Raw genomic sequence first — 144,179 nt, 5'->3', positions numbered from 1 at the left:
AGTGCAAAATGGCTAAGCAGGGATGGCTAGAGGATAAATGTAAGAATGTAGAGGCTTATCTCACTAGGGGTAAGATAGATACTGCATACAGAACAATTAAAGAGACCTTTGGAGAAAAGAGAACCACTAGTATGAATATCAAGAGCTCAGATGGAAACCCAGCTCTAAGCAAAGAAGGTAAAGCAGAAAGGTGGAAGGAGTATATAGAGGGTCTATACAAGGGCGATGTACTTGAGAATAATACTACGGAAATGGAAGAGGATGTAGATAAAGATGAAATGGGAGATACGGTACTGTGTGAAGAGTTTAACAGAGCACTGAAAGACCTGCGTCGAAACAAGGCCCCAGGAATAGACGACATTCCATTAGAACTACTGACGGGCTAGGAAGAGCCAGTCCTGACAAAAGTCTACCAACTGGTGAGCAAGATGTATGAGACAGGCGAAATGCCCTCAGACTTCAAGAAGAATATAATAATTCCAATTCCAAAGAAAGCAGGTGCTGACAGATGTGAAAATTACCGAACAATCAGTTTAACAAGTCACGGATGCAAAATACTATCGCGAATTCTTTACAGACGAATGGAGAAACTGGTAGAATCCGACCTCGAGGAAGATCAGTTTGGATTCCGTAGAAATATTGGAACACGTGAGGCAATACTGACCCTATGACTTATCTTAGAAAATAGATTAAGGAAAGGCAAACCCACGATTCTAGCTTTTGACAATGTTGATTGGAATACTCTCTTTCCAATTCTGAAGGTGGCAGGGGTAAAATACAGGGAGCAAAAAGCTATTTACAATTTGTACAGAAACCAGATGGCAGTTATAAGAGTCGTGGGGCATGAAAGGGAAGCAGTGGTTGGGAAGGGAGTGAGACAGGGTTGTAGCCTATCCCCAATGTTATTCAATTTGTATATTGAGCAAGCAGTAAAGGAAACAAAAGAAAAATTCGGAGTAGGTATTAAAATCCATGGAGAAGAAATAAGAACTTTTAGGTTCGCCGATGACATTGTAATTCTGTCAGAGACAGCAAAGGACTTGGAAGAGCAGTTGAACAGAATGAACTGTGTCTTGAAAGAAGGGTATAAGATGAACATCAACAAAAGCAAAACGAGGATAATGGCATGTAGTTGAATTAAGTCGGGTGATGCTGAGGGAATTAGATTAGGAAATGAGACACTTAAAGTAGTAAAGGAGTTTTGTTGTTTGGGGAGCAAACTTACTGATGATGGTCGAAGTAGAGAGGATATAAAATGTAAACTGGCAATGTCAAGGAAAGCGTTTCTGAAGAAGAAAAATTTGTTAACATCGAGTATAGATTTAAATGTCAGGAAGTCGTTTCTGAAAGTATTTGTATGGAGTGTAGCCATGTATGGAAGTGAAACGTGGACGATAATTAGTTTAGACAAGAAAAGAATAGAAGCTTACGAAATGTGGTGCTACAGAAGAACGCTGAGGATTAGATGGTTAGATCACATAACTAATGAGGAGATATTGAATAGAATTGGGGAGAAGAGGAGCTTGTGGCACAACTTGACTAGAAGAAGGGATCGATTGGTAGGACATGTTCTGAGACATCGAGGGATCACCAATTTAGTATTGGAGGGCAGCGTGGAGGGTAAAAATCGTAGAGGGAGACCAAGAGATGAATACACTAAGCAGATTCAGAAGGATGTCGGTTGCAGTAGGTACTGGGAGATGAAGAAGCTTGCACAGGATAGAGCAGCATGGATAGCTGCATCAAACCAGTCTCAGGACTGAAGACCACAACAACAACAACATCACTGTAGCTATGATGTATGCCGATGTCAGATCTAATTTTATTATGTGATGAATGAACTGGCGTATCTGAGGAGTATGCTACGGTCTAACGCAATTTATGTGAAGGAAACGGGGATAAAAGTTTGCTGCAGTCTGATACGATCTGGTAACATCGCCGTAAACTTCTAGTTGAATGGTAAGGGACAGATGATCACGCCGAAAATCAGGGATGTTGTTTGTCAAATTGGGCCGTAAGGCAATTACGTCATGCCAGTTGCGCATTGCAAAAGCTTCTTAACCCTCTACTGCCCACCGTGACTCTGAAGTCACGTCAAATTTTATCGTAATATTTCGCATTGGGATCGTTATTTCTTTCTTGACCAGTGTGACTTGAGTGTTACAATATGGCTGCTTTATATTTAGGTTGTTTGCACTGTCACCAGAATAATATTACCTTTGGTAGGTAGAACTGAATGTTGGACTGCAGTCATTTGTCGTCTTCCTGTGCTGGTGCAAGTTTAGCTATTATTTACAGTGATGCTATTGTCATTTTTCAAGAAACAAAAATACTTAGTTAGAAATGTAAGTATCATTCTTCATTATAAACACTGCATTTCATGTAACTATAAATATTGCATGTGCTATGAGCGAATTTGGGTCCGTTTCTCTGAAGTCACCTTGGGCAATAATGGAATCATAACCTCACTTTGTTACAGAGTCTTGGAGCCCAATAAGTTTTATGGAAAACGTAAGAAAGGTGAAGAATATGAAGTTAGAACTATTCCTGGGTATGAATCAGAAGATTCTGTCTTAGATTCAGATAGTGAGGATGATATTGAGATAGTAGAAAAGCGTCAAGGTGACATAATTATAGGCAAGAATGATAATGATAGTGCAGAGGACAGTGATAATGCTGTACTTGTGAATAATGAAAGTGATAACGAGAATGTTAGTGATGAATTTCAAGTCCATTATGATTGGAGACGTTCTAGCAATCGTATTATTCGTCCTGTTCAACCATGGAAGTGTTGTCTCCCTTGTGCACCGGAAGAATCTCACCTACCTATGACCTATTTTAGGCAGTTGTTAGATGATAAAATTGTGGAAAATGCTGTAGATCAAACCAACTTATATGCAATACCGAAAGACATTTCTAAACCAATAAACACTGATAAAAATGAGATTGAACAATTTTTCGTTGTTGTATGTACATGTCCATTTATGGACTTCCATCGTCTCGTATGTATTGGAAAACTACTATTCGGATTCCAGCTGTTGCTGATGTAATGAGCCTCAATAGGTGGGAGCAGCTAAAATTAGGACTCCATTTCAATGATAACGAAACTATAGATCAAGCTGACACATTGTACAAGATCAGACCCTTTCTGGAGCCATTGGTTGAAAATTTTCGAACAATTCCCATGAGTGAAAAATTGTCAGTGGATGAACAGATGATTCCTTTCAAGGGAAGACACACCTTGAAGAATTATGTCAAAAATAAACCTAAAAAGTGGAGTTACAAAGCATCTGTCTTGTGTGATTCACATGGAATTGCACATAATTTAGAGATATATTCAGGGAAAGTGAAACATGACCCATCCTTACCTGATGTAGGTGTGAGTGAAAATGTTGTTCTCAGATTGGCTTCTGTAATACCTAGACACATGTATTTTGATAATTGGTTCACAGGAGTTCGGTTAGAAGTTGAACTAGAAAAGATGGGTATTCAGTCTTTAGGAACTGTGAGACCTAATCGGCTCAAAGGCTGTATGTTCACTTCTGGCAAAGTCATGAAAAAGAAGGGTCGAGGGAGTTATGAGGAACACTTATCTAAAATTGATGGCATTACTTTGAGTGTAGTAAAATGGTATGATAACAAGCCTGTTTATTTGCTCAGTACTTTTGCTGGTGCTCATCCAACATCAACAGTGGAGAGATGGGACCATACAAAGAAAGAAAAATTAAATGTTGAATGCCCCAGTATTGTTCATTATTACAATCAACGCATGGGTGGTATTGATCTGTTGGACTCACTGATAGCATTGTATCACATCAAGATCCGGTCGAAGAAATGGTATTTGAAAATTGTATTTCACTTGCTTGATCTGACTGTTGTCAATGCTTGGCTACTATACAGAAGAGATTGTACAGAGTGTAACGTGAGGAAACTAGATCAGCTCAGCCTATTGGACTTCAAAGCTACTGTTGCTGCTTGTCTTTGCAAACAGAATAAGGATGGACAGAAAAAAAGGGGAGGACCTAGTAGTTCGTCAATGGAAACTGCAATTCAGTTGAAGAAGAAGACTGGGTCAGCAGCACCACTGCCTGAAAAAGAAGTGAGGAAGGGTGGAATTGGCCACTGGCCTCAATTTTCAGAAAAAAGAGGTCGTTGCAAAAAACCAGGATGTAATGGTGCACCAAAAGCGTTTTGCACAAAATGTAAAGTGCATCTTTGCTTCACACCAAATTCTAACTGTTTTTTTTTTTTATTTTCATACTCAGTAGTTCATCTCAGAAACTAAAAATAACCAGAAAATTGCTGACATTAAAATCAATTTTTAAGTTTGTATTTTTTTAATTATTGTATTGCATATGTTTTTATCTGTAATTAATTGTTATCTCATTATTCTTTACTTACTTCCAATTTTGCCGAAACATGCAGCTCCATTCTTGTCTCGAATTAGAAATACTAAATTATTTGTACAAGACTGAACAAAAAATTTAACTGCCCACTATGACCTCCAGTCGCAGAACTATTTTTAAAAAATAAATTATTTCAAAAACAAAAATTCACCTTATATGTGTTAAATACATTATTCTCTAACATTCTGTGCATATAAATATTTTTTTCTACAGGAAATAATAATTTGGGCAATAGAGGGTTAAACCGTGGAGAGCTAATCCTGATGCCGCGTTCCACGCTGTCTACTGGTGTAGGAATGTCGCATATTGAGGTAGATTTAGTGCCGTGTATTTCAGATTACTGCATCTACATCACGTGTAACAACATTCAAAGAAAAATAACCAATAAACCTGTAAGGTGCCAAAAATTAGGATATTCACGTGCTCTTGAGTTCTTACACAACGCCGGCCGGGTGGCCGAGCGGTTCTAGGCGCTACAGCCTGGAACCGCGCGACTGCTACGGTCTCAGGTTCGAATCCTGCCTCGGGCATAGATGTGTGTGATGTCCTTAGGTTGGTTAGGTTTAAGTAGTTCTAAGTTCTAGGGGACTGATGACCTCAGATGTTAAGTCCCATAGTGCTCAGAGCCAATTGAACCAATCTTACACAACAGCCGCTACTGCACGTAATTGTGTGTTACATTCTTACGAATTGCAGTCCCCTAAGAAAAGACAAACTGACAAACATGGTTTTCTGGCCATGATTATTTAATTTATGATTTGTTACTTTAACAAAGGTTGATTTTGAAATGACGTTTAGGAGATAACTAGATTGAAATTTAGTGTGTCGTATTAGCTGATGATGTAAGAAAGGCGCAAGGAGACAACGTGTAACAATTCCGCTGACATCAGCATCAGCATCCTTAGAACACATGATATCAGCATCATATTTTCCCGGAATCGCTGACGCCAGCATCCAGTCCTGCGGGCAATGACATTATTCCCGGAATTACCTTCTCTCACCCCCGTAACCCTCCCCCTGTATCCAATAGCTTTACACCGACAGGATACCAGCACCAATGCCGTGCATCACACTGCCCTTCAAGAAATTTTAATTTTTGTGGTTATACTGCACTAACACCGTTATTTTTTCGATGTCTGTACGTAAGTCCAGGTCTCATGTGTTCAATTAACGAGACGCCTGCATTGAGTAAAGAACACTGTAACAACGCTGTTTGTTGTAAACACATGCACTCTCCAGTCACGCCGACCACCTGGCAAAAGTCTGAATAATCACCTTTGGAACGTGGACTGCCGCAAGACGTGCAGGTAGAGAGCCAGTGAGTTTCTGGAAGATACCGACGGGGATGTGGAGCCGGGCCGAATCCAGTAACGTGCCCAGCTGCTCTAGGTTTCTCAGTAGAAAATCCCTAGCGTGAACTGTACAATTGAAGTGGTTCAACAGATTCTCGATTGGTGGCCAGGGGAGTACAATAAACTCATCCTACTGTTCTTTAAGCCATACACGTACAACCCAACGTACATGACGTGTTGCATTGTCTGTTAGTAGATGCCATCGTGCCGAGGAGAATCAAACTGTATGCAGGGATGGACACGGACCACAAGGACATATGCATTCGTATTTTGATTCATTGTGCTTCTCAGAATGAGAAGATCGGATATGCAATGGCAAGGAAACATTCATCAGGAAATCACACTCTTTACTTTCAGATGTTTCACGTTGTACACGTCAACGGCCATCTCTCTAATGCAGCATAAAATGTGAGTCAGGTGAAAAGGTCACCTGTGGCCAATCAGTGGACGCACAGCTGCGGTACTGGCGTGCTAATTTCGGCCTCCGTCGCTGATGAACAGTAACCAGCATGGATGCATGAACCAAGCGCCAGGTGTGGAGAGTCATACGCATCGTTCACTGAATGGTCGTTGAGGAGAACTGTTGGTAGCGCTTTTCTTCATCTGGGCGGTCAGGTGCTCAACAATTGCACATTTGTTCGCCCGGACACGCCTATTGCAGCCGTTATGAATGGCCTGTGGTGCACCAAAGTTGACTTGGCGTCGATTGTGGATAGCGCCATTTTGACATTCACAGTGAACTTTAACAACAGCAGTACGCGAACGGTTTACAAACTTAGCCATTTGGGAAATGCTTCGACCCCTGGCTCGAAAGCCTGTAATGTTGATACCCTTTTGGATGTCACATAAATAGCTCCATTTCCGCATTACGACTACGACCGTATCGTTTCGGCCGTCCCCCCTCCCTCCTCCATGCCATACTGGCACACTTTATATACTTGGATAACAAGTTCTCGGTTTACTTGCCACTCAAATTTGGATAAAATCCCGAGCTTTCGATGACTACCTCCGTCATGTTAATCAGTTTTACCCCTTTTATGCAAGAACTCCGTCGCGAAAGACTTGGTTGTTACTTTATATACTGTCCACAGCTAGTGCTGCATCTTGCCACCTTCCATCTGTGAGTGGTTATTGCATGCTGCATTCGAACACAGGTATGCTGCTGAATACTTAGGAAATCTCAGTACGAATATAATAAATTTTCTTGAGACCGAGAACCTTATTTCGACGAATTAGCACCGTTTCAGAATGCAACACTCATGCGAAACTCAGTTTGCACCTTTTTCACGTGATATTCTGCTTACTATGGGTGAAGGGCAACAGGCAGACTTCATACTTTTAGATTTCTCGAATACATTTGACACGTTGCCCACTGCAGACTGTCAACGAAGGGGCGAGCATGTGGAATAGGTCCCCAGATATATGAGTAGCTCGAAGACTTCTTACGTAATAGAACCCAGTACGTTGCCATCGACGACGAGTGTTCAGCTCATCAGAAACGAGAATCGTCAGGAGTGCCCCAGGGAAGCGTGATAGGACCGCAGTTGCTCGCTATGTACAGTCATGCTCAAAAGTATCAGAACGACATGAATTGCATTTCCCCTGATACGCATGCAACCCACATAACGCAGCTGTCTAGCAGGTCCTCTAATATACCGTACCTGTTATTTAACACAAATGACATTAAAAAGTTAAGTTATTCACGAGCAGCTAGTTGAGAATATGCATGAACTTCAAATGACACGACGAACCGCCTCGTTCTGCATATGGATTCAAACCCAGGTCATGTAGACTAGGATTTCGTGACTGACGAAAACTAACAGCCATTCCTGACTAGGCATACCGAGAGTGATATACCTCGATTTTAGACAATATCAGTTAGCAAATATCAACTTTAAATTACATAACGTAAACATTTTTAATGGACTTCAACACGGCACCTATCACTGATATATTCTAGAGAAAACGAACGTTACATATGGGTTTGTTACACCAGCAGCGACATGTGAGCATGTTTGAACTAGAAATAATATGATGAAGAGTTCAGTGCTGACTGGTAATCGAACCCCACACATATCGTTGTTGACTACACACAAACAGACGTCAGCTACCGAAGTTTTCTCCACCAGCATCTCGGAATAACATCCTTGAACTTACAGTATCTTGCAAATACACTCCTGGAAATTGAAATAAGAACACCGTGAATTCATTGTCCCAGGAAGGGGAAACTTTATTGACACATTCCTGGGGTCAGATACATCACATGATCACACTGACAGAACCACAGGCACATAGACACAGGCAACAGAGCATGCACAATGTCGGCACTAGTACAGTGTATATCCACCTTTCGCAGCAATGCAGGCTGCTATTCTCCCATGGAGACGATCGTAGAGGTGCTGGATGTAGTCCTGTGGAACGGCTTGCCATGCCATTTCCACCTGGCGCCTCAGTTGGACCAGCGTTCGTGCTGGACGTGCAGACCGCGTGAGACGACGCTTCATCCAGTCCCAAACATGCTCAATGGGGGACAGATCCGGAGATCTTGCTGCCCAGGGTAGTTGACTTACACCTTCTAGAGCACGTTGGGTGGCACGGGATACATGCGGACGTGCATTGTCCTCTTGGAACAGCAAGTTCCCTTGCCGGTCTAGGAATGGTAGAACGATGGGTTCGATGACGGTTTGCATGTACCGTACACTATTCAGTGTCCCCTCGACGATCACCAGTGGTGTACGGCCAGTGTAGGAGATCGCTCCCCACACCATGATGCCGGGTGTTGGCCCTGTGTGCCTCGGTCGTATGCAGTCCTGATTGTGGCACTCACCTGCACGGTGCCAAACACGCATACGACCATCATTGGCACCAAGGCAGAAGCGACTCTCATCGCTGAAGACGACTCGTCTCCATTCGTCCCTCCATTCACGCCTGTCGCGACACCACTGGAGGCGGGCTGCACGATGTTGGGGCGTGAGCGGAAGACGGCCTAACGGTGTGCGGGACCGTAGCCCAGCTTCATGGAGACGGTTGCGAATGGTCCTCGCCGATACCCCAGGAGCAACAGTGTCCCTAATTTGCTGGGAAGTGGCGGTGCGGTCCCCTACGGCACTGCGTAGGATCCTACGGTCTTGGTGTGCATCCGTGCGTCGCTGCGGTCCGGTCCCAGGTCGACGGGCACGTGCACCTTCCGCCGACCACAGGCGACAACATCGATGTACTGTGGAGACCTCACGCCCCACGTGTTGAGCAATTCGGCGGTACGTCCACCCGGCCTCCCGCATGCCCACTATACGCCCTCGCTCAAAGTCCGTCAACTGCACATACGGTTCACGTCCATGCTGTCGCGGCATGCTACCAGTGTTAAAGACTGCGATGGAGCTCCGTATGCCACGGCAAACTGGCTGACACTGACGGCGGCGGTGCACAAATGCTGCGCAGCTAGCGCCATTCGACGGCCAACACCACGGTTCCTGTTGTGTCCGCTGTGCCGTGCGTGTGATCATTGCTTGTACAGCCCTCTCGCAGTGTCCGGAGCAAGTATGGTGGGTCTGACACACCGGTGTCAATGTGTTCTTTTTTCCATTTCCAGGAGTGTAGTTATATGGCCCACAGGGAGTGAAAAACGTCAGATATAGTTAGTGTTGACAACGAATGGAAATGTATTAAAAATCAAAATTATTATACACCAGCAGATAGGTGTTCTCATGCTATAGGTTGATATTCACACAATGAAAACCTTAGTACCGGGCCAGGGTTCGAACCCATTCACGCGCAATATGTGGAGATGTTGAGGAATCTGCAGTTCTGAACAAACAACAAATTGTAGTCAAGCTGTATTGTCACGAAGGGAACAAATTCCGCGTTAAGGGCGGTCTGAGTTGCTTTCCCAGTTCAGAACCCATTTTATCGGCATACCGAAGCTCAAATAAAGGATGGAGTAAGTGTCCTGTGACACTACATAGCGTTTGTTTCATCACTAGAAATTAATAACTAGAATAAGAAAGGATACTGGTGATAGTGTTTCTACGTGTCGCCATTCCTCACTTTATTGTCGTTCAACCTAATGTCTACTTGGTAGAGAAGGAATATCATGTTTCACGTGAATTTCAGACCATAATACCATTACACCTTCTTCACTTGGCGTAGCCACAAGCGAATAGAATCTGTCTCTCCCTATCAAAAAGCACTGGCAGAAGTTGGAATCGAACCTAAACCGTCAGTATACGAACCTATCATCAATCCAACAGACCACCAAGCCCTCTTCTCTATAACTAATTTTTCTATCGTAACTCCGATGCGGCACACTCGATGAGAATTCTGACACACAGGCTCCCTGTAGTGGTTAGTAGCATGTTCAGTACATTCATTTACTTGGTTGACCGAATCGCCACGAACTAGCTGCCTCGGCTATCCAGTGCATACATTCGATACTATTATTAAACACCAAAATAAAATAACGTAACTGCCACCTACACAGAACTGCCAACAGTGTAGGATGCAGAAATTTAAATGGGAAGTATTCCATTCCATTTGAGCTACTCTGTTGCGCTACCTGTTTGTTGAAACCGTCGTGCAGTGCAAAAGAAAAGCTGTAATTGTCTGTCTCTCCGAAGTCTAGATCTGGCCATATGCATTATCTCACAGCACTGTGGAATGCGGAAGTTCAGGAGGAACTGTTGTTGAATTCTGGAGCTGCTGTAGCTACGTGGCGGGTAGTAGCATAACGGTAAGCGTTGCGCACTTTGGATAAGCCGACGTGAGTTCTATTACATTCGCTGTTACAGTTTTTAAAACGCAATTCTACTGTCTGCTGAAGTTATCAATTTAATGGAACTATGAACATAATTACCTTCACTTCTCAACCCAGAACAGTCGCATGTGGGAAAAGTGCTAACTTCTGCGGAATTTTTTTTTTCCTGGTTTAATAGACTGCCAGGCAGCAGATGCATCTCGAAGCTTTTGTATTTTTCTATGGGGAGAGCGCATCGTGCCAAAATAGTCAGAAAGGTATTTTCTTCATTAGCTATCGTCTGGTAGTGGCATTTTCTTCTTCTTCAAACCTTGTTTGACAGCTTTAACTCAGAACAAGTTTTCTACATGCATGTAATCAATAAACTGCATGTGCATTATCAGACCGTTATAGATGACACCAGAGAATTCGCATATGTCGTAGATGATTGATTTCTCTCTCATGTTTAGTATTGTTTTAACAACACTAAAAGAACCCTTACTTAAACTGTGCACTGTATTGTAAGAAATAATATAAAACTGCCCACTATAACCTTACGATGAAAGTCTGTTTTAATAAAACTGAGTATCTGTACACAAGCGTGCCTCTATTGGCACGAATTAGTAAAATAGTACTCACTTAACTTTCGATTGGTTCTGTGTTTAATTAGTATGCTGTGTCATACTCAACAGGTATGCAAATGTGGCATTTCATAAATAAAGTTATGTATTCCTAGAAACCCAAAATTTGCTTGTCAGCAGCGGAAAGTGGCGTTACCTGTCGTGCAACATTGTAAGTTTTTGACCATTGCACTATGAGCTGAAAGTATTTCTTGCAATTTGCTTATCGATGTTTGATCTGATTGCTTGTAGCTCTTTCACGGATGGGATAAAAAAGTCACACTCAGCGAGACTTGAACCGCGAATCATAACAGACGCTTTTCGACAGGTCGGCACATCACCACAGGGCCAGCGAAGAAGCATGTGCTCTGCCTTCCTCTTACAAGGCGAATAGTGACTAGAACTCGTAAACCGCTATTTAAAGGATGAGATTAGTTGCGACTTCCACGTGCAACGACTTTTCTGGGCTGAAAACCGTAAATTTACTATCTTCTGTTACACCTCAAGCGATAATAACTCAGATTATTCAATGGAACTTTGATGCTTAATTCCGTGCACACCAGGAAGAAACTCGTCTATCACAGTGTTGCCCAAACATACCTTGCCTTGTTGCCAAATCTCAGTTACAGTACCAGCAGAAAGAAGACAAACCGATGTGATCCTGCAGTGGGCTGGGAAGTGACCATAGCTGGTGTCTCAAAGACGCGGCTGGTACGACCTGGAATACGTAATGCGTCTGATTCGCATTTCTGTAACTAGGTTTAGGGACTGTAGCGTAGTTACTAATAATATTCAGAACTGACTGCTAACTAAGCATCATAAATCAGTAACTCTCAAGGATGTTTTCGTGCCTTGCTGATAGTCGAGCACGACAAACAAATAAAAAGAGAATGTGTGTGTGTGTGTGTGTGTGTGTGTATGTGTGTGTGTGTGTGTGTGTGTGTGTGTGTGTGAGAGAGAGAGAGAGAGAGAGAGAGAGAGAGAGAGAGAGAGAGATAAAAATAAAAATGAATGAGAGAGAGGGTAAAAAATTGTTGTAAAGAAATTTAATACTGGTATGTAAAGAAATCTTTCATTAAAATGACACGTTCCACATCATTATGAAATGCTGTACTCATGATCTATGGAACAAGTATGAACCTAATCTAATCATATTTCTGACTAGCCACGAAAAGTCATGAATTACCGAAATTTACGCCAATATCAGTAACCAAATCTAAACTTGAAAATAAAAGACGACAGTTTTTGTAATAACCCGGGACTCCTATCAAGACCCTTTCATCCCTGTTAACTAACCACGAAAGATGTCTGATATAACTCAGTTCAGAAGTGACAAAGTGTGTATGCATTTCAAGATGAAGCGCATGATGTGGAGTTCTGTGGCGGAGATACGAACCCAACACGTAATCGGATTGTTAACTAAGAAAAACCAAATGTTACGTATCGGGTTTTCTTAGCAGCTGCTTGGTGTTTGAATCTAAAATAAGGATACAAAATTTTGTGCCTGAGCGATAATCGAACTGCACTCCTATCGTTCTTCTTTATCGGCCACGAATATAGCTTAAGTATCAATTTGTTACTCACCAACAGTAAGATGTGCGCGTGTTTGACCAGAAATTGTTGGCAACACATGAACAGACATTAAAAATGCACGTTAATTTTCACTAGCAGGCCGGTGTGCACGTGATAGTGCTTGAAATGAAATTATGAATATTTTTGTACTGGATCAGGATTCGGATCCACATACTTACCTTTGGAGGAGAACTAGAGAAGATTGCAGTCTTGGGAAAAGGAACGAAATGATTGAACTATACTGTTCCGAGAGATTCAGATCCTCGAAAGAGGAGATACGAATTCGAATCACAGTCCAACACCAAATTTTTCAACGTCTCTAGGTCAATCAAGTGCAAGTAAAATAAGAGCCCTGTTCCTTTAAGTGGCTATCGGTTCATCAAATAAAATAAAATTTTCTAATGTAAGTAAGTTTACTGGAGACAGTATTTCTGTTTACCATGACCTCCACCTTTATCATTTCCCAACGTAAACCGGCTCTGCCCAGTTGGGAATGAAGGAACGTGTTGTTTAACGCGGATTCTGGGTTATAACATCTTTATCTTGAGGTTACCAGAGGTAAAGTAAATCTGTTTGTGCCTCTTAAAAGTAAATGCCTGAACCCACGCATTGCATCTGTGATAGTTCGTTCCACCAGACCATTGTGGCCACATTTCCCAGCCCCAGGAGTGTGCTGTAATGGATGATGTGCTTAGCTTACTAAACTAGTCACGGTGGGAAAAACGTGAGTTTATCTAATGGTTAAGTAGAAGCACGCTTCTGACGTAGAGATTATGCTGTTCTCATGTCAGTAGGATGTAAAGACTGTTCTATGCATCATAGCCTCGATGTGAAGCCATTTTGAAATTTTCACTAATTCAGAAAACTTCTTGGTTCGAGAAAATCCACTGTGAAGTGTGAAGTTACCGGATAATTCTATTATTACCGTTATTGTTACTATCATTTTTGTCATACCGCTGATGGAATGCATTTGCTTGATGATTTTTTAAGGCCTTTTGGTCATTATAGAAGTAGTTGCTCAAGAACAGGTTGTTTCCCTGGCTACGGAATCCTTTTCATGTTAATATCAAACATCAGCAATTACTCGTAGATCACATTAAAACTAAAGTAATTGATGAAGACGTTACTTGATAACAAAAACGCGCTGCCTTTCTTCATTTACTTGCGCCTAGAAACGGCTGTCGAATACTGCCAAACCAAAAGCCAAGGGATCTTACTGCCTTCCGATATACGTCGATGTCAGTTCTTCCACATGATTTGGTCGACGTGACCTGTTTCAAGTTGTGTATCACAGAGAAAGTTTTAGAAAATCAATTGCTTTCCTTTGCAATAAACAGAAAGATGTTCATTCTAAGCTATCCTAATCCAAACTTTTCGCAATATTAGTTCAAATTTAATATTCGCTTCTATAATGTAGGGAAGTATTTCACAGTTGCAAAACCCGCATCCGTCCCATTGTCCGTACACTTAGTCGCTGACCATAAATTCTAGCTCAGAGTGACACCAGTTTAAGTAACCTAATGTAGCGATGACTGTTTGCCAGTGTTCTTTCTCACTGGAAAATATGCAATTCACTCATTGGGCTCCATAAGTACACTGTAACAGTAATTACTGTGTGTATGCAATGCATACGGATTGTAGAATTTAGTGGTGCTCTCTCTTCCACTTCTGTGTACAATATGCCTGCCCTAAACGGGCGTCCGCAGATCGTGGTCGTGCGGTAGCGTTCTCGCTTCCCGCGCCCGGGTTCCCGGGTTCGATTCCCAGCGGGGTCAGGCATTTTCTCTGCCTCGTGATGACTGGGTGTTGTGTGATGTCCTTAGGTTAGTTAGGTTTAAGTACTTCTAAGTTCTAGGCAACTGATGACCATAGATGTTAAATCCCATAGTGCTCAGATCCATTTGAACCCTAAACGGGCCCCTTATCAATACAGGCCATGGGCGGTGCAACATCATATTGACAACAGTAATGTGCTTATACTGACAACCTCACTGTTCGTTTCACCTGATTTTGTAGTCATTTAAATAAAACAACATTCAGTGGGAGACATTTCGTCCCCCTTTTCCTTCTGTGAAATGTTTCAGCAAGTATTTTGCTTTCCAACCAGCGAAATGCGGCAGAGTACGGCCGTTAAACGATTCACAAACCACGATTTAGTGCCGTTAAGACCAAAACGGCCTTGCTGTGCTGGTACTGCGAAGGTTGAAAGCAAGGGGAAACTACAGGCGTAGTTTTTCCCCAGGGCATGCAGCTTTACTGTATGGTTAAATGATGATGGCGTCCTCTCGGGTAAAATATTCCGAAGGTAAAATAGTCCCCCATTCGGATCTCCGGGCGGGGACTACTGAAGAGGACGTTGTTATCAGGAGAAAGAAAACTGGCGTTCTACGGATCGGAGCGTGGAATGTCAGATCCCTTAATTGGCCAGGTAGGTTAGAAAAGTTAAAAAGGGAAATGGATAGGTTAAAGTTAGATATAGTCGGAATTAGTGAAGTCCGGTGACAGGAGGAACAAGACATTTGGTCAGGTGAATACAGGGTTATGAATACAAAATCAATTAGAGGTAATGCAGGAGTAGGTTGAATAATGAATAAAAAAATAGGCGTGCGGGTATGCTACTACAAACAGCATAGTGAACGCATTATTGTGGCCAAGATAGACACGAATCCCACGCCTACTACAGTAGTACAAGTTTATATGCCAACTAGCTCTGCAGATTATGAAGAAATTGATTAAATGTATGATGAGATAAAATAAATTATTCAGATAGTGAAGGGAGACGAAAATTTAATAGTCATGGGTGACTGGAATTCGAGTGTAGGAAAAGGGAGAGAAGTAAACATAGTAGGTGAATATGGATTGGGGCTAAGAAATGAAAGAGAAAGCAGTCTGGTAGAATTTTGCACAGAGCATAACTTAATCATAGCTAACACTTGGTCCAAGAATCATAAAAGAATGTTATATACATGAAAGAATCCCGGAGACACTAAAAGGTATCAGATACATTATATAATGGTAAGACAGAGATTTAGGTATCAGGTTTTAAATTGTAAGACATTTCCAGGGGCGGATGTGGACTCTGACCACAATCTATTGGTTTTGGACTGCAGATTAAATCTGAAGAAACTGCAAAAAGGTGGGAATTTAAGGAGATGGGACCTGGATAAACTGACTAAACCAGAGGTTGTACAGAGTTTCAGGGAGAGCATAAGGGAACAATTGACAGCAGTGGGGGAAAGAAGAACAGTAGAAGAAGAATGGGTAACTCTGAGGGATGAAGTAGTGAAGGAACAGAGGATCAAGTAGGTAAAAAGACAAGGGCCAGTAGAAATCCTTGGGTAACATAAGAAATATTGAATTTAATTGATGAAAGGAGAAAATATAAAGATGCAGTAAATGAAGCAGGCAAAAAGGAATACAAACGTCTCATAAATGAGATCCACAGGAAGTGCAAAAAGGCTAAGCAGGGATGGCTAGAGGACAAATGTAAGGATGTAGAGGCTTATCTCACTAGGGGTAAGATAGATACTGCCTACAGGAAAATTAAAGAGACCTTTGGAGAAAAGAGAGCCACTTGTATGAATATCAAGAGCTCAGATGGTAACCCAGTTCTAACCAAATAAGGGAAAACAGAAAGATGGAAGGAGTATATAGAGGGTCTATACAAGGGCGCTGTACTTGAGGACAATATTATAGAAATGGAAGAGAACGTAGAAGAAGATGAAATGGGAGATACGATACTGCGTGAAGAGTTTGACAGAGCACTGAAATACCTGAGCCGAAACAAGGCCCCGGGAGTAGACTACATTCCATTAGAACTACTGACGGCCTTGGGAGAGCCAGTCCTGACAAAACTCTACCATCTGGTGAGGAAGATGTATGAGACAGGCGAAGTTGTTGTTGGTTGTTTTTGGGGAAGGAGACCAGACAGCGTGGTCATCGGTCTCATCGGATTAGGGAAGGATGGGGAAGGAAGTCGGCTGTGCCCCTTCCAGAGGAACCATCCCGACATTTGCCTGGAGTGATTTAGGGAAATCACGGAAAACCTAAATCAGGATGGCCGGACGCGGGATTGAACCGTCTTCCTCCCGAATGCGAGTCCAGTGTCTAACCACTGCTCCACCTCGCTCGCTCAGGCGAAGTACCCTCAGGCTTCAAGAAGAATATAATAATTCCAATCCCAAAGAAAGCAGGTGTTGACAGATGTGAACATTACGAACTATCAGTTTAATAAGTTCAAAATGGTTCAAATGGCTCTGAGCACTATGCGACTTAACTTCTGAGGTCACCAGTCGCCTAGAACTTAGAACTAATTAAACCTAACTAACCTAAGGACATCACACACATCCATGCCCGAGGCAGGATTCGAACCTGCGACCGTAGCAGTCACGCGGTTCCAGACTGAAGCGCCTTTAACCGCACGGCCACACCGGCCGGCGGTTTAATAAGTCACAGCTGCAAAATACTAATACGAATTCTTTACAGACGAATGGAAAAACTGGTAGAAGCCGACATCGGGGAAGATCAGTTTGGATTCCGTAGAAATATTGGAACACGTGAGGCAATACTGACCTTACGACTTATCTTAGAAGAAAGATTAAGGAAAGGCAAACCTACATTTCTAGCATTTGTAGACTTAGAGAAAGCTTTTGACAATGTTGACTGGAATACTCTCTTCCAAATTCTAAAGGTGGCAGGGGAGCGCAGGGCTATTTACAATTTGTACAGAAAGCAGATGGCAGTCATAAGAGTCGAGGGACATGAAAGCGAAGAAGTGGTTGGGAAGGGAGTGAGACAAGGTTGTAGCCTCTCCCCAATGTTATTCAATCTGTATATTGAGCAAGCAGTAAAGGAAACAAAAGAAAAATTCGGAGTAGGTATTAAAATCCATGGAGAAGAAATAAAAACTTTGAGGTTCACCGATGACATTGTAATTCTGTCAGAGACAGCAAAGGACTTGGGAGAGCAGTTGAACGGAATGGACATTATCTTGAAAGGAGGATATAAGATGAACATCAACAAAAGCAAAACGAGGATAATGGAATGTAGTCAAATTAAGTCGGGTGATGCTGAGGGAATTAGATTAGGAAATGAGGCACTTAAAGTAGTAAAGCAGTTTTGCTATTTGGGGAGCAAAATAACTGATGATGGTCGAAGTAGAGAAGATATAAAATGTAGACTGGCAATGGAAAGGAAAGCGTTTCTGAAGAAGAGAAATTTGTTAACATCGAATATAGATTTAAGTGTCAGGAAGTCGTTTCTGAAAGTATTTGTATGGAGTGTAGCCATTTATGGAAGTGAAACGTGGACGATAATTAGTTTAGACCAGAAGAGAATAGAAGGTTTCGAAATGTGGTGCTGCAGAAGAATGCTGAGGATTAGATGGGTAGATCACATAACTAATGAGGTGGTGTTGAATAGAATTGGGGAAAAGAGGAGTTTGTGCCACAACTGGACGAGAAGAAAGGGACCGGTTGGTAGGACATGTTCTGAGGCATCAAGGGTTCACATATTTAGCATTGGAGGGCATCGTGGAGGGTAAAAGTCGTAGAGGGAGACCTAGAGATGAATACACTAAGCAGATTCAGAAGGATGTAGGTTGCAGTAGATACTGGGAGATGAAGAAACTTGCACAGGATAGGGTAGCATGGAGAGCTGCATCAAACCAGTCTCAGGACTGAAGACCACAACAACGACAACAAGGCGATTTCTTTAAACATTGGCGAAGCTAAAGGAATTTAGTTTCTTTTTAAATCGTCTTATGCAGCAACGTTCACAAATATCTCAAATAGGAAAAGCTCTTTATCCAGGTACGAAGGCTGTAAAACAAACTTCCAACAGTTTGTGTCAGGTTCATCATTTAGTCTGATAGCACTGCGTAAGTATGTTGTCTAAGAGGTATCACAAGTACTGCTCCCGTAGCTGTGGGAATCATTGGTTGAAACGAGTTTAACACCAATGGGTACAGTACTGTTAAACATTCAACATGATCATCAACCTAAGTCAGCGTTCATCCACAAACTGAGGCGTATTTGTAATATTGAAGCTAGACTGTGTATTCTTGTCTTCCTTGAGTGGGGAATGGAAGGCGTTTACACACACGTATACGAAGGTAATCCCAAAGGTAAGGTCTCCTAAGGGACACGCAAGTGCCAACGCAGGCACAAACGAGAGATCCTAATTTTAATGCCAAGCAGAAACCACAGTGTAGGCTGCATGGCGGCAAGGTAATAAAGAGCAGGACTTCGGATACGAAGGTCTCAGGTTCGATCCCTCGGCATTCCCACGATTTTTATGTGCTATTTTACACTTATTTCCCCTCGGGCAGTGTTGTGTTTGTTGATGTGAAAGCCTCCGAGCTGCACTGGGGTCCGAAAGCCACGTTAAACTGTAGGTTCCCCTATTAACTGGCTAGGTAAGTCAACTCAAATGTCGGAGGAATACAACGGCATACCACCTCCAACAAGACCGTGCCTATTAAAGCTCTGTGGTGTTCAAACCACTCTCCCGACTGATGACTGCTTTACTTTCTATGGGTTCCTAAATTAATGATCTTGGAGTTATTAACATTTTTGTGTTTTTATGCTGTAGCTTTGATACCAGTAAACGTAAGTAAACGGCCGAGCACTGTCACCGTTCGAGTTGTGAAGGTGGTAGACGACGATGCTGTCGACCCCAGTTACGATCTTGGTCATGGCTATGTTTCAGTCGAATACCTCTATGCTCCTTTCTGCGTATTTCGAGATATACTTTTATACACTTGGTACGCATCCGAATTGATATCTGATAGAGCTGTATTTAGCAACATGAATCAGATATGTTTTCCGTGCAATATATCGGACAACACGCCAGTGCAGCGAGATTTAGTTTGTATGTTGCGCATGGTACAAGAAATATTTGTGTTTTGCTTGCTTCTGTGATAGGTTTCACCCCACTAAATGCGAGCAAGCTCACGAATAGACTGTCAATAATTGGAATTACCCAATAATACACTTAGAAGTTGTATTTTTGCGTTATGTATCCCGATGAAAATAACTGTAATCAGGTTATATGCCTAATTGCTTATTATTATTTGCGCTTCTCGATGGTTTCCTCAAAAAATAAAAATAAAAATAAAAGGAGAGAGAGAGAGACAGAGAGAGAACACAGAAGTGTATTTCAAATATCAGCTCAGTGGTGCCATATTCGTCTCGTGATGTTGCAAGCATAGTTGATAGGTAATATCTCGTTGTACTAGCGATATGTATGGCTACAGTGTTCTTTCTTTTCTCTCTGCAAACAACCAGAACAGAATTCGATAAGAAAGCGGAAAGAACACCTACGTAGTGCGCAATTAAACATTCAGACTTTCTTGGTTATTTTGTTAATCGTCTGTAATGCAGTAAACGTTTTTGATTATTGATTTGTTATTACTATCATTGTTATTGTTATTCGTCACATCACAACATCTTTCCTATCACTCATTGCCGCCGATGCACGTAACGAATGAATCAGGATGAATAGGATGTTTCGTCACGGAGAATATACACATTTATTTAGGCGTCTTGTGTTCAGAGTAATATGAAAATCTGAATAAGAGAAAACGACAACGGGATGCCGGTGATGCAGGCAATAGCACCTTACTACTTCTGTCGACTTAACGCCATGACGACAGACAAACTGGCGTCTCACTATATTTTGATTATAATTCGTTAGCCTTCTTGCGACCTCGTTTTAATACCTCGTGGGAGCAGGCATTATATTTTGCTTCTTGAACACCGAACAATAACGCACAAAGATAGTAGATGGAAGGATACAAAGAAACGATCAGACTCATGGGTGTGGATGCAGTTCATCATTAGAAGACTAAACAATAGGGAAACATAACGAAAGCAATGAATACGCTGGTTAGTATACATTATTTGTATATATCTGAAAATGAAAAAGCGCAGATCTGCACAGTGCCCTCATCTGCGCCTTAGTTTCTGTCTTAATGGGCATAATTTTTAGTTTTTTCTCTACTGAATTTTCAAATGAATTGATTATTACGTGGTGCAGAATAATTAGTTAACTGTGTTTCTTACAGCTTCCATTCGCCCCAACATTTTTCTACATTCTCCCACAATTCATGAAATTCTACTTGCATGATCACAAGACTGCATATAGATGCAATCGATTTCGAGGTGCAAAGTGTTTGTGATCTTACTTTTCGTGACAGGTGTGCAAAGTTGATTTCCAAAGACTCTGTATTATACTGAAATAATATTTTGTCACAAAGTAACAAGGTAAGTGTTTTATTCGTATATATTTTGTGGGTAACTGTAATCGTGATGGAAGATTACAGACCTGAATGTTTGACACAACTGGTAGGAGAAAACGCTGCATATTAACCAAACCCCGCGCCTCTTCTCTGTATCCTCCCATTACACGAGCACGGGATTCTCCTCCTATAACGCTACAGAGCTGTTCGTAGCACAGCTGAGAATTGGCAACATCGTCACAAACATTTGGCAAAACTGTGACAGTGCAATCTCTTCCGCGTATGGTACTGAATTGACTCGCTAAATTCACTTGATATTCCCTTTCCATTTGAATGACTCGTGCTATATAATCCTCATGTAAACTAAGACACTCAGACAGAAAATTCAGTTTTTTGACTAAAGAAATGCTATTCTTCACATAAGTGACGACTTTTATTATCTTTCACGATGGGTTATGAGGCTGAGCGACCAATACCATGATGAGAGTAGGATGCCGGCAGCAGTGTGTCCGTAGTCCTGTGGTACTGACCGTGTCTCGTGTTGCAATGGTTCAAGGATTCGTTAGGTCTAACTGTGGTAGGGGAAAGCGTGTGCAAGCTTTTTTTTTTTTTTTTTTTACTTTATGGAGCTGCGAATTTCCAGAAAAAATTCTGTAACGAAGTCATAAGATAACCACACATCAAATCCTCTTGGCATCTCGACTCAGTAAGTTGTGTTAATGCTCATCGATCACGGATTTCTGACTGCCAAGCTGTTTCACAATACAAGCGTCTCTGAAGAAATTCGAATCGACTGTCAACGATGCGAAATTCAATATTGTTTTTCACTTAAGACTCACATGCCAGGGTGATAAGTGTGAAGGAAATGAACTGATACGCAAATCGCAAGAAAATACTTTCAGCTCATAGTGCAATTAGTCAAAAATTTACAATGCTGCACAACAGGTAACGCCACTTTCCACTGCTGACAAACAAATTTTGGGTTTCTAGGAATACATAACTTTATTTATGAAATGCCATATTTGCATACCTGTTGAGTATGACACAGCATACTAATTAAACACAGAACCAATCGAAATTTAAGTGAGTAGTATTTTACTAATTTGTGCCAATAGAGGCACGCTTGTGTACAGATACTCAGTTTTATTAAAACAGACTTTCATCGTAAGGTTATAGTGGGCAGTTTTATATCATTTCTAACAATACAGTGCACAGTTTACGTAAGGTTTCTTTTAGTGTTGTTAAAACAACACTAAACATGAGAGAGAAATTAATCATCAACGACATATGCGAATTCTCTGATGTTATCTATAACAGTCTGACAATGCACATGCAGTTTATTGATTACATGCATGTAGAAAACTTGTTCTGAGTTAAAGCTGTCAAACAAGGTTTTAAGAAGAAGAAGAAAATGCCACTACCATACGATAGCTAATGAAGAAAATACTTTTCTGACTATTTTAGCACGATGCGCTCTCCCCATAGAAAAATACAAAAGCTTCGAGATGCATCTGCTGCCAGGCAGTCTATTAAATCACGAAAAAAGAAATTTCGCAGAAGTTAGCACTTTTTCCACATGCGACTGTTCTGGGTTGAGAAGTGAAGGTAATTATGTTCATAGTTCCATTAAATTGATAACTTCAGCAGACAGCAGAATTGCGTTTTAAAAACTGTAACAGCGAATGTAATAGAACTCACGTCGGCTTATCCAAAGTGCGCAACGCTTACCGTTATGGTACTACCTGCCACGTAGCTAAAGCAGCTCCAGAATTCAACAACAGTTCCTCCTGTACTTCCGCATTCCACAGTGCTGTGAGATAATGCATATGGCCAGAGACACAGACAATTACAGCTTTTCTTTTGCATTGCACGACGGTTTCAACAAACAGGTAGCGCAACAGAGTAGCTCAAATGGAATGGAATACTTCCCATTTAAATTTCTGCATCCTACACTGTTGGCAGTTCTGTGTAGGTGGCAGTTACGTTATTTTATTTTGGTGTTTAATAGTAGTATCGAATGTATGCACTGGATATCCGAGGCAGCTAGTTCGTGGCGATTCGGTCAACCAAGTAAATGAATGTACTGAACATGCTACTAACCACTACAGGGAGCCTGTGTGTCAGAATTCTCATCGAGTGTGACGCATCGGAGTTACGATAGAAAAATTAGTTATAGAGAAGAGGGCTTGGTGGTCTGTTGGATTGATGATAGGTTCGTATACTGACGGTCTAGGTTCGATTCCAACTTCTGCCAGTGCTTTTTGATAGGGAGAGACAGATTCTATTCGCTTCTGGCTACTGCAAGTGAAGAAGGTGTAATGTCATTGTGGTCTGAAATTCACGTTAAACATGATATTCCTTCTCTACCAAGTAGACATTAGGTTGAACGACAATAAAGTGAGGAATGGCGACACGTAGAAACTCTATCACCAGTATCCTTTCTTATTCTAGTTATTAATTTCTAGAGAGGAAACAAACGCTATGTAGTGTCACAGGACACTTACTCCATCCTTTAATTGAGCTTCTGTATGCCGATAAAATGGGTTCTGAACTGGGAAAGCAACTCAGACCTCCCTTAACGCGGAATTTGATCCCTTCGTGACAATACAGCTTGGCTACAATTTGTCGTTTTTTCAGAACTGTAGATTCCTCAACATCTCCACATATTGCGCGTGAATGGGTTCGAATCCTGGCCCGATACTAAGGTTTTCATTGTGTGAATATCAACCTATAGCATGAGAACACCTATCTGCTGGTGTATAATAATTTTGATTTTTAATACATTTCCATTCGTTGTCAACACTAACTATATCTGACGTTTTTCACTCCCTGTGGGCCATATAACTATTTGCAAGATACTGTAAGTTCAAGGATGTTATTCCGAGCTGCTGGTGGAGAAAACTTCGGTAGCTGACGTCTTTTTGTGTGTAGTCAACAACGATATGTGTGGGGTTAGATTACCAGTCAGCACTGAACTCTTCGTCACATTATTTCTAGTTCAAACATGCTCACATGTCGCTGCTGGTGTAACAAACCCATATTTAACGTTCGTTTTCTCTAGAATATATCAGTGATAGGTGCCGTGTTGAACTCCATTAAAAATGTTTACGTTATGTAATTTAAAGTTGATATTTGCAAACTGATACTGTCTAAAATCGAGGTATATCACTCTCTGTATGCCTAGTCAGGAATGGCTTTTAGTTTCCGTCAGTCACGAAATCTTATTCTACATGACCTGGGTTTGAATCCATATGCAGAACGAGACGGTTCATCGTGTCATTTGAAGTTCATGCATATTCTCAACTAGCTACTCGTGAATAACTTAACTTTTTAATGTCATTTGTGTTAAATAACAGGTACGGTATATTACTTTGAAGAGGAAATCATGAATACGACGAACTTACTACGTGCATTACCTATCTGACGTAATAATGAGAGTGGAAACATTTCAGGTATGTCATTTACTGCAGTAAATGTGAGCTTACAAGCCGTCTTATCTGTTATAAGGTATTCCCCGATATTTCTAGTATCGTGGTATTACTTTACGTCTTGAGTTATTGCGATACAGAGCAGTGTTTTTCTAGTGGTGACTTGTTGGAACCATTTTCAATAGTCAAACGACTGTACCAAGGAGCGATTAGAGGACCTGCTAGACAGCTGCGTTATGTGGGTTGCATGCGAATCAGGCAAAATGTAATTCGTGTCGTTCGGATACTTTGCAGCACGACTGTACATAAATGATTTGGGAGACGGGGTGGGCAGAAATCTACTGTTATTTGCTGAAGATGCTATAGTGTACTGCAAGGTGTCGATGCTGAGTGACTGTAGGAGGATACAAGATGACAGACAAAATTTCTAATTGGTGTGATGAATGGCAATTAGTTCTAAATGTATAATAATGTAATTTAATGCAGATGAGAAGGAAAAACAAACCCATAATGTTCGGATATACCATTAGTTGTGACCGGTTCGACACAGTCATGTCGTTTAAATATCTGGACGTAACGTTGGAAAGCGATATGAAATGGAACGAGCATGTAAGGATTGTACTATGGAAGGCGAATGGTGGAAGTCGATTTATTGCGAGAATTATGGGAAGGTGTTGTTCACTGTAAGGGAGACCCGATGTAGGACACTAGAGCGACCTATTCTAGAGTACCATGTCGGAAGGGTTCAGAAAAAACAGAACATCTTGAACGAACAGAGATACGAGATTCATATTCACAGGACATACACATTAGCATGATCTGCAGGAATGGTTAGCAGCCGGCCAGTGTGGCAGAGCGGTTGTAGGCGCTTCAGTCTGGACCGCGCGACCGCTAGGTCGCAGGTTCGAATCCTGCCTCGGGCGTGCATGTGTGTGATGTCCTTAGGTTAGTTAGGTTTAAGTAGTTCTAAGTTCTAGGGGAATGATGACCACAGATGTTAAGTCCCATAGTGCCCAGAGCCATTTGAACCATTTGAATGATTAGTATTCTAACCATTTCGACTCTCGGGTTCGACGTCTACATCGACATCACGGCGCCACACCACCTACTGGTAAAATGTGCCTACGGCTCTCGTTGTCGCTATAAACCGAAGGTGATGGATCAGTGTGAATTTGGCAGATGTACAGGGTGCCTCGTAGACGTATGCTCGAACCATACCGTCAAATCAGTGATTCTGAAAGAGGGCATCCATCCGAGAAATTGCTGCTCGTGTGGGACAGGTATATGGAACGACGCCACTGGGGACAGGAATGGCATCAGTGTTTCGGCAGTGCAACGGGTGTGTGCAGAATGGTTCACGGAAGCCGTAGAACACGACAAGATGGGTCAGGTCGCACCGTCCAGACCACCCCCCAGAAGATCGACACCTCATCCGAATGGCATTGCAGGTCAGGTCCGCGTCCTCCTCGGCTTTGACGCAACAATGGAACGCATCGTACGCTGTCAGGGGTGATAGTCCGTCGCCGTTTATTAAGGAATGAGTTCTTACACGTTGTCCACTTCTCCGTCTACCTTTGAGGAACGTGCAGAAACCTTTTAGACGACGGTGGTATATGGAACGACGTCACTGTGGACAGGAATGGCATCTGATAGTGTTTTCGGCCGAATCTATGTTCTGTTTGTTTGAAAATGATGGCCGCAGTTTGGTTCACCACAGACGGAGAGAGAGGCACCTCAGTGATTCATTCGTACAAGACATACAGCGCCAAATCAAGGCCTTATGGTGGGCAGTGCTTTTGGGTACAACCAAAAATCACAGTTGGTGCCTGTGTAGGACATTGTGACGAGTGTGACTTACGTGAAATGACATTCTTTCTACACCATACACCAGACGCCATTTTTCAACAAGACAATGCACGACCAGACGTTGCTGCATGAACATGTGCCTTCTTGGTGTCACAGGGTGTCAGCATTTTCTTTGGCTTGCCAGATCACCAGACTTGTTGCCAATCGAAAATGTGTGAGATATAGTGAAACGGCGGGTGCAGCACTGCCAATCACCACAGATGAACTTTGGAACCAGGCGACTGCAGCATTGATGGACATCCCGCAGGATACCATTCGCGCCTTAGACGCGTCAATGCCATCACGTATGAAACAAGTTATCAAGGCCCATGACGGACCCTGTGTCTACAAGGCAAAAGGACACATGCTGAACCGAGATGACTTCAGTGCTAATCGTATCTGCAGAACATATTAATGTACCTCTCCTGAAAATATGAACGACCTGTCTCTAGTCGTTCAAGGTATTCTGTTTTCTCTGAACGTCAGTGTAGAAATAGATGTACAATACCTCAACGCTAGACTTCGTTATCGGCTCTTAACATATTATAACTCCATTCACTGACAATGGCATTTATTTCCTCAGACATCCAGCAACCGAAAGTAGGTCTTGTCCCAAACAACGACAAAAGATAAGTCTGAAGAAGTCATAGCCACCATAATCATCCGCAAACTAAATTCCATCGATCTTCCGTTTAGCAATCAAATGAACGGTTCTTAAAGCAGCTCTCCGGGTGTAATAATAATTGAAGGATTAACTGCCTTTCATTATACTTCCGACGGTTCCATCACTGACAGGAATTTTGCGTTACCATAGTAATTGAAAATCCAAAGACTTTGCCGCAGTGGTTAACACCGGTTCCCGTCTGATCACCGAAGTTAAGAACTTCAGGCTGAGCTATCACTTGGATGGGTGACCATACCGTCTGCCGAGCGCTGTTGGCAAGCGGGGTGCACTCAGCCCTTGTGTGGCCAACTGAGGAGCTATTTGATTAAGAAGTCACGGCCCCGGTCTCGTAAACTGACGTACGGGTGGGATAGCGATGTGCTGACCACAAGCCCCTCTATATCCGCATCCAGTGACGCCTTTGGCCTGAGAATGACACGGCGGCCGGTCGGTACCGTTGAGCCTTCCAAGGCGTGTTCGGACGGAGTTTAGTTTTATAGTAACTGAAAAAGAAGTTGGCACATATCTCGTTCAAAGATGTCTGTCATCTCTTTCACTTGACGCAATGCATCGATCACTCACAGAAGGAGCCCTTGATTATTCAGCTGATTAGTGCTGTGGTGGTCAACATATAGCTAAAATGAATTGACACTCTGGACTAGACTTGTGAGAACATTTTCGTATATCTGTATCGATTGCCGGCAGTCTGACGACACACTAAGCCGAATTCACCGGTTACATGCAGTTGTCAGTACCATTCGCAATTCATTGAGATGGTCCTCGGCAGATAGACAAGTTAACACTAGCGTGTCCGACTACGTTTATTGAAATGGGATATAAATTGACACAGTATACTAGTAATTACACCTCTATTATATCCACATGGTTGTCCTGATAAATTCATACTAACAACGACTTTTAAGCATTACTCAAGAAGTCGGAGGCATCTGTTGAATAACAATGTCAGTTTGTAGTACGTTTAAACCGGAAGAGAATAGTTGCGACCATTGCTACATAGGAAACGTACCTATACAACTCTCCTGCTGTTAATCTGTAGTGTGGGTTGCATAGTTGTCGAGATTGATATCCCTGCGAAAGCTTTAGGCTCTTAGCGCAGTTATTGAAATGAGAATAAAACATCCCAGTGGGTGATCATCCACTAATTAAATTTAGGGCTGTGCTTACTCTCCAGTACACGAGGCTCTCGCAGCCAGTCGATCAGTTTGGACGAGAGAAAATGGTTCAAATGGCTCTGAGCACTTGGGACTTAACTTCTGAGGTCATCAGTCCCCTAGAACTTAAGAACTACTTAAACCTAACTAACCTGAGGACATCACACACATCCATGCCCGAGGCAGGATTCGAACCTGTGACCGCAGCGGTCGCGCACCTGGACGAGAGATTTAGTGTAGAAGAGAAATGACAATATTACATGAAACGTCTGATAGATCTGTACTGTTGCACTTAGTTTCGGGTGTGTGTTGAACTACATGTATTCATTCAGCTTATACTTTGTTTTGATCTTGATTAAACAATGAACATGATTCTCATTTAAGTTCAGACTATGAGTAAGTAAAAGTCATTATTTGAGCTCGGTGCTTAAGCTACGACTGCTATGTTCTTTCACGTTCCGAGCAACCTACCTTACGCATCGTGGTAATAATTAGAGACACTCAATAGCAGCAAGTCGTTGACATGGCGGTAGGAACTCGCCTTTTGAGTCAGTGGTTTCATTCCTAACTGGTTCACATTTCACTCAGAAAACAGTGTGATTTGTCAGAGTTTTTTCCGTTTCGTTTATTCTGTCTGCTAAAAGCCGGAACGAATTTCAGTAACAAAATCTTAAGAGAAGCTTCGCATCATAAGCCATCTCAGAACCATGTAGGATTCCACAGGAATGGCTTTTAAACGACAAACAGAACATTAACAACAGTAATCTGCATTCTGTTGGTCGTTTAGGGGATCACCACTCCGGACAAAAGTTATGAAGCAATGAACACAATGAATAACGTTTTTCTATAACAAATCTGGAGATGAAAAACGTATGGAAGAGCAAAAATGCGTGATCGTTCATAGTTTTATTTGTGTGCCTTTTGTTGCAGGCACAGAAAAAAAATCGCAAAATAAAAAAATAATTAAATTAGAGTAATCAAATTTCGCGCATACATTTGTCTAGGTAACAAACAGCAGTTAAGTGATCGGCATTGCAAGATGACAGGCTCATGTAAGCGGGAGGCAAACCATTGCAAATGTGAAATGTTGGTTCGTTCGTAACCGGTGTAAGCTCGAGAATGTTGAATGCAAGCATGCAAACGTGCATGCGTTGTGTTTTACAGGAACCGGACGTCAATTTGTGGAATGGGGCTCCATGCCTGTTGTATGTGGTCGGTCAATATACAGGGACGGTCAATGCTGTTAGTAGATGACGCTGGAGTTGTCGTCCGATGTTATTCCGCATCTGCTTGTTTGAAGACAGGTCTGGTGATCGTGCAGGCCAAGGCTACATGTCGATATACTGCAGAGTTTGTTGGGTCACAACAGCGGTATGTCAGCGAGAGTTATCCATTTGGAAACACCCCCTGGAATGCTGTTCATGAATGGCAGCACAGCAGCTCGAATTACAAGACTGACGTACAAACTTGCAGTCAAGGTGTGTGGGATAACCACGACAGTGCTCCCGCTGTTATGCGAAATCGCAACCCAGAACGTAACTCCAGCTGTAGGTCTAGTGTGTCCAGCACGCAGACAGGTTGTTTGCAGGCCCTCATGTGGCTTCATCTTAACCAAGACACGGCCATCACTGGCACCGAGGCAGAACCAGCTTCCATCAGAAGACACAAAAGGCCCACCCTGCCCTCGAATGACTTCTCTCTTGACACCACTGTAGTCGCAAACGGCGGTATTTTGAAGTCAGTGGAATTCTAGCTTCAGGACGTCTGGGTCGGAGCTGTCCTTGAAGTAACCGATTTGTAACAGTTCTTTGTGTCACTTTGGTGCCATCTGCTACTCTAATTGCTACTGCAGATGCAGTACGGTGCACCAGAGACATGCGCCGAACACGATTGTATTCCCACTCGGTAGTGCCTCATGGCCGTCCGGAGCCTGGTTTTCTTGCGACAGAACATTCTCTTGACCACAGTTGCCACCAGTCGTGTAAGGTGGCTACATTCCTGCCAAGTTTTTCTGCAATATGGCAATAGGAACATCCAGCTTCTTGTAGCTCTATTGCACGACCTCGTTCAATCTCAGTGAAGTATTGATAATGGCGTCTTTGATGCCTTGAAGGCGTTCTTGGCTAACATCAATTCACCACGTACAATACCAAAGGTAACTAATGTTAACGATTGTTACAGCGTTTATTTAAACCCAACCTGATGCGCTGTACCTCATAGTGGCGCTTATCGCCACTGTTATGCGACCGGCGCGAAAGTTGAGTAGTCATCATCTTCCAGATGTAGAAACATGCCTATCAACTTTCTGTTACGTCGAACAACAGCTTCTTGGCGTTGCAGTTTTTTCCCTTAGTGTATTTTTAGTGCATACACATTTTGATAACTGTGTAATGTCGAATAATTTGTTTATCGAGTTTCCTGATGCCTCAACTTCCATAAACATGTTTTACACTATGGTGAAAGTCCCGAAATGATGTCTGTATATGAAACCTGACAGCACGTATCGGGGTTGCCACTGTGGCCGAGCGGTTCTAGGCGCTTCAGTCCGGAACCGCGCTGCTGCTACGGTCGCAGGTTCGAATCTTACCTCGGGCATGGATGTGTGTGACGTCCTTAGGTCAGTTAGGTTTAAGTACCAGTAGTTCTAAGTCTAGCGGACTGATAACCTCATATGTTAAGTCCCATAGTGCTTAGAGCCACTTGAGCATTTGCTCGTATCGGAGACGCGCAGTATACTATAGCTTCCTGACTGTAGGGTAAGTTTTTGCAGTCGTTTCTCTTTAGACGGAGGCTACAATGTAAGAGGTATCCATTGAATAATTTCACAATTGTGACTGAAACTGTTTTCCAGTTCTTTTTTTCATTACAACAAACCTTCCTCCTAAGGTAACGTTTGTGTATAACTCAGTTGAATTTTCTAGAACATTTCAATAGTGGTGCTAGTTTATACGCTTCGAAGGTCCTCACGCCGTATGCTGCGCGAGCTGTTGTCACATGAGTATACACCGAAAATTACAAGCAGTCGCTGCGAAATCCAGAGAACAGGGGCTGACTCTCGAGCATGACGGCTTTCGAATGTAGACATCCAGCCTAGAACTCTATGGTGAAAATATTTTTGCACTAAACTGCCATTAGTGTTGCGTCAGCATGTGAAACGAAGATTGAATTTAGACGTAATTATAGCATACAGACGAAATAAAGTACGAGGAGTCTTCAAAGCTCTTCTTAGCGAAGCTTCTCAGCGGCCCTCCTACTTGGCGGGAGACATTGTTGTTCTAGGCATCTTTACTCGCTACAGTGCGCTCACAACTGAAAAGAGCGTCTTGATGCGATTGACGGCCATTCTTGCGACACTGCCTAAAACGTCTGTGAAATGGCTCGTCGGATTTTCACTGTGGTTTCGATTTCGCGACCGATCGTTCCTCACTTTCCGAATAGCCCTCGTAGAAGGTGCGTTTGAGATGCAGGGGGACGCCGTGTGGTGCCAATCAAACAGTCAGAAAATGTAAATTTCTTTATTAAGGGTAAACGGCTGCCCCCCTGGCTCACCACAGGAAGTGGCAGCGTGACTGAGCCACCCAGCGGCCTCCTGTACGTTGCCGCTCCGCAATGCTGACAGACTGCAGCGTCAGCCGGACAGTGTCTTATGGCGCAACAGCCTCCGTCGGCAGCGACTCCAGGGCTCAGCGGCCTCGACTAGCTGAGAGGCCGCGTGTGCGTTGTGGCACATCTGACGCACCCTGCGCTGCTCAGTAGACGTTAGGCACGTGACATGACGGCAATGACCCACTGCCCCGTGTTGATGCCCAGCAAGCGGCTTCCCAGGGCTGGTGCTTGAGGAAAGTTTCAGGGTGGACTAAGTTGGTGCAGATTCAAATTGTGGTGCATGAACAGCATTCATGATGGCTCTCAAGCTTCACAGCCCTGTGGTGATAGAGATGTTATACTAATGGAAGTGACTTAAGATAACAATGGCTAGGTATTTACACGCTTCCATCTGCATTTGCTTGGGATTTACTGTACATTGCTCACGTATACCAAACATTCTGTTGGCCGCCAGTATGGAAAGGCTTCCGCCCTCTTCCGTTTCGGTACTGCTGTGTCAACTGCTTCCACATCTTGCCAGACCAGCTCGCCTTCCAATATTGCAACGGTTGTGTTATATTATGTTAAGCATAACTCCCATGCCTGCCTGCAGCTGGTGCTACTGCAAACAAATTCCTACCCTGCGCATTTCTGATGCAGTACAGTTGGTGTGCTACAGCAGTATACAATGTGCAGAATCTGGTACAAGCTTCTGGCACCAACGACAGCTGTAACCTTGTTGGTCAGTGGTGGCACACCAGTGTCTCATAAACCTGTGACCATATGTTTTTAGTGGTTGAGAGATGTGGAGAATATTCTATCCAGGGCAACTGTCGAAAATGCTCTTTGTGGAGGTAGGTCGGAAGAACACAAAAAACCATACAGTCTTACATTATTGTGCTGAAAGATAATGTCGAGTAGACCACGAACGTACGGCACAGCTACAGGACTTCACAGGTCATAAATGTATTGGCAGCTGTGTGGTAGAGTCTGGCCGTGGATGTTCCCATTAGACCCCTTACACACACTGCAATGCTGCACACAGAGCAGAGACACGTGTGAGGGGAGAACGTGATGCCAGACCAGTGCCCATTGTAAAAATAGTTCAAATGGCTCTGAGCACTATGGGACTTAACTTCTGAGGTCATCAATCCCCTAGAACTTAGAACTAATTAAACCTAACTAACCTAAGGACATCACACACATCCATGCCCGAGGCAGGATTCGAACCTGCGACCGTAGCAACAGCGCGGTTCTGGACTCAAGCCCTGCGGAAAATAATACACAGCATTACAACATACTATAACCGTTGAGTGAGGTCAGTAATCCACTTCAGATGTACTGGAGATGACTCTTTTTCAACCTGATGATACTGATGAGGCAACTAGAGTTCTGTTTGTAGCGGGCAGAATGTGATATGCGCCTTTTGTATTATTCGTATTTACTATAGCAATAAAAGAATGTGTTATGAAGTTTATTCATAATGTATCCAAAATACAACCATAGATCATACCAGACAATGGTGGGTGTTCTTGAATCAAATTTGTCTTGTCCATCCTTCACTGGTCACCAGCGAATACTGTTATAAAATGGTTTCTGCTCGTTTTCTTTACATCGTCTAGTTTCTTCTTTTTTATTGAAACAGGTCCACTACACGCTTGTTCATCTGAAAGATCTGCCAGGTCCAGTGTTCCGAGCGGCATGGAAAGAAAATTATCTAAGAGAAAAAACAATTTGTCCGCCGACAATTACAATCAGTCATAGAACATGACTGTTTGTACAACAATGCATCATGTATGAAACACCAGTTCATCAAGAAATGAAATAGTTCCTCACCATAAACTTAACATTTATTACATTATTTTACAATGAGGGGCACTATTCAGTGGGCTATTTCGTGAAGGGATACGGCGCTACTGTCTTTTTGTACGGCCGCACTTCGAAGTGTCTGCCGTCGGCACGGGTGTCGGCGTGGCCGCCGTGGCTCGCACGAAAGGCGACGCACCAGAGCCGCAGCGTCAGGAAGTACACCGCCTCTGCGACGCTCATGAAGCTGAAGCCCATGAACAGCCCCAGGAGGCCTCCCGTGTTCGCTGGAACACAGAGGCAGCTGTTGGTAGCAGTCGCCGTGGCATCAGTGATACTAAGCTGCCCCAGTCAGCAAAGTCTTTACAACCGAATACTACGTTGCCACATCCTGCACATAACGTCTTCTCAGAAGAAAAGCCAACATGCTACATCGTCAACGTTGGGGCTTGCTGGCTAGGCCCGCACACCCACCGTCGCCGCGACTGCACAGATATCGCTTTGCCGCCCCCCCTCCCCTCACCTTCCCCCCCCCCCCACCCCACCCCCTGCAGCGGAGCTGATCTCAAAAGATTGTGTATATATTGTCCCGGCTAGTTAAGAACCATTCACTGCCGTGTGGGTCGGGCATGAAACATCTCTGAATCACGTTGTGAATCTAGTCGTGTGAACTAGCAGTTGAAACTAGATCACGTTTTTCCAGAGATATTTCATACACTTTCAATCACGACAGATCCAAAGACAGTTTTTTTTAATACTCTGGGTAAGATATCAGCTGAGTTCCAGTCTATTTTTACTAATTTGTTTCCCTGAGTAATTTGATTTAATTACTTTAGCAGTCTGTATGCCTTTGTTGAATCCTATTAAATGTGTTTGTAAAAAGGATTATCATCTTCCTTCAATAACCCTTGAATGTTCACAGATATTACTGTCTATGTACTACCTGATTATGGAATTTAGTAAATACTGGGAATATCTCGTATATTTCTGTTTTATTGACACAATTAATTTCTTAAATTAATGAGAGATGGCACTGGGGGATCAATGAAAGGAGAGCTGATCCTAGTGTGTATTGTTTTGGTATGATAACAGTCAGTCATTACTACATTCCTTCGTCAAGACCACCTACAATACATCAGATCACAACATAGAAACCAAGATGGCGGCCGTCTTAGGCCAAGTATTTCAGCGCTACCCTAATACGAATAATTTACAAACTTCATAAATGGAAAATAGATTCTAAATTGCGTAAGAAATGTATTGTTATATATTTTTCTATCTTCAAACTTAAATAAAAAGTTGTCACTAAAGCCACAAATTACGTAATAAGAACTATGACGAAGTAAAATTATGAGATGCAACTCAAAATCAAATCCAAAAAACTACTACAAAACACATGTAAATGGCATATTTGGACACTAATAATAATTTGCACAATAGAAGCTACATGGCAATAGTAAATGAAGCGTGTAACTAAATCTCAAAATTGTATTCAACAATATGCAGTGAATTCTAGTCACTGTCATTATGTAATATGTTAGAAGAGTTTAATTTTGAGTACCTGTTGGATTTATTTGCTGCTCAGCTTCGCCACTTTGCGTTTTGTTATTTTTGCTGCAATGTCTTCATGAGTTCCTCTTTTTTGTTTGACTAGTGTTCGAGCAATTTCCTTTGAAACACACTTTTCATTCAACAGTTTTGTGTAATTATTAATAAAAATGTTTGAAAGCACTTTAATACTTTTCTTGATTATTGTCTTTAAAGGAATGCCACATTTGCACACATCACTGAGGTTACTAACGGCATTTTCACACAATTCAGTTCCTAAGGCATGAACTGCATCTCTGATTTTCAAGTTATAGGAATTCTGGTTCATATGTGCTGCTAATCAGATATATATTACAACACAAGGAAATCATTACAGAAGAAGGACACTTCAATCGCCCACGATTCAGTTGGTTGAAATAGGAAAGGAGTTTTTTGATTTCACATTGCAACAAAATTTCATCCTGTGTCTGCAACATATCTTCACAGCCTGAACATTTTCCAGCTTTTTGCAGCTTCTCAAGCACTGTTTTGCTGGTGTAGCTAGCAATACAAACCAAGACTTTTAACGCTTCATCCATCATGGGAATGTTTGCTAGTTCCTCTAGAGCAGGTTCTAATTTATCTAAATTTTCATACGTTTGGTGTTTTATGCTGTAATTTACTTTTGCTGCAAAATCATTTAATGTAAATTCAGCATGTTTAGTAGATCTGAGCTTTAGTAGACTTATTACTTTCAGTTTCCTCTCAGATTCCAAGATTTGCTCAACTGAAACATTATATGTGCAGCCACTTAGCCTTCTATAAGCTCCAATTCTTGCTTCTAAAGCATCAGTTTGTAATTTTGCTGTAAGAATATAGGACCAGTTGTAAGTGTTAAAAATGTATCTGCATAACTGAACTGTTGTTGCAAGTGTGTGAGAGAAAGCAGTATATGTTTCATTGGTTAATTTTCCATGAGTAGGCAATGCATGCCAGATATCAAGAAATGTTTTCAAATTTTCAAGAAACACAAGTTTGGAGTCAGTAGGTCCAGTGATTGGGCTAGAATTATCATCTGATGTGTATTTGCCTTTCATGCTGTACATTAGAAACTGTCCACCATTTAATGATTAATTTCAAAAACTGAATAGTGCCATCAGAAATCTCAATCCCCTGACTTTTCAAAATTTCTAGTGCTGCCATATTTTTAGAATCAAAAACACTGAGAGCAAGGGTAACATTCTGTCTCTCAATAGAAGTTGGATATACTGCCTTTCTCACTAGCTTTGGGGCAAGTTTCAACAGTTTATTTTTCTCAGATAGAAACAGGTTCCTCAAATCTGAAAACTTTGCTTCACTGACAGTATATTCACATGCAGCATTCCCTTCATCACTGTGTAGAAAGGTATTGATGGAAGCAAATGTATCTTCAATATTTGGCATTATGAAGGATTCATTTTTTCCATTCAACCAGTTATTTCTGAAACACTTAAGCAAGTGCACATTGTCAAACAGAAGAAAGAGAAATTTGGATGGAGCAATTGTATTTGTAATACACGGCTGTAAAGTGCCGCCACACATAAGCTGATACATTTTTCTATCAGTGCTGTGGTTATCTGTTACCAGGCATATAACATCATATTGAAGCTCATGCATTAACTTTAATACATCAATTGTCATTTTCAGTAGAGTATCAGAATTAACATTTTTTACAGGAAAGAAAACTATCACTTCTTTATAATCAGAATGTAAAGATGATGCCATGAAAACCTGCATTGTACCTGCTGTTGTAGTATCTGAAGTATTCTCAGCCACACTAAGTATCTTTCCTGCCTTATAAGAGAATTTTGAATTAACATAAACTTCATCTAGCATCACTGAAATTACCTTGTCACTTCCCTGAAGAAATTTATTTTTTTCCCTCAAAAAAGCTACCTGTGATGGACCAATACAAGGTTTATTTGGACCCATTTTGCATAGAAACTGCCTTAAATAGACAGGATGAGGTAATGTTAACACATTTGTTTTTCTCAAGTGGTGGTAGGCACCAGGAAATGAAAAGCAGATGGTTGCTGCCCATATAAAAAGCTCAGGAGAATATCTACTTTGCTTTGTTATTGCGAGTTGTAACTGCTCCAAAACAAATTCTATTTCAAGTGCTATTCCAGCGTCAAAATCACTACCAGTTTTTAGAGCTTGTTTGAGAACATTGACTAAAATTATAATCTTGTCAATGGTGCCAGTAGAGTTATCTGTGAAACCATTTAGGTGACTCACCAGATTATCAAATTTCGTCCACTTGTCACATTTCAAGTTCTCTTCCTCCCCAGTAGGGGACTGTAGTAGCCATTTCAAGGTTTCCGTAGGCAAACACACATTTTTGTGAAACACTTTTACTTCCAAGGAACTTGATATCTTGGAGCACACTGAAACTAATGGCACATCACTGACTGAATCATCCTTTAATTTAATGAAAGATACGTAGTCATCCTTCACTAAAATTGTAAATGGACAAACATTCCTTTTCTGCACTTCGGTTTTAAAATGCTGAAAGTCAGGTGTATTGTCATTTTCACACCACTTACTGAAACTACATTCATCACGTTCCAGTAGCTGTTGAACATGATCTTCAGGATTGTTCCTTTTCTTAGGAACTGGTACTGTGTGATAAGAAGGTTGATTAGGAAAGATGGTTGGAATTGCATCATTTATTAGTTTTGGTATTTTTCGTGGCACACGTATTGGTTCACTATTTTCCACAGGAAAAATATGGTCCCTAACCACAAACTTAGGTTCAAAATGCTTAATGCATACCACAGCTTTATCGTTCACTTCAAAATTATCCCTATGAATTAGTTTAATCCATTTGTTCCTCAATGCTGTTTCCTTGGGAAACTTAAATGTTGAGGTATCGTATGTTTTGCCGTAATTTGATTTACATCCTGGTACACAACAGCTGCGACCCATCGCAAGAACAGTTTACACTTTAAATTATGCCGACCTTACTACAGAATCTAGAAAATAAATACTAGCGCAGCACTTTTGACGACATTCACAGCATATAGCATAAATAACAGCTAGTAATAAATGCTTTCGCTTCTCTTGAACGTCACGTATACAATGTTACACACACGCGTTGTGGAAACACAAGCACGCTGGTTTGTTTCGCCCACTATTGCCGCCATATTGTCAACTATCGATATCTGCCTTAAGGTCTAATTTATTGTAGGTGGACTTGCCTCCGTGTACCTATCACCAAAGATATGCTTTCCCATGAAACTGTCCTTTTCCAGTAATGTCCGATAAACCATAAATATGTTTCTGGGTCTTACAATGTCTAAGCTTCTCACTTCTCACGACACGTTATTAATTATGAGTTCGAATCCTTTCAATGTCTGTTCAGTACAAGTTTAGTCTTTTAACGGGCACTATTTTCACTTCTCGTTTATTAGCGGAATCACCTTGACAACGAGCGCAAAGATACAAGTGTCATAAGGTCTAAACTATTTTCGGTCCCAATACTATTTAATAATTCACATACAGCGAATAAAGTCCTAATTCAACATAAAAGTTTCCGTCTTGTCAATAAATCTCTTCTCAATCGTAAGTATACGATCGCAGCGTTTCGTTTAACACGTACAATCACAATTCACTTGAATATCAATGTCCATACACCCAATCACCTCTAATTGACTTCGTCTCTGAATTTATCCCAAAATAATCTGCTCTCCACCACTCCAATGTCTAACCCAGTTCCAAGAATGCAATTTAATTAGGCTTCTAATCCCAAAATCCCGACTACCACGGAAGAACTGCGAACACAGTCGCCACCGCTGAAAACAAATCTGAAGAGACCTAACAATGCTGCGCATTGGTTTATATATTACATTCAAAACAAAACGCAGCTCAGTTATGTCTTCCTTGAATTCGCTTTGTACTACTTTGCTTTACTGTATTTCGAATATCTCTTTGTAAAATTTTAACTAACTATTACTTCGAAATACTACTGCCGTTTTTTGGCTCTTAGAACATTTCGTATTACAGAATTTAATCTAATCCTCGTTTCTGTATAAGCACTCTCTAAAGAGCGGTTACATGGCATACATAATATCAGGCATGTCATCGAAATATTGTGCTAAGTAGGCATTATCTTCCTGCAACATACTCAAAAACCCATCAGAAAATATGTGCCCCATGAAAACATTAGAAGATCAATCATGTACATTCTAGCTAAACACTTATCTTCTGAACATGGTATTCCATGCGATGGCATTATGGTTAAAGTAACTGGTTAGTAACCTTCCTCCGTAACCAAACACCGAGATTAACGGAGGTTAACTTTAAACAGACAGCATAACACCATGAACTGTAGAACAAATGAAATTATCAAAACAATTTTGCAAATTCCATCTGAGATAATAAGACCAGTGCATAGATTGCTGAATCCACTACCTTTATTTTGTAATTGGGATTAATACTTTTACTCTTTATGTTACATTTATTTTAAATGTACCTTATCATCTCGAAGCCGGATACAGGTAGTAAAAATAAAAATTTATTTCATTTATTTCTCTTATTTTCCTGAAAAAGGAACAAGAACCTCAGTCTCTATAGATGGCAAACCATTGGATTTAGACAGAATATCAGAATTCTTTGCACTTATCAAGTACCACACATTTAATTTTTAAATGGAAAAGGTATTTTACATTTTACGAATGAAGGAATATACAACCATCAAAAGAGGCTTTACAGAATTATTACTTTTCTTTTTCGGTTCCACGAAATGAAAATTTTTACTTGTCATTTAACTCAGAATTAAGACGAAATTTAATTTAAATACATAACAAAAGAGACGAAGTCACATCAAACTAGATAGTTGTGTTAGTAATTTTCTTCCATTTTCCAAAGTAGTTATTATGTTTTAACAAACAAGATTAAAGCGACGGAAGGCAGTCCTGAAGGCAATTAAATGTGAGCGAATTGGAGGGCTATAACGGAACGGGGAGGTGGGGGGGGGGGGGGGGGGGAGAAAAAAATGTAGCCGAGGTCGCTAATGCACACCTGTCCGAAGACTCGGATGTAACAGGTTCGAACCCTAGTGGTGGAACAGATTTTCACAGCCAGTATCTCGCCAGCAACAGGACGAGAGATGGTGGGATAACTTTCCTGATCACCAAATCGGATTAAATTCCAAACCTCTCCGCAATTTCTCAATCAATGAAGCCGTGACATATTGCTGGAAACCATCCGTCCATGCGGCTTTTCGCGGATGATGCTGTAGTACACAGAGAAGTTGCAGCATTAGCAAATTGTAGCGAAATGCAGGAAGATCTGCAGCGGATAGGCACTTGGTGCAGGGAGTGGCAACTGTCCCTTAACATGGACAAATGTAATGTATTGCGAATACATAGAAAGAAGGATCCTTTATTGTATGATTATATGATAGCGGAACAAACACTGGTAGCAGTTACTTCTGTAAAATATCTGGGAGTATGCGTGTGGAACGATTTGAAGTGGAATGATCATATAAAATTAATTGTTGGTAAGGCGGGTACCAGGTTGAAATTCATTGGGAGAGTGCTTAGAAAATGTAGTCCATCAATAAAGGAGGTGGCTTACAAAACACTCGTTCGACCTATACTTGAGTATTGCTCATCAGTTGGGATCCGTACCAGATCGGTTTGACGGAGGAGATAGAGAAGATCCAAAGAAGAGCGGCGCGTTTCGTCACAGGGTTATTTGGTAACCGTGATAGCGTTACGGAGATGTTTAATAAACTCAAGTGGCAGACTCTGCAAGAGAGGCGCTCTGCATCGCGGTGTAGATTGCTCGCCAGGTTTCGAGAGGGTGCGTTTCTGGATGAGGTATCGAATATATTGCTTCCCCCTACTTATACCTCCCGAGGAGATCACGAATGTAAAATTAGAGAGATTAGAGCGCGCACGGAGGCTTTCAGACAGTCGTTCTTCCCGCGAACCATACGCGACTGTAACAGGAAAGGGAGGTAATGACAGTGGCACGTAAAGTGCCCTCCGCCACACACCGTTGGGTGGCTTGCGGAGTATAAATGTAGATGTAGATATGCACTGCAATGCTATACTCACATCCGTTACAGTCATCTGCACACGAGGCAGTCACGTACGACACCACTCTCACACATCACTATAAAAGCGATCATTGTTCGCGAAAGAAAGAACTTTTTCCTGTTAAGCAGAACACCCTACTATTTGTAATCTCTCAGACAACAATGCTATACGACTCTTTTTTTTTTCTTTTACTGCTCATATGATTATTGACAACTCATAGTAACGTAAGTTTTACATATCTTTTGATAACCACTAAGTTTTATTGCCCTGAAGGATTAGTCACGTCAAACGCTTACTGAGAATCTGTGACCGTGGAAAAAAGTTATACTGAATGTTCAGTTAATATTACGAGGCGGCGTACAACCAGATCAATGCATAACTTCAGTTTGGGTGCCTTCGTTTTTAATCTATTGCTTTTCTCCCTATGTAAGTGGTTTCTTTATACAGGGTGTCCAAGTAGGAATGGTCAGCATTCAGGGATATGGCAGAAACGAGCATTCAAAGGAAAATACCTCGTAAACAAGTGGTTATGGGCTTTACAATGCATACCATAACAGATATGAGCGCTTGTGTAGTAGAAGAGACGTGTTTCATAGTAGCGGTGATGCACAAATGCTCATAGGTATGCAAAGATATGAACTTAGAGCCCACGTTAAGTGGACTTTTTTTTCCGTACTAACAGCTCTCAAAACATGGAAAGCAAAGAGCTTGCAGAGCTTGCTGTAGAAGAGATTTGTTTCACAATGAATCTAACTTAAACTAACTTACGGTAAGGACAACACACACATCCATGCCTGAGTGAGGACTCGAACCTACGATGGGGGCGGGGGGGGGGGGGGGGAGGGAGGGGGGGGAGGGCCGCGCAAACCGTGACAAGGAGCTATGGACCGCTCGGTTACCCCGCGCGGTCAACTTCGCGAGTGCACCTCAACCAGTAACGTAACGCAATTTTGTAAACGTCTCTATGGCAACACATCAGTGTTTTCACAGCTCTGTAGACGTCTACCGTTTCCGCCTGCAGCAGTTAGCGCGCCACATTTGAAAGCTGCTATAGCACTGCTGGGTGTCAGGGGTCTTCTCACGCCGTCTCAACTATACTACAGTTCTTAGCACAAGGGAAGGTGTTCCTGCAAAGAAGCAGAGCGATAGGGAAGCGTGAAGGGAGGTGGTTGGCGTAAGCATAACGGCAGAGAGCGGGCAATATCTGGATTGCCAGACCGTGTTGCTGCAGACAGTAGTCAGATTTATGTGCCCACGGTACATTATATTATACTGTCAAGTCTATGAGGAGAAAAATAAATTTGAAAAAGGATTTAGATCCATCATCTACACTAGAGACGTGCTGACGACGCTGCGTCCACTGCTCCATAGCTTCCGCATCAAGTCGGGTGAGAGTTCATTTTTCCTAAAAAGGTGCTTGTCTAACAACAAGATCACCGAAATTAACTACCACATTTGCCATTTTAGTACTCACTGGACTGTGTTATAACTAAATATGTAATACACAACAAAGTACCTTCAAACACAAACCGAATTCATTATATTTGCTTGACAACTGCTTGTACTCCATAGAGCTTTAAGAAAATGAATAATTTTATAATGCATGTGTGTGGGTGTGTTAACTGTAGTTACTAGTTAAGCGTAAATCACTGTGAGTAAGAAAGAATTAGAGGTAATAACTACAAAAAAAAAATGGCTCTGAGCACTATGGGACTTAACATCTGAGGTCATCAGTCCCCTAGAAATACTTACACCTAACTAACCTAAGGACATCACACACATCCATGCCCGAGGCAGGATTCGAACCTGCGACCGTAGCGGTCGCGCGGTTCCACACTGAAGCGCCTAGAACCGCTCGGCCACACCAGCCGGCTAGTAACTACAGAGACTGATGCAAAAGACTACTGTCTAAATGCTCAGTACATTGTCATACTTTTACTATCAACCAGAATTACAGTGTAAACTAGCTCGTTAGACATAACAGTGACAGATTGCATTTATAATCCATGGAACAGGGAAATAACCATCCATCTTATTCGAACAACTAGAGGGACTGCTGCCCGATAACGTCGGTAACGATCGACATCACGACAGGTTGTCATTTTAAGACGTTTTCCAATTTGTGCCTTGACAGGGGGTAACCTGTCGAACTATCTGAGTATTTCACGAATTTATCCGCCCGCTTAAGATTTAAATTTCACAATTACATAGCTAGCTAGCTTCTTCTCCTTGGGAAACACGTTAAAAATTATAATTAGTCACACATGAATGATCAATATCTGCATACCACTTTGGGTAAATTTCCAATCAATGAAAGCTAGGAAGTTCTCACACACTATTTATGCAACCTATATGTTGACATAAAAAACATTTTTTCAAACCGTGAGTCTTTAAAACGAAGAATTACTATTATCTTAATTTGCACCAAAGTCTGCATCATGCTACCATCCTCATTGCTGTCTACTCTGTGCCCAAATTACATGATTTCAAATTTACAATGATAGCTTCAAGGCTTGTATCCATCTTTACGTCACTACAAAGTCTTCATTCTGAAGCTTTTCAACGTGCTGCACACAGTCGGCCCACGCTGAAGGAAAGATTATGTCTTTTGCTTCGTGCTCAGGCGTCTGTTATCTTGAATTTTTGCTCTGTTCTACCATCTACCTTTAATCCGTGCCCAAATCAAATCGGTTGCTTTGTAATAACAGAGATGTGAAAATAAACTCAAAATACCTCGCCCGGCTGGCCGCGCGGTCTAACTCTCTGCTTCCCGAGCGGGAAGGCGTGCCGGGCCCCGGCACGAATCCGCCCGGCGGGTTAGTGTCGAGGTCCGTTGTGGCAGACCGCCTGTGGACGGTTTTTAAGGCGGTTTTCCATCTGCGTCGGCGAATGCGGGCTGGTTCCCCTTATACCACCTCAGTTACACTATATCGGAGATTGCTGCGCAAACACTGTCAACCACGTACGCGTACAACATAATTACTCTACCACGCAAACAGTTGGTGGTCTGGTATGTGACGTTCCGGAGGAGGTCCACTGGCGGCCGAACCGCACAATAACGTTGGGTTCGTTATTGGGAGGCGGTGGGGTGGGTGGACTGCTGTGGCCTGTTGTCGGGTTGTAAACCACTGAGGGCTAAGGGGGGACGAAGCCTCTCCGTCGTCTCTAGGTGCCCGGTTCAATACACAATACACAAAATCTCAAAATTGTGTGACCATATTCAGGTGCAACAAAGTTAAGTTTGTACATTTTGTCGCGTGACTTGTATAAATTAACGAGCTGCAGTAATTACGCGGGTGTCTGGTTTCTACTGTGTGGAATATTTTTTTTTTATTTTTAAGACATAGCGCAAAATCCACAGTAATTTTATTTCCAGAAGATCCGAAGATGACAGCTAGACTCTGTGGAAACCAGTCACTGGGGAAATAAAAATATTTCGACACGCAATCTTGACTGCAAAAATTCTTATTTATCACCAAATTTCATATCGCTTCCGGAAACATGCGTAACGCATATGTTCACTATTGGTTTAGAGTAAGACTCTTACAGCCAAAAGAGGTGCTATTGCCTATGGAACGACGAGGACTGAAATTCTGTGGAAATGTGTGAACAGCAGACGCCACAAACGAAACGGACTTTTGTGTGGGGATTCTTGCTGTGATTCAATTTTTGGACACTGCATGCGCGATAAAAGCGGAGGGTTTTCGCCGATAGAGGTAGTGCCTGCGAAAGTATCAGAAGCATTGTGAATTCTGGTGAAAAATACCAGGACGTGTGTTTAGAGTCGGCTACATTGCTTGTGAGCAAAAAGCTGACGATCTTCTTAAGTGTTACAAAGCGCAATCTGCGCGGCGTTGCTATATTGGATGTCAGTGTTGTATTTAATTTTATTATAAGCACTGGTACAAGAAGTTCTTTTTGCGCCCATTAGGGTTGCATCGTATTTCTAAAGTTAGATGTGATGCACTACGGTCCCTTAGAGGAGTATAGTTATTAGTTATCTTGCGCTACGTCATACCTATGGAAATCTAGGCCTGTTATGCTGGCCTGCTTTAGAATGAATCTATGTTAAGCTGCGCTAAGCTATTTAAATTCCGCTGCGCGAGAAATAACTTGCTTGGGCTGCTGATGCTTTGGCAAAATGTTCAAATGTGTGTGAATTCCTAAGGGACCAAACTGCTTAGGTCATCGTTCTCTAGACTTAGATACTACTTAAATTAACTTAAACTTATGCTAAGAACAACGCATACACCCATGCCCGAGGGAGGACTCGAATCTCCGGCGGGAGGGGCCCCGCAGTCCGTGACATGACGCCTCAAACAGCGCGGCCACTCCGCACGGTGATGCTATGACGTGAAGGACTACAGAGCGTCGCGAATAACGCCGACAGTTTGAATGGTGTGTTGGGTGCTGGAAGTTGTGTGTTACGTGCGTTGTATCCGGTGGTGATTGGTGACCAGGGTTATTAGTTGTTACATGTGGTATAATTTGTTATTGTGGAGTGAGTCTCGTTGACGAGAAAAAACTAAATAAATTATAAACTCACTACGTTTCTTATATATGAAGATGGTATCTGTTCTTTGGGACATGTCCGAAAGAACAGATACTATCTTCATATATATATATATATATATATATATATATATATATATATATATATATATACAGGGTGTTACAAAAAGGTACGGCCAAACTTTCAGGAAACATTCCTCACACACAAATAAAGAAAAGATGTTATGTGGACATGTGTCCGGAAACGCTTCATTTCCATGTTAGAGCTCATTTTAGTTTCGTCAGTATGTGATCAAATTGTAATTTTTCACAATCAACATGTGAGAGCTGACGAAAATCCGCACGCAATTATGGAATCACGTCATCACCACAGATTTTCTGTGAAAGTTTGGGCAGGCATTGTTGGTGATGTCTTGATTGGGCCCCATGTTCTTCCACCTACGCTCAATGGAGCACGTTATCATGATTTCATACGGGATACTCTACCTGTGCTGCTAGAACATGTGCCTTTACAAGTACGACACAACATGTGGTTCATGCACGATGGAGCTCCTGCACATTTCAGTCGAAGTGTTAGTACGCTTCTCAACAGCAGATTCGGTGACCGATGGATTGGCAGAGGCGGACCAATTCCATGGCCTCCACGCTCTGCTGACCTCAACTCTCCTGACTTTCATTCATGGGGGCATTTGAATGCTCTTGTCTACGCAACCCCGGTACCAAATGTAGAGCTCTTCGTGCTCGTATTGTGGACGGCTGTGATACAATACGCCATTCTCCAAGGCTGCATCAGCGCATCAGGGATTCCATGCGATGGAGGGTGGGTGCATGTATCCTCGCTAACGGAGGACATTTTGAACATTTCCTGTAACAAAGTGTTTGAAGTCACGCTGGTACGTTCTGTTGCTGTGTGTTTCCATTCCATGATTAATGTGATTTGAAGAGAAGTAATAATATGAGCTCTAAGATGGAAAGTAAGCGTTTCCGGACACATGTCCACATAACATATTTTCTTTATTTGTGTGTGAGGAATGTTACCTGAAAGTTTGGCCGTACCTTTTTGTAACACCCTGTATAGTTAAGGCTCACCGGCCATTTGACCATCTTCTTCTGTGCCGATGCACGATCAGTGCCCAAACTCTTACGGGAATCGGCAGTAAAGCCGCGAGTAATGAGTATAATGGGCATGAGCACTATGAATATAGTGCGGGACAATAAGTTGTGAATGTGGGTCTCATGGGAGGCGTGCCAGAGGTAAGTCCCTGCAGTCGCACTATCCTCTGAGTCGTCAGTGGCTCAATGGATGCCGGCACGGTTGCTCAGCGTGTTCGGTCAGAGGGCTGCGTGCCCTCTGTAATAAAAAAAAAACTGAGTCAAGGAACCAATGATCAACTTGAACGAATGTCTTGTGACGTCCGCCCAGACCAAACGCAGCTAACTACATCGAACAAATGGAAAATAAAAAACAAGATGGTTACAGCGTCTGCCATGTAAGCAGGGGATCCCGGGTTCGACTCCCGGTCGGGATACACATTTTCAACTGTCCCCGTTGACTTATATCAACGCTTGTAAGCAGCTAAGGGTATTCATTTCATTTTATGGCGGAGGCCTGTTAAAAGCGGAAGTTAAGCAGTTACATTAATTATCAAAATTTGAGTTTGTACTATCACATGATTAAATGTTTAAACTTTCGTGTATTGTAGCATTTGGAATAAGTTCTGCAATTTTTTTAAAGTGAGAAGCTGTAGATTTTAGCGGGTGTTCGTTTCTTTCCGGGGGTGGGGGAGGGGGGGGGGGGTGTTACACAGTTTTGTCAATATTGCGTTCATGAAATTTTAAACGTAAAATTCCTTCAGAATATTCTTTATATAAGGTTGTCTTATCATTCGATATTCATTTCAAATCTCACATATTGTGTTGCCTGTCATATTTAAGATACTGGCGAAGTTGTGATTGGACCGTAGTCCTTATCACGATCTCATTTACGTAGAGGTGTCTGGGGCTACTACTGGGGGTCTGTGGTGCCCCACATCGCCTTCCAAGCTGGTGGTCCTGCAGCCACTACGGACTCTCCGTTGTAGCATTCGTGATTATTGAGCCTGCCGCAAATGAAAGTATCAATAAGTAATATTCAGCTCGACTTCTCTTCTACTTCTTGTCACTAAAGGCTCGGGGAAGGCACAACACTGTCGTAAATTGTGACAAACTTGTTGTATTTACCAACAGCAATATTCTCCCAGGTAAGCATTAATTTCGCCTAAATTCTGCTGGGGGATTTTCCAGGTTGTCTTTGTACAACGAAACATAATTCTTAGGTATGTCATTAGAGTATAAACATAGCCCTACAGGAGCCCTCGCGACTGTTCCCGAAAAGGACGCTGTGCCAAAAGACACTAGGTTCATCTCCCTCTCCATGAAAGTTGTGATTTGATCAGATAAGCTTTGGCCACACACAACATTTATGGTCAGTATTCCAGCAGTAAGTATGCGTGTGTACTGTTACTTACATAGGAACTCTGTGAATCCAAACAGTTCTGCTTTCAGCATGGATGTGAACTGAGACTCGGTGAAGAAGATATGTACCAATGCCAAGTTCTCTCTGAAAACAAATTCAAACGATACAGACGAGAGTTAGTAATGCACTACAACAGCGAACCAGGTGACGATAGGCGCGACCAGACTCACATGACATGGGAGACGTTGCTGGCGTTGGCGGTGTACTCGGATCGCAGGTGGTGGACCCAGAGTCTGCTAGAGAATGTGCTGCTGCTGTAGCTGATTTCGGAGCAGCCGGGCAGGCAGCTGCAGTTGATGCGCTCTGAGCTGGGACCAGCCTCTGGCCCGTCATTCGTCTGCGTCAGGCTGATCTCCATCCTATCTGCAGGCACCATCAGATCCGCCTCAGCCACCATTATAAGCGAAACACTCAGAATTGTTTTCTTTATTTTCAAGATGACTGACTAAATGATAGCCATTAAGACAAATAAGCACACGGGACAATAAATTAGTTGACACCAGGACAGATTACTCTAACACATTGTAGGCTACCAACGTCTGTATCCTCGCTAATGGTCTCAGTTCGACGAGCAATAGTGCCTAAAACGTTTTTCAAGTATACCATGTCCAAAGGAAGCCGCTCATGCGATCTATATGTTCGAAACCGGGCGTTTTACTGACCAGTCAAGGTGTAATAAGGTATCGAGTGGTCGACAGATCAGAAACGTGCGTGTGCAGCTCTGTGAATACAGAAGCTGTTATCTCGGAAGACGGCTAGTCATCATGAAGATATACACTCTCTTGCAACATGAACGTGACAAGCTGTTAAAGGCTTTAATAACCACCTTTTGCAGTGCGGATCAGTACGAGAAGTGCAGAAGGACCTGGAAGGTACTGGCAGAGTTGTGGAGCAAGTTGACTCCACTGCCGTGGGCAGCAGCGCTAGCTTTTTTGGCTGAGGATCAATGGGGCGAACAGCCCGATCGAGTAGGTCCCACAGCTTCTCTATTGCGTATATATACAGGAAGTTTCATTGACAGGGGAATACTGCGTACTCATCCTGGTGTTCTTCGAACCACTCACGTACACTGTGAGCTGCTTGACAGGTTTTACTGTCCCGCTGGTAGATGCTATCGCGCCGAGAAAAAACAAACTGTCTGTAGCGCTAGACACGGTGTCCAAGGATGGATTCATACTTGCCTCTATCCACTGTGCCTTCCAGAATCACGAAGACACCCAGGAAATGCCGCGAAAACAATCCTCAAACCATAACGCTTCCTACTCGGGCCTCAGTCCTTCAGATGATTGTTGAAGGATGTTCGCTTTCACACGTTTCACACTGTACAAGCCAAATGCCATTTGTCCGATGGAGCAGCAAACGTGATTTGTTTGTAAAGGCCACCTGTTGCCACTCAATCGATGTCCAGTTGCGGTATTGGTTTGCAAATCCCAACCTTCGCCGCCGATGAACAGCACTCAGCAGAGCAGTTGGGTCAAAGAGGTGAGGTAGGGGTCGAAGAGGAGGTGGACAGATGTGTGAGCATATTGCTAGAAAAAAACGAGGGAGAGGTGTTCAGAGAGAAGGGGAAGAGGATAAGGGCAGAGTGATGAACAGGAGGAGATGGCATGTCAATGTGGTCAGAGTGGTTGCATCATCTTGTAGAGTACACATTTATGATGTATGCAATCCACAGTAACTAGATTATATGGGTTCTACTATACATGGGTCAAGAAATAATAGTATCCATCGCTTTATAGTGGACATGAAGATGGCGTAAGTAATGCGCCGAAACTAGTCGTCTGAAATAAATACCTTTGATGATACGGCTGTGATGTATCATTTTCTTTATTTACATTGTCAGCTGCTGTCCCACGTCAGCAAGAACGATGGACTTCCACAGCTCCTCTTTGCCCACCTTTGTGCCCATCTTCTTCTTGCCCCTCTCTGTGCCCATCTTCTCCTCCCCATCTACCTGCCTATCTCTTCCTCCCCATCTCTGCACTTTTCTCCTCCTCTCCCTATCTCTGCCCATTTCCTCCTCCCCTATCTCTGCCCACCATGTCCTGCTACACTCAATCTGTCCACCTCCTCCTCCCTCCTCTCTCTCAGTACATCTCAACTTCCCTCATGTGTGCCCATCTTCTACTTGCCCCTCTCTCTGTCAATCTCCACCTCCATTCATCTCTTCCTATCTCCTCCTGTCTCTGCCCAAATCATCCTGCCTCTCTCTCTGCGTCATAGCTTTAAACGACGCCTATTTTACAACAAAATCACATCAGAGTGATCCAGTTTTTCCGACGGACTACTCTTGAGTATGATCTACCGAAACGTTGGAGTTCATCGCAATTAGTGGGATCAGGATCTGGCCTCCGTTTATTACTCAGTTTGAATTCATCTCTTCTTTCGCTAACCTGTACTCAAGATGAAAAATCAGAATCTAGTGTGTTTTCGCTTCCGCTATTCAGAGTGTATAAAAAGCTACATAAACAAAATTTTAGAGTGCTCATAGAAGATCGAAAAGGATACATTTTTATGTGACGACAATGCTGCAGGTGCACCTTTTACTTTTTAGGGGTCCATTAGGATTTTGAGTGTCCATTTCGATAGCTGAGTGGTCTGCGCCGCTGACTGCCGTGTGGAGGTCCGAGGTTACATTTCCAGTTCTAACAGGACGTTTTTCTTGGCGGGAGGACTGGTGCCGGGTGCACTCAGCCTGGGACCAATTGAAGAACTACTTGACCGAGTAAAACCCGCTGCAGGTCACGAAAACTGACAACAGGGCCCCATGCCTCTCCAACACCGCATCCGATGACCCCACGACTATCCAATACCGCATCCGATGACGCCAATGGCAGAGAACTTTCTTTCTTAATACCTGACGCGTTTCCACATTTCCCCAGAGAACTGTCAACGGCCTTTTACTATAAATTTTACTACGAAACTTTTAAATGTGTACGTCTCTAAAGATAGATTTTAGTCTCTTTGCATAAGGATATATGTACACTACTCGTGTTGATACTCATAGTTTTACCCGAAAAACATCATAAGCATCTTCTGCCATTCGCTCGTAGTCATATGCTTTTCTTCGGCCAGCTTAATGCGATTAATGTTTTTTTTGGTCATCAGTCTACTGACTGGTTTGATGCGGCCCGCCACGAATAGGAATTCCTGTGCTAACCTCTTCATCTCAGAGTAGCACTTGCAACCTACGTCCTCAATTATTTGCTTGACGTATTCCAATCTCTGTCTTCCTTTACAGTTTTTGCCCTCTACCGCTCCCTCTAGTACCATGGAAGTCATTCCCTCATGTCTTAGCAGATGTCCTATCATCCTGTCCCGTCTCCTTATCAGTGTTTTCCACGTATTCCTTTCCTCTCCGATTCTGCGTAGAACCTCCTCATTCCGTACCTTATCAGTCCACCTAATTTTCAACATTCGTCTGTAGCACCACATCTCAAATGCTTCGATTCTCTTCTGTTCCGGTTTTCCCACAGTCCATGTTTCACTACCATACAATGCTGTACTCCAGAGCAAGTATTTGATATTAGTAGTCTTCTCTTGGCCAGAAATGCCTTTTTTGCCATAGCGAATCTGCTTTTGATGTCCTCCTTGCTCCGTCCGTCATTGGTTATTTTACTGCCTAGGTAGCCGAATTTCTTAACTTCATTGACTTCGTGACTATCAATCCTGATGTTAAGTTTCTCGCTGTTCTCATTTCTACTACTTCTCATTACCTTCGTCTTTCTCCGATTTACTCTCAAACCATACTGTGTATTCATTAGACTGTTCATTCCGTTCAGCAGATCATTTAATTCTTCTTCACTTTCACTCAAGATAGCAATGTCATCAGCGAATCGTATCATTGTTATCCTTTCACCTTGTATTTTAATTCCACTCCTGAACCTTTCTTTTATTTCCATCATTGCTTTCTCGATGTACAGATTGAAGAGTAGGGGCGAAAGGCTACAGCCTTGTCTTACACCCTTCTTAATACTAGCACTTCGTTCTTGATCGTCCACTCTTATTATTCCCTCTTGGTTGTACATATTGTATATGACCCGTCTCTCCCTATAGCTTACCCCTACTTTTTTCAGAATCTCGAACAGCTTGCACCATTTTATATTGTCGAACGCTTTTTCCAGGTCGGCAAATCCTATGAAAGTGTCTTGATTTTTCTTTAGCCTTGCTTCCATTATTAGCCGTAACGTCAGAATTGCCTCTCTCGTCCCTTTACTTTTCCTAAAGCCAAACTGATCGTCCCCTAGCGCATTCTCAATTTTCTTTTCCATTCTTCTGTATATTATTCTTGTAAGCAGCTTCGATGCATGAGCTGTTAAGCTGATTGTGCGATAATTCTCGCACTTGTCAGTTCTTGCCGTCTTCGGAATTGTGTGGATGATGCTTTTCCGAAAGTCAGATGGTATATCGCCAGACTCATATACTCTACACACCAACGTGAATAGTCGTTTTGTTGCCACTTCCCCCAATGATTTTAGAAATTCTGATGGAATGTTATCTATCCCTTCTGCCTTATTTGACCGTAAGTCCTCCAAAGCTCTTTTAAATTCCGATTCTAATACTGGATCCCATATCTCTTCTAAACCGACTCCTATTTCTTCTTCTATCACATCAGACAAATCCTCACCCTCATAGAGGCTTTCAATGTATTCTTTCCACCTATCTGCTCTCTCCTCTGCATTTAACAGTGGAATTCCCGTTGCACTCTTAATGTCACCACCGTTGCTTTTAATGTCACCAAAGGTTGTTTTGACTTTCCTGTATGCTGAGTCTGTCCTTCCGACAATTATATCTTTTTCGATGTCTTCACATTTTACCTGCAGCCATTTCGTCTCAGCTTCCCTGCACTTCCTATTTATTTCATTCCTCAGCGACTTGTATTTCTGTATTCCTGATTTTCCCGCAACGTGTTTGTACTTCCTCCTTTCATCAATCAGCTGAAGTATTTCTTCTGTTACCCATGGTTTCTTCGCAGCTACCTTCTTTGTACCTATGTTTTCCTTCCCAACTTCTGTGATGGCCCTTTTTAGAGATGTCCATACCTCTTCAACTGTACTGCCTGCTGCGCTATTCCTTATTGCTGTATCTATAGCGTTAGTGAACTTCAAACGTATCTCGTCATTCCTTAGTACTTCCGTATCCCACTTCTTTGCGTATTGATTCTTCCTGATTAATGTCTTGAACTTCAGCCTACTCTTCATCACTACTATATTGTGATCTGAGTCTATATCTGCTCCTGGGTACGCCTTACAATCCTGTATCTGATTTCGGAATCTCTGTCTGACCATGACGTAATCTAATTGAAATCTTCCCGTATCTCCCGGCCTTTTCCAAGTATACCTCCTCCTCTTGTGATTCTTGAACAGGGTATTCGCTATTACTAGCTGAAACTTGTTACAGAACTCAATTAATCTTTCTCCTCTATCATTCCTTGTCGCAAGCCCATACTCTCCTGTAACCTTTTCTTCTACTCCTTCCCCTACAACTGCATTCCAGTCGCCCATGACTATTAGATTTTCGTCCCCCTTTACATACTGCATTACCCTTTCAATATCCTCATACACTTTTTTTATCTGTTCTTCTTCAGCTTGCGACGTCGGCATATATACTTGAACTATCGTTGTCGGTGTTGGTCTGCTGTCGATTCTGATTAGAACAACCCGGTCACTGAACTGTTCACAGTAACACACCCTCTGCCCTACCTTCCTATTCATAACGAATCCTACACCTGTTATACCATCTTCTGCTGCTGTTGATATCACCCGATACTCATCTGACCAGAAATCCTTGTCTTCCTTCCACTCCACTTCACTGACCCCTACTATATCTAGATTGAGCTTTTGCATTTCCCTTTTCAGATTTTCTAGTTTCCCTACCACGTTCAAGCTTCTGACATTCCACGCCCCGACTCGTAGAACGTTATCCTTTCGTAGATTATTCAATCTTTTTCTCATTGTAACCTCCCTCTTGGCAGTCCCCTCCCGGAGATCCGAATGGGGGACTATTCCGGAATCTTTTGCCAATGGAGAGATCATCATGACACTTCTTCAATTACAGGCCCCATGTCCTGTGGATACACGTTACGTGTCTTTAATGCAGTGGTTTCCATTGCCTTCTGCGTCCTCATGTCGTTGATCATTGCTGATTCTTCCGCCTTTAGGAGCAATTTCCCACACCTAGGACAAGAGAGTGCCCTGAACCTCTATCCGCTCCTCCGCCCTCTTTGACAAGACCGTTGGCAGAATGAGGCTGACCTCTTATACCGGGAGTCTTCGGCCGCCAATGCTGATTATTTATCAAAATTTAGGCAGTGGCGGGGATCGAACCCGGGACCGAAGACGTTTTGATTATGAATCGAAGACGCTACCCCTAGACCACGGGTGCGCGGATTAATGTTTTACCTACATAAAAATAAAGCAATTCCGTCTAAAATGTATCACTATCTGAAGCACATTTTTATTTTATTTTGAGTCGTCAGTGTCGCGACAGGTTTGAAGTGGTGCACCAAGAATTCCCCTCCTACGCCAATCTCTTCGTCTCAAAGTAGCACTTACAACCAACGCCCTCAATTATTTGCTAGATGTGTTCCAGTCTCTGCCTTCCTCTATCGTTTTTGCCCTGTACAACTCCCTCTGATACCATGCAAGTTACTCCCTGATGTCTCAACATAAGTCCAACCATTCCATCCCTTCTTCTTGTCAGGGTTTTCCATATATTCCTTTCCCCGTCGATTCTCTGGAGAACCTCCTCATTCCTTACCTTAACAGTCCACATAATTGTCGACATTTCTCTATAGCATTGCATCTCTAATGCTTCGATTCTATTCTTTTTCGGTTTTTCCACAGCCCACGTTCTACTGCCATACAATGCTGTGCTCCAAACGTACATTCTCAGACACTTCTTTCACAAACTAAGGTCTGTGTGTGATACTAGTAGACTTCTTCTGGCCGGGAAGGCCCATTACACCACAGCTAGCTTGCTTTTTGTGTCCACATTCCTCCGTCCATCATGGGTTCTTTTGCTACCTGAGTAGCAGAATTCGTCGATTACATGACCACTAATCCTGATGTTAAGTTTCACGCTGTTCTCACTTCAGTTACTTCTCATTACTTCCGCCTATCTTAGAGTTACTCTCAATCAGTATTCCGTCCTCATTAGACTGTTTATTCCTTTCAACACATCCTGTAATTCTTCTTCACTTTCACTGAGGATATCAAATGTCATCAACGATCTTAGCATTGATATCCTTGAATATTAATAATACTCTTCAGCCTTTCTTTCATTTCAATCCCTGTCTTACACCCTTTATAAACCGAGCACGTCGTTCCTGGTCGTCCACTCTTATGGTTCCCTCTTGGTTCATACATATATTGCATATTACCCGTCTTTCCCTACAGCTTACTTCCACATCTCTCAGAATTTCGAACATCTTACACAATTCGACACTGCCGAATGCTTTTTCCAGGTCGACAAATCCTATGAATGGGACTCGATTTTTCTTTGGTGTTGGGAATTCAGGGAGATGGGACCTCGATAAACTGACTAAACCACAGGTTGTATAGAGTTTCAGGGAGAGCATACGGGAGCAATTGACAGCAATGGGGGAAAGAAATACAGTAGAAGAAAAATGGGTAGCCCTAAGGGATGAAGTACTGACGGCAGCAGAGGATCAAGTACGTAAAAAGACGAGGGCTACTAGAAATCCTTGGGTAACAGAAGAAATATTGAATTTAATTGATGGAAGGAGAAAATATAAAAACGCAGTAAATAAAGCAGGCAAAAAGGAATACAAACGTACCAAAAATGAGATCGACAGGAAGTGCAAAATAGCTAAGAAGGGATGGCTAGAGGACAAATGTAAGGATGTAGAGGCTTATCTCACTAGGGGTAAGATAGATACTGCCTACAGAAAATTAAAGAGACCTATGGAGAAAAGGGATCCACTTGTATGAATATCAAGAGCTCAGATGGAAACCCAGTTCTAAACAAAGAAGGGAAAGCAGACAGGTGGAAGGAGTACACAGAGGGTCTATACAAGGGCGATGTACTTGAGGACAATATTACGGAAATGGAAGAGGATGTAGATTAAAATCAAATGGTAATACGATACTGCGTGAAGAGATGGAAGGAGCACTGAAAGACCTGAGTCGAAACAAGGCCCCGGGAATAGACAACATTCCATTAGAACTACTGACGGCCTTGGGAGAGCCAGTCCTGACAAAACTCTACCATCTGGTGAGCAAGATGTATGGGACAGGCGAAATACCCTCAGACTTCAACAAGAATATAATAATTTCAATCCCTAAGAAAGCAGGTGTTGACAGATGTGAAAATTATCGAACTATCAGTTTAATAAGTCACAGCTGCAAAACACTAACGAGAATTCTTTACAGACGAATGGAAAAACTGGTAGAAGCCGCCCTCGGGGAAGATCAGTTTGGATTCCGTAGAAATGTTGGAACACGTGAGGCAATACTGACCCTACGACTTATCTTAGAAAATAGATTAAGGAAGGGCAAACCTACGTTTCTAGCATTTGTAGACTTAGAGAAAGCTTTTGAAAATGTTGACTGGAATACTCTCTTTCAATTTCTAAAGGTGGCAGGGTAAAATACAGGGAAGCAGCAGTTCGGAAGGGAGTGAGACAGGGTTGTAGCCTCTCCCCGATGTTATTCAATCTGTATATTGAGCAAACAGTAAAGGAAACAAAAGCAAAATTCGGAGTAGGTATTGAAATCCATAGAGAAGAACTAAAAACTTTGAGGTTCGCCGATGACATTGTAATTCCGTCAGAGACAGCAAAGGACTTGGAAGAGCAGTTGAACGGAATGGAAGGTGTCTTGAAAGGCGGATATAAGATGAACATCAACAAAAGCAAAACGAGGATAATGGAATGTAGTCGAATTAAGTCGGGTGATGCTGAGGGAATTAGATAAGGAAATGAGTCACTTATAGTAGTAAAGGAGTTTAGCCGGGTGGAGTGGCCGAGCGGTTCTAGGCGCTACAGTCTGGAACCGCGCGACCGCAGGTTCGACTCCTGCCTCGGGTATGGATGAGAGTGATGTCCTTAGGTTAGTTAGGTTTAAGTAGTTCTAAATTCTAGGGGACTGATGACCTCAGCAGTTAAGTCCCATAGTGCTCAGAGCCATTTTTGAGTAAAGGAGTTTTGCTATTTGGGGAGCAAAATAACTGAAGATGGTCGAAGTAGAGAGGATATAAAATGTAGACTGGCAATGGCAAGGAAAGCGTTTCTGAAGAAGAGAAATTTGTTAACATCGAATATAGATTTAAGTGTCAGGAAGTCGTTTCTGGAAGTATTTGTATGGAGTGTAGCCATGTATGGAAGTGAAACATGGACGCTACATAGTTTGGTAGGGCATGTTCTGAGGCATCAAGGGATCACAAATTTAGCATTGGAGGGCAGCGTGGTGGGTAAACGTCGTAGAGGGAGACCAAGAGATGAATACAATAAGCAGATTCAGAAAGAAGTAGGTTGCAGTAAGTACTGGGAGATGAAGAAGCTTGCACAGAATAGAGTACCATGGAGAGCTGCATCAAACCAGTCTCAGGACTGAAGACCACAACAACATTGCTTCCATTATCAACCGTAAAGTTAAAACTGCCTCTCTGGTGCCTTTACCTTTCCTAAAGCCAAAATGATCGTCATCTAACACATCCTCAATTTTCTTTCCCATTCTTCTGTGTATTATTCTCGTCAGTAATTTGGATGGAAAATCTAGCAAGCTGATTCTGCGATGATTCTTGCTCCTGCTATCTTTGGAATTGTGTGAATGCTATTTTTTCGAAAATCTGATGGTATATCGCCAGTCTCATACATCCTACACGCCAACGTGAATATTCGTTTTGTTGCCACTTCCCCCAGTCATTTTAGAAATTCCGATGGAATGTTTTATTTGATCTTAATCAGTCAAGACGCCTTTTAAATTCTGATTCGAATACTGGATCCCCCATCGCTTCCCCGTCATCTCCTGTTTGTTCTTTTATCATGTCGCCCGACAAATCCACCCCTTCATAGAGGCCTTCAATCTACTCTTTCCATCTATCCGCTCTCTCCTGTGTATTTAACTGTGAAATTCCCATTGCAGTCTTAATGTTACCATCCTTGTTTTTAGTTTCACCGCAGGTTGTTTTCACTTTCCTGTATACTGAGTCAATCCTTCCAACATTTTTTTCTTTTTCTATTTCTTCACATTTTCCAAGCAGCTATTTCGCTTTAGCTTCCCTGCAGATCCTATTTATTTTATTTCTAAGTGACTTGTATTTTCGTGTGCCTCAATTTCCCTGAACGTTTCTGTACTTCCTTCTCTCATCGATCAACTGAATTATTTCTTCTGTTACCGATGGTTTCGCAGTTTCCAGAAGCACTTACCATGCCTTAATCCTAGACATGCTAACTGATGTGAGATAGTGACGTACAATTCCTTATCACCATCATGAGAGCGCAATTCCGGTTACATTTCACGGAGTGAGGGCATAAAACTGTTGTTTAATGGAGACGTTAATCCTGGCAGCACCTTTGGTGCTACTGTACAGGAGAAGACTGCGTGCCGGCACTGAGACTCTGCCCCTTCAGTCATTTCATTTGCAGCGCTATTAACAAAACAATAAACTGTACAAGTAACCAGAACATTGACTGATAACGTTCGGCGAAGCAGGGACTCTCCGCACCATCGCATCCCACAATAACAAAGAAAAACAGATTAGACAGAACGACTAGGCATCAGTAGAGGAAAACTGCTTCACAGTGAGTATCTATAAGACCCTTCCGGAGATATTTATATATTTTGGGCAATCAGTTTTTATAACACGTATATCTTTCAATACATTTGCTACTAACGAGGTAAACTGCAAACTCAATGGCTCTTTTCAACGGTCTTCATTCTTCGACTGGTCTAGCGTAGTCGTTACTTTCGTTCTGCTACGTGCCAACCCTGCGATTTCTGCATACATTGTGTCACTAGTATCTCGGTTACCGATGCTACGTATTTTACTGTTTCCCTGGAGCAGGAGCTTCCATTTTCTACCACTCACCCAGAATATCTATCAATCGATCTTACATGTATTAGCGAGTAACTCCAACCACAATTTTCATTTTCTGTTGCTTCCCGTAGCTACACCATGATGCTCCAGAACAACCCCCAGACCATCCCTTCTCAATGAATACTTGTTCCTCTAGCTACTCTGTATAATACTATTGTGCCTCATACTTTATTTGTCAATTTATTCTAATAGTTTCCTGAATATTCTAATTTGTCTGCTGCTGTTTTCCTCGTTGTCCACAATTTACATCTGTTCACCATTTAGTCCAATAGCACAGTTTTTACAACTTCTTACTTAGGAATAGAATAGTATTTGACATTTGCAAAACTTTATTGCCTTAAAGAACGGTGTTTTGGCCTGTAACACACAGTCTTACGTTCTTTCACTATTTCTTGTGGCCTTTCTTCGTGAATAATTAAAACTTACACTAGTTCTCCTAAGTATTTCGATATTTGGAACTGCAGTAGGTTCTTACTTCTACTTTTCATCACTTGCGTCTTCAGCTCTTGCATCTTCAATCAAAATCCTGTTCTTGATATGCTGACCACTATATCTAATACTTATAAGAAACCTTCTACACTTTTATCAATGTCGTCAGCGAACTTTGCGTTTTTAGTCTCACTTCTTTGTGAAAGCTAAATATACTTTTACTACCACTCTTTTATGAAAGCTTAAGATACTATTAATTCGTGACATGGTCTCTGTACAGAATACATGAATTCGAAATGTTGCTGAGCACCTACCATGAATTTCAAGTTGTTCAGCTACTGGCTAAACCGAATATCAATATAACAGCAAGTGCTGCAGTAGAGTGAATTAAAAGACGTCATCATATTTCTAAATTTACCGTACTGGTTTTTCGACAGAGAAGACAGAGGCAAGCCTGTCTCGACGATTCACATACCTAGCCTAACGTTCCGTTCTAATTATTTCGCTCACAGTACTTCCCCTTTGCTTTTGTCAATAATGGAAATTGCGCGCTTATCTTAGAACTTCATCACTGATTTCTTGAAATTATGCACAGTTAATTTTGCCTTGGTCTAAGTTTACAAGTGTCATGATGATATACTGTGTTCCGTTTATCACTGCTACAGTCTGCCACAATTATGCGATTTATAGTATAGCGTAAAGCGCACTGCGCCAGGGGAGACTGGGATCGAGTTCGGGGAGCTACTGTCGGGTTCATTAGGCTAGCGTCGTGATAACATTTTGCTCTTTAACAAATCACTTAACATTAATTTTCGACAGGTCCCCTACCTCCACGTCACAGACGCACCGTAGCTAGCGAAATGAACACGTGCTCGGGAGGAGCATTTTCGGTGGATCACAAAAGTCGATTATGGTGAATGCCGAGATCTTGTCCTTGAAAATGACACGCACAGTGTCCTTCCCCTTTCTTTCTTTATACGGTGTAGCACTCCCACAGGAATGACAAAGTCACCAACTTGATGTTAAATATTAAACTTCCTCCGTTCATTTTCAGATAAAAAATGCCACTGGACGGCGAAAACACACTGGACAGAATTTAGATGTGTCTCAGACGAATAGCGTACGTGAATTCAATAAAGATAACTTTGTGGTCACACGGAATGTATCTTGTCGGAGAAACAGTTATTCTATCAACGGCGCTCAAAAAACAGGTGCGCAGTCTGCAATGAAGAACAAGGAATAAAGGTAAGCCACTCGTCCTACAACATTAAGAAGAGTATGAAGTAAAATGTTACCCTGGCGTAATCCGCTAAATACATTACAGAAGCAGCACTCCCAAGATGTCAGCATGTATAGTTTCATATTTACGATGAAGGAATTTTTTTTTTTTCAATGTAGCTGTGAAATAGTTACAATTTTTTTAAAGCAATTAATGTCCAAGATGCGATAAACTACAGCAGCGAATGCTCTTGAGAAGCATTTGGCTACTCGAGACAATGTATCGATTCCGTCTCCGAATATGTGATACTCACCTAGAGCTTTATTAGCACACGCCTCGCTCTTGATGCTGCTGCATATCGGCGTCTTGGAGTCTTCTGCAGAGAATAAAAACTATTCTCATTTATAGTTGTCAGTATCTTATAATATAATTTGAAACGTACAAATTGTCAAAGATGCACTTGAACTTAGTAATTAAGGTTTACTCTACAGCTACTAAGAAGTACACTTCGACAGAGAAATTAAACATGTTATGTATAAACTAATAATCAACTTTCTAAACTTGGCGCAAATTAAACAGTTTCATTTCTGTCCATCTAACGTGGTTCACAGAACATAAGACCTAGATTAATCGTTATTATAATCTCAGCAGAAGTGTTACGTAGCTTAGACATGAGCCGAGCAGTGCACAAATAGTTTCCAAAATGGTTGTTTAAGTAGTTCGCTGCACGTTTTCTGGGTTATATTAGCCCGTCTGAAATGTACTGCATAAGCTGATATGAGGTAATGATAACTACTTTCCATCCCTATTTACGCAATACTTGTATTATGATTTAGATTCCGCTTTCTTCCTCCATCAAATACTGCATTATAGAGTTCCACATGAAATCACCCTAAACTCCAAATGTAGCTAGCAAAAGGAAGTATGAGACACAGATACTTGCGGGTTGCGGCATCATGTAAAGTTAAACGTCTGTGATGTTTTTTTTTTCAAGCGATTTCTTCTGTTTCATTTCAGATTCTAAGTAATTACCACAAATTTCTACATCTCTAGAGACAGCCCAGTGCATCGTCTTGTGTGCGAAAACGAAAACACTCATTGCTGTCCAAAGAAATTTCCGACGTAAATTTCAAAGGGCGCCAGCAGACTCTGAAACGATTTAGGCTTGGTATGACAGGTTCCTAGCCAACTGCAGTGTAAACAAACAAACAGTCACGTTGTGGCAGAACACGTACATATGATGAAATAGTGGAAAAGATCACAGAGAGACTTTCCAATAATGCCCACCAAAACTAGTTTCGGGAGCACCGACAGAAATAAACTTTCCTCGCTCAGCAGCTCACAATGTGCTGCGTAAACGACTTCGCTTGCACGCTTATAAAGTTTAAAATGTGCAAGCATTGAAGCGAAATGACTTACAACGTATCCAGAGTTTGCTAATGGGGTGGATCAAACTCTAATCTAGGAAATGTCGTTTTCTGTGATCAATAGATCTTTCACACTTGTAGGAAGGTTTACCGGCACAACATTATTCTGCATTTCGAAAAAACTCCATGGTTTTCAGGAACATGTCAAAGACAACGAAAAGTGAATTTGTGGTGTGCGTTGATGAAAGACTACATAGTCAGACCACTTTTCTTCATCGAAGAAACACTAATGGGAACCGTTTATCTGGACCTGTGTGAGTAATCTGCTGTCACTTAGCTTCTTCTCAGCACAATCATGTTCGTGGCTTCCTGTGTTGAACATTTTCGCTGTGATGGCTAATCCGTGATGGAACAACGATGTGGCGATCTCCGTACATAAGCCCTCTAGCCCTCTGGATTTCTTCCTGTGAGGTTATGTGTGTGTCTCGCCTGTACCTTACCTTGGAAATCCCCGCAGAGAAATTGTGGGTGCAATAACCTTCATCACCCCATACATGCTTGTGCACATGTGGGTTGAGACAGACCATCGTCTAGACAGTGTGTGGGCTACGAAAGAAGCCCAAATGGAAATTTATCAGTTTTTTGTTCAAAACTTTTTGAATTACTTTACATGATACAGCAAACCTCAAGTATGCATACCTCAATTGCATTTGATAATCACGAAGTTCTCATGTGGACATCCCGTATTTTTACTGCCAGGACGCTGACTCATTCGAGTTTCCTTGTCTGTTCTTTGCCCTATGCAACTTTTATGTAATATTGTTTCTCTTGAACGTTATTTAAACTCTTAGCTGTCTCTGATTCTTGTGTACTAGTTTAGTTTCAGATTCTGTCACTGGTTGCTACGATCTGTTTGTGCACATACTGGTCTCTTGTTGAAGGTATTCGTCGACATTCTCAATTTTGTTTTGCAATAGTCTCTTCATTTTCCCCGGGTATAGTGGAAAAACTGGTAGAAGCCGACCTCGGGGAAGATCAGTTTGGATTCCGTAGAAATGTTGGAACACGTGAGGCAGTACTGACCCTACGACTTATCTTAGAAAATAGATTAAGGAAAGGCAACCTACATTTCTAGCATTTGTAGACTTAGAGAAAGCTTTTGATAATGTTGACTGGGATACTTTCTTTCAAATTCTGATGGTGGCAGGAGTAAAATACAGGGAGCGAAAGGCTATTTACAATTTGTACAGAAACCAGATGGCAGTTATAAGAGTTGAGGGGCATGAAACGCAAGCAGTGGTTGGGAACGGAGTGCGACAGTGTTGTAGCCTATCCCCGATGTTATTCAATCTGTATATTCAGCAAGCAGTAAAGGAAACAAAAGAAAAATTCGGAGTAGCAATTAAAATCCATGGAGAAGAAATAAAAACTTTGAGGTTCACCGATGACATTGTAATTTTGTCAGAGACAGCAAACTACCTAGAAGAGCAGCTGAACGGAATGGACAGTCTCGTGAAAGGAGGATATAAGATGAAGATCAACAAAAGCAAAGCGAGGATAATAGAATGTAGCCGATTTAAATCGGGTGATGCTGGGGGTATTAGATTAGGAAATGAGACACTTAAAGTAGTAAATGAGTTTAGCTATTTGGGGAGCAAGTGACTGATGAAATGAGTTTAGCTATTTGGGGAACAAGTAACTGATGATGGTCGAAGTAGAGAGGATACTGGCAATGGCAAGGAATGCGCTTCTGAAGAAGAGAAATTTGTTAACATCGAGTATAAATTTAAGTGTCAGGAAGTCGTTTCTGAAAGTATTTGTATGGAGTGTAGCCATACATGGAAGTGAAACGTGGACGATAAATAGTTTAGGCAAGAAGAGAATAGAAGCTTTCGAAATGTGGTGCTACAGAAGAGTGCTGAAGATTAGATGGGTAGATCACATAACTAATGAGGAGGTATTGAACAGAATTGGGGAGAAGAGAAATTTGTGGTACAAATTGACTAGAAGAAGAGATCGGTTGGTAGGACATATTCTGAGGCCTCAAGGGATCACCAATTTAGTATTGGAGGGCAGCGTGGAGGATAAAAATCGTAGAGGGAGACCAAGAGATGAATACACTAAACAGACTCAGAAGGATGTAGGTTGCAGTAGGTACTGGGAGATGTACAAGCTTGCACACGGTAGAGTAGCATGGAGAGCTGCATCAAACCAGTCTCTGGACTGAAGACCACAACAACAACAGTGATTATCCTAATCCAATCTCATTTTTTGCATTATTGTTTAGTTATTTATGCATTGATTTCACTTGGCCAGCTTGGGTTTTCATTCCCTCTACCAAATCTAACCAGATATCGTTAGCGTACAGTACATAAGCAGTATATAATGACAGTAATTATAGTAACGATAACATAAGGGGTTATCAAAAGGTTTCCGTTTGAGGGCATTGCTGCAGTGTGTATGCAGCGTAGCGTAACTTCGATACGGCTATATAACTACCGACATGTAGGCAAGGGATTTGTGTTGCATTCGTGTCTTTCCGACATGCGTGAGGTAAATGCCGAAACGTGAATTATGGCGACTTGATTACCAAATGTATCCCAACAGGACTGCCGTACTGTTATTCTTTTATTCTTTTCTTGGTTGCCGAAGGGCAAACATCGGTAGACATCCACCGCAGATGAAGAATGAGGCAGCATGTCTACCGAAAACCAACTGCAACAAGGAATGTTGCTGTTTCATGATGAAGCACTTCCCCATACGCTTAACGCAGAAGTTACGCCAACTAAAGAGGGAGGCACTTGAGCACCTGCTCTACAGTCGTGGTCTCTCCTTGTGCGTTTGTCACGCCTTCGGTCTCCTAAAACCGCCTTGAAGGGTCGGCGATTCTTGACGGAAGAGGATGTGCAACAGGCAATTACGGACTTCTTCATGCAGCAGGACACAGTGTCTTACCAAACAGGTATTTTCAACATGATGCGTCGGTGCGATGTTTGCCTCAACGCTCATGGCAATTTTACGTGATTGACAGACCGATTCTGGGCATACGGTCTTCGAACGGAAACTTTTGATGGCCCTTTATATGCTTTTAAAGAATACGCGGAATTTTAGAGATGACAGCCTTGTAACATAGTTTTTATGTAACGATTTCCTTTTTACGTTCTTTCTCGAATGTAATAACGTCTTTTAGGAGGTGTGGCTGCAGTGCCTAAGAAATCAATGCGGAGAAGTTGTTGACTGAGCAGATGAAGAGCAAGAAATAATAGCGAAAGATTGGCAAATTAGATAAAAAGAAAAAAATAGGAATATAAAGGTACTAGAAAAGCATGGACATGTTTCTTGAAGTTTCCCGGTGGATTGAATACTCCATTATTTTTCAGGAGTGCATCTGTGATATTATTAACTCGTGTACCAATATGTCGGCTGACAAGCTGTCAGCCTTTCTCAAGGTGAATCGCAAGATTTTTAATGCATTTTGCATTGTGGAGTAAACGCGCATCCGTGAACGATAAAACTGTTGATAACAAGAGCATTAGCCATAGATAAAACTTTACGCCTTTAAGAGTAAAACAAAACAAGCACAACGTGAGCGAAGCCACAGTGCTTATGAAGTATTTGGTTGATAATTTGGAGGTCAGAGGTAAACTAACGTAACTGAAAAAAATTACTATTTTGAGATTTTTCTCGCATGTAGCTTGTTTAAGTCGTACCTTCCTACTGATAAACTAATGCATGTGCGTATTTCACAGAAAATAAATTAAGCAAGGTGGTACTTCCGTGTGTGTAACCTGAAACCCAGTGATCATACGACGATGGAGCCGAATGTAGTCAACCGCGCTCCTTATCGTATCGGCTGTTAAGATAGTTTGCCTTTCCGTGATATATTACTTCCGTATTATTATATGCATTGTTAAACACTTGAAAATAGCAAACTGCTGTAGGTTTTGATGCCTGGAGTACCATTTTTTGACAGACTCGAAGAATAAAATGAATTCTATTAGTGGAAGTCAAAGGATCGTGGAATTAGCGCCAAAGTTAGTAAAGGAAACAAATGTTTAAGAACTTTAACTACTAGTATTCTATCCTGCAATCTGAATCCATCATCAACCAATAAATCTCAGTAAGCACGCATATCAATTAAAGATTATAAGACATTCGTTTTAGCGCAAAATAACGAAGCTCTTAATGTACATTCCCTGATTTAGAATAATTATGATCTGAATGCTTTACCTCCAGTCGACGGTACTAATAACAATGAAAATGTCTCAGATCCTAACATAACTGCAGAAGCAGCTCTTCCTTCCGACGAACATGGCTGGAACACATAACTGTCACGACTGGAACGGCTGTCATACGATCGATCGAAAGTACACATCTGTTACTCATAATGTGTCATTTGCATCCAGCAAAATTCATCACTTTTGCGGAATAATACTATTTCCCTTATTTACTCAGGAAAACGACACTGTGAATGTACTGGGTGCTGTGTCTTTACCTTATGACAAATGATATTCATGGTATCGTTATGTTGCTGAAAAACCAAAATCCCTGGTATTCAGTTTTCAGTTTCCTTGCTGGTTGGCTGTGTGCTATACATTTACGTAAATGTACGTAAACAAACTCTCCTCAGACTGACACGCAATTACTGCGATTTAAATTCGACTAATGGTGACATTAATCATTTTAAGCTCTATTAATTTTGTTGCTGCCTTATGTTTTGAGGTCTGCGTCTTTCTCACATGTGGTAGCTGACGATAAATTAATAGGGTCACGAGAACATTGGCAAGAAATGCAACTATGAAATAGACGGTGTGGGGATCGAATGCAGTCGTACCGAGGCAGAGAACATTGGCGGTTAACTTTCCTTTAACCATGAGGGTGCACAATCACATCGGATGGCTGATAAATAAGGAGAGGTTGCTTATTAATCACTGTGTCTAATGCCTTGGATGACGATAGTACTCTCACTACACGAAAAATGGTATTTTCAGGAGGCAGGAAGTGAGTGCATCACCACACTAAGTGGAAGTGTAATACAAGGAAAAGATGCAGAGAAGCAGGTGCAGAGTACACATTTAAAACCTATGCAATTGTTTCGACAAACTGTGTTAAGCTTTCATGTATATCTACATCTACATCTACATACATACCGCGCAAGCCACCAAATAATGCGTGGCGGTGGGTACCCTGTACCACTACTAGTCATTTCTTCTTGCAAAAGAAAATGTTCAGAAAACATAACTTCTGAACACAGGCAGGGTATTTTCAACAGTTTCTGGAAACAAAGAAATAACGATGACTTTGAGAGATTATGTGTGGCTTCACACGTAATCCCAAAAATGTGGGTTGAAGAATATTACAAGAGAGCGGATTTAGGCTTAACGTGAGACTTCATTACTTGTTTGAAGTTCGTGGCAAAAGACTTTAAGCTTACAAACCATTTTTCTTAAATACTTCGTGTATTTCTCGAAATGTATGTCAGGACTGCGTTCACCGAAAAAAATACTGTTGGAATTGTTTAATCAGATCAGAGACGAAAGAAGGTTCCACCTAAGGACGAAGAAACAAGATATCGAAATAGACGACAGAGGGATAGAGAAACAATTAAAATCGCTCAAATGAGGAACGGGCGCTGAACCTGATGGGATACCAGTTCGATTTTACACAGAGTACGCGAAGGAACTTGCCCCCCTTCTTGCAGCGGTGTACCGTAGGTCTCTAGAAGAGCGTAGCGTTCCAAAGGATTGGAAAAGGGCACAGGTCATCCCCGTTTTCAAGAAGGGACGTCGAACAGATGTACAGAACTGAAGACCTATATCTCTAACGACGATCAGTTGTAGAATTTTGGAACACATATTATGTTCGAGTATAATGACTTTTCTGGAGACTAGAAATCTACTCTGTAGGAATCAGCATGGGTTTCGAAAAAGACGGTCGTGTGAAACCCAGCTCGCGCTATTCGTCCACGAGACTCAGAGGGCCATAGACACGGGTTCACTGGTAGATGCCGTGTTTCTTGACTTCCGCAAGCCGTTCGATACAGTTCCCCACAGTCGTTTAATGAACAAAGTAAGAGCATATGGACTATCAGACTAATTGTGTGATTGGATTGAAGAGTTCCTAATTAAAAAAACGCAGCATGTCATTCTCAAAGGAGAGCAGTCTTCCGAAGTAAGAGTGATTTCAGGTGTGCCGCAGGGGTGTGTTGTAGGACCGTTGCTATTCACAATACACATAAATGACCTTGTGGATAACATCGGAAGTTCACTGAGGCTTTTTGCGGATGATGCTGTGGTGTATCGAGAGGTTGTAACAATGGAAAATTGTACTGAAATGCAGGAGGATCTGCAGCGAATTGACGCATGGTGCAGAGAATGGCAATTGAATCTCAATGTAGACAAGTGTAATGTGCTGCGAGTACATAGAAAGATACATCCCTTATCATCTATCTACAAAATAGCAGTTCAATAACTGGAAGCAGTTAATTCCATAAATTATCTGGGAGTACATATTAGGAGTGATTTAAAATGGAATGATCATATAAAGTTGATCGTTGGTAAAGCAGATGCCAGACTGAGATTCATTGGAAGAATCCTAAGGAAATGCAATCCGAAAACAAAGGAAGTAGGTTACAGTACGCTTGTTCGCCCACTGCTTGAATACTGCTCAGCAGTGTGGGATCCGTACCAGATAGGGTTAATAGAAGAGATAGAGAAGATCCAACGGAGAGCAGCACGCTTCGTTACAGGATCATTTAGTAATCGCGAAAGCGTTACGGAGATGATAGATAAACTCCAGTGGAAGACTCTGCAGGAGAGACGCTCAGTAGCTCGGTACGGGCTTTTGTTGAGGTTTCGAGAACATACCTTCACCGAAGAGTCATGCAGTATATTGCTCCCTCCTACGTATATCTCGCGAAGAGACCACGAGGATAAAATCAGAGAGATTAGAGTCCACACAGATGCATACCGACAATCCTTCTTTCCACGAACAATACGAGACTGGAATAGAAGGAAGAACCGGTAGAGGTACTCAAGGTACCCTCCGCCACACACCGTCAGGTGGCTTGCGGAGTATGGATGTAGATGTAGATATGTAGAAAGATCTGTATCAAAATTCACATCGGAATGTTACCCACAAGCGAGAGTCGATACAGCATAGAAATCTGGAAGATCTGGGAAGCCATCTCAATACACCAAAAATGTATTCTTTGTACGTAGAGCACTGCAAGGAAAACAAAGTGATGCAAGAGTTAATAGCAAAGCAGTGATTTACCATGACATTTTAACACAGAGTTTAGCTTACGTTTCAAGGAAACTGCTAATTATACCTGTGATAACTGTGACGAGTTTCAGGTGAAACCAAAAATTCGTATAACAAATGAAGATGCAATCCAGATTAAATCAGATGCTGCTCACTTAGCAGAAGCTGATGCAGCGTACAAAAACAAGACCATTTACAAAAATTGGTCAAAAGAACCCGGATCAAAACAAAGGTTGCCATTATAGATTTCCAGAAATGTTCGCCGACACCACATCATGTTAATTCCAGTGTGTTTTATCTAAGAAAGGTCTGGACATATAATTTGACAATTCTTGATGCTTCAGAGCAGAAATCCTATAGTTGCATGTGAGATGAAACAGTTGCAGGTCGTGAACCTAAGGAAGTGTCACCTTTTTTGCTGTAGTAGGCTCTGCTTGAAACTCAATCTGAGGAACTTACGATATGAACTGATAACTGTGGAGGTCAGAAATATAATTTCACCATGACTGTGTCACATATTTGGATGCTGAGGTGTGTTTTTCTAATTTTGAAAGTGATCAGCCATAAAATATTATTGGTATATGGTGTCCAGGCTGTTACTGAACGAGCCAGAAGCAATTTGAGCTCAAATACCATTGGAATTGCTCGTCAATGACGCTTCAAGTAACTGAATGAAGTGTATAACATGCAAAAGGCCCATTTCAAACACTTTGAACGTGTCTCCAGAGACTCATCATCACCATTAATTAAGTGGATAACCAAAAGTTTATCATCAGAAAAATTTTTAGTTAGCCAAGATGTGCATCTACAAATATGTTCTATAAAACAACCTTTGATGGCGCATTTCTAGAGATTGACGTACAACAGCAAATAAGAAGGGCAGTATAGCGTGAAGAACTTCCTGCTACACGAAATACTGTCAGAACCATAGTTACGGAAAAGTATAAAGATATATAAAAACTACTAAGACGTGTGCTTCAATGTTTTAACTTTCCTACAGAAGTATGCTACAGAAAACGTCAACACAAGCTGAGAAGGACCCAGAAGGAAATGAACACGACGAGGATATTATCAGATAATTGTAAGGCGAACTCAGTATTTACGTATCATATTTTTATCCTCTCTTTCAATTTATTAATGAATGCGTGTTGAATTTTGACATGTTTTAAAGAAGCTATACGTACTTCAGTTTCTAGAAGCAAGCTTCTATGGTTGAAACTGTCATTTTTGTTTTATTTTCTTAAACTTTGCTCAGCAAATACTATTTTAATTACATTTTTGAAATGAAAGCAGTATACCCCTAATATATCTATATATCCCTTAATCTATCTACTAGCATGGAATACGCGTGATTGTTTTTATTCTTTGATTTCAATACCAATAATTCTGATATTTCCACTCACATATTATAGAATAATCCTGAATAACAAAGATAAACACATGTATGAAATGGACAATGAACTATTGTAATAAGCACATTGAAAATATCTTAAGTGGAAATAACAAATATATTTCTGAGACGTAAAATATCGTAAGTGCTATTCCCCTCGTAATATTACACAGAAACATTCACAAAGACAGAGTACACATAGAGACAAGTAGCAAAGGATATAAAAAGTAAGACTCTTCATAATTGTGTATTTGACTTACTTTACAGGAAACAAAATCCGAGCCGCAGCAGCTTCTCTGTGATCTCCTGTAATGCTAGTTCTATACCACTTACACCAATTTACCTCTGATGTCCATAATTATGGATGACATATGTTGCAATTCCTGGCAGTGAAGACCTAGAACAATATTTCCTTTGAGAGCGCAGATGTGAAATGAAGTGTTTTCATGATCTGCCGAGCAGGAAACTCTCATCGTGATTGAGCAGGTTGTCTGCTAATTGTATTTTCACAGTTTCCTTGACCACTGAATCCTAGCAGGATCAGGCTGTGGCCAGTATAATAACTTTTCCTTAATCCAAGAAATGGGTAATTGGAATACAATGTTCAGTCACTGCAGGTTTATTGGACTGTAGTGGGCGAGTCTATCGCTGAAGTTCAATGCAAAGTTCTTTTACAGCACATACTATGTCTCAGAAGGTATTTCATACATATTTGCCTTAGTGTAAGCAAATCATCCTTCACAGATCCTAGAAGAGTCGCTATCTTGGCCGGCGATAGGAAGATCACAAACTTTTAATTGTTCCTCATTATTTTTGCAGTTTTTGAAGAGATATTTCTCACATACAGCAGAATGGCAGTAGATTACATTTCTTTCTCCGTGTTCTTCTTTTGACTGGCCTGACGTTTTTACTTGCAGAGCTCTCTTAATTTTATTTTTTGTACATCCATTCTTATAGAATATTTATTCCAGGTGTACCAGTTCATTCTGTAGGTTATCAGCGCTGGGCACTACATAAGCCCTGTGTACTAACGTTTTAAGTACACTCATATACATAATGAACTGGTACATCAAATTAAGCGAGCTCTGCAACCGAAAACGCCAGACCAACCAAAAGAAGACAGAGAGAAAAGAAATGGACCAAGAATTGAACCCTGGGGGAGTGCAGAGACGACACATTCACGTGATGATCTTCTGCGATGCACAGATGATTCGCTGACAATTATTTCTAAGGTAGCTGTTATATTTTCATAATGGATAAACCAAATCAACGGTATCAAAAGCCATGCTGAAGTCAATCAGTGTTTAAAAAATGATCGATTTATGCCTCTCCAGGATATTTTCGATGTCGTCAGTCACTTTGATTAATGACCTTGCCGTGTTATGGCTTTTTGGGAAGGCTGATACATATTTATAGTGACTTTTATAAGCTTTAGTGGTAACCAGTTATCCGTTCATGTACAATCTTTCCGAAGTTCTAGATACTGAAGATAATATGCTGATTGGCCTACAGTCACCAGGTGACTTTGGGACTTCAGTTTTTTGGTATCGGTCGAAGACCAACTGAAGTCGTCTGTAATAGCTGTAACAGTACTGGCAACATTATCACTGCGTCATTACCGTCTGCCTCGGCAGAAATTATCGACTGCTTTTCGTAAGACCCAAAATATCTCTGGAACAATAACAGCTATCGGAAAACGACTTTCACCGGTATCAATGTGGGGCTGGGGCCCATGAATGTACATATTTGGAAACATTCTAAAACGAAAGCATATGTGTTTTTTTAACACAAACTTATGTTTTTTTAAATGGACCTCCTATAGTTTTTCTTCAGCAATCCATAGCATGTCAAAGCACATACACAATGGCGTTGATTGCATCGCTATATTCCCATTACATCCCGAGATATTGATATGCGAAGTTGACGCTTGAGACACCCGACATGCGCTGCTAGCGCACGTCCTGAGGCTCAGGCGTGAACCCCATGCTGCCCGTAATCGCGATGTGATTGACATGTGTAATCACACGTCCATACTTATCAAGAGGTCCGAAACGAATAATACTGTCTGCTGCCAACAACTCTCATAAGCACATAATGGTTTCCCTCTTGCACGTTTTACGTATCTACGTACACAATATGAACCAGTACCGATCGGTGTACACCAGTCAGGTTGTCTTATTTATCCTGCACACCCAAAATAAGGTTTATCTAATGCGTTATATGACCCATTGTGCCTGTCGCGCAGGGCCTGGCTCTACCTAGTCAAGTGTCCAACGTAGTTTCCACTACTGCCACAGTTACCACTTCGCCTTGTTTATGATTTGCGACCCATGCAAACTCCTGTACTCCACCACCCTCCGAGCATCCCATTTGTTGTTGCTTTGGTGTGCAGTACACCGCTTGCCAGTGTAGTCGTGCATCAGAGTAATCTAGTGACGGCACGGAGGTAGTACACATTGTGAATAAACGTTGTGTTTGGAACTTATACTGTACAGTATAATGTACACACATGAAGATATGGTAGAAATGCTGCTGATCTATGGAGAATGTACGTTGACGGGAAATACGTTATGAGGTTGCTTGTTTGTTGATAGTACTGTTAGCGAACATTATGATCATTAAGTTAATATGTCTGTTTTCTACCCTACTCTACATACCTGTACTGTACACGGTTGCAGGTGGACGAAATCCTGTTCAGGCAGAACGACTGTACAGAAGACGAGTCCCTGACAAGCCATCGCCTTCGCGCCGGATGTTTGGTCGTCTCACATCTCGTCTACGTGAAACGGGAAGCTTAAATCCAAGACCTCGACATCGTCCTAGAACACGCACAGATGAACGTGCTGAAGTTGCTGTGCTCGCTACCATAGCTGTGAATCCTCAAATCAGCACACGTCAAATTGAACGTGAAGTTGGTGTGTCGAAATCAAGTGCACAGCGTATTCTTAAACGTCATAAATCTCTTCCTTACCATGTTCATTTACACCATGATCTTCATGGAAATGACTTCCGCAATAGGGTAACACTTTGTCGGTGGGCTCAGCAAAAACTTCTGACTAATCCAAATTTTTTTGCAGATGTTCTTTTTACCGACGAGGCATCATTCTCCAACAAAGGAATTGTCAATGTGAGGAATATGCATTATTGGTCCGCAGACAATCCAAAATGGCTCCGTCAGGTAGAGCATCAACGTCCGTGGAAAGTTAATGTTTGGTGTGGGATTATTGGAGATACCATTATCGGACCTTTCCTTATAAATGGCATCCAAAATGGCAGACAATACTCCAGATTTATACGACACAATCTTCCTGTTCTCTTGGACAACGTACCTCTGAACTGGAGAATGGTCATGTGGTATCAGCATGACGGTTGCCCTGCACATAACGCCTTACGAGCACGACGACTTCTGAACCGTAAGTTCCCTGGTAGGTGGACTGGACGAGGTGGCCCAGTTAGGTGGCCTGCCCGATCTCCGGACCTTACACCGCTGGATTATTTTCTTTGGGGAGCTGTGAAGGATGGTGTTTACCAACATGAACCAACAACACCAGAGGACATGACGCAACGCATTATTGATGCTTGTACAGGCATCAAAGAGGAAACAGTAGCACGAAGTAGGGCATCCTTCATCCGCAGAGTGATCCTATGTATGCAAGCCAATGGGCATCACTTTGAGCATGAGATGTGAACGCTACGTTAAGTATGTAGTGCTAGTATCACAGTGGACGTTTCTACAAAGGGCCATTTTACCCAGTGATGTTAAGAAACATTTGTTTGCAACAATTTATCATCTAACGCATTAGATAAACATAACATTGATAATTATGTGATAATAAAACTAATTGGTTAAACATGTTTACATTCATCTTCTATGTCCTACCCGAACTTCCCAAATCAAAACATTTTTACCTAAACAACGGTAAAACTTTTAGTCCACTTGCTCGTTTCACTAAAACCATCAACATGAATTTTACTATTACGAGTGAATGATTAGCTGTCACTTGCGCTAGATCTACAGTAAAGTAAAGTTTTAACGTTGTACGGCATTACCTTTTTAGTAACGGATTAATGATAAGCGAAGTTAACTTTGTGACTAACGTTGCGGTACGCAGATATGTTACAGAACCGCATCACCCCTATCCCGTGGGATAAATACCTGCTGGAAAGTACGACGTTAATGCAGGATGGCAGCAGACATTATTATTCGTTTCGGACCCCTTGATAAGTATGGAAGTGTGACTACTCATGTCAAACACATCGCGATTACGGGCAGCATGGGGTTCACGCCTGAGCCTCAGGACGTGCGCTAGCATCGCATGTCGGGTGTTTCAAGCTTCAACTTCGCGTCTTAATATCTCGGGATGTAATGGGAATATTGCGATGCAATCAACGCCATTGTGTATGTGCTTTGACATGCTATGGATTGCTGAAGAAAAACTATAGGAGGTCCATTTAAAAAAAACATAAGTTTGTGTTAAAAAAACACATATGCTTTCGTTTTAGAATGTTTCCAAATATGTACATTCATGGGTCCCAGCCCTACATTGATACCGGTGAAAGTCGTTTTCCAATAGCTGTTATTGTTCCAGAGATATTTTGGGTGGAGAAGATACCTGGGACACCCTATATATATATATATATATATATATATATATATATATATATATATATATGTGTGTGTGTGTGTGTGTGTGTGTGCAGAGTAACATGTTTTAAAAAAGACACGTCTGTCCGCACGGTGCTATCTTGGGGCTGATAATTTATCACAACTTACGAGCTGACTGCTGCTGAGAAAAAGTTATTCAGTCGGTATACAGAGCCTTGAAAAACGGCATTAGGTTTCGCCTTTCCTATGCCAAAGCTGCCCAGTTCTTTCCACAGTGCTGCAGGGTTCGACTTCCTGCATACAACTGAGAGTACAAGCCTGATTTTGTCACTGCGCACGTTTTGCTTCACTTTGTTCTGCAGGTTACTGCGTATTTCATGCAGTGAACTGCGGAACAAAGTGAAAAGAAAAGTGCGCAACGCCAAAATTTCCTTAAATCTTCGTGCTGCGGGTGTCGTTTACTCATTTTCTACTTTAGTTCTGTCGCCAGTCATGTAGCAGGAGCTCTCGTTACTTTCACATAACATTTAGGGATATGTTTGACTTACAGTGCAGTAAGTCTGACACTGAATTCTCCTACATTACCGTCTAATACCAGCTCACTGCTTATATCCTGCCGTAGGATATCTGAATAATCCTTTTGTAGGACATCTGTTCACTTGTTTTAAGTTTTCGTATTACTAAGAATTTCCTCTGGCTGCCTGCACTGAATACATTAAAAATATCACTTCACTGGCAAGGAGGCCAGAAGCAGAAATCTGACAGGCATAAATTACTTTACCTGGCCTCTTTACCGCTATTATGTCCGTAAGAGGTTGGCGATATGTCGTGCAGTGGATTGGGTGCAGAGGTATAATACCCACATCGTCTGAGTGAAATAGTCCCCTTGCGTCCTCCTGGGAGCGATATTTTAACTGCCAGGCTATATTTGTGTTTGCGCTCGCACTGGCACTAGCGAGATCAACGCTGATGAGAGTGATACTGCCCCGATTTTGGGTGGTGTATATACGTATTAATAAGTTCTGCTTAGATACATTAACTTCGATAAACAAGAACTCTGATTCTCTTTTACCTTTTGCATCCAAGGGTACTAACTATCATAAATAAATAAATACCGTCTCTATCACTTCGTTTATTACCTACTACTGGTTAGAAAATGCATAGCAGATCATCGTTAGGTCTGATACTGCAACGAGCAGTTTGTCGCAACCAACAGTCAGTAATAAAAGAAGTGATCCCGTCGGTGTTTGTTTCTTTATTATAACAAAACATATCACGGTTCCCGCGACATCACGTCAATCATGTTCCTATTATTATCGGTTTTAGACCCTGCCACCACAGAAATTTTCGCGATCAATCCTTAGGGGTGTACAACGTGAGAGACGGATCGAATGTGAAGAGACATTCGGTTTGAAGCATATCTCTGATAGAAGAATTACTTTGAAACTAATCTGCTTGAATAGGTTCGTAAGACCCCTGAAAATGAAATTTAATGATTAGGTGTTGGCGTGAGCAGCTAGAAAGTCGCAGGATTGTGCCATTGTGGTGACCTGAGGCTGACCTGCGCAGCCTATGTCTCCCGCTCGGAAGAGAGACAATGGCCTGTATGCCCTATGGCAGACATTCTGGGAGAGTGATCGAAGTTACGATGCTCTGCGCTGAAATCGTTCGCTGCTGTAGTGAAAGACAGGCTGATGTGCAAAAGTATCAAACAAGGGCTGTTTAATGAAAAAGAGTAGTTCTCAATAATAGCAGATGCCTGTCTGACTGCTTCTGTCTGAAACTGCAGTAAAGAAATGGCAGAGGGAAGACCATAAATAAAAGTCAGTAGAGGATTGAGAAAGAAACGATAATGTTGCTAGCAGTACACCAAATAAAAATATATATGAAGTTGTGACTCACGAAATAACTTAGTAAAACTCAGTTAAACAAATAAGTAATAGTAGTGAGGTAACCCAAAACCATGGCGTGGAAAGTTCCTCCATCACTGATTCATCCATTTCGGTGGCCACAAGTCTGCAATCTCTTTCAATGGGTGTCTGTATACTGACTGAGCACCCTTAAGTAGGCATCGTCTAAGTTTGCTGCTTCAGACCGGTCCTGTGATGAGAGACACCCTTGGCTAACAGTATCTGACAGTATTCTTTCGCCAGCAGTAAGGTGCGCCTACATAGTTTTCAATTACCATAATCCCTTGAGCAAAGGTCTACGCGCATTCTACGTACTGGGTTACGTGGGAACTGTCCTGTTCCTCTTTACAGTCAAGGAGGGGACTTGAATTTGTTGGAACGCTCCAACTTCTCAGAATTTCATTGCATCTACCAAGACGTGTTTACAACCTGTTCAGACATTCCCATACAAGCCACAGTTATTTGTGTTTCGGTTGCAATTATCTGTGTTTCTGTTGCAAGCATTCTCAAGAGCATCTATGCTTCTGGTTCTCTTCCGCATTTGCCTTCCACAACCGAAAGCTCAAAAAGGCAAACTGGAGTTAGAGGAATAGAGCTTTTCAGGAAACTATTCTTAAATTTCATTCTTACTCGTGGAATCTGGTACTCTTGCCATGAGTCTAGCAACTGTATGTTGACACATTCTGTTTCGTGATTTCTAGATGCCTAGAAAGCGTGCCTTTTGTAGCAGAGCTGGTTCCAAGCACCCTGTACACGGGTGGCTCTTAGTTAACGGCTCTGAGGCAGAGCTGCCTCAACAGATATTTTGAAACATATTTTTAAATAATGTTTTACAGAATTATATTATTAGAAAGCATTACAGATGTTTTCCACACGGATTTAAAATACAACTGATAACTTGTTTTAGAACTGCTACTATCTAGTGACGTTTTCCAAACAGTTAATAGCTAGTCTTATGGCTTGGAATGCTTGCGAGCTCGATGTAGCACAAGTGTAGGGGTCTGGCTTAAAAAAAAAATGGTTCAAATAGCTCTGAGCACTATGGGACTTAACATCTGTGGTCATCAGTCCCCTAGAACTTAGAACTACTTAAACCTAACTAACCTGAAGACATCACACACATCCATGCCCGAGGCAGGATTCGAACCTGCGACTGTACCGGTCACGCGGTTCCAAACTGAAGCGCCTAGAACCGCACGGCCACACCGGCCGACTGGCCTGGCTTCTATGAAGTACAACTATAATTGACGTCCAGAAGGTACAATCATACCAACTTAAAAGTGATTTTGCGATTCAGTTATTATATTTTGATGCATTCTTAGAAATTGGGAGCCGGCCGGTGTGGCCGAGTGGTTCTAGGTGCATCAGTCTGGAACCGCACGACCGCTACGGTTGCAGGATCGAATCGTGCCTCCGGCATGGATGTGTGTGATGTCCTTAGGCTAGTTAGGTTTCAGTAGTTCTAAGTTCTAGGGGACTGATGACCTCAGATGTTAAGTCCTATTGCTGAGAGCCATTTGAACCATTTTTTAGAAATTGGAAATTTGTAGTAAGTTCCTATGGGAGCAAATTGCTTAGGTCATCCGTCCCTAGGCTTACACATTACTTAATCCAGCTTAAACTAACATACGCTAAGGATAACACACACACACACACACACACACACACACACACACACACACACACATGCCCGAGGGAAGACTCGAATCTCCGACGGGGGCAGCCGCCAGAACCGTGGCGAGTCGCCCCAGACCGTGTGGCTGATGCATTCTTAATTGACATTTTATAATTATGATTTCATAGCCTTAAGGATACTTTTTTGTTTCTCACCCTGGCAATTCCATCCACTGTAGTAGACGGATGATAAATGCTTAAATGTATCGCTAGAGTGCTCTGGAATATGGCAATGTGTCACCACACAGTGAGAGTTTAACAAATGATAAGAGCTCGAAACGTGTCACAGCTTTTTCTTGCTAAGAAGTTCTTCATTTTGCAAAGGCGTTTGCTTCGTAAAGTGCGCCATTCGCAAGTTTCCTTTTGTGAGTGTATTTTTACTGCCACTACTTGGTGCTCATTTTACACAAATGGTGTTTTAGATAGAACTTCAAATATCATGTAAGATGTATTTGCAACAACTAGCAAAATTTTGACGTTTGCCCTTGGGGTTGCCTTCACGTCGTGACAGGAGCTTGCCTACACACCAGGGACAATAACGTCATCAAGATGGCGGATGATGGGAAATTAAAAAATTAAAGATGGTAGGGAATTTAAAAATTAATTATGGTGGTAAATTTTAAAATTAAAGTCTACCTGAGCAATTACTTAGAGCATCTATCGTCAGTAAGAAAGGTTCAGCACATTGATGACACCTCTATAATCATTTGCGATAATACAAAAGAGAAGTGGGTACCAAAAGGCGACTTGTTAAACTGTAGTTAATTACTCAGTTTTATCAACACACTACAGGTAAAAATGTGCGACTGCTCATGTTTCTGGAAAGATTAGCACTTACCACTCTGCTGCTTTATTATAGGATCAGTTTTGTCAGATTCATTCGACTGTGGAAGACAGAGCCAGACTAGCAGCACGCCCTCATTTTGGACGCAGTCTTTACTCACTAGGCATGTAGGAGAGCACGCAGCCGCACTGAGCCAGCGTGTAGTTGGCCTCGCACTCGAGCTTGCAGTTGCGCTGCGTGTAGGTGCGGTAGAAGTGCAGCTTGGCCTCTCCGGAGAAGACGCAGCGCCGCTTGGCGGGGGCCACCTTGCGCAGGAGTTGGCTGGCGTGGAGGATCTGCGGAGACACCACCACTCGCAGCTCCTCCCCCGGAGAGAACACGAAGCCCATGTGCGCGATCTTGGGCGTCTCCACGGGATTCTGCAGCATCATCTGCGGACCCACACCGCGCGTCAGCTGCCTCACCCGCCATTCTGAAACACTACGTCTACTAGTAAAAGGTGGAAGGATGCAACGTGGGCACTGATGGGAAACTACAAATCCAGATGCCAATCATGAGAGGCTCCGCAAGGGCCCTCGCCACCTACTTTCTTGTCGTGACTTGTCTAAAGTGCGTCCAGGGGCAGCTTGTATACTTCCGATGGTAGCTACTCTAAACTCTTCGGTTGAACTTTGTTGTGCTTACTGGTGATGTGTAGTTTCCCAGACTTCCTCGATTTGACGCCCGGTAGCGAAGTTAGCATACAGGATAAAAAAGTGTGCCATCCCCAGCATATATCGCACTGATGTCTAATATCGCCTCTTGAGTTGATAACTGCCTCAGTTAGGGGAGGACTATAGCGAACTGGTTTCTTCATGTATTTCATATGCAGCTGAAGCCATCCGTTTATTGTTAGATGCCGAAGTCCGAAGTGTAGGCACGTTGACTGCTTCATTTCACCCACTATTCCAAACTGTCCCAGACATTTTCTGTGCGCTCGAATGATTTAGCGGGCGAGTCGAGGGGTAATAGATTGCCTGAGTGTTCGTGTTCGTCAAACACAGTTTGCCTCTGAGCACTATGGGACTTAACTTCTCAGGTCATCAGTCCCCTAGAACTTAGAACTAATTAAACCTAACTAACCTAAGGACATCACACACATCAATGGCCGAGGCAGGATTCGAACCTGCGATCGTAGCGGTCGCGCGGTTCCGGACTGTAGCGCCTAGAACCGCTCGGCCACCCCGGCCGGCGAAACACGGTCTAAGAACGCTGATAGGAAAAGGCCTAGCTGACAGCGGCAGGAGTACACCGTCACGTACAGGGGAGAACATTTTAATACTGACAGTCGCCGCCTGGAATCAGCGGGTAAGCAGGATCTTGCTGTGCCTGTGTTCTTAAGAAGAACAATACAATGTTCCTTCGGACATGTATTCAAGGGGATAACAACAATGAAACAAGCAATATAATATCGTATTTATCCGCCGATACCAGTTAAAATGCCGTCCCCTGTATGGGAGTTACATAATTTGTGTACGAGTACACGTTGTGCCGCAGGAACTACGACATATGGAGCTTCATATCTGGCAGTGAGTCGTCCACATTTAGCGAAAGCGGTTAAAGCGACGCTCGCACAAAGCGGGACATCTGGGTTCGAGCCCCGGTTCGGCACAAATTTTCACTGTCGTGGTTCCCTTAAACAGCAGATGGTTGCTCGTATTCGGAACTGCAAATACATTCTATGTATTTCATAATGGCTGTAGTCCCTGCAGTGCATGTTCCTTCGACATGCATGCATGCTGCAAAGCTAACGACTAACGTACTGTAGATGTCATGGCAAGTCTCCGCCAGCAAATCACAGATGCTTTATTAATTTTTTTAATTACTAACAACTTCGTCTTTCTTATCCGCTAATACTGTAGTCTTCAATGGACAATTGGGTAGTTAGTTAAAAATCAATTATTTGGGTGGTTTGATTGCTGTATATGTGCCAACAACAAAATCCAGTATTGCGGCATCTTGGTCCCTAATAACCATACGGTGTTTTTACCAATTTCATTAACTTGGCTTTTACCTATGTTACTACTCCCTGTATGTCAAAACCTCATTTGCACCTGGTTGGGATTCCAAATCAAACTGTAGCCTCACCAATAACTGTCTGAATATGTCTTTCTTCACATCAGAGGGAGGCAGGGGCATTCCACTTGCAATAGCAATAGACAGTATTGTGTTCAAGGCTGCTTTCGATTCGTGTACAGGTTTATACGAATATTAATAACATTTGGCACTGTCATAACTTTGCTGAGGAATTTGTGATCTTGTCGTAGAGCGATAAGCACTTTTCCGAAGAGCGGATATGCATTCTGAAATAAATTAATCACCTGTAAGTAGCGACATAAAGTATATCACTTTCACCGTGCTAAGCACTAAGCCAAGAGCTGATATGGAGGAATGACGGAACTAACTCATTCACTTATAGTGTACCCTAGTAGTAAGAGGAAAATGTCGTGTGTATATCGCTGTGTATATTCGCTGTCGAAAATTCCCTGGCCACAATACCTTCGAAACATCAGCGTGAAAAACATAGCTGGCAATGATCTTGACTGCGTCACTGTTTGTTACTCATGGCAGTGGAAACACTTTTCACCACGGGTCTGCTCTGGCATCCGCTATCATTGACCTGCCTTAGCAATACCTCGGCCAATCTGTGATTTACATTTCCAGCCTCAGATGTTAAACCTCTGTAAATCATTTTACACTTTCGGTATGTGGAGATTCTGACAGTAGTCTTGACATGTTCTGAATTGATCTGCAAACTAGATTCTGGAGCTTTATTTTGAATTAATTGCTGAATGTACTGTATGTTATTTGTATCAGACTTAAACTTATTATTTTCTTCATCTAATAGTGTAACATAACACACTTCTTGTTTATTTACGTTAATGGGAAAAAATATAATGCTTGATTCTACAGATGCAATACGCTGACTTTGTAATTTACGTTCCGTAAAATAAGAATCTGGACACTGTCGATAACCAGATTTAAAAGCAACAGACTGCCGTAATCTTGAAAAAAATTACGTATAATTTTTTGCATCACATTTATTCAACAGTTGAAATTCAAACAAATTCGTCTTACAATTATGATAACATTTTTCGCATTGTTTATTGTTGGTTTCATGGTTCATTTGACGTACGTACATTACTTCACAGTAATCTTAAACATGATAACCTGCTGCACTTATCACCATAATAAGAGTTGCATTGAGTGTATTTATAAACATATTTGAAAGATTCATGTCATATTTGGTACATAAACAGCGTTCAGGTCGTAAGAAAAGGTGCCAATGCAAGATGCGTCTCAGAGATATCTACATGTAGCTTTATAAATAGATATCAGTAATCGTGTAATCGACGTTTGTTACTATACACGGTACAGCAGCTATTCAGACGTTATGCAGCTACTGATACGTTACACGTGTAAGTGTATGGTGTACTAGCGAGATGTTCATTTAACAATCAGTGGGCCTGGCAATTTTTTTAACTCGTGTATTGAGCCGTTGCGGAATGTAATCTGCGTAAATAAGAATCGTGTTGTGACAGTTACACGATCTTTCCTTTTAGTCACAAAGTAATTTTGTTTGGGATATACGTAGATACATACGGAAACATCCAGATCAATACATTCTTTTCACCTGCAAAAAATTATTATTGATCTATGCATGAACATCCGCATATTTTCTCCTCATGGACTACGACGTCAACTCTGACCCTTCCCGCCATGTTTCCGAATGAAGGTACCAGAGGTCATCATACGAAATGATTCCTTGGAGTAGAACTTGACTAGAAAAACAGTTCTCATTATTAGGTCCACACGGCTTCATTTTGATGTCTTTGTTCTTTCCTGTCAACAAAGCAATTCGTCAAAAGATGGCGAAGAAGGAATAACAGGGGTCGAACGGTCTAGAGACGTGTTGCATAGTCAAACGAATCATATGTATCGCTGTGCGTGGTACTGTCTTTGTCATAGACTATGGAAGTATTCTGGCATGCTCACAGCAAGGAATGCTGCACCCAGGGTAATGCTGTGAGATACATAATACCCTTTGCTCATGATGTTAAGTACCTTGAAACAGGATGCTTGTATTGGGATGTTGACAAATGAGGATTTGTCATTTCCATATAGGGTCAACGAAGATTCGAACATTATCAGCCCCATCATCCAGAACATCAGCTATTACGTCCAGGCTAAAGTTAGAGAGAGAATGAATGAAACATAACAGACTGTTCCGCACTGCTTCCAGATATGAAATCCAACCTAAGCGACTTGTACTTGTTGCTGTGGCAGAAATGGTAGACATTCATACAAGGTTTGTATGAAAATATAGTAAAAATTTGTAAGAATGTGTTGAAGATATCGGTGCAGACCAAAAACTACTTGGACAGTGATACACTCCTGCCAAACAGTGCCTAGAATGCACACTGGGAGTCCTTTCAGTGAGTGCCTCAAGCCGCTTTGACCTTTGTACGGTATCACGGCTGTCTTCATTCGGTGGAACAGGAAAACATCTGCCGGAGACACATCGGGACTGTAGGGGCACTGGGGAGGTGCTGCGATGCCGTCCGACCTGATTATCGCTGACCACGGAGCAGGGCCAGTGTCCTGATGCAACTCCCAATAGGCGGCCTCGGCAGGTTGATTCTTTCCGCAGTCATTTAATAATTCCTACCTGTTCCGCGTTCTCTCCGACACTTAACGGCCAGTCTGAATTCAATACATCACATTGTCCTTGTTTCTGTTCGCAGAAGCCCGGCTTGCGCGGCGTTCGTCTTCCACCTTCTCTCAACCGTCTTAGAAGCATTTGTGCCTTCTGAAAAAAGCTGCTTTTGGTAGGTTTCCCTTCCGAACACGTTACCTCTGGTGCTAGCGGACAATGCCAAAGTGGCTGACTTGGCCTGACGTTTCAATTTGAATGTAGTCTCTACTGCCCTTGGTGAGCTAGAGTACTTTGTCCCCGTCGGCCGCTTGAAGGAAAGGAGTGGTGTCCCGCCTCATGCTCCGATCCATTGGGACCCATGGCTGCCCTTGCTCGGCTGTTCGGTCTGGCTCCTGCCCTTCCCAATCTTTTAGTTTCTGTTATTCTGGTCCACAGGTCGTCAGTTCACTGTCTCGTCGTCGTTGTTCTCTTTCCTGAGATTTTGTCAGCTTGTCCGCGTTGGTCGAATGCAGAGAGTGGTCTCGTGTCGCATCACATATCCCGTGGGCCTCCATCTGCTTTCTCCGCGGAGAAACTCACTCACCTTCACCCTCTTATCTCTCTCTCACTTCTACGTACTTGTTTCCCTTGGTGTTATTGATTCTCGGCTATAGTCGAGTTTCTTAGGACTTGTTTTCTGTGTCCTTCCTCCCTGAGGACTCCTCCCGAATTGATGCACATGGGATAGAGGGACACATCACCTCATAGATTGATCTCTTTAACCCCATCAGTCCAATCCAAATCCTTCCGAATACATGCTGTATCATTGCAAACGTCTCCAATAGCCGATTTTGCAAGTTGCACACTGAATTTGAGGGTATAGTGCTATTCGATACAAAGTTGTATTTTTAAGTTTCGACCGAGCGTACAGAAAAGGTTACAATAAATCAACAATACGGACCGCTGGCAGGTGAATATTTAGGTCGAATATACTAAATTTCCTTGACAGGGTAAAGCTTCTGTCCACAAACCATCATGGTCTCAGAAAACATGACTCGTGCGGAACTCAGCTTGCCCTTTTCTCACATGAGATCCTGCGAACCGCGGATGGAGGATAACAGGCGGATTCCATATTCCCAAATTTCCGTGAAGCATTTGACACAGTGCTGCACTGCCGACTGTTAACAAAGGTACAAGCGTACGGATTAGGTTCCCAGGTGTGTGAGCGGTTTCAGGACTTCTTAAGTAACAGAACCAAGTATGTTGTTCTCGACGGTGAATGTTCATCAGAGGCAAGGATATCGTCAGGAGTGCCACAGGAATGTGTGATAAGACCGCCGTTATTATCTATTTACATAAATGATCTGGCGCCCAGGGTAAGCAGCAGTTTGTGGCAGTCTGCTGATGATGCTGTGATGTACCGGAAGGTGTCGGCGGTGAGAGACTGTAGAGGATACAAAATGACTCAGACAAAATTTCTAGTTGGTCTGATGAATGGCAGCTAGCTGTAAATGTAGAAAAATGTACTGATGAGTGGGAAAAACAAACCCATAATCTTTGAATACACTGTGAGGAGCTTGCTGCCCGACACAGTCACTTCGATTACAAATGTATGCGTAACACTGCAAAGCAATCTGAAATAAAATGAGCGTATGAGAACTGCAGTAGGGCGAACGGTCGACTTCGATTTATTGGGAGCACTTTATGAAAGTGTGGCTCATCCGTAAAAGAGACCGCATACAGGACAATATTGCCACCCATCGTTGAGCACTGCTCAAGCGTTTGGGCTCCGCATCAGGCCTCATTAAAGAAACAACATCAAAGCAATTCAGAGACGGGCGGCTAGGTTTGTTACTGGCGCGTTCCAGCAACAGGCAAAAATTATGGAGATGCCTTTGGGACTAAAATGGGAATCCCTGGAGGGTAGTCCACTTTCTTTCTGAGGAACGCTATCGAGGATATTTCGAGAACCGACTTTTGCGGTTGACTATAGAGCCACTCTACCGCCGCCAATGCACATTTTGCGTAAGGACCACGAAGATAATATTAGCGGGATTAGGGCTCATGCGGAGGCATTTAGACAGTCGTTTTTCGCTCGCTCTATTTGTGAGTGAAACAGGAAAGGAAATGACAAGTAGTGGCAGGAGTACTCTCCGCCACGTACCTTACGGTGGCTTTCGGGGTATGTATATAGATGTAGATGTAGAATGTGACTTCCATTTCCATCGAACGTGTCGACAGGGAGCACGCCGAGTCAGAGTCATATCAGAAACAAAATAGGACTCACTGCCTTTTATAAAAAACAAAGTATCTGCAGAACCTTGTTCAAATCCGCTGTCGGCCATCCACATTTAGGTTTTCCGTGATTTTCCTAAATCGCTACAGACAAATTTGAAAGCGCACGGCCGATCTCCTTCCCCATATTTGACACCATCCGAACTGGTGCTCCATCTATAACGAGCTCGATGTCACCGACACGTTAAACTAGATTTTCCTTCTTCCTTCAGATACTCGTGGAACGTATGGCACGTCGAATAACCGCCGATACCAAGGCTCTTATTACTGGCAATCGCTACTACACTACTGGCCATTAAAATTGCTACACCAAGAAGAAATGCAGATGATAAACGGGTATTCATTGGACAAATATATTATACTAGAGCTGACATGTGATAAGAGTTTCACGCAATTTGGGTGCATAGATCCTGAGAAATCAGTACCCACAAGAACCACCTCTTGCCGTAATAACGGCCTTGATACGCCTGGGCATTGAGTCAAACAGAGCTTGGATGGCGTGTACAGGTACAGCTGCCCATGCAGCTTCAACACGATGCCACAGTTCATCAAGAGTAGTGACTGGCGTATTGTAACGAGCCAGTTGCTCGGCCACCATTGACCAGACGTTTTCAATTGGTGAGAGATCTGGAGAATGTGCTGGCCAGGCCAGTTGTCGAACATTTTCTGTATCCAGAAAGGACCGTACAGGACCTGCAATATACGGTCGTGCATTATCCTGATGAAATGTAGGGTTTCGCAGAGATCGAATGAAGGGTAGAGCCACGGGTCGTAACACATCCGAAATGTAACGTCCACTGTTCAAAGTGCCGTCAATGCGATCAAGAGGTGACCTAGACGTGTAACCAATGGCACCCCATACCATCATGCCGGGTGATACGCCAGTATGGCGATGACGAATACACGCTTCCAATGTGCGTTCACCGCGATGTCGCCAAACACGGATGCGACCATCATGATGCTGTAAACAGAACCTGGATTCATCCGTAAAAATGACGTTTTGCCATTCATGCACCCAGGTTCGTCGTTGAGTACACCATCGCAGCCGCTCCTATCTGTGATGCAGCGTCAAGGGTAACCGCAGCTATTGACTCCAAACTGATAGTCCATGCTGCTGCAAACGTTGTCGAACTGTTCGTGCAGATGGTTGTTGTCTTGCAAACGTCCCCATCTGTTGACTCAGGGATCGAGACGTGGCTGCACGATCAGTTACAGCTATGCGGATAAGATGCCTGTCATCTCGACTGCTAGTGATACGACGCCGTTGGGATCCAGCACGACCATCCGTATTACCCTCCTGAACCCACCGATTCCATATTCTGCTAACAGTCATTGGATCTAGACCAACAGGAGCAGCAATGTCGCGATACGATAAACCGCAATCGCGATAGGCTACAATCCGACCTTTATCAAAGTCGGAAACGTGATGGTACGCATTTCTCCTGCTTATACGAGGCATCACAACAACTTTTCTCCACGCAACGGCGGTCAACTGCTGTTTGTGTATGAGAAATCGGTTGGAAGCTTTCTTCACGTCAGCACGTTGTAGGTGTCGCCACCGGCGCCAACCTTGTGTGAATGCTCTGAAAAGCTAATCATTAGCATATCACAGAATCTTCTTCCTGTCGGTTAAATTTCGTGTCTGTAGCACGTCATCTTCGTGGTGTAGCAATTTTAATGGCCAGTAGTGTAGTAGACTAGGGTGGATACAGATTTTACATTGGATGATTTAACAGCTGGTAGTGCGTGTGCGCGGCACACACGGCTCACCTTGAAGCCGACGCTGGCGGTGGTGGAGCAGAAGTACTCGTCAGCCTGCGAGTCGAGCAGCAGAGTGAGGCCCAGCTGTGTGCCACGGCCGCGCGGCCGCAGCGGGAAGGCGCCCTCGTCCGTGCCGGGCGGGTAGCCGCCCTCGGGGGTCCAGTCCACCGGCGTGCCCGGGAACGTCACGTTCAGGTCCGACAGGTCGCGGCTGACGACCACATCGAAAACCAAGCGCTGCTCAGCCGGCTACCCCACCCTTCACTGTCACAATGCACTAGTGACCTGTATGCTGCCACACCATGAAAGCAAGCATCCTCAAACCGGCAGAACGTAAGAGACGTCAAATTAATGTAAAGCATACAACTTGCTTCGATATGCGGTTCTTCTTCTTAATTTTTGGCAGATACGAGGACTGGTCAGCAAAGACTGAGAATGAGTGTTTCTCTGGCTTCTCTGACAGTTTTTTAACTCTACCATGAATATTTGAAGGAGCGGCTTTTCATGTATAATGACCAAAGCCTGTAGCACTCTCGTATCGGTACGTTGCTAATAACGCTCTATTTTTTAGAGCTGTCTGCATTTCGCATACCAAACAGTGGAAGTGACACGAGAAGAACAGTGCAGTGGAATAAAATTCTGTGTTCGTTTAAACCATAAATCCACAGAAACTTACGAAAGCTGCAGCAGACACACGGTGAAGATGCACTACCTCCTGCCACAGTGTTTAGGTAGTTCAGAGACTTCGAAGAAGCCGAAGGTGTCAGTGTTAAGCAAGGTGGACCAGGTGTTTCGGCTTCTGCTGTGACTGAAGTCAACGTCAACACGGGTGCTCTTATTGTCCGTGAGAACTGCCGGATAATATTATGTATAGAAGTGTCTTTACCATTGTGCATGAACATCTCCATACGACACATTTTTGTTTGATGCAACATCTGTCGATTCCCGAACAAAACGCTATGCGAATGGAGACAAGGCATGAGGTGCTGCGTCTCTTTTTTGATGGAGACGACGCGTTTCCGGAATCGATTATCACCAGTGACATCATTACGATCACGAAGGAAAACGAGCCAGCGCATGTGGAAATCGCCGGGATCTCCAACACCAAAAAGGCGAAAGTTGTTCCGTCTGCAGAAAAAGTGAGGGTGATCAAATTTTTTACTGTCAGTCAATAATTTAGGAACATGTAGTTCCACCCCTAAATTGAGAAACCACATTGCAAGGAAACGACCAGAACGTCCTCCGACTGGGTGGTGATTTCATAGTGAAAAAGCATGGGATGCAGTTACTGGCTCAGTTAAAATACCTGTGTACTGCATCTGCCTTATAGCCCCGCTCTTGCACCCTGTGACTTGTTTTTATCCACATCACCCAGTGATCTCTATACAACCTGGATGTAGAAGTCTGGTCTCTGAATATAGAACTGCAGCGTGTCTGCAAATACACGTGCTTTGCATCGTCCGCCATATTGTAGTTTGGCAAACAAATTTCCATCAGGCTGCATGTGACAAAGAATTGCAAACTGATTTCTTGTTCTGAACTTTATGTTAACATATGAAGTAATAGGCTTATGAGGGAGAGGAATTGAAAAGTATTTTCTTTTCTGTTCTAGTGACATTTCCTAGCAGCCATGTTGCAGTTTGGCAAGAAACGAAATGTGAGCATCTATAGCTGGCACGATAAAATGGCTAAGTTCAACATCCAGGTAGCATAGATATCACTGAAATCACCTGACAAAGGATGGCCTGCACAATGTGTTCGAGAACGGCTAGAGATGCTGTAAAAATGCTTCAAGTAGGAGGAAAGTACTTTGAAAAAGATCATGTAAAATCTGTAAAGGATTAATAAACATCCGTTAGAATAAACGAGTTTCACGCTTTCTAGAACAGCCCCCGTAATATCTCAGAAATAGATAATATGGAATTAGTTCCTAATTCTGAATCTGTAAATTATTTTCATTGTATGGAGTTGTGTCAGGACTTTTCACAATTTCAGATCTCATATTTCAATGATTTGAGTAACTGAACCACAAATAATAAGATATCAATCAAAGTTCGATTATTTAAAATTAATGTTTTATTATTTTCGAGATATACTAAAATACTTCAATTAGTTAACTTAACATTTATAACGCTTTGTTACATCTGTACTATCAAGTCAATAATAACTTGAGATACTGTTTAATAGGAATCGCTGATACTGATAATGCTAAAGAGTATCGTGCGAGAGTTTTAAAAGTCACTGTCCACTACCTCCTCTCTTGCGGCTTTAGCATAAATTATAAAAGGCACAACGTAGGATTATGGAGACCATCTTGTCTTGTACTGGCACAGAATTGGTCACCGTATGTATAGGCGTACAGCCACCATACTGTATTGCGTGTTTAATGAATTATCTGGTCGAGTCCATTTACATTTGAATAGAATTATTACTGGATTCAACACCGCCACTAATATTTGTTTTAAAGTGGTTTCCAGAAATAAATTTTAATTTCTATGATGTAAAGAATCTATAGTATATAACGAAAGCCCGATTAGCTGGCTAAAAGTTAACATCATACACAAATTCACTCTTGTCCTAGTAGCTAGAATTTTTTAACTATTATTATTATTATTGCTCCTGATTAAGCATTTTACTTTAACAGCGTCTTCAGATCAAATCTGTGGTACACGCAACTAACATTAAATGATGGAACAAACTTCTACGTATACAATCTTTAGAATAATTGTAGTAACGCGTAAGTTGATCACACATCTTATAGACACATAGTATCTAGTCACAGTTTAAACCATCTTATTCATCTTCTAAAACTAGGAGTCAGACTATACGTTTCTTTGATAAGTGCTGAGTAAGAATTGTTCGTTAGTAAATTCGTTTTAAAGGATGTCTAAATTAATATTAGTCCGGCGCCTTACCACTCCATAACTCCTACTCTTCCAGGATTCATCCTCAGAGGTATTAATATATTACTTCAGTCATTCAGATCTACAAATTCATTAGGAACGTCTGAACACTCGGCGGCGAAAACCTACACGCACACACGAAGCTAAATAAGCAAAAGTAAACGTTTGCTACCTTGTGTACAGGTGTGAACACCGAACTAGACGAAGTATGTAGGCAGCGTGTAATAAACACGAGTTATCTAACGATCCGTCTACAACAGATGGCGTACGAAACACGAGTAAACTCGGGATCTGTTTTCAATGTGCTTAAGAAACGAAGACTTTATGTAATGATCCATTTTAGTACTAGCCACGCATAAGTGCCACTATTTGAACTCTGATGTAAAGCTTATTGTAAAAATATGTAATCATTTCATATTTGCTGTACGCCGTTCACTACAGCCACATGGTGGCGGAAGATTTTCACTTTGTAATGAGCCGCACTGCGACAGCGAGTTTGATTTTTGTTGGTGAGTAATGTGTTTTAACTCTGAGCACATACCGTGCATCCATCAGGTATATAACCAACCTAAGAACCACCAGTATTGCTCTAAACATTGTTCATATAAAAGTATTGTTTATACAAAAGTTGTGCTAAAGTATGTTCCATACTTAGTTCTCTGTACCACACAGCTGATCTAAAGATGCTTTTAAAGCAAAACGCATGATCAGGAACTATAGTAAAAAGGATATAGCTACCGCGACCGGAGTGTATCATTAAGCGAAAAATGGTCGCATACTACTTGAAAGACTCTTTGATAAACGTAATGAAGCATCTCATATTGAACAATATAACAACTTACGGATTCCTGAACAACAAATTGCGATGTACTTTGTTGAATGAACAACAGATTCCTTCGTCCGTTATTGCCGGATTGAAGAGATCGTTACAATCTCTGGTTTCTCCGCCATATCGACAGACCACCAGCATCTCGTGGCACGGTTGTCCCACCTGTAAACAATACAACTCAAGCAACAGCTGTTCGTGGACAGATCCCGCTACAAGAATCGCACATGATATGAATACACTATCTCATCAAAAGTATCCGAACACCTGTAGGTGGACGTTTATACTGGGTGAGTCCACACTTCCCCTTTATGGCGGTCTGATCTCTGCTGGGGACACTTTCAATGAGGTGTCTGAATGTGTATGTAGGAATGGCAGCCCATTCTGCCTGAAGATCCGAAGCCAAATAAGGTAGTGACGTTGGGGTGTGGAGCGAAGACCCCGTAGTAACTCACGCCAAAGGTGTTCCATTATGTTCGGGTGGGGCCTCAAGGTGAACAGTCCGTTTCAGGAATGTTATTGTCCACCAACCGTTGCCTCATAGACGCTGCTTCATGACAGGGTGCATCGTCACGCTGTTCCTCTACTGTGCACATTGCGCAGTACTGTAAAATCTGTTCATATCCTTCCGCATTTAGCGTTTTCAAGCGCAGCAAGAGGACCGACCCTAACCACGAGAAATACCCTCACACAGTAAGACCACCTCTTCCGCATTTCTCAGTTGGAATTACGCGTGATGTCAGATAACATTCCCAACGCATTCGCCAGACCCGGAACTTTCTATCGGATTGCGACAGAGCTTAGCGTAATTCATCATTCCAAGTCACTCGTTTACAGTCATCCACTGTCCAGTGACGTCGCACGTTACACCACCTCAAACCCCGCTTGGCTTTGACTACAAGAACGTGTGGTATATGACAACATTGTACGCCATTATTTGTAACTATCTACTCACATTGTGTTAGGTGGGCTGCTGGCAGCACTTTGGAACTCACGAGTGTTTTCTTCTGCTGACTTCATGTGTCACGTGACTTTTTACAGTCACTTTCCACTATGATCAACGGTCCGTGTCCGTCAGTACATGACTTCTGCCTGGTTTTGGTTTAGCAGTGGTTGTTTCTTCGCATTTCCACTTAACAATCGCCTTACCAACAGTCGACTTGGGCAGCTCTTTAGAATGGTTTAAACGCCCGTGGTGGTTCTGTTACTCAAGTGACAGTGACTAGTCCAGATTCGAAGTCACTCAGCTATCCTGACTGACCCGTTCAGCTGTCACTGTTCCTCTACTGGCAGCACTCCCCGTCTGCTTTCATACTGCCGGCCGTTGTGGCCGAGCGGTTCTAGGCGCTTCAGTCTGGAACCGCGCGACCGCTAAGGCCGCAGGTTCGAATCCTGCCTCGGGCATGGATGTGTGTGATGTCCTTAGGTTAGTTAGGTTTAAGTCGTTCTAAGTTCTAGGGGACTGATGACCTCAGATGTTAAGTCCCACAGCGCTCAGAGCCATTTGAACCATTTGCTTTCATACTGGCGGGTCCACCTCTCAAGATATCTAACGGTCTGTTCCACGTTTCTTGGAAGTGCGCAAATACTTTTGATCAGATATTGTACGTCGGAACCATACCGCTAGATTTTCGACGAAGGCATTGAAGTTTGTGAAACAAAAATCCAGATTACCGCATCTGTTTCCCTCAGTACAACATGTAAGAAATTTGTTTTTGTCCTGCCGCCTATGTGCAGTCTAACACAAATGAAATGTACTCGCAATTGCGAATACAAACAATCATCATTTGTATAAGGGTATGACGACTGTGAAAATTTGTTCGGACCACGACTCAAACCCACATTTCCCGCTTCAAGCGAGTGATCGTCTTAACTGCATTGGCTATACGTGCAATACTCACGACCAGACCCAAACTTCCTTGTGTCGTCGTTCCAGCTTCACAATCTGTACTCGTCGACATATTATGTAATTACCGTAGAGGGGAGGACATTTTTAATTGAAACTCGCTGCCTTGTTTCGACTGATAAATACGATATTCCAATGCCTGTGTTGCTAACATTTCTGAATATCCAGAAATTAGTTATCAGTTAACCTGCTCGATCCGTTTCCAAATAAGTTAAAATAGGGAGAGGCAAGATATTTACGATCACATTTCAGAAAAGCTACAAGATCAAGATAGTTTCAACATCGGACGACCAATGTGACAGCATACGCATCTAAATTTCTGATTAAAATAATAGTCGGTAAAGGAAACCCCTTTCCCTTCAGAACTGATAAGTATGTCAAAGGATTAATTGTCATTTTGCGCTTAATTGTTGAATAAGTAGTATATCTTGCGGATAAGAATGGCTATTACTCCTTTTTTTCCCTTTTTCCAACTGAATTCAGCTACAAAAAGTGTCTAATACTTTGCATTATCTATAACGTAAAGAGAAGAACTAGAAAATAGTAAGGAACAGCTACAAAGTAAACCGTTGTATTGCAAAGTGGAATAAAGTGCTAAGAATCGTAATAAAAGTTGGAATAGGCTACAAAGGCGATTAAGCAACGTACAGAATCTGCGTAACACAAGTAGCAACAGTAAAAGAACAAAATAAAGTCTCTTTAGAAGGATGTGAGAACGGGTTGCTGCCTATTGTCAGCACAACGTAACTCCTTACGTCGTAGAAGACAAGAAAGAAGTGATGGAAAACTCTAAGACTGAAATAAAATTATAAGTGAAGTAGACACCAATTATGAATTTTGGAGATCAAAAAGCCATTCCATGAAAAGAAGAGAGACAGTACTACTGGATACAATGCCCAGGGAACGTAGTTCACAGCACAGAAAAGAATAAAACAAAAAAGACGTAACTAGTGAAGGGTTCAAAATGGTTCAAATGGCTCTGAGCACTATGGGACTTAACATCTGTAGTCTTCAGTCTCCTAGAACTTAGAACTACTTAAACCTAACTAACCTAAGGACATCACACACATCCATGCCCGAGGCAGGATTCGAACCTGCGACCGTAGCGGTCACGTGGTTCCAGACTGAAGCGCCTAGAACCGCACGGCCGCAACGGCCAGCCTAGTGAAGGGCACTGGCAACAAAACAAGTGAATCAGTGAAGTAATTTACGCCTGTCATAGGTAATTATACTTCTGGTCAGTTTCTATCTTTCTCATTTCCTTAATCGATGTAATCAGCTGACCACAAAAATTTTTAGAAACACTACAGAACTTGTAATCCTCCTATAATGATATACATCCCCTACACACCCGCGATTGAGAGTGCGCAATGCGAACATCGTGGCTTGGTGATTATCGGAACGGAGTGCGTCGCATAGGTCACGTGCCTCGAGCGTCCTGAGTTGTTGCGTTTATGTGGAGACCAATAATATGAGTGCTGTGAATGTGTTTATCACGTGACGCGGGTGTACGATACCGCGTCGTGAGATACACATCCCGGTACAGTGCTCTGCAGTTTTACGTTTACATTAATAGTGAATTGCGCCATGAAATGAAAATTACGCCATGAAATGAACTTTGAGAAAGGTTATTTTTCCGCTAAGGAAAAGCTAAAAGTGAAGAAGTAATTACAACTCTGTATATTAACTGTTTTATTGATCTGATGTCCTAGAAAATTTATATCTATTATATCTATGTATCGGTAGTGCATCTAAGTTAATGTACATCAATCGAACCGAAGCCAGTATGAGCTATATTATTAACATATACAATGTGATCAGTGCAGGCAGAGTAATTTGTAACTGACTAGATAATGTATCAAATAGCAAAAGAATTTGACTGTCGTTAATTTGTGACTGTACACCCAGTACTTGATGCACCTTTTGCAACTACTTCATTACAGCGTAAATCGAATAACGTCTGGAAGAACCATTAAAATTGAGTTTATTTGCAAGTAACGTGACGCACCTTCTTCCAAGTAAGTGCAATGGGAAACGGTCTTCATATCATCATACGTCCATCTTACCTGTGATACGAGTCAATGTCAGTGTATGAAGGACATGTAATGGTGTCCGTAGTCGCCGCGAGAAGCAGTACACAGTTCCCTGTAGTCGCTGCCACGTTGCTTAAAAAGTCAAAGAATTTTCCTAGATGGCATGTAACATCTCGCAACATGGACGACGCACGGATGAGATCAGAATGATTAGAATAGGTGGAAAGGTATTCCTGCAAAAGAGGTCTAGTGGCTCACAGAAAGTGACAACAATTTTAAGAATAAAGTTGCTGAAACTATGCGTATAACACGCAGAATTGTGCTTAAGTAAACTGAAGGGGCGAGGAAAACTATTTTTCATCGTTTGCTTGGAACATTGCCCGGTTGTAGTTAGTCCCACAAGAGACCTTCGACAGGAATGACGATCATCACTGCAGCAAACTGTAAGCAGAAGATGTTGCAGGAAAATCTATTTGACAAGACCTACTTAATGAAAGACTCTCTGCAGACCCTATCGCGACCTGCGTTCGCCAACCGTTAGAAATATAGGCATATGCGTTGCTATACATGCATAAATGAAAAATCACAAAAAAATGGTTCAAATGGCTCTGAGCACTATGCGACTTAACTTCTGAGGTCATCAGTCGCCTAGAACTTAGAACTAATTAAACCTAACTAACCTAAGGACATCACACACACCCATGCCCGAGGCAGGATTCGAACCTGCGACCGTAGCGGTCACGCGGTTCCAGACTGAAGCGCCTTTAACCGCACGGCCACACCGGCCGGCGAAAAATCACACATAACACATAACACATAATGTACCATTCTGTAACATAATTAATAGAAGAAGCTAATATAGTACGAGTGATACATTTGTGTGATATGACCAGAATTATGTTTGTCATATGGCGGACCCAACTTCGCACACATTACCCTCAATACCTGCAACCAGTAGCGCTCCAAATTCTGAGAAACCAGTTAGTCAATAATTGTTTGCATCAGGAAGGAATCGTTCATCCAGTATTTTAAATTGTATTAGCTGGTACCCGGCGCGCTGCTGCCTCAGAAGAAATAATTGAGGAAATACCGTTTGAAATTTGAAAGCGTTACTTTAATCAGGAATGATAGAAAAAGTAATATTTATTCTATTGTTGATAATGAATACATTTACTGAAATTGAATAATGCACAAAAGAGACGTGTAAATGATATTTATTTTGCTGACTTTATCATTCAAGCGCTTTAGGGTAGACAATATCTTTTTGTTTTTTCGTCTATAGTTGGCCGTCCGATTCGTGAGCATGTAACATACATGTGGCTGTGTGAAAAACATGGATTCTCTAGATTCCATTCGCACATTTGAAGTGACTGGCCTAGTGCCTTGTTGATGGACATTTGGAACGCAAGTTCAATGGAGAAATCAAAAGGCATGTCGGTGGGAATGATAGGAATGAGTTCAATGAGAATATCTTCTCCTCTCGACTTTCCATTAAGAACTGTTGCCTCGAAGAGATTCAGCATCAGTTTCTTCACAGTGAGTCTTGTTGTATTAGACAATCGGGATGAATTAGTATTCCGCAAGAGAATAATTGACACTTAAGCAATAACAGCCCTCAGTCGCAAAAATGAAGTCTTTTGACCTAGGTTTCGGCAACTACTAAGAGTACCTTCATCAGAAGTAAAACATTCAAACTGGCATGTTATATCAAGCGATAAAGCTTCTGTTACAAAATTTTAAAATAGGAAACACAGAAGGTAAGCCACCATGGCCTGCTCATACATGTCGAGCTGCAGCAGTATCAGACTTTTGAATGTTTTACTTCTGATGAAGGCACTCTTAGTAGTTGCCGAAACCTAGGTCAAAAAACTTCGTTTTTGAGACCGAGAGCTGCTATTGCTTTAATTTTACTTTGTAAACGGTCGCTGACAACGCAGCCATGTTCGAAACTTTAATAATTGACACCCCTACTTTGAGCAATTTGTATGGTGGCACACCAGGAAGAGCCAACGAATTTAAGAATTTTAAAGGATAATCGAGAACTTCTTCCGCGTTCATGATGCTGTCAATCGGTTTATAGGTAAGAGAATCGTCAGCCTGCAATTTTTTCTTGAATTGCATAGTTGATTGCATTGACATCAGTGTTTTTTGACACCAAAGTAGCACGTTCGCAAAGCCATTTATGATTTTTATAATTGGTGACAATTTGCGAAAAAATTTTCTGAAAGTAGTTCGACGGATGGCACAATGACGTAAAATTCCAGTTAGAATGAAATACATTTTATGATAGCATCAACTGGTATTTTTTCTTTGCCAGTGTTCAATAGCTGTTCTGGAAATGTGGCTGCCAACTCATTGCACTGGGAACGTACGCGCGTATTGGTCTTTAAAGTGAGTTTTTCGCACATGTCTCCACAGACGGGATGCTCTGAGACAAGCATTGAGATCATCAGTTGGTGCTGATGTAGCTATCACTGGAAGAGTTTTTCTATAGTCTCCAAGATAATAAAATGAAAGCGCCACCGAACGGTTGTGCATTTGATCGTAAATCGTTAAGAGTATGACGAGGCGCTTCCTTTAGGTGTAGGTTCTCAATGGCTGGGCTGTTATTAATTCATTTATAAACGCGACAGTTCCATTGTTGACACAACATTAGGCAATCACTCATACACACGCCGTATGTAGACCAACACCTAGTGATCTACGCTGCATGTAGTGTGTTCAGTTCTGTTAGTGTGCAGAAACAGCAAAACGACAATGAAATATTCATAACCTACATCTTATCTCATAAATGAATTGAGATATCAAAAAGAGATTTTGCTAAATGAAAGCACACAATGAGAAGAGTATTTTGCCATTTGCTTAATACGCAAAACTTTCTTATCAAATGCAGTACGCAAATTACTACAGATTGTTTCACTGTATTAATGCAATATCTGGAGGGCTATCGACAGCTGGTCAAGTGCGATTTTCTGTATATTTTCCAACAACATGAACGAAGAAATTAGACGTTTGTTTTACATCAAGAACGACTTTTTCATAAACTCGTTATTTGCTTTGCTCTCAGCTGCTACCTTAATACACTGTTTCAAGATACTGTCGCAATTGAAGCTAATTTTAATGCGTCAACAAGAGAAATTAGATATTATTCCAAACTCGTCACTGATGGCACTTTTCTGGAGGAAAAAAGGGAGTAGTTGTTCACAATAACTATGACTATTAACGAAAGGAACAAAGCTGACGAATGAAACTAAGAGGTGAGAAAGATATTTTTTTATCGAATAGGTTTTTAATCGTTTGAGGGAGATTGCAGAGCAGCTGGTTTGCACGAGTTGCCGTTGGCGCTGTCTACTAAGCCAGCCACCTGCCTCCGAATGTTGCCACGAAGCTTACCCCGTATGAGAAGCGCCTTAAGCCGTCGGCACGCGGGCTGCACTTTCGAACGTCATCGTTGAGCGTGCCGAGTTCAACGGGCTGCCGAAAGCTCGCAAACGATGCGCCTTGTGCATACGGTCTGCGAGTCTCAGTGAGGTATACGCAAACGTTGCGCGCTCCAGCGGCAGTTGTCCGCTGTATCTGGCTCGCAATCACACCGTTTGTTCACGAAATGAAAGGGCGTAAAATTCCTACGTTAGCTCAATTAAAAGGCACATTTGCTCCATTTTCCATACGCTAGTCATGTTGTTCTGTCTGTAGTATACGTAAATAAAAACTGTAATATCCATGAACATGTTATAAAGAAAAAATGAAAGTTTCATATACAGTCAGTAAGGACACCAGCGTGCAAAAATTGCATTACAAATAGTGTGATGCAAATTTGCTATAGTCTTCCATGTAAGATAAAACCATTACATCATTCTCACTTTTTAGTGAAACCCTGAGATCATTCTTATTTGGTCACAGTTTCTATTTAGTAGCAGACTTTAGAATGTGTGAAATACAAGACTAAACAAGAAAGCGTAAAATAGCTTGCTGCAAGTATTGATATCTCTTGTGCATAAAGCTTTTTGAACGTGCCCACTCCTGAGAGAAAGCGCACTTATCTTTACATAAAATCGCGTATTACAGAATATAGTTGTATTAGATCAATAAGAAAGTTTCAGACCATATTATAAAACGCGAAATTGAGTAAAAGAATATGTATACATGTAATGCGACGCGAACCTGCACCACATCACGTACCAATTTTTATCACAGCATTTCTATTCATTACGCTACACTTAACTTCTGTAACATCTGATTTGGTCTTGTATGTTTCCCTTCATTATATCACACCATATCGTACCAATGAACGACGGGTTTTCGAAATATCACTTTACTAGTACTTTCAAAAATGGGTCAAATGGCTCTGAGCACTATGGGACTCAACTGCTGTGGTCATCAGTCCCCTAGAACTTAGAACTACTTAAACCTAACTAACCTAAGGACATCACACACACCCATGCCCAAGGCAGGATTCGAACCTGCGACCGAAGCAGCAGCGCGGCTCCGGACTGGAGCACCTAGAACCGCACGGCCACCGCGGCCGGCTACTAGTACTTTGATGTGGCATATATTCATAGGATGTATGTTATAACACAGAAAAATGGGCGTCAACTGAAATCCAAAATGGCGTGTCCAGATTCTATAATGAAAAGAGATGACGTGTACGTGACGTAGGTGACGTTATTCCATCTGATTAGTGTACGTTCAAACGCATGTTCAGAATATCTGTCATGGTTGATACTGCTCTACACGTCCGGAAAGATCCCCCAACGTGATTTTTCGCGCTATGACGTCAGAAAGTCTGTACCCTCAATGTTGACATTCTAATGCACGGACCGTGTGTCGACGGCTTTACGGTCATCAGCACCCAGCATCTCTAGGCAACAGCCCATACACACGAGATTGGTGAATCTGCTCATTGACTTAAATTGTGAGAACCTTGTCACGTGCATATCAGTCGAAATGTTTAATATCCCATTCTTTTCAAAATCCACAGATCTAAGGTACAGTACATTTTACCAATAACTTTATACGCTTGTACCATATTTCTGTTTCTCTTGTCATTTGTGTTTAAAAAAAGAAAAGAAGAGGAAGGAAATCGTTTCAGATTCCTGCCAAACACAAACATTATAGAAATGATAAAATACCAAAAACTATAGTTGTAGAAAAAGGTCTACAGAAGACACTTACTAAAAGATGAAACAGATCAGTGGGACATCTACTGCAACAACCGAGAGTAGTTAATCTGTCTCTGAAAGAAGTAGAGAGGAATAATAGAGGAGGCAGTCGAACACTGTGATACTAAAAAAATTATTATTAATGATATTGGGTGTAGTAGCTCCGTAGAGACTGTGGTACTGAAAGTATAGATGATAACACTGATGTCTTTCCTGCCTGAAAACTTCAGGCAAACATTTTTTATTTTATTTTTCAGTGTACTTACATCAGCTTTAATACAACATACCAATATAAACTTGTCTCTGTTTCATGTTGAGTTTACGAGATAGTGAAAACACTGTATTGTTTTCCTCAATTGACGTAGATCTTCGCAGCGATGCTCGCCGCGATGTATTTGTCGACAGCCAGTGAATGCGAGAATATGTCATCCACATTACCAGTCAAGATTATCGTTGCGCTTTATAATATACTTTTATATTATATATATTCTGATTTGCGGATTCCCTGTACATTGTTGCATAGCTCAATACAGTTTATCATATAATCATCGGATGATAAATAACAGACATTAATATACATTAGTCTGAGTAAAGCACCCTGATGAAAAATGATAATGGAAACAAGTCATGCTACGGTCGCAGGTTCGAATCCTGCCTCGGGCATGGGTGTGTGTGATGTCCTTAGGTTAGTTAGGTTTAAGTAGTTCTAAGTTCTAGGGGACTAATGACCACAGCAGTTGAGTCCCATAATGCTCAGAGCCATTTGAACCATTTGGAAACAACTCAAGATGAAAGAATTAGATAAAATAAGATATCGGAATTTTCGAAGTATTAGAGTTGTAAGCTCGAAGAATATGGCACAGATTTCTTCTTCCAATGCCTTTCTTATACAATTTTAGCGTTCTGTACCTCAGTCGGCAAAAACGGAATCCTTAAAGGATCACTTCGTTCTCCGTCTGTCTGTTTGTCCGACTGAGAAGACCCCTTTTTCTCACGAACGGATAGAGATGCGAAGTTGAAATTTATTTCAGATACTGATATCTACGGTCCCTTGGCGGTGTAAAAATTTAACCTTCAATGTTAGTGTTATCAACAGATACGGCCATTTCCATCGCATATTTCGATACTCGCAAACTCACTCATCGAAACCTATAAAGTACTTCCCTTTGAACTAGAATGATGAAATTCGACAAGAAGCAAGGCTTCGCGGTAAAAGTGAAGAAAATATAGTAAAATTGTTAATTTGTAATTATGTGACATGAAAAAATATTTTTCTGCCATTTGTTGTCCATCTGTCTGTCTGTCTGACGTCGTCTGTTAACATCACCTTTTCTCGGGAACGGGTATTGTTCATATAGCTATCAAGTTGAAATATATGTCGGGGACTAAGGTCTACAGTCCGTTGGCGGTGTAAAAGAATGTAAGTTTCTAAATCAATGCAACCAAACAATATAGCTATTTATGTCAAAACCTATAGATGAACTGCTTATATGCAGGGTTGCCAGAAACAGTATGAAAAGCTTGTAAGGATGTTACAGGGTAGTCTGTTCTGTGATAATGCAAAACGATTTAGGTAAGATGTCTGCATGATGCGAAAATTGGCAATTGACCTTAAATGGAAAGTCATCTACATGCGTGAAAAAATGAATTCGTTTAAGTTGCAGTATACGATAAATCAAACAAATCTAAAAGCCACAAATTCAAGTAAATACGTAGGAATTACTATTACGAACAACATAAACTGGTAAGAACACACAGAAAATGTGGGGAAGGCGAATCAAAGACTGCGTTTTATTGGCAGAACGCTTAGAAGATGCAATAGAGCTGCTAAAAAGACCTCTTGCACTACACTTGTCCGTGCTACACGGTGTGGGATCCTCACCAGATAGAATTAAAAAAAGTTCAAAGAAGAGCACCACGTTTTGTATTTCGAGGAATAGGAGAGAGAGTGTCACGCACATGATACAGGATTTGGGGTGAACATCATTAAAGCAAATCTTCCCACAAAATGCCAATCATCAACTTTCTCTTCCGAACGTGAAAACATTTTGTTGAGGCCGACCTATGAGGGACAAACGATCATCTTAATAAAATAGCAGAAATGAGAGCCGGCACGGAAAGACATGTTTTCATTTATTCCGAGTGATGTTCAAGAGTGGGATAATAGAGAATTAGTGCGAAGGTTGTTCGGTGAACCCTCTGTCACATAAGTGTGATTTGCAGATTAACCATGTAGTAGATGTTGTGAGACAACGGGCGAGTTGTGGCGCCCTGGAAATATTATATATATATATATATATATATATATATATATATATATATATATATATATATATATATATATATATGTGTGTGTGTGTGTGTGTGTGTGTGTTTAAGTACAATCTACTTCTGCACTATTTCAGTGCAGTAATGTGTTCACTGTAAATAAGTAATATAGTAGTTGTATTACATGTTTGTTACCTTATAAATAAATAAATAAACTTTTTTATTTTAAATTCAGTGCATTAGTATTTGTAAAATGTCTCTTTCATATAGTGTTCATTAAAAAATGACGATCTTCCATTTGGGAACTCTGGAATGGGACATTAGCTTATTTGTTTTAGTTGTAAATATTTGTCATGTATTGTTGTATTTCTGACATTTTCTACATCCTGAAGGACCTCCTCACTACGGATCAATTGGAAAGAAAGTAAATCTAATCTAATCTAATCTTCGGTGTTGGGACGGCCGCTCGGCTAGCCGGGGCCCGGCAGCAAACACGTGTTGCCACACGCCAGCCGGACGAGAGGGGTAGCCCCAGCGCATGGTCCAGCCGCGTGGCTGGGAATTCCGCTGTGACGAGGACGGTGCTTTGTGTCGATGAAGGAGATGGCTATGCCGGGAGTGCCAAGGATGGCGGACTTTGTGAAACCTTTATGGCAGACATTTCATAGTTAGTATAGAAATTAATAGTAGCCAGATGAATAATGATACCTCAAAGAGAGACATGTACATTACTATTATTTACACGACGATTCTGATGGTGTAATCAAAATTTCAATATCTTTATTAGTTTAAAGTTCACTTGATGAATGTAGATTATACAAGTAACACATAACAACGAATTTCCAAAATTTAATCGCTTCATCCGATTTCCTCAATCGACGTGTCTTTAGAAAGCTATTAGTGTAAACCTAAATTGGTATGAATTAAAGACATCTAACTTGAATAGTAAATGAGTTATTGGAGGTCAAAGTGGCCGATTACTATCGATCGCATCAGGCCATAAGAACTCCACAGTTCACGAAAAAACGGTAGCAGTGTGCTTATAAATATATATATTCATCTATGTCTTTGTTTATATCCGACATATACTATTCGTGAAGAAATTAGTTAAATATTTACTGTGTTATAGGAAGCACATTAGGCTACTGGCCTACCTTTTGTTCTATTCAAAAATGGTTCAAATGGCTCTGAGCACTATGGGACTTAACATCTGAGGTCATCAGTCCCCTAGAACTTAGAACTACTTAAACCTAACTATCCTAAGGACATCAGACACATCCATGCCCGAGGCAGGAATCGAACCTGCGCCCGTAGCGGTCGCGCGGTTCGAGACTGAAGCGCCTAGAACCGCTCGGCCACCACGGCAGGCTGTTCTATTCCTTTCGACATATGTTTAGTTAATTTGTTTATGTATGTAATAATGTGTGTTAGAGCGTGTTTATGGTCCAGCCGTAGGTATATTTACATTTTTCAAGTTATTTAAATTTAAATCCAGTACTTCGAATGTGCTTCATTATGTTTGTGTGGGTGCGTTGGCACGAAGACATGACGCGAGCGCTCTAGCCAATCACAGCGGTCGTGAATGGGGAGACAGCATGGAAGCTAGTCCGGGTGAGGAGTGCGGCAGTTCTGGGCGGTACGGCACGGGACACGGGAGAGGGTGCTGGACGCGTAAAGTACAGCGAGATGGACGGACATTCGGCGGAAAGGCTTGGACAGTAGAGCAGTTTTCGGGTGGTCACGGAGGATAGAAATATTTCGGGGTGCAGACCTGTGCTCTTGTGTGATTTCCGTGGCTTCTGCAGTGAAGCCGTAGAGTGCGTTTAGAAGTGAATATCTAGCGAGCTGTGTTGTTGTTCATAACTAATTATGTGCTGTAGGAATCTATTGTTTCCCTGTTATTCAACTTATATTTTATCTAATTGGTGGACCATCGACACCGATAACAGTTTACCGCATTCGCAAAAGTACTTCTACTATCGTACTCATCATTTAAAGTCGTTAAGATAGTACCTACAGATTTTATTTAACTGCAGTCTTTCATTTATAAATTTATACGTTACATTCATAATTCGCAATTGCCGAGTGATAGAAACCTTCGACATTCGATTCATGTGTGTATTCTTGTCGTATACTGTAGGCTCAGAAGTATTTGGCCTGTCATGCGGCAACCGCGTATCCCCCCTAGACAACGAAACCAGCCAAAACTTAATATTTCAACTCTGCGTCTAAGGGTGCGTAGTTGTTTGAAAGCCCGCAACGTAGGCCATTATCAAGCTAATATTAAAGAAGTCCGACACCCTAGTGCTCTAACACTATGGGAACAATTGTGTTGATTGGGATGAACACAGCAAACAGTCGTTTATCGATCTGCATTTTATTGCCTATCTAGTTAGACATCAGCTACAGTGTGGCCACCATTAGTGCTAAAAGGAATAGGAGAAGAGAACATAGGAATCACGCCTTTGAACTGATTATATCAAGAAACATTGAGCAGCTGTACCAACTGAAGTTTAGTAGCGAGTCATATAGGCCCAGAAAACGACCTTAAGTCATGCCTAGCATAACTCACACTGAGGCTGCTGTTTACAAGCCTACACAGCCAGCCACAGCGTACATCATAGATAGAAAAAGGCGCCCCCCTGTGCTAGTTACCTTTTAGTTACAAATTGCAATTTATATCAGTTCCACAAAAAAACGTAAAATAAAAATAAAGCGAAAAAATTAAACAGAAACTCTAGTCTGTAACTATAAATTTTGCAGTGCATAGATAAAAGCAGACTGTAATAACACAGATATGAAGTTAGGTAATACAGCGCTATCCACATAATGAGAAATAATGTGGAACGAGCTTGCCCATGTGCGATGCTGAACGAGGCTACAATCAAGTTTTAAGAAAACAGACCTTAAAAATTATTTTGAAGTATACCTTATTGTGCAATAAAACACGGATTGATACTCGACTGTTTGCTGCATTCGTCCGTGATTTTAATCATTTCACAGTCGCTGAGCCCAACGATTTCTAATGAAATCCAACCTGAACCATAATTGCGTCTAAAACATTTTTCCTGAACGCCGTTGAACAACATCACCCGCGTGTTACCAGAAAGTCAAAGAAACAAACTCCTATAGAACTGCACTATATTTACCAAATTATAGTGCCGCCAAAACGCGTTCAGACAAATATAGCTTGCCAGTCATTCATGAGGCCCACAGAATCCTTTCTGAGTAATCTGTCTTGTACCGTAACTCATCGATCCGCAGAACTTTCTGCCACGGTTCGACAGCTCAGTTATTGTCCTATTTTAACCATTAAATCGAAGTCGCAGAATCACCCCTGCGACCAGTAACTTCTAGGTAGTAGCACGACCATGAACACTGACTAATGTTGTTTCTCAGAGGATTGTTCTGCCATGGAACTTTACAGCTGAAATGGAACGGAAGTCATCTGAGGCAGATAGTAGGAATGACTAAGGGCTGAGTTCTAAACCACGCTTTAGACACAAAGGTCGGCGGAATAAGTTAATTTTAAGCTGAGTCTTTGTGCTACCAGTTTTTGCGTTGATTTGCATTATCAGATGTCATGGAGTGGGTTTGTCTAAGACTTCACCACAATAAATCCTCGCCGACTGCTAAGATATAAAATGTATATCTATAGTATTTAATCCTGCTTCAAGTAAGCCTCTGCGCTCCTCGAATTAATTCGGAAAATCATACATACCTTCACCAGGAATTTTTCTACAGCATCCCACGAGCTCGTGATATTAGGTGTTACGTCTGTTTCAGTTTCTGCAAGATCGCAGAACGTGCTTAGTAAACGCTTCTCTAATTTGGTCTGGTCATCACCATCTCTGGAAAAGAGTAAATTAATTGTGAATTGTAGACAGTTGGGAAACTAGCAAGTATTTATATATTCATTTCAAAAGGATTTTTCCCTCTCATTATTCCTTCTTTCTGTTATTTGTTTAAACATATATATTGTTTATTTCCATAAAACAAATTTTACTACTTTTTCTATCAAAGTGAAAGGAACATAGGCACTATGAAGTGAAGAGACAATTGCTACGTCTACCAGACGTAGCTGGCACTTCATGTATCTTGCCCATCTGATAATTTGACACCTTTGTATTTTCATTGAAGCTGCAGTTTTATTTTTAAATCTCCAATTCTTTTCCTTCATCGTTTTTCACAACTCTAGTGAGACAAAAAACGAAAACATGCATTCGGAAACTGACCCATTAAGAGATATGAACAGAGAAACTAAGATTATGATTGCTTCACTGATATTGTTTCATATGATTAATGAAGGACAATGGTTTTTAGAGACAGCTGTAGTTTCTAGCACACGGGTAGAAAACTTTTAAAGGCTGTCAACAATTATAAAATTAGAAGCACACTTCCCTAACAGTGACTGTAATGAAATTCACGAAGCAAGTCTTAATTATAATGGTTGTCAAGATATCGAGTCCTAATGTTCAAAAAAAAAATGGCTCTGAGCACTATGGGACTTAACATCTATTGTCATCAGTCCCCTAGAACTTAGAACTACTTAAACCTAACTAACCTAACGACATCACACACATCCATGCCCGAGGCAGGATTCGAACCTGCGACCGTAGCAGCCGCGCGGCTCCGGGCTGAGCGCCTAGAACCGCTAGACCACCGCGGCCGGCTCCTAATGTTGTCCTGTAATTTGTAAGAGTCTTGTATAAGAAGAAGAACCTGTTTCAGTAAGTGATAAGTAATGAATATTTATTTTAAAGATATACCAAGAAACCAACCTATCTATCCATTTTACTGCACGCAACTTTTTCAGTTTCCTTGAGAGATTAATGTGTAATCTGTTCAAAATTGCTTCTATCGCTAGCATCAACGAATCACCGAAGGTGGGGCGTTTAGCTATATCAGTTCTTCCTGTCGTAGACAGGGGAAGGACTATCAGCAACCATACTGCTCGTCTTCCTCCTACAAATCTTCCAATCATAAAAAATGAATTAAAACAATTTAACAGATAAGTTACTAAGACATATTTTGTGTTGTACTCATAAAGAGTAGTTACGTATTTAACGATGACACAGTTCCAGTGCTGATGCTTTTGTATGACGTACTTTATTGTGCGGACGCTGCTTGTGGCGCTTCGCTGTTCCTGCATTACCCTCAGTCGCCGGCGCGTTGATAGTGATCGTAGCCCTTTCGTCTAGGTAACTCGGTAAACTGTCAGGATGCACTATTCATAGTTCCGAGGAATAGAGATCAACATAAACACTATTTCCACCCTTTTTATTGCTCATGAATACCACACATTGCATGTTGTACCATCATACAGCTAGACCTTCAGAGGTGGTGATACAGATTCCTGTTCACACCTGTACCTCCAATACCCAGTAGCACGTCCTCTTGCATTGATGCATGCCTGTATTCGTCGTGGCATACTATCCACAAGTGGATCAAGGTACTGTTGGCCCAGATTGTCCCACTCATCAACGGCGATTCTGCTTAGATCCCTCAGAGTGGTTGGTGGGTCACGTCGTCCATAAACATCCCTTTTCAATTTATCCCAGGCATGATCGATAGGGTTCATGTCTGGAGAACATTCTGGCCATTCTAGTCGTGCGATGTCGTTATCCTGAAGGAAGTCATTCACAAGATGTGAACGATGGGGGCGCGAATTGTCGTCCATGAAGACGAATGCCTCGCCAATATGCTGCCGATATGGCTGCAATATCGGTTGGAGGATAGCATTCACTTATCGTACAGTCATTACGGCACCTTGAAAGGTGGCTACACTGAGCCACAGCGCCAGAGATTGCGCCAAAGAGTATTATTCAGCCGCCTCCACTGGCACTGCTTGGGTAGAACTCGTAGTAGTCAGTGCTTGTTGAGATGTGCTAGTGAAGAGTGCTGGTCGAGAACTCGGAGCAGTCTGTGTTTGTTGAGATGTGCTAGTAGTCAGTGCCTGTCGAGGACTCGTAGTAGTCAGTGCTAGGGGAGAACTCGTAGTAGAGTGTTTGTTGAGATGTGCTAGTAGGCAGTGCTTGCTGAGATGTGATATTGGAGAGTTCTTGTTGAGATGTGGTAGTAGCAAGTCGGTGTGGAGATATTGTAATGTTTTGAGTGCTTTCCATCAATATAAATGAAGGTAAAAAAAAATTTTCTTTTTCTCTCTCATTATTTCAGTGTCCTGAATAATGCGTCATTACAGGTTCAGTCAACAAAGCATCTGGCGTGTGTTCTTGTATTAGAGTGTAATTCTGGTTTTATTGCGCAATTATAGTATTTCTAATTTTTTTATCACGTCAGTATAAATGGTATTTGAAATTTCTTGTCTTATTGAAGAAGAAGCATGCCAGATGTGTACGTTGAGTCATACTTCCACACACAGAACAGTTATACTTGTGCCTTGGTTTTGTAGGTTTTATAGTTGCTGGGGACTTAATTAATTAACTGTGTTAACGAAAATTTTCTTTCATTCTTTGTTGTTGTTCTATGCAGTCAGGTTGCGTAATAATACTAGTCAGGGCCAACCGATTACGAAACAGCGTAATCGGACATACAGCCACCAAAATTAAAAATTATTTTCAAACTAAATAAATAAGCCCCCATGCAACCTTCCATGACCACCAGTGGCGTACGTCTGCCCCACATAAGTTAACCCCAAAACAGCAGGGAACCACCACCTTGCTGCACTCGCTGGTCAGTGTGTCTAAGGCGTTCAGCCTGACGGAGTTGCCTCCAGATACGTCTCCGACGATTGTCTGGTTGAAGGCATATGCGACACTCATCGGTGAAGAGAATGTGATGCCAATCCTGAGCGGTCCATTCGGCATGTTGTTGGTCCCATCTGTACCGCGCTGCATGGTGGTGTGGTTGCAAAGATAGACCTCGCCATACACGTCGGGAGTGAACTTGTGCATCATTGCGCACAGTTTGAGTCGTAACACGACGTCCTGTGGCTGCACAAAAAGCATTATTCAACGTGGTGGCGTATCTGTCAGGTTTCCTCCGTGCCATAATCCGTAAGTAGCGGTCATCAACTACAGAAGTAGCCCTTGGGCGGCCTGAGCGAGGCATGTCATCGGCAGATCCTGCCGCTTTGTATCTCATCCATTTCCGAACAACACCGCTTTGGTTCACTCCAAGACGCCTGGACACTTCCCTTGTTGAGACATTCCTGGCACAAAGTGACAACGCGGACGCGATCGAACCGCCGTGCTGACCCTGTAGGCATGGTTGAATTACAAACGACACGATCTGTGTACCTCCTTCCTGTTGGAATGACTGGAACTGATTGGCTGTCGGACTCCCTCCGTCTAATAGACGCTGCTCGTGCATGGTTGTTTACGTCTTCGGGTGGGTTTAGTAAAATCTCTGAACAGTTAAAGGGACTGTGTCTGTCATATAATATCCACAGTCAACGTCTATCTTAAGGAGTTCTGGGAACCGTAGTGATGCAAAACTTCTTTGATGTGTGTCTTTGTGGAGACTTTATAGAGGAGATGTTTTATCCATACGTTCAGAGGTTTAACTCCGACTATGAAACATTAAGTGCATGGCATTGTGTACTTTGTAATGTATCATACGCAAATATATCTATCATTTCCATCCACAGATAGATCATGGAAAACTGCTTGCATGCCTCCATGTGAACTGTGATTTGTGTAATTTGATCAGCACTATCAGTCGGGATAGATATATAGGGGACTGAAGAATGCTGTCAGTTTTTGTCCTGAAAAAAAGGCACGTGACGTTTTGCAAGCGGGTCTTCACGAGATGTGCGGCATGTTTTTCCAAGGGTCCGCCATACTTCTGTTGACCTCTCTCGCCAGTTAAACAAGCCTATGGTGATTCGCACCACTCTTCTTTGTATATTCTCAGGGTTCGTTGTCAGTCCGACCTGATAGGCAGTATTCAGTTCGTGATACACACAGTGTTTTGTTTGTGATCAATCACTTTAGTAAACCACCTGCAGTTTGCCAGTATTCTAGCAGCAAGTCAGAGTCAGCCAATTGCTTTACGTACAGCTGAGCCTATGTCGTCGTTCCACTTCGCATCGCTATGTATAATTATTCAAAAATATTTATATGATGTTACTAGCTAGATGTGACTCAGTAACCCTTTAGTAAAATGATACTTCGGTATTAAGTCTTGGGTCATGCTCTAAATTGAGAGCCGGGTAATTTTTCGTGATCCAACTGGATATTATTGAAATTCTTACAGGACAGAATTTCCTCACAGACAACTGCGTCGTTCACAAAAAGCTTCAGATTGCAACTGGTACTACTCACTAAGTCATTAATGTATAACTCTTAGAGTATCGGTGCTATTACTCCACACTGGGGTACACAAGACATTATTTCAAGGTTTCCATCTATGGTAATATGTTGCCGGCCGTTGTGGCCGAGCGGTTCTAGGCGCTTCAGTCTGGAACCGCGTGACCGCTATGGTCACAGGTTAGAATCCTGCCTCGGGTATGGATGTGTGTGATGTCCTTAGGTTAGTTAGGTTTAAGTAGTTCTAAGTTCTAGGGGACTCATGTCCTCAGATGTTAAGTCCCATAGTGCTCAGAGCCATTTGAATATGTTGCGTACAGCTTATCAGAAAATTTTGAACGCAATGGGAAAGCTCGGTATCTTTTTCATCGGAAGATATTTCTTAGATATTTCTGACGTGAGGAATATCGGTGTAAATTCGGGCGAAAGGAAAGAGAATTTTTTAAAGTGGAACTAGAACATAATGAAGGCTACAGGGAGATAAAAAGAAACAGGGATCGGTATAGAGTTTCTGAGGCGTGGGGAGACGAATGGAGTTTGTTGGTGTCATTTGCTAGAAATATATGCTTTATGGAGGTGCTACAGGGAGCCAAGTGGCAGCTGATGGGTGTGCGAAGGGGTAGGATGACGAGAAAAGAACTCACGCAAGGAGCTTGACGACATACAGTCAGTGGCAGAATTAAGCGATGCTGACGTCTAAGTAACGTGCACACTCAAGATATTACCAGGCTGAAGTCCAGGATTCGAGTCCCAGGGTGATGGTAAGTAGGTGGGAGGGGGAGGGGGGAGGGGGGGAATTAGGGGTCAGAATTTTTTATCTTCCGTTCCCACCAACCCCAAATATAAATACCGTCACCACTTTTAACGTGCCACGAAAGAATACCGTTTTAATAATAATAATTTCATCAGTACCAGTAATAATAATAATAATAATAATAGTTCTTAATTACAATAAAACATTTATAATGCTTTAAAATAACAACAATATTAAAAGAGATCGAAAGAAATTTCTTCTGAAGCCAAGATCGCTAAATATTATTTACTTCACGATGACCTGTTTCAACAGAAACTTGCTGCCATCATCTGAACAAACCTTAGGAGAAGAATTATATAATGCTGTAAAAGAATAGTTTTTCATACTCTGAGTAATGTATAAAAAATAAATAACAGACCTCTGGAAATTTAAAGTGCATACGTATCATTCTTAGAGGGAACACATTCTTCTCTTAATGACAGTGTAAAGCGCGTTTATTAGTCAGTAAAAGGATGATGAAAATATAAAAGTGTTCGTTGAAATTGACGTAGCGATACCACCCAACGGGCGCCGTAGCAACTGAATTGCAGGTTTCCATGAGACGCCGATAGCGGCCGTGCAGGATCCGGCGAACTCAACGGAGCACCTTACCGTTGTCTACAAGATGTGCAGCTCAGAGCAGAGTGTGCACTTACAGAAACTGTCAACAGTTGCCGCTAGTAAACCAATACATCGTTCGAATTACACAAAAACCTCGGTGAACACTAAAAATTCATCCAATCTCTATTTTGTCAGTTCCCGGTAGCTGAACCGCCTGTTTCAACGCCCAGTAGACTGCCAGTTCAAAAAATGCTTCAAATGGCTCTGAGCACTACGGGACTTAACATCTATGGCCATCAGTCCCCTAGAACTTAGAACTACTTAAACCTAACTAACCTAAGGACAGTACACAACACCCAGTCATCATGAGACTGCCAGTTAAGGAGAAATGATGAGCGAGTTACTGGAAACACGAGGGCTATTGCAGTACACGAGCATCCAATTCTTCAAGCGAAGCATAATGACATCACGGAAGCAGAGAGATACCACCATCTAGAGACAAAGCAGAGTGCCGTAAGGGAGGCTAGGTACAACACGACGATAAGTATTCAGGTGCCGAGCCAGCAGAAAAGAGCCGCTGAAAGTTGAAGCTGCGAAGTTCTAAAGTCACCACCATGTGTCCTGGTTTTCCCTCGCTGTCAGCTCTCCTAGTGACTTAGCAATCCCCACCGGCCGGCAGCGGTGGCTGAGCGGTTCTAGGCGCTTCAGTCCGGAACCGCGCGACTGCTACGGTCGCAGGTTCGAATCCTGGCTCGAGCATGGATGTGTGTAAGGTCCTTAGGTTAGTTAGGTTTAAGTAGTTCTAAGTTCTAGGGGACTGATGACCTCAGATGTTAAGTCCCATAGTGCCCAGAGCCATTTGAAGCCAATCCCCACCGCCACCCACTGCATGGGAAGCGCCAGCATAAATACCTCACCCTTCTTAACAAATTTCTCATTGCTGAACGCTGACTGCCAACTGTTCAATGCATACTCTCAGCCCTTGTATCAGTTGGACGTATCGAAAGCGAAGGGAGACAATGGAGTTCGACCCTAGGCATGACTAACTGTCTTTTATCGTCTAGGGAACCACGAGTCCAACTGGAAGGCCACGATTCCGACTGGAAGGACGTTGCTGCTGCCAGCTGCACTGCAACTTCAGAGACAACAATGACAGGGTGCGGAGGCCGCCATCACCCTGCAGGCCCGATGGAGGCTTCATCTGCGTGACCTGGAAACTGTCCATCATCCACCTAGACACCTATAATACTTGCTCCTGTCTCCTAAACAGGGGCTGAAAAGCCAACTCCTGTATGCCAGTGAGTACTTCAGGTGGATCTGGGACCTGACTCCTGCAAATATCAGTGTGAATTATGTTTGCTACTAGTAAACATGTGCGTGGATAAGGTGAGTTGGTCTTTACAAATAAAACAGTTTCATAAAAACAACAGCAAAAGTGCTGCTTCTCTTCGCGAGTATCGACGCACTGAAGACATGCGGAGTGGTCGTCTTTTCACATCAGATTGAAAATCGAGATTCGGAAGTTCAAATTAACTAGCGATTTGGGAAGAGGCCGTCGGCCAGTTGCGCCACAAATTGTTGAAGAAGGTACACTTGCAATGGCGCAGAATGTTCTCCCATGCCAAGAACTTCCTCTACAGTTTTTACCCCTATAGCTCCCTCTGGTATCATGGACCGTAAATATGGTACGTAATTAGCAAATGTTATCATCCCATTTGGAAATTAAAATGTGTTTGCTTCAGTGGTTTACTCACTATTTCCCTTTCGCGTTTCTTTACAAATCTTTCCTCAAGGTTTCTTTGTCCTACGAAGACTCGTATTTAATGGGGACACTCTCAAATAGCAAAAGTTAGTATAAATTCGAACACAATTTCGGAGCTCTTGAACCAGTCCCCTAAAAAGGAGTCTCGGCCATGAACCTATCATAGAAACCTTGACTTAACTCTTCATTCACATTAGGAGAAACGCCCTTTTATAGTACCTATAAAACATATATCGTGTGTAACAAAATGTTATGGCCAAATTTTCAGCAGACATTCCTCACACGTAGAGGAATAAAATGTATTACATCGACATGGGTCCGGAAACACTTCATTTCTATTTTAGAGCTCATTTTCAACTTCTCTTCACAGCAACATTAATCATGAGAAGCACAGAAACAGAACGTACCAGCATTACAAGGCACGTTTACTCACATGAAATTTAGTCACATTAAAGTTCGTCACTGTGTATAGTAGGTTGTAAATCTTAGGTTTACTAACTTCATTGCCCTGCTAGCGTCGACCACGTGGCATCAACCGTTCAGTGTCCATCACGTATTTCGTTTTACGCTATAGTGCAGTGAAAGTGTACCTAAACGCGGTACAAAGGCACTCACTGTCCCGTTGTATTATTGCGTTGTCAGTACTTTGTCCAACCTCCGTTCTTCCAAATAATCTCAAAATTCTCTTCAGCATTGATTTTATTAAGGTTTGTAGTTCTTACAGTGAAACTGTCACCTACTCTTCTCGTATCGCTCTTTTCAGCTCACATACGAGGTGTGACTGGAAAGTTTTAAGAATGGGCTTGTAATTGTACGGTGGTGGTACTTACATGTTACTGTGATGCCTCTCCTTCAAAATAATCCACTTCTGACTAAACACACCGACTCCAACGGTGTTACCACTTTTGGAAACATTACTGTAGAAGTCCGCAGGGGCCGAACCAGGGGAATATGGCGGTTGTGGAAGCGCAGGAATGTTGAGTTTGGTAAAAAAATTCAATGATGGTGAAGGCACGATGAGCCGGAGCATTGTCATGGTGCAGCACCGAACTCCTGCCTTTCCACAATGCAGGCCTTCTCTTCTGCACCTTTTCGCGCAAACCCTCATGGACACATTTGTTGTATTCCTGGTTAATTTTCTGTCCTCCAGGGGCAAATTCATGACGGACAATACCGGTGGAATCGAAATAAATCACCAACATTGTCTTCATCTTCGACAGACTTTGCCGTGCTATTCTCGGTCGTTGTGAACCTGAAATCTTCCACTGCGAAGACTGCACTTTTGTTTCAGGATCATATCCATATACCCACGATTCGTAACCTGTAATAACCCTATTTAACAAATGTGGGTCATTTTTAGTCCGATTAATCAGTTCTTGGCACACTTCAAGTCGGTATTGTCTCTGGTTACTTGACAACACTTTTGGAATGAATTTTGTGGACACTCGACGCATGTTCAGATCTCCTGTTAAAATTGACTGAACTGCATAGAAACTTAAATTAAGTTCATCAGCCATCTCCCTAATAGTAAGTCTACGATCAGAGTGCACTAAGTTGCCAACTTTCACATTTTCATTCGTTTTGGAGGTGGAAGGATAGCTGGACTGTGGTTCATCTTCAAATGATTCGTAGCCATTTTTAAATCTTTTGAACCAGACAAAAACATTTGACTGGCTCATACAATTATCTCCAGAAGCTGTTTTTAATAATTCGTAAGTCTCAGAAGCTGATTTGAACCGCCAGGGTAGCCGAGAGCGCTGATGCGCTGCTTCCTGGACTCGGGTAGGCGCGCCGGCCCCGGATCGAATCCGCCCGGCGGATTAACGTCGAGGGCCGGTATGCTGGCCAGCCTGGATGTGGTTTTTAGGCGATTTTCCACATCCCGCTAGGTGAACACCGGGCTGGTCCCCACGTTCTGCCTCAGTTCGACGACACACAGACTTCTGAACACGTTCGCACTATTCCATGACTTACACTAGACACATACAGCTGGGGTACACTACTTCCGTCCCAGGGCGTTCGGGGTGGCGGCAGGAAGGGCATCCGGCCACCCTCTGCCACTAACGTTGCCAAGTCCGTACTAACACGGTCGACCCTGCGTCCCTGAAGGATTGAGGCCTACAGGAAAAGAAAAGAAAGTCTCAGAAGCTGATTTCACGGTTTTAAAACAAAATTTCACACTAAGTCGTTGCTACGTTTTTACGTCCATTTTCACGCAGACAGAATCCGGCAACAAGCCCTAACAGACCCGCACTCAACCAGATGGCACAACGAACTGAATAAAGGAAATGCAGTTTCCTGTCAGAGGGCGTTCGAGGATAAGGCAGTGACTCACTCCCACCCTCCGTGTACCTGCCCGCCAAACCAGTAAGCAGTAACGGATCCATTCTTAAAACTTTCCAATCACACCTCGTACGAGCTCAAATTGCCTTCCATTGCGATAAACACGCCTTGCAAGTATTCCCCAAATATTTTCCACGGGGTTCAGATCCAGACTACGTGCAGGGCAGGGTAAGACATCGGTATCTTCATCTTCAGACCACTTTTCTGTTGTGCAGAAACCTGTAAACATGCATTATCTTGTTGAAACGTTAAATTTTCGTTCCCTATGTCCTCATACATTTTAATCCATTCTGTCTCTAGTGCATCATTATAAGTATACATATTAGAGTTCGTTCTACTGATCACGTAGGCAAAGCGTAATTTACCGTTACCGCAAAATGCTGCCTAAATCGTAATACTTCCACCAACAAAATTTCTGCTCATTCTTACCTCCTGCTCTGTTCTCAGATCCTGCCAGCCAAACTGAAATTCATACGGGCTATTAAAGTTCAGTATCACGTCACTGAAGAGAACTTTAACCCATTCTCAAGTCTACGATATGTGTTTTTCAGCAAACTTACATTCACCCTTTTTATGTTTGTCTCAGAGCAGGTTTCTGCAGTCGTTTCTTGAATGTAAGATGTTTTGATTTGATAAAATTTGTCGTACATGTCTGGTAGTTACCGACGAACATAAACCAGCAACAAGTTGAGAGGAATAACTGTTTGCGGCCCTTGCTTTGCTCAAGAGTAACCGTTTCGATTTTCCGCTTTTCCCACATTTTCCAATTTGGCCATATCATGCTCCGAATCTAACGAAATTTCTAATCATTGTACCTGAACGGTTGATCTTCTTGGCGATTTGGCAATTAGGGAGTCCCATTTCCTTCTACTCACCGATTTCTGCTTTTTCATCGCATAATAAATGTTGACCACATGGCTATGTCACAGTCGTGGTTTATGCACACTGTCACTGATGGTGTCTATTTCCTATCTGCAGGAAAGGCACCTGTGCACATACTAACACCGCCCAGAGCCAACTGCCTTTATACCGAATTCCATCCTCTGACACTCCAGTCGTTGACGTCTTGTTATAGACTGAGATGACAAAAGTCATAAGATATCTCCTGATACGGTGTCGGTCCTCCTTATGCTCGGCGTAGCGCAGCAACTCAACGTGCCATGGACTCAAGGAGTCGTTGGAAGTCCACTGCAGAAATATTCAACCATGCTGCCTCTATCGCCGTCCATAATTCCGGAAGTGTTGCCGGTGTCGGATTTTGTACACGAACTGATCTCTCGATTATGTCCCACAAATGTTCGATGTAAATCATGTCGGGGGACCTGAGTGGCAAAAACATTCGCTCGAATTGTCCAAAATGTTATGAAATGACGCACTGTCATCCATAAAAATTCCACCGTTGTTTGGAAACAAGAAGTCTGTGGATGGCCGCAAATGGTCTCCAAGTAGCCCAACATAACCATCTCCAGTCAATGATAGGTTCAGTTGCACCAGAGGACGCAGTCCGTTCCCTTTAAACACAGGCCACACCATTATGGAACTACTACCAGCTTACAAAGCGCCTTGTTGACAACTTGGATCCATGACTTCGTGGGGTCTACGCCACATTCGAACCCCTACCTTAGCTCTTACCAACTGAAATCAGGACTCATCTGACCAGGCCACAGTTTTCTAGTCGTCTAGGGTCCAACCGATATGGTCACGATATCAGGAGAGGCGCTGCACGCGAAGTCATACTGTTAGCAATGGAACTGACATCGGTCGTCTGCTGTCACAGTCCATTAACGCCAAATTTCGCAACACTGTCCTAACGAATACGTCCGCCGCAAGTCCCACATAGATTTCTGCGATTATTTCAGGCAGAGCTGGTTGTTAGGACTGACAACTCTACGCAAATGCGTCTACTCCTTGTCGTTTAGTGAAGCCCTTCGACCACTGTGTTGTCCATGGTGAGAGGTAGTGCCTGAAATGTGGTACTCTCGGCACACTGTTGACTCTGTGGATCTCGGAATGTTGAATTCCCTAAAGCTTTCCGAAATGGAATGTCCCATGCGTCAAGCACCAACTATCATTCCGCGTTCAAAGGATATTAATTCCCATTGTCCAACCATAGTCACGTCGTAAATCTTTTGACAAAAAGCACCTGAGTACAAACGACAGCTCTATCAAATCGCCGCTCTTGTATACCATGTGTAGGCGATACTGCCGCCATCTGTATATGTGGATATCGCTATCCCAACACTTTTGTCACATCAGTGTATACTGTACTAATAACACCAAATGCGATACCATCTGATTGCATTTGTATGTATACTGTATTTCATACTATTGCATACAGACTGTGAGCAACTATTCCAACCGACAATGGTAATTTTCCTAAAAGTATCGATGCCTTTGTACTGATCTTCACTACTGTAAGGGCTTCCCAGCTCTATCTGCAGCAACTTGCGGGCTGGCCCTCAGTTGCCAGTTAACAGTTATGACGAATAACTTTGACATAATAAACAGTTTACTTATTCTTTCCATCTGTCTCGTTTTCATTTGACTGGCCCTTGCATCAAGTGAGCTAAAATATGGAAACAAAGCGTTTTAGGACCCGTGTCCTAAGAGAATTTGAAAACTCTTTCCCCAAGAAAGAAGTTAAATCTAATTAGAAGAAACCATGCAACAAACCTTGGCTTACTAAAGGAATAAAAATATCTTGTAACCACAAAAGGGAACTGTATCTAACAACACGAAAGAGTAATGACCCAGAAACAGCCAAATATTGTAAAAACTACTGTGCTACATTAAGAAACGTTATTAAAAAGTCCAGAAGTATGTGCATCATGTCTGAAATTAATATCTCTGATAACAAGATCTAAACAATTTGGAATATTATTACAAAGGACACAGGGCAACCAAGAGTACATGATGACGGCATCACCATCAAAGCGAATGGAAACTTGATAAACAACAAGCCGGAAGTCGAAAACATTTTGAATAATCTTTTTTTAAATGTTGTAGAGAAAATAGGATCTAAATGTTCATTACAAGAAGCAAGGCAGTTAATGGAAGAGGCCTTACCTACACCATTTGATACATTTGAAATTCCACCCACCTCTCCTTCTGAAATTAGGAAGATAATAAACTCTCTCAAGAATAAAAGCTCACATGGAATTGATGGCATTTCCAACACGATAATAGTTGTTCCCAAGAAATAAGTGGGATTCTTAGCCACTTATGTAATAGCTCTCTGAAGCAGGGTATTTTCCCAGGTACACTGAAGTATGCCATTTTTAAACCACTGCATAAAAAAGGGGATACGTCTGACGTCAACGACCACCGACCAATCTCTCTTCTGACTGCCTTATCCAAAATTCTTGAAAAAGTAATGTATTGTAGAGTAGCTTCACACCTTTGTAAAAATAAAGTTTTAACAAAATGTCCGGCTGGTCCCGGTGGAGGTTCGAGTCCTCCCTCGGGCATGGGTATGTGTGTTTGTCCTTAGGATAAATTAAGTTAAGTAGTGTGTAAGCTTAGGGACTGATGACCATAGCAGTTAATTCCCACACGATTTCACACACATTTGAAGATTGAACAAAATGTCAGTCTGGTTTCCAGAATGGTTTTTCAACGGAAAATGCTATATATACTTTCACTAATGAAATATTAAATGCTCTGAGTAACAGGAAGTCACCCATTGGGATTTTTTGTGATCTATCAAAGGCTTTTGATTGTGTAAATCATGGAATACTTCTAGATAAGCTCAAGTACTGTGGTATGAATGGGACAGTGCTCAAGTGGTTTAAATCATACTTAACTGGAAGAGTCTAGAAAGTTCAAATAAGCAGTTCACATAATATGCAAAAAACTGGTGATTTCTCAAACTGGGGAACAATCAAGAATGGGGTGGCACAAGGTTCAGTCTTGGGTCCTCTGCTGTTCTTAATACATTTCAATGACTTCCCATTCTATATTCACGAAGATGCAAAGCTGGTACTTTTTTGCTGATGATACAAGTATAGCTATCACTCCCAACAGACAAGAATTAAATGGTGAAATTGTAAACAATGTTCTTCAGAAAATCGTTAAGTGGTTCTCTGCAAATGGGCTGTCATTAAACTTTGACAAAACACAGTATATACAGTTCCACACAGTAAATGGAATGACACCATCAATAAATATAGACTTCTATCAGAAAGCGGTAGCTAAGGTAGAATATTCAAAATTTCTAGGTGTATGTATTGATGAGGGGTTGAACTGGAAAAAACACACTGAGGATCTGCTGAAACGTTTGAGTTCAGCTACTTATGCTATTAGGGTCATTGCAAATTTTGGCGATATACGTCTGAGTAAATTAGCTTACCACCCCTATTTTCATTCTCTGCTTTCGTATGGCATCATATTCTGGGGTAACTCATCATTGAGTAAAAGAGTGTTCATTGCACAAAAGCGTGTAATCGGAATAATTGCTGGAGCTCATCCAAGATCATCCTGCAGACACTTATTTAAAGAGCTAGAAATCTTCACTGTAGCCTCACAATCTAGATATTCACTTATGAAATTTGTTATTAACAGTCCGAACGAATTCAAAAGTAATAGCAGTGTACATGGCTACAACGCCAGGTGAAAGGATGATCTTCACTACTCAAGGTTAAATCTAACATTGGCTCAGAAGGGGGTGAATTATGCTGCCACAAAAGTCTTTGGTCACTTATCTAATAGTATCAAAAGTCTGACAGATAGCCATATAGCATTTAAAAGGAAATTAAAAGAATTTCTTAATGGCAACTCCTACTACTCATTAGATGAATTTTTGGATATAGTAAGTGCGTAATTTCCCCAACCCCCAAAAAAAGATAAAAAAAATTAAAAATATTAAGTGTTATGTAAAATTTTGTGTAATGTAATATCTTGTATAGACACCTTTTATTAACCTGACACGTTCCACATCATTACGAAGTGTCATGTTCATGATCTATGGAACAATTACTAATCTAATCTCTAATCTAATCTGTCCATATTATACACTCTTTTACTCTACGTGTCAGGAATGTTTCCCACAAGTTTGGGCATGCCTCTTTGCTTATTGTATTTGGCTACCTGCGCCATCATAGTGAATGGCATCTCGATGATGTTCGCCAATTTCTGTGATTCGCTGTGTCATGACTGGACAAACATCTTCATATAGAAGATTATCACTGCCCAACCACTGTCGTCTGAGACCTCATCCAGGTCAGTGAATGTCTGGTGGACTGTCCTCAAACAAACTCAGAATATTTCAGTGAACTCGGGATACAGTTAGAGTGTGTGATTCTTCGTGCAGACTTATTTCACCAGGAAGTCATAATTTTACATCAATTGACCTGAGGATTGCCATCCCTGAAAATAGGACTGGGTAATGTGATCGTCTTACCGAATTGACTGTTACAGTGGTTAGGGCGTTCAACTCGCATTCCAGGGGTGTGGCCTTCCCTTCAGGCCAACCATATTTAGATTTCTTAAAACTAACAGCGGAATGGTTCCAACTAAAATGCCACGGGCGAATTTTTTCTCCCTCGGTACAGCTGTAGTGATCCAAGACATCTGCCACTTCGACCAAACGATTCGCTCTTGCGTACATAACCTACAGCCATAACTTCACACAACCTTATCCATCTTGCATCACCTATTGTTCGCAAGCTTCCCGCAAGGTTCGCTGCCGTATGCGATGGACATGACACTACACATTTTTACTGGGCCAATAACGAGAGATTTCTGTTGACGTACCACCCTCCAGCCCTCCGAGATACACAGCACGTGCCTCTTCACCCAAGGTACACAGACAACTGACTAGGCAGGTTTCAGCATGTTCCTTGCCTCAGTTTCAGATGCGACTGTGATGTAATTACATTTGCAATGTTTCGTTTAGTATGAATACAAAAAGGACAAGCTTCGATTCCCTGCGGGAACATCTATCTCTAAACGAAGTCATTTTTATCTAAGAACATAAACACGTACCGTTTGGCTCTGTTTACCTTGTCCATCTTCCTGTTCCTTGTCTGATGTGAATTACTTGTACGTAGATATGGCTGCCACTTTCTGCTAGCAAGCCAAAGACGTTGACTGACTTTTCTTTCTCCGTTGCATCTGCCTTGTGGCTCATACTATATGCAATAAAAGAAACAGGCGTCACGTTTTACTACATCCACGGGCGCACTGAATAAAACGATTCCCGTGTAATTGTCCTCCCGGTCATTTCAATCCATACCACTTAGTTGGTGGCGGCTGTTATTTTGTTATTTTTACTTTCAAAATAGCTGATGACTTTTTTTTCTGAGAACTTAGTAGGGAGCAAGTGGCAAATTTTACTCAATATATTTGAGGGTTACGTACTGGGACTCCATGATCCTCGTGGCTATGGAGTGCTTGGCCCTGTTCATGTTGCACACCGTCACGGCTGGAAACGGCAGCACGTTGAGCGGCGTGGCCGTAGGGGACAGCGTCACGATCACGGGGTCGTCCCACTTCTGGTACAGGATGGTGATGTAGTACGTGGCGGCCGCCACCGCCAGCAGAAACGACAGCAGCCAGAAGAACCTGCAAAAACTGTCGTACAGATGTCTGTGCCGCAAAAAGACATTTCTGTGGAATCACTAAAGCTACAACAATGTATTTCAGGCACAATCAATTCAGTGTTCTTTGCAACCTATATGACATGACTTCTTCTTTTTCGTTAGTGTTTAATGGGCCGTTGATAATGAAGTTACTTGTGGTGTCACCGCCAGACACCACACTTGCTAGGTGGTAGCCTTTAAATCGGCCGCGGTCCGTTAGTATACGTCGGACCCGCGTATCGCCACTATCAGTGATTGCAGACCGAGCGCCGCCACACGGCAGGTCTAGAGAGACTTCCTAGCACTCACCCCGTTGTACAACCGACTTTGCTAGCGATGGTTCACTGACAAAATACGCTCTCATTTGCCGAGACGATAGTTTAGCATAGCCTTCAGCTACGTCATTTGCTACGACCTAGCAAGGCGCCGTTACCAGTTACTATTGATACTGTGAATAATGTACCGTCAAGAGCGACGTTCACCATTAATGGATTAAAGTCAAGTATTCCACCAGCTACGTCCGTTTTTTCTAAATTCTAATTTCCTTGTCCTGTTCCAGACCTCACGCCAGCCTGCGTGAGCTAAAACGCGTGCCTTTCGGCTTCCTCTAGTAACACGGTGTTGGCTCTCCTGCCAACCACAACATTACTCACAATTTACTTTCGAAGCTCTTGAAGTAGCAGTTTCCGCAGGCAAAATTATTGGGTTTCAGTACCGACTTTTATGAAAATAAATTCTGTAGGTAGTAAACATGTTTTAAGTACCATTAATATTTGCTTTAACAAAATTAGGCCTGAAATCAGTTTTAGTCTGTTGTTGTCACTACCCTTAAATTTTTCGAAATTTTTTGGGTTACGTTGGACCACATTACATTACTGTGTACAGGTAACTTGTCATCTGCAACTCAGTGATGTTACTGTCAATTTTGTGGGCGAATTAACAAATAGCTTTATCTATATACATAATTTTATTGGATGAAAATATTTCGTGACTATATTTTGTATTAACGTACAGCCATTTTCGAGATATCTGTTCGTAGCTTTTGAAATACACACCAAAATGCGACGCCTGTCTTTGGAAAACTTCACTCTCGTGTAACAATTTTTTATTTTTACAGCCGGCCGCGGTGGTCTAGCGGTTCTAGGCGCGCAGTCCGGAACCGCGCGACTGCTACGGTCGCAGGTTCGAATCCTGCCTCGGGCATGGATGTGTGTGATGTCCTTAGGTTAGTTAGGTTTAAGTAGTTCTAAGTTCTAAGGGACTGCTGACCACAGATGTTAAGTCCCATAGTGCTCAGAGCCATTTGAACCATTTTATTTTTACAAGAAATAATGTTTCTGTTGCTGCTGTGTGCCCACTCCCCTTCCGTTTGTTCTCACATCAGTTTGGCATCAAATTTAAACTTTAATTACCTACTCTGCCCTTGCTCTCTCTCTCTCTCTCTCTCTCTCTCTCTCTCTCTCTCTGTGTGTGTGTGTGTGTGTGTTTATATGTTTCCGTCCTCTATTCAGTACAGTTCCTTCACTGTGTTAAATAGTGCGCAGTTGCGTAGAGTAGTGTAGCCGTTTATAATATGTTTTCTCTCTCCTAATGCTATGTGGAAGTTTTCCTGTAGTGAAAGTTCATATTGCAGACCGTGGCTGGATTTTAGTGTTTTTAAATCTGTTTCTGCTTTGGTTGGATGACTGTTGTAGGCTATTAAGTGGTCTGCAAAAGTGCTATTGAAGCTGTTACTTTTTATAACTCTGCGGTGTTCTGAATACTTTGTTTTAAAATCCCTGCGTATTTGTATCACTTGTAGTGACTGACTTGAGTTGCACGTAAGTTTGTATATTCCTGATCTGTTGAATTTATTTGTGTCAGCACAAAAGGACTAAACCAAAAAGGTAACACTCGAGACACACACATTGATAAAACAACAACCACTATTAGGAATATAGCAGCACTAAATTACTTTCAGTTCAACAAAGAATTTTATTCCCAACGCGCAGGACTGCCAGTGGGCTCACCGAATACTGTCCTTTCAATGATTTTTGAAACCAAAATACATGTAAACAAACAGGTCACGATTAAACCACATTAACAATAAGTTCTTACACAACAACACAACACAACACAGAGACAATGACTAAACACAAGACACAACAGCGCAAGAAGTCAGGTACAAAACAAAGTGGCACCTATACACCTACAGTAATAAAATAGTTCACAGACTAGGCGACATTTTAAAGAAACAGGGACTTTAAATACACTACTAGCCATTAAAATTGCTACACCAAGAAGAAATGCAGATGATAAACGGGTATTCATTGGACAAATATATTGTACTAGAACTGACATGTGATAACAGTTTCACGTAATTTGGGTGCATAGACCCTGAGAAATCAGTACCCAGAACAACCACCTCTGGCCGTAATAACGGCCTTGATACGCCTGGGCATTGAGACAAACAGAGCTTGGATGGTGTGTATAGGTACAGCTGCCCATGCAGCTTCAACACGAACCACAGTTCATCAAGAGTAGTGACTGGCGTATTGTGACGAGCCAGTTGCTCGACCACCACTGACCAGACGTTTTCAATTGCTGAGAGATCTGGAGAATGTGCTGGCCAGGGCAGCAGTCGAACATTTTCTCTATCCAGAAAGGCCCGTACAGGACCTGTAACATACGGTCGTGCATTATCCTGCTGAAATGTAGGGTTTGGCAGGGATCGAATGAAGGGTAGAGCCACGGGTCGTAACACATCTGAAATGTAGCGTCCACTGTTCATAGGGCTGTCAATGCGAACAAGACGTGACCGAGACGTGTAACCATTGATACCCCATAGCATCACGCCGGGTGATACGCCAGTATGGCGATGACGAATGCACACTTCCAATCTGCGTTCACCGCGATGTCGCCAAACGCGGATGCGACCATCATGATGCTGTAAACAGAACCTGGATTCATCCGTAAAAATGACGTTTTGCCATTCGTGCACCCAGGTTCGTCGTTGAGTACACCATCGCAGGCGCTCCTGTCTGTGATGCAGCGTCAAGGGTAACCGCAGCTATTGACTCCGAGCTGATAGTCCATGCTGCTGCAAACGTCGTCGAACTGTTCGTGCAGATGGTTGTTGTCTTGCAAACGTCCCCATCTGTTGATTCAGGGATCGAGACGTGGCTGCACGATCCGTTACAGCAATGTGGGTAAGATGCCTGTCATCTCGACTGCTAGTGATACGAGGCCGTTGGGATTCAGCCCGACGTTCCGTATTACCCTCCTGAAGCCACCGATTCCATATTCTGCTAACAGTCATTGGATCTCGACCAACGCGAGTAGCAACGTCGCGATACGATAAACCGCAATCGCGATAGGCTACAATCCGACCTTTATCAAAGTCGGAAACGTGATTGTACGCATTTCTCCTCCTTACACGAGGCATCACAACGACGTTTCACCAGACTACGCCGGTCAACTGCTGTTTGTGTATGAGAAATCGGTTGAATACTTTCCTCATGTCAGCACGTTGTAGGTGTCGCCAACGGTGCCAACCTTGTGTGAATGCTCTGAAAAGCTAATCATTTGCGTATCACAGCATCTTCTTCCTGTTGGTTAAATTTCGCGTCTGTAGCACGTCATCTTCGTAGCGTAACAATTTTAGTGGCCACTAGTGTAAGATACAGAACTGACAACCAAACAAAGAAAACTGTAAATAAAATACATTTAACAGAAGTACTAATAACTAGATTTCCATATGAAATAATGGAAATATTAGTTGGGAAAAGATGGTCTCACGCTCAACAATTATTAGAATTGTTACATCACCTGCGTCACTTAAATAAAGCAAAAGAAAAACTGGAAACTAAAATGTCAAATTGGGTTGCATTAATCGCAACCATACTTGGTTAAACAGTGGTAAAGCTAGATTCTGAAGGAATAATACAGCATGTTATCTTGAATGGAGAATCATCGTCAGATGCAGAAGTAATATCAGGTGTGTCCCACGGGAGTTCATGTTGTATGTTAATGATCTTGCAGACAGTATTAATAGTAACTTCAAGTTTTTTTACAGATGATGCAGTGAAGTACTATCTCAAAGATGCTGCATAAATATTTAGTCATATCTTGATAAGATTTCAACGTGGTACAGAAATTGGTAACTTGCTATAACCGTTCAGAAAAGTAAAATTTTGCACTTCACAAATCGAAAAAACGTAGTATCCTATGACTATAATGTCAATGAGTCACTGTTGGAATCAAATATTTCGGTGTAACACTTTGCAGGAATATGAAATGTATGATCACACAGATCATGCCTTGGGGAAAGCAGGTCGTAGACTTCAGTTTATTGGTAGAATACTGGGAAAGTGCAATCAGTCTACAAAGAAGATTGCTTAAAAATCACTCGTGCGACTGGTTCTAGAGTGTTGCTCCAGTGTGTTCGACCCATACCAGATAGGACTAACCTGGGATACTGAATGTACGCAGGGAAGGGCAACGCGAATGGTCACACGTTATTCAGAGCTGAGGAAGCTCGGCAGTTAGCTCGACTCCGCACGCTGGAGGCTCAAGAAAACGATCGCCGAAGGTATGACGCGAGCCACCGCCCTGTTGTCTACCAGCCTGATGACCTCGTCTGGATCTTCATTCCTGTTCGGAAGGTTGGTCTCTCTGAGAAGCTCCTCAGTCGCTACTTTGGACCTTATAAGGTTGTAAGACAGTTATCTTATGTTACGTATGAATTTCAAGATTTCGACCCCGACACAAGACGACGAAAGATCAGAGATACGGTCCACGTCCTTCGAATGCAGCCCTATAAGGATCCTGCAAACCCAGGAGAAATTCGAAGTTCCAGCGACAGGCAACAAGCGGAAAGGTGACGAAGAGCGTAGCATCAAAAGAAGTCATAAGAAGATCACCGCCATGGCGAGAATCAGTCATCAGAGGTCGTAGTATGCAGGGCCAATGACGCGTTCCCGGACCAGGACGACGTGACACAGAGAGGCTGTTCTCTTAAGAGGGGAGCAATGTCGCAGAAGAAGCTGAGTAGCACCGTGGTGTAGTGGTTATGACACTAAACTGTTACATGGAGGGGCGTGAGTTCAAAACTCACGTGGATTGTACAATTTTGATTCCTATATTCGGTTCGAGTACATTTTAGAAGTATCCACAAATGTCAAGAATCATTCTACTGGAATGTTCTGCAGCTGTATATATACTGTATGTGTTCTGGCCGGAGGCAGTTCGCTCCGCGCTCTTGTATGTGCAAGTGTTGAATAAACATTCGTTAAGTGAAGTTAGTGTTCGTCATTCTTCATCATTTTCTCTGCCTCGTCGCGGATTATTCAACGTTCCGTTGCTGACACACGGTATGCTCTCTGGATTGTTGGTTGATGGTCTCCAGTGCTAATCCGGTGCTTCACCGTCGATTTGTCTAATTTGCTCTTCACCTGTGGATTGAAGCATTCAGAGAACTCTTGAAGAATAACAAGTAGCTTCTTCTGATGTTCCTTAGTGAGATCTGGTGATAGTCGAGCTAAAAGATCTTGTCTCGTAGTGGTAGCACTAATTTCACCCACAGACTCGGCATGAGAGGTTTCTATGACGCTCAGCTGTTCGGCAGTTAGCAGCTCAGCCTTTGCTCCGCACATGCGTCTTGGAAGGATCTGCTGTTCTCGGCGACAGTTAACTACCCACAGTTCACAGAATCCCTTCTTAAACGAGACGACAGTGGCTGGAATGACCACGTTATTCTTCAGTGGTATGCTTCTCTTACATTCCACTTCGCCGGTCGGAGTGGCCGAGTGGTTCTAGGCGCGACAGTCTGAAACCGCGCGACCGCTACGGTCGCAGGTTCGAATCATGCTTCGGTCATGGATGTGTGTGATATCCTTAGGTTAGTTAGGTTTAAGTAGTTCTAAGGTTAGGTTAGGTTAGTGTTGTTTAACGTCCCGTCGACAACGAGGTCATTAGAGACGGAGTGCAAGCTCAGGTTAGGGAAGGATGGGGAAGGAAATCGGCCGTGCTCTTTCAAAGAACCATCCCGGCATTTGCCTGAAACGATTTAGGGAAATCACGGAAAATATAAATCAGGATGCCTGGAGACGGGATTGAACCGTCGTCCTCCCGAATGCGAGTCCAGTGTGCTAACCACTGCGCCACCTCGCTCGGTAAAGTAGTTCTAAGTTCTAGGGGACTGATGATCTCAGAAGTTAAGTCCCGTAGTGCTTAGAGCCAGCCATTCCACTACAAGATCCATGGGTTGATGCATGGTGTGACACATGACAGTTACCTTTCTAGAACTGACTGCATAAATGATCACTTCATCCAGCACACATAGTCTCCACACACTCTGATACGCATCTTCCAGTCCACAGTATCTCATCTCGTCTAGCATAATTTCGAAAAACCACAATCTATAATTGCCTGAGAAGCTTTCTAAAGGTCCCATCCGAGAATGACGTCATGACTACACACTTGCAAGACGATGAATTCTAAGGGCTGTGTACTCAGCGCCTCCAACAGAATAATGACACGTAGAAGAAGGTGTAAGGAGATGAATGACGAACACTAACTTCAATTAACGAAGGTTTATTCAGCACTTGCACATTCAAGAGTGCGGAGCGAACTGCCTCCGGCCAGACCACGTATAGTATATATACAACTGCAGAACATTCCAGTAGAATGATTCTTGACATTTGTGGAGACTTCTAGAATGTACTCGAACCGAATATAGAAATTAAAATTGTACAGTCCAGGTGAGTTTTGAACTCACGACCCTCCATGCAACAGTTTAGAATCATAATATATAATTTAAAATTGTACAGTACATATTAGTTTTGAACTCACGACCCTCCATGCAGTAGCTTAGTATCATAACCACTACACCACAGTGCTACTCAGCTACTACTATATATATAAAAATTCTTCAGTGGTATGCTTCTCTTACCCTCCAGTATATAGATGCGCTCTACAGATTTTAATAATAAAGAGTGATCTTTTATAAGTGTGGTCGCATGATACTTTAAATAAGTTAACGTGGGCAGGAGGCGCTGTGCTCCGTCGAGTTGAAATCTCATTTTTTTGGTGTCGTCTTTACTTACTAAATTCGCATCTAAAAATAGGTATAACATCGAAGAAAATTTAGAAAAGTTAAAAAACAATGATTTTGTAACTGTAGTGTAGATTTCACATAACGTCGGGATGAAGTACATGCGTGTACTGGCTATTGGTTGTACTGGATACTGAAATTAAAAGAAATTAAATGAAATTGGATTCCTGGCTCATAACTAAAAATAAATTGCGCTTCGATAACGTTTTGTTAAACTAAGACTAAAGTTACTGAAAAATAATACCCTGAAAGGCTTTTCAGGTGAGAGCAAACATATAGAACATATGAAACTTCCTGGCAGATTAAAACTGTGTGCCCGACCGAGACTCGAACTCGGGACCTTTGCCTTTTCGAGTCTCGGTCGGGCACACAGTTTTAATCTGCCAGGAAGTTTCATATCAGCGCACTCTCCGCTGCAGAGTGAAAATCTCATTCTGGAGATATAGAACATACTCTAGGTAGCTGTTACTGCGGACAGTTTAAGTGAAAGAGTTCTAGTGGTATCACGACTATCTAGTTTAAAAATGGAAACAAATTTTGTTTTTAAAGACAATTGCCTAAGATTGAAGGATACAGTTATTCTAGATGGGTTATAACTTATACATAACTAATTTAATTTGGCAAAGACAAAAAGGAAAGGATATTACAATTATTTTAATAACAGAATGTCAGTGTAGATAATAAAATGCATTGCTCACTTCGCTTGTAGCTTAATCTCTGTGACATAGTAATAAATTTTACACAAAAAGATAGAAATTTTCACTAGATAGAAATTTCGTAAATAAGTAATTATATTTTCTATTGATATTGACTTAATATTGATGAGAGAAGAGTTATACTTTTAATATCCATTCCTACATTAACTTTAAATGAGCTTAGTCTATTAATACACTGGTACTAGTCTGCAGTATAGAATTATAGAAGCCATTCTGAAATGTACCTTGGCTTTTACATCAGTACTGAAGCATCCTGTAATCTTGAGAAGATTATTCTTATTTAATGTCAGCCACATAGCTAGCCATATATGTCGACATCACAGGATCATAACTTACTTGGGATGAAAGATATTTTTACACGTGCACAACTTCGTATATAAAAATATTTGTCATAGATAAAATGCACGAATAAGTAAGTCCAGTTGGAGGGATGCTGCTGCTCTCAGCTACTCAACACTGATGGGGTACAGAGGACACCATCACCCTGCAGGCCTACTGGAGGCTTGACCCGGGTGACTTCGACACTGTTCGTCATCCGCCTTCGAATAGGTAGGCAACGTTGTTGTTCCGTCCACTCCTGAATCTGACACCAATTCTGTTGGTTCCTGTTTCCCAATCAAAGGTGAGAACCGATCCCTGTGTGTCAGTGAGTACATGAGATGGACCTGGCTCGAGATTGCTGAGCGCAAATCTTCGTCACCCACAACAGCACTTTGGAGATCGATGCCTATAGCTGAAGGCCACTGGACCACACAGTCGACGGCCACTCTGTGACCCACTGTGTCTACTCAGTGTTTTCGCCAGAAGTAGTTGTTGCGAAATGTTACGAACACAGGAAACTAACAGGTATGAATAGAGTGGAATTACAGGATAGCGGAATAATAACAAATGGTACGACTTGTCTCTTAGCAAGCACGACATTTCGCCTACCTGCTACGATCACTGAAATGACACACTTGTATGGGAACAACCTATGTTGTACTTGCCCGACAAGCCGCTAGAGGTGCTGGCTTCCCAAAACTTGACCTTCCTGAATTATATCCTGAATACAGTCTGTCTATGCTCACTAGACGAACTAGCAGAAACGCAAAGAGGGAGAATTACAGCCCAATAAATGTTCCAGCACACACAGGAATAACGTGATAGATATCATAGTATCACGACTATAAATGTGACATCTACCAGCGCTGTAGAGGTTTTGATTGAGGTTTGTGTAATATACTTCTGTTTCAAACGAAACTCAGAGCTCCGTTCAGATTTGCCTGTGCATCAGATACCCGTTGATTGGTTTGTAAATAAACGGGAGTACATGCAAACTAATAGATGAACCTATAAATATGGGAATAATTGTGTTAGCGAGTAAGAAATGACTTCTGCAAAGACGTTCTTTACCGATTCAAAATACCAGCCATTGAAAATCATGTAAATTAGCTGTATGGTAGTGGAAGAGTAACGGAAGTTGTATAATGTGTAACTACTCGTGCGGAATGCATGGGTTGGATAAAAAGTAGTGGAAACACTGTTATAATTCATCCCAGAATTTATTGGCAGACTTTCACTGCATTACACGCCCTCAATGTAATCGTCCCTTATTCCGGTCACGTACTCCTCACACAGATGGAAGGCGTCGTACCCATCAGCGCGGTTATCTCTCTTTATGTCTCTCAAGGACCGCCTTAAGACTTGGATGCGTCTTCTCTTGTTCTGTAGCGCGTGCCACGAAAAGGATCCTTCATTTAGGTGAATACGTCGTAAACACGTGGACTCTTACCAGGTGAATATGGTATATTATGTACCAGTATCTCTCCTCCCCCCTCCCCCCCCCCCCTCCCCCCCATGTACTCTGGAGGATGCAGTGCCGGGAAGGTGCCACCGCGTTCTTCTCAATATGGAACGAAGGTGATGTCGCAAGAAATTGCAGTAGTAGACTGCAGTGACCGTCTGTTAGGGTGCATAAACTGACCTGCCGTATTTTCACACAGTAAACATTGTAACTGACTAAAACACAGCGGTCACCGCACACTGCATTATTTCAAATGACATTCTGCTGTCAGCCACAGACAGCACGCATTCCATTTGACGAACATCCTTCATGTTACGGCAGCGTACGCACTACATTTTATCCAACTCTAGTATGTAAGATGTGTTTATTATGGGTACCCCAAATAAATATTAGAGACAAATTTTATGAAGGAAGGGGGAGAAATTATGCCCCAGGATAATATTCCCGACAGAGATTCTTCAAAGTTCTACTTCGGCGGCTGCCGGCAGCTGAACCGTCTGTGTCAGTGACTAGTAGACTGCCAGCTAGGGAAAAATGCTAAGCAGACTGCGGCAAACATGGAAGCTATAGCAACACAAGGGAGCACTGAGCACTGAAGTCTGCAAGTAGAGCATATGATAGCTTGAGAGCCGAGAGATACCGTAACACTATTGACAAAGCAGAATTTCGTAAGAAAGGCTAGGTACAACGCACCTTGAATCAGGTGTCGAGCCAGCAGAAAAGAGCTTTTGGAAGGTAACTTGCGAAAGTCTGAAGTCACAAGGAGAGCAAACAGCGAAGGAAAAACCAGGATACATAATGTCAAAGCCATCCCTATCGTCGCAGAGCGCACGGGAAGCGCCAGCTGTCCAGCAAGAGAGGAGTCTGTGGAGGTCTACCCTCGGTATGCCTAACTGTCTTTGAACGTCTATGGAGTTATGAGTTTGGCTGTGAGGACGCAGCTACCGCCAGCTGCACTGCCATCTCCCGAGACAACACTGATGGGACGCAGAGCACTTCATGACCCTCCAGGCCTGCTGGAGGCTTTACCTGCGTGACCTTAATGCTGTCCATCATCCACCTTCCAGTGGTTAGGCACCACTGCTGCTCATCCCATTCGTGGGGCTTACACTAGCGCTGGTGACTTCTGTTTCCTAAACGGGAACGGAGAACCGATCCCAGGGTGCCAGAGAGTACTTGGTCTGGATCGGGGACGAGACTCCTGAGTACAAATCTTCCGTGTCCACGAGAGCACTTTGGAGATCGATACGCAGAGCCGGTGGCCGCCGGATTCCGTGGTCTACGGCTGCTCTGTGATGCAACAGCCGCCACCTGACGGCCCTGTGCTCGTGTTACTGCAAGCTCGCCAGCATTCCAATGCTGATGAGGTGCTACTCCGCGGGTCTGGTTGGGGCACAGTGTTTTGGAAGACAATCCTGTATTACTGCCCAATAAATGTGTTATTGTCAATGATGCTTTCCTGGCACTTTTAAGAGTAACTAGGACCTCACCATCATATCCCTTCCGGATCTCTCCTGATGACTGTAGGAGTCTGTAACCAGATTACTTCGATACTCATATGGTCCTGTGTGCTCAGGTACCTGATTTTAATTCTACGTTCTTTTTTGGTTAATCCATTCAGTCCAAACTGTTGTTTATCACTGTACATCAAGTAATAATGTATATCGTTTATACGTGCATTATGATTTCATCAAGTTATATGATGTGGAATGCAGTGTAAACAAAGTTATGATGATGTTTCTAACTTTTTTTCCTTTGTACTTACATTTTGTATGAACCATTTTATATTGACTGTTTATACAGTGTTATTTTCTTAGATGTGGTTCCCGATGTATTACAGATCTGAATAAGTCTAATTGCTGTAGCTGAAACTAGTTACCAACTAAAATGTTATACTCACGACCTTGACTAATAAAGGATTTTTCTGAATACACTTTCATTAAACACAAATCGTTTATTTCCAATTTATCTATGACAAATAACAAAACTTATATCACTTCAGATAACACTTTCACACAATAATTTTTCTTTCACTTTTTTCTTTCCGGAAAAATGTACGCCGAAAGCTATGCACTGTATAATACTAACAACTTATCCTCTTTCTGAATATAACATTTCACCTGCTGAGTTGGGTTTCCAGGCTAGCAAATGAGATGTTAAGGTACACAAAATGAATACTAGACATCGTCGATGCGTCCTGTCTGTATTGGTACAGTATGAAGCAATGTATGTCTAATGTGAGTATTGTGTACACTATTTAGACGAAAGAAATCAAGCAGTGTGGTACTAGCCTTTTACAATGTTCAATAACTTCTTTGTAAAATAGTATTATACACTAAGGTTAAACCACATAAATTAACAAGGGTTAAAACAAACTGACCTTGTATTTTGTACTCTCCATCCAAGTATCCTAAATTAAGTTTCCCCTGGCTTCCCTGAATTACTTCAGACACATGCCAGGATGGCTCCTACCACAAGGCCGCCACCGATTATGCAGCCCATCCTTGTGTAACTAGACCTCTAAGTATGTAAACGTCTAAGTATGTAAACGCTAGTGCACATCACTTACGCAACGTTTGTAATTCTCAAATTGTAGTACGAGTATCATGATACGCCCAACATCCTTGTGAAAGCGATCCTTTTCTTCTGAGTAATCAGTCTTCTGGCTGGTTTGATGCGGCCTGCCAGGAAATACCCTCCAGGGCCAAGTCAACCTTTTCATCTCGGAGTAGCTAATGCACCCTAACTCCTCGATTATTTGCTGGATGTATTCCATTTTCTGTCTTCCTCTACAGGTTTTGCCCTGTACAGGTCCAGCTAATACCATGGAAGTTATTCTCTGATGTCGTTAACAAATGTCCTACCATCCTATCCCTCCTTCTTGTCAGTGTTTATCACTTATTCATTTCCTTGCGATTCTGTGGAGACGCTCTTCATTCCTTACTTTATCAGACCACCCAATTTTCAACATTCTTCTGTTGCACAACATCTCAGATACTTACATTCTCTTCAGTTCCGGTTTTGTCGAAGTCCATGTTTCCTTACGATACAGTACTAAGCTCCAAACATACATTCTCAGAAATTTCTTCGCCAAATTTTGGCCTATGTCTGACACCAATAGACTTCTCTTGAGCAGGAATGCCCTCTTTGTCAGTACTACTTGCTCTTTGTGTCCTCCTTGCGCTGTCCAACATCGATCATTTCGCTGCCTAGGTAGCTGAATTCCTTAACTTCTTCTATTTCATGATCTCAAGTTCCGATGACAAGTTTCACACTATTCTCATTTGAACTACTTTTCATTACCTTCGTCAATCTTCGATTTACTCTCAATCCATATTCTGTATCCATTAGACTGTTCACTCCATTCAACATATTCTGTAATTCTCCTTCACTAGCACTGAGGATATCAATGTCATCAGCCAATCTTATCATTGATCTCCTTTCAACCTACACTTTAATTCCACTCTTGAACCCTTTCCGTCATTGCTTCTTCGACGTATAGATTGAACAGTATGGACGTAATATTACATCCCTGCCTTACACTCTGTTTAATCCAAGCTCTTCGTTCTTGATTTCCACGCTTACTGTTGTCTCTTCGTTGTTGTACATGTTGCCTATTACCCGTCTTCCTCTACAGGTTACCCCTATTTTCCTTAAAATTTCGAACATCTCGCACCATTTGATATTGTCGAACAATTTTCGCAGTTCGATAAATCCTTTGAACGTGTCTTGATTTTTCTTCCTTCCATTATCAACTGCAAATTAAGAATAGCCTTTCTGCTGCACTTACCGTTCCTAAAGCGAAACTGATAGTCATCTACCAGATCATCAGTTTTCTTTTCCAATCTTCTGCAAATAATTATTGTCAGGAACTTGGATGCATGAGCTGTTAAGCCGATTGTGTGATAATTTCTCGCCCTTGTCGGCTCCTTCTAGCTTCCGAATTGTGTGGATGATGTTTTTCTGAAAGCCTTTTTGTCTAATATCCAATCTCACACATACTACACATCAACGTGAATAGTCGTTTTATTGTCACTTCTCAACAACTATCTTAGAAATACCAATGGAATGTTATCTACCCCTTCTGCCTTGTTCGATTTTAATCCCTCAAAGGTCTTTTAAATTCTGATTCTAACACTTGGATCCCCTATGTCTTCCCCGTCTACTCCTGTTTATTCTTCTATCACGTCGTCAGACAAGTGCTCTCCCTCACGGAGGGATTCGGTGCACTCTTTCCAACTACCAGTTGTCTCCTCTGAACTTACCAGTGGAATTACTAGTACACTCTTAATGTTACCGCCTTGCTCTTAATTTCGCTTAAGGTTGATTTGACTTTTCTATAAGCTGAAGCAGTCCTTCCGACAGCCATTTCTTTTTCGATTTCTTCACACTGTTAATGCAGCCATGTAACCTTAGCTTCCCTGCACTTCCTATTCATTTTATTCCTTAGTGAACTGTGATTCTGGACTCCTGAATTTCCCTGAACATTTTTGTACTTCCTTCTGTCGTCGATCAACTGAAGTACGAGGACCGTTCAATAAGTAACATAGCACATTTGTTTTCTACGCTAATTTCGGCTCAAAAATATGTAATTTGTTGTGGGATAGCCGGCCGCGGAGGCCGAGCGGTTCTAGGTGCTTCAGTCTGGAAACGCGCTACTGCTACGGTCGCAGGTTCGAATCCTGCCTCGGACATGGATGTGTATGATGTCCTTAGGTTAGTTAGGTTTCAGTAGTTCTAAGTCTAGGGGACTGATGACCACAGATGCTAAGTCCCATAGTGCTCAAATCCATTTTTTGTTGTTGTGGGATATCGTGGAATATTCCCGCTTCAGCCCCTATAGTTCCATGGGGTTCCGATACGTGGCAGCGCTATGCGTAGCCTTCAAATTGGTGTATGTAACGGAGGTGCCTACCAAGCAGAGAACTGGCATTGAGTTTCTGTTGGAAGAAAACAAGCATCGCAGATATTCTTAGATGCTTTCAGAATGTCTGCAGAGGCCTGACAGTGAACCAAAGCATAATGAGTCGTTGGGCGAGGCGTTTGTCACCATGGTAACAAGGCTGCACAAACCTGTCCGATCTCCCGCGTTAGACTGGCCGCACACAGCTGTGATTCGTGCAGTGTTGGAGCGTGCCGACGTTCTCATTCTAGGCATACGACGGATCCTAACCGGCTTTCAGAAAGAAATGTGAATCATTACTTATGAAACAGGTCTCGTATATTTTCTGTTATCCATGGCTGCTTCGCAGTTACCTTCCTGGTACCTACGCTTTTCTTTTCAGCTTCTGTGATTGCCCTTTTCAGAATGTCCATTTCACTTGAACTGAACTGCCTACTGAGCTATTCATTATTACAGTGTCTATAGTCTCAGAGAACTTCTAGAGTATGTCTTCATTCCTTAGTATTTCCATATCCCATTTATATTCTTCCTGTCAAATCTCTTAAACTTCAGGCTACGCTTCATCATCGCCGAATTGCGGTCTGAGTCTATATCTGTACCTGTGCACGCCTTACAATCCGATATCCGATTTAGGAATCTCTGAATGATCTTACGGAACCAAAGTGGTATCTTTCAGTATCTATCGGTCTTTACCAAGTGTTCTTCCCACTCTTCTGATTCTTGACAAGATTAGGCGCTATTACTAGCTAAAATATATTGCGGAAACCTGTCCGATCTCCCGCGTTAGGCCGGACGCACACAGTTTGTGATTCCTCCAGTGTTGGAGCGTGCCGACGTTCTCATTCTAGATGATCGACGGATTCCAACCCATTCCTATTGCCAAACCCCTATTCTCCCGCAACCTTTCTTCTATTCTTCTCCCTACAACGGCATTCGATTATTCTATGCTTAATATTTTTTCATCTCATTTTACGTACTGAATTACCCGTTCGCTATCCACATATACTTTTTCTATCTCTTCTCTTCTGTCTGCGACGTCGGCATGTATACCTGAACTATTGTCGGCGTTGATTTTCTGTCGATTTTCATGGGAACAACCTTCTCACTAAACTCTTCACAGTAGCTCACTCTCTGCCCCACCTTCTATTCACAAGGAATCCTCCGTTATACCATTTTCTGCTGCTGTTGATAATACCCTATAATCGTCTGACCAGAAAGCCGTATCTTCTTTTCATTGCACTTCACTGACCACCACTTTATCTAGATTTCCCTTTTGATATTTTCTAGATTCCCCACGATGTTCAAACTTCTGACAGTCCACGCCACGACTCGTAGAACGTTGCCCTTTCTTTGGTTACTCAATCTTTTTCTTATGCAGTCTCCTCCCGGAGTTGCGAATGGGGGAATAGACCCGAATCTTTAGCCACTGGAGAGATGAGGACGATTTTTCAGTAGGAGACCACATGCCCTGTGGATACACATTATGCGTCTTTAATGCAGTGGTTTACGTGGCCTTCTGAATCCTTATGCCGTTGACAATTGCTGTTTCTTCGCCTTTTAAGATCAGTGTCCTACCGCTAGGGCAGAAGAGTGCTCTGAAACTCTACCCGTGCCTCCATCCTCTCTGACAAGGTCTGTAGCAGAACGAGGGTGACTACTTACGCCAGAAGCTTTCGACCGCTATTGCTGATGATTTTCATTCAAAACTTAAACAGTGGCGAGATTGGAACCCGGACCCATGACGGTTTGATTAACTCTCAAAATTGCTTCCCCTGGACCATGGGTATCACAGGTGATTTTTCAGATAAATAATATCACTACCTCTACTACATATAAATATTTTTATCTGATACAAACAATTAAAAGGCTGGATAAAATATTATTATGGCAGAAGTTATTTAAAATTATTATGAGCGTATTTTTTGGATAGAAGAGTGATACATTCGGTCGTGTGGCAGAAGGGGCATATGGAGAGAATAATGGTAGTTGCCTAAATGCCTAGTCTAGTGTTGATAATAATGTGATAACGAGTATGAGCGTGACATTAAGCAGTCTTAAAGATACTAGGGTTCTAGCTTTTATATATGCTTTCGTACTCCAGTCTTCTATAGAAATGTTCCTTAATTAGAAACTTACAAAAGATCAATCTGTAGACTTTTTCTGTACCTTTAGAGCCTAACTGTCCGGCAAGACAATGTTGAACTTCAACCAGTGCTTAAGGAGATGGATGCACTGTTTCGCCCCTGCAGTTCAATAAATACATCGAGGAAGCAATGACGATACTAAAAGAAAGGTTGGAGGGTGGGATTAAAATTCTGGATGAAAGGATATCAATGATAAGATTCGCTGAAGACAATGCTATCCTCAGTGAAACTGAAGAAGAAATACAAGACATGTTAAATGGAATGAACAATCCGATCAGTAGAGAATAAGGACTGAAAGTAAACCGAACAAAATAATGAGCAACGGCGGAAGTGAAAACAAAATAAAACTAACATGAAAATTAGTGAACAGGAAATAGAAGCAAAAGAAACCATGACGGACGGAGCAAGGAGGACATAGAAAGCAGTTTAGCACAGGCAAAAAGGACATTTCTGACCAAGAGACATCTACTGATATCAAAGACACACTATGTGATGAAAAGTATCCGGACATCCCCAAAAACATACGTTTTTCATATTAGGTGCATTGCGCTGCCACCTACTGCCAGGTACTATATATCAGCGACCTCAGTAGTCATTCGACATCGTGAGAGAGCAGAATGGGGCGCTCCACGGAAAAAAACGGACTTCGAATTTGGTCAGGTGATTGGGTGTCACTTGTTACATATGTCTGTATGCGAGATTTCCACACACCTAAACATCCCTAGTTCCATTGTTTCCGATATGATAATGAAGTGGAAACGTGAAGGGATACACACAGCAAAAAGCGTATAGCCCAACCTCGTCTGTCGACTAACAGAGACCACCGACAGTTGGTCGTAATGTGTAATAGGCAGACATCTATCTAGAACATCTCACAGGAAATCCAAACTGCATCAGGATCCACTGCAAGTACTATGACAGTTAGACGGGAAGTGACAAAACATGGATTTCATGGTCGAGCGACTGCTCATAAGTTACACATCATGTCGGTAAATGCCAAATGACGCCTCGCTTGGTGTAAGGAGCGTAAACATTGGACGATAGAACAGTGGAAAAAGGTTGTGTGGTGTGACGAATCATGGTACACAATGTGGCGATCCGATGGGAGGGTGTGGGCATGGGGAATGCCCGGCGAACGTCATCTGCCAGCGTGTGTAGTGCCAACAGTAAAATTCGGAGGTGGTGGTGTTATGGTGTCGTCGTGGTTTTCATAAAGGTGGCTTGCGACCCTTGTTGTTTTGCGTGGCACTATCACAGCACAGGCCTACACTGATGTCTTAAGCACCTTCTTGCTTCCCACTGCCGAAGAGCAATTCGGGAATGGTGATTGCATCTTTCAACACCATTCGGCACCTGTTCATAATGCACGGCCTGTGGTGGACTGGTTACACGACAGTAACATCCCTGTAATGGACTGGCCTGCACGGAGTCCTGATCTGAATCCTATAGAACACCTTTGAGATGTTTTGGAATGCCGACTTCGTGCCAGGCCTCACCGACCGACATCGATACCTCTCCTCCGTGCAGCACTCCGTGAAGAATTGCCTGTTATTCCCCAGGAAACCTGCCAACACGTGATTGAACGTATGACTGCGAGAGAGGAAGCTGTCATGAAGATCAAGTGTGGGCCAACACCGTACTGAATTCCAGCATTACTAATTTAGGGCGCCACGAATTTGGATACTTTTGATCACATATTGTAGGAATCAGTTTGAGGAAGAAACTTCAGAGAATATAAGTTTGGAGCATAGCATTGTATGGAAGTGAAACACGGACTGTGCAAAAACGGAAGAGTATTCAAACATTTGGGATCTAGTATTACAGAAGAATTTCGAAAATTAGGTGGGCTAATAAGGTAAGGAACTAGGAGGTTCTCCAGAGAATCGGCGAGGAAAGGAACATATAGAAAATACTGACAAGAAGAAGGGACAGGAATGTTAGGGCATCTGATAAGACATCACAGAGACTCTAATACATCCAGCAAATAACTGAGAATGGAGGGTGCAAGTGCTACTCCTAGATGAGGAGGTTGGCGCAGGAGGGGAATTCGTGGCCAGTATCTGAAGAATAATGACTAAATAATATATAAACAAATTATTTTCCTAGAGGTTTAAAGTCGAATAAGCAACGATTTGTTGATATAGATGGCGACAATCATGTATTACAGAGGTGCCGGCTTACCTCTCGGCCAGGTGCAAGTGGTTGTCGCCGACGTACTTGAGGCCGTGCAGGGTGCTGGCCTGGCAGTATTCTCGCGCGCCGCGGCCCCAGCGCGCCAGCCGACTGGAGGGTAATGGTGAGAGCGGCGGCGGCGGCGGCGGCGGGGACGGCTGCACCAGACTGCAGCCCACCCAGGGCACCGGCGGCGGCGGCGGCGGCGACGCTGGCTGCCACGGCGGCACCCGCTGCAAACAGGAGGCCACCAATCACAGCGCACCTCATGCTAAGGGAACGCCAAAGGTGCTGCGCTCCAAAGGAACGCCGTCCTAGAGCTACGGTACTTGCTGAGTTGTCCAAGACGCAAGGTGGCCAGCGCCAGTCACCATATGTGGGTCTGGTATCAAAACCACTACAGTTCTAGGAAACGGGGCTCACTCCTAATCTTTAATACTCGCTTATAATAAGGCTTTGGAGAAATCACTCCTGCGTTGTCACCGCGATAGCTGAATGGTAGCCGGCACGTCAGCTCAGCGTGTTCGGTCAGAGAGCTGCTAGGCCTCTGTAATAAAAAATTGAGTGGAACGATCAACAAACGAACTTTAACGGATGTCATGTGACGTCCCCAACGACCAAACACAACGATCAACAACGAGAAAAAAAAATGGTCAGCGTGACGGACTGCTGTCCTAATGGGCCCGGGTTCGATTCCCGGCTGGGTCGGGGATTTTGTCCGCTCAGGGACTGTGTGTTGTGTTGTCTTCCTCACCGTTTCATCCCCATCCGGCACGCAGGTCGCCCAATGTGGCGTCGAATGTAATAAGACCTGCACCAAGGCGGCTGGACCTGCCCCGTAAGGGGCCTCCAGGCCAGTGACGCCAAACGCTTATTTCTATTCACTTCTGCATTGTACTCTCCTGTAATTTGCACGAGGGGCGTTCAAGAAGTAATGCAGCACATTTGTTTTCTCGGCCAATTTCTACTGAAAAAATACGGAATTTTTTGTGGGACGTCGTGGAATATCCCCGTGTCAACCCCTATAGTTTCGTGAAGTTCCGATAGGTGGCGGTGCTATATCTAGCCTTCAAAGCGGCGTCTGTAACGGACGTTCTTTCCAAGCAGGGAGCAGTCATTTAGTTTCTTTTGGCGGAAACCCAGAGAATCGCAGACCTTCATAGGCGTTTACGGAATGTCTACGGAGATCTGACAGTGAAAAAAAGCACGGTGAGTTGTTGGGCGAGCCGTCTGTTATCATAGATACAAGGTCGCGCAAAACGGTCGATCTTCCGGATGCCAGCCGGCCCCACACAGCTGTTACTCTTGCAATGTTGGAACGTACGAACACTCCCATTCGACGTGATCGACGTATCACACTCAAACACCTCGCTGCACAGCTGTATGTCTTGTTAGTAGTGCTGACACAGCCGTCCACCAGTTGGACCACTCAACGTCTGTGCCCACTGGGCTCCCTGCCGCCCGTGAGAAG

General features: G+C 42.3%; 1 protein-coding gene across 1 annotated transcript; it reads right to left on the bottom strand.

Annotated features, from left to right (window-relative positions):
• Positions 1-33,414: 33,414 nt before the first annotated feature.
• On the bottom strand, positions 33,415-142,978 carry LOC124606304 (pickpocket protein 28-like). Its single transcript, XM_047138286.1, has 11 exons — positions 142,974-142,978; positions 142,718-142,819; positions 123,677-123,880; positions 107,312-107,441; positions 92,238-92,386; positions 88,502-88,703; positions 79,922-80,192; positions 61,081-61,143; positions 48,229-48,421; positions 48,051-48,142; positions 33,415-33,705 (listed from the first exon to the last, which is right to left on the bottom strand). The coding sequence occupies exons 1-11, from the start codon at positions 142,976-142,978 to the stop codon at positions 33,503-33,505; spliced, it is 1,614 nt and encodes a 537-aa protein (XP_046994242.1). The 3' UTR covers positions 33,415-33,502.
• Positions 142,979-144,179: the final 1,201 nt, after the last annotated feature.

This window comes from Schistocerca americana, chromosome 3 (assembly GCF_021461395.2).
Source record: "Schistocerca americana isolate TAMUIC-IGC-003095 chromosome 3, iqSchAmer2.1, whole genome shotgun sequence".
In the NCBI taxonomy this organism is placed as follows: Eukaryota; Metazoa; Arthropoda; class Insecta; order Orthoptera; family Acrididae; genus Schistocerca; species Schistocerca americana.
The sequence above is the reverse complement of the archived record's forward strand: the minus strand, read 5'-3'. Positions and strand labels throughout refer to the sequence as shown.

Bases quoted from the DNA above. Each gene is read 5' to 3' on its own strand.
- LOC124606304 (XM_047138286.1), bottom strand. The intron at 92,387-107,311 runs GTATGTATGATT...TATTGTTTACAG, and splicing joins TAGAAAAATTCCTGGTGAAG to GTGGGACAACCGTGCCACGA. The intron at 48,143-48,228 runs GTGAGTCTGGTC...ATTTGTTTTCAG, and splicing joins AGCAACGTCTCCCATGTCAT to AGAGAACTTGGCATTGGTAC.